Below are 144,179 nucleotides of genomic sequence, written 5' to 3' on the forward strand. Positions count from 1 at the left end.
TTGGAGGTGATGAAGTCACAACATGCAGTCCAAGGGTGATCAAAAGAGGCTTCAGCATCTTAGAATGGCTGAACAGGAAATGTAGAGCTTAAGTTATTTTTTCCCCTATCCTTGCAGGAACAGACAGACTCAGTCTATCAATACCTGCCTCTATGGCTGGGGGCACAGCAAGGATTTGGGTATTTTCAGTAATGGTGTGATCAGCACAACACCAGACCTGTTTGTGTCAGATGGGATTCATATTTCTCACATGGGCAAGAGGGTCTTTGCTCATGAGCTATCAGTCATGGCTGACTGACAGGCTTTAAAACAGACTTGAAGGGAGAGAGGTGTAATATCAGGCCAAGAAAAACCTCTTAAGATCCCTTCCAACCCAACCCATTCTATGATTCTGTGACTCACAAGCACTTCCTAGAACAAAAAATGTTGCTACAAACTTCCCAGTGAGTCGTTCAGCTGCTCTGAAAGGTCTGTATTTCTTCTCCATCATCTTGTTCTACAGGACTGAACTGTGTCACCAAAGTATTCCTACAGACCAATGACTGTAGCATGTATCCCTAATATCCAATGACTATAGCACGTACCCTCATGCTGGGTGCAGAGATGCTGCCTGTGTTCTTCCAGATCCTGCTGCAGCTCACTAAACCCCAGTATGTGATCCTGTGTGAACTGAACAGTGTGAGAACGGCAGGTGAAAATGCCTGTGAATGTTCTAGGATGAACAGTTTTTGTTTGATAAACTTCGGGCTGGTGACACGGCCCCTTCAGTATTTTTCTTACATTAAAAGTGCAAAGGATTACTATAGTGCAAAAACCCAAAAAACAAACAAAACCCTAAACAAACAAACAAAACCCCCAACATTAGCACCCCCCCCCCCACCAAAGCACAAACAAACAAACAAATCCCACTACACAATGCCCCAAAATAAACCCTGAAGGTATTTAGTCAAGTGAATCCCTCTGGATCCCAGTGGCTACATCTTCAGCCCTAGTGAAAAACACATCAGAACAAAAAGACTTTCTAAAAGGGAAGACAGAGGTCAAATAAGTGATGTGAGAAATTCTATTTGCAGACAAGATTTTAATTAACTCCCCCTTTATGCTGTACAGAAAAAGGACATCTCAGAACTGAAGCAAAATGCTAAAACTGCAAAATGTCCATTTTTCTCCTGTGATGAGGATGAGATCTGCATTACACTGCAACTTTTATCAACTTTAATTATAGGGACGAAAAATTCTTTTACATTTCACAGAATTTATAAATAAATACTGCAGTGAGAAAGTGAGACAAATGATGAGCTGAAATATGGAAAACTGGCCTGTAAGCAGGTGAATGAATTGCACTGCAGAGCAACAATAATATCAGTTAATCTCTTTGACAAGAGTGGTGCTGCTGCTCTGAACACTGCACCTTAAAATAAACTCCCATTCCTTTCTGCTAATTATTACTACCTTCATGGTTATGCAAACATTCACTCAACTATGCTGAATTTTCTGATTACAGAGATAGGGATGGATCATTTCATCAATCAGGTAAAAGAGAAATAACAAAATAAATATGCTTTTGTTCAGGCAACATCATCATTAATTCCTTTGAGCTTTTTTCCCCAGTATCTCTATTTCAGAAAGAGTTAAACACCCAAGTTGTGCCCTAATTACTACCACATGAATTGTGTTGACAAAATGAAGTCTTAAATAATCTAGTCATGATTAGCTACATTTATTCGTAATCAGAGATCAGTGCTAAAATAATTTTAAAAATGACAAGCAGATCAAAAAGAAACATTTAGCATAGCTTTTTTCATTCTTCTCTTATTATCATAGTCACTTTACACCATATTTTTCATAGATTTGGGGCACAGCTGGCCAAAACCTAGCTGTTTCCCAAAAGCAAACAACTAATTTATTAACTACTAATCTACAAATATTTCCTACTTCAATATTTTAACTTTTTAATCATTGAATTCTTTGCCTGTCCCATGGGCACCAATACCTTTCATTAAACCAGGTTGCTCGAAGTCCCTTCCAACCTGGCCATGAACACTTGCAGGGATGGGGCATCTACAGCATCTGTGGGCAGCCTGCTCCAGCGCCTCACCACCCTCACAGGAAAGAACGTCTTCCTAACACCTAACTGAAACCTACTCTTTCAATTTGGATCCATTCTTCCTTGTCTTATCACTGCATGCCCCTCCCAAAGTCCCTCTTCAGCTCTCCTGAATCCCCCTTAGGTACTTCAAAGTGCTATAAGGTCACCCCAGAGCCAGGGGAAATCATGTTCCTCCAGGATGAACAGCCCCAACTCCATCTGTCTCCATAGCAGAGATGCTCCAACCCATTGACCAACTTTGTGGCCTCCTCTGGACAAGTCAACATCTTTGTTTTGGGGGCTCCAGAGTGGGATGCAGGACCTCAGGTGGGGTCTCCCAAGGGCAGAGTGGAGGGGGTCAATCCCCTCCCTTGCCTTGCTGCCCACGGGGCACTGGGTGCAAACCATGTTTGGTTTCTGGGCTGCCAGAGCACATTGCTGGGACACATGGAGCTTCTCACCCACCAACACCCCCAAGTCCTCCCCAGGGCTGCTCTCAATCCATTTTCCTCCCAACCTGTGTTTGTGCTTGGGATTGCCCTGACCCCAGGCACAGGACCTCGCACTTGGCCTTGTTGAACCTCACAAGATTCTCACAGCCCCACCTCTCAAGCCTGTCCAGGTTTAATAGTAAATAAATGTAGTAGTTTAATAATGATGCAATGCTGTAATATCTGCAAAAAACAAATGGGTATGCAAACTGAGGGCTTTTTTAAATGCTAAAAAATTAGTAATTGATATATAAATTGCAAGCAATAAAAATTAAATGACACCTTAGAAAAGATTAATTTTTAAATTCTCGTTTATTTTATTGCTTAAATATAGATTGCACAGTGTGTTCTTACATTTATTGAAACTTGTTCATTACATACAGTACAGAATATATTACCATTGGAACAACAGACAAATTAGCCCTACTCTGATTTTGGACAACAGGCTATTTCTACCTTTTAGTATGACCATGAATTTAATTTATCTTAAAGTGACTCACTACTAAAAGCTATATTTTTTCAAGATGACATAATAGGAAAGAGAACCCCAAGCAACAGCTGGAATACATTTAAACTAGGTACCAATTATAGCCATTAAGACAGTGCTCAGTGTGTTGCAGATAACACAGGGCCAGTTTGCATGACGAGCTTTTGAGTTCTGCAGCTTGTCTGAAGAACATAAAGTGAAACAAAGCAGCTTTGTACTGTACAACAAACAGCATTCTTAATTCTTTTGGTTTCATTCATTGGCTCATATAACAATAACTACCAAACCAATACATTTTACAGTCACTCCCATCTCCCATGTGTCTAGAAAGGCCAGAGTGAACCAATTATCAACTTACAGACTCCCTGACTTTCCATAAAGGAAGAAATTAAATATGTGAACACACAGAGTGTTACAAGCTCTTCACTCCCTGCACTACACCTGCACAACACCTGCATTTCCCAAACTGAACACTGGAAACACAGAAACCTACCATCACCATAAAGGAAAAATATTTCATCAACAGAACAGAAAATGAAATGCTGAATCTAGTTTTTATCACATGCAGCATTCATGCAACAGAATTCAATCACAGAAACAATCCTGTATTTACAGCACAGTCTCCATACTGCACAAGTGCAAACAGAAGTACATTCTGTATTACTTAGACTCCTTCTTTTTGTACAAAAGTGCCAAGTGTTATTCTTAAAAAAATGACAGAGTGGGTAGGTTTTTTTACATTGTATCCCTATGTTGGATTTACTTTTTTAAAAATTACAGTCTTTATACAGGCCAAAAACTATTAGTCTTACCTTAAAAAAAAAAAAAAAGTGAAAACTAAAAGCTAGAGTCCTATTTATGTGTAGACTGTGGTCTGATCAGGCTGATACGCTGCAGCAGTAAAAATCACAACGGAATGCTGTAGATAAGGGGCTGTTTCGTCATCCACTAACAGCTGTGATTGCACTGTTAAACTGAAAAGAAGGTCTCAATTACCTTTTGAGCTTTGTGAATGCTTTCTGAAACTCTCAGCATGTCATCTCATAGGTTTAAGTAGCTGATATTTCTCTATGTCATGCCACATCAGGCTTTTAAATGTAGTCCAGTACAATATTGGACTACTGTTCAAAAAACTTAAAATCCTTTTTACAATGGGTTTGCAAATGCTTCAAACAGTCAGCAAATTAGCAGGGCTAATAATCCTTCAGATCTTGAGTTATGCAATCAAAGATTAATTTAGGTTGGGACTTCTGAGAGTCATCTAAAACACACTCCTCCTCAAAGCAGGCCTAACTGAAGTTAGGTTACTTTGTTCATGTTCACTGCTCACCCAAACACTCAATTAAGTGTCTACATTTATTATAGATATTTGAGCGCATTCATTCATGTTTGCACTGCCCCAGTCAGATTCAGACAGATTAAGGGACTTCAAACTTACTATTCATGGCATCAATGAATGCTGTCTTTCTTTTTTTGCTGGCAGAATTTAGTGAGTCATAAAGACAGCCTTGATAATTATCATCAAATGTCCATGATTTACTCTATCAGTTTTACCTTATTTACATTTGAATAGTATATGCTCAGATACATAAACCTATGAAAGTTACCTTAAAGGTTTGAGAAATGAAACAAAAACAAACACAGAGATGAGTCTATAAAAATGCTTTTGCTTGAAAATATATGTAATAAATTCTTGATCTTTAAATGGTTTCATTAACTTTACTTTCAACTTCTAAAATATCACTAAAAAGCTGTTATAAACTATAGAGAAATGTCTCATAGAATATAGTTTTAGTATTTATGATTTAAAATGCCCTCAGTTTATTTTCTGCTATACTAAATATATCTCTCCTGTATTTATACTAAAGCAGACAGTAAAATACTACAGTGTTTTCAAAAGTACAGTCTGTAAACCATACATCTTAAGACATGAAATATATTGCACAATTCCGTGCTTCAAGAGGAGATTTCTCCTCTCTTATGCAAAGCTTAAGATTTAACTTTTAGCAAGAAACACAGTACATATACTGGATGTATCTATCTAGAAAGCATGTTATGTGATGCATCAAAATATACTTAACAAGTGCCCATTAGTTCATTCACTGTATTTGAACACATGTAAGGGTATTGGTTTTTCCATCTATTCCAAACCAAACAAGTTGAGCAGCTAAGACAGCAGGAACAAGAGGGAGCTCAGGTAGTGCTCCCCTGGTTACACTGAATGAGATGAAGCAAGCCAAAAGCATTCTAGTTTGACACAGAATTGAGGTGGAGAGGAGTAAAAAAAAAAAAAAACCACCCCAAAAAAAACCAACCAACAAAACAACTAACCAAAAAAAACCACCCCAAAACAAAACAAAACCGCAAAAGCCAAACCAAACCAAAAAAAGGCTTTAATAGGTTTTTCAGTTACAATATCTCAAATTAAAGGAATTTGAAGCAATACAAATTCCTAGAGTAACTGAAATATTTATGTATATGACAAGACAAGTTTTAAATCTGACTTCTACATGTACTCAAATGTGAAAATGAAGAAACATGGTCTGTGAAAAACCTAACTCAAAATATATTACAGAATAAAACAATTCAAGACAGTTTCATGAATTTGGCTAAAGTAATCTGTATTTGGCTCATGTACATCATTATATTAAAGTTAGATAAAATAAACAATAAAATTTGAAAACTCATCTTGTTCTTTCTATTGTATTCTACTCTAAATAATGTCCAGCAGACTTCAGAAGACACTTAATACACACAAAGATCTGGAAACTTCATCTCATAGACTGGAACAGAATGGTAATGAGCATGTCCAGCAGTAATGGTCATCGCTCCTGAGGGGCTAGGCGGAGGACTGTGTGAGAAGCACAACCAATATATAGAATTTACAGTTATATGGATTGCTTTCATATAGATTTACACACTTACAGGAGAGAAACAAGATTAAACTACCCCCCAATATATGTACCAACAGTATCTCATAAAATAATAAAATACCAACAGCATTTTATCCTAGTCTTGAAATTCTAATGAAATTATCATGCCCTGGGGATTTTTATATTCTTGTCTGTATCATCAATTTCTCTGATGTTACCAAACTATCAAAATGCATCTTACTGCTAATAAATACTATTTATCCTGCATAATGATGTGCACAACTCTCTATAATAACACCATGTATTACTTGGGGTGCTCAATATCTAATTACTTTCTCAACCAGATGCAGCAATAGGAAAACAACAGCATCCTGCAATACTACAGATAGACACAGAGATACTGTAAGACACAATGATATGGTTTCTGGATATTCTCCACTATCAGAAAGATTCAAACAAGTATGAAAATCAAAAAGTACTCTTTTTGAGTGTGCTGGATTTGGCTTGGATAATTTTTTTTTTTACAGTAGTTGGCATAGGGCTGTGTTTTGGATTTGTGCTGGCAACAGTGTTGATAACACAGAGATGTTTTTGTTTCTGCTGAGCAGAGCTTACACAGAGTCAAGGTCTTTTCTGCTTGTCACACTGCTGGGCCAGCTGATCCCAACTGACCCATGGGATACCCCATATCATATGGTGTCATGCTCAGCAGCAACAGCTTTAAGGAAAGTAGGAAAAAAGGGACATTCAGAGTGATGGCATTTGCCTTCCCAAAGAGTCCTGCTTAGCTGGAGATGGCTGAACACCTGCCTGTCCATGGGAAGTGAATGAATTTCTTATTTTGCTTTGCTAGCATGTGTGACTTTTGCTTTACCTATTAAATTGTTCTTATCTCAACCCATGCTTTTTTCTCACTTTTACCCTTCCAATTCTCTTCCTCATCCTTCTGAGGAGGGTTAAGCCAGTGGCTACATGGGGCCTACCAGAGTTAAGCCACAGAATTCAGTTAAGGCAATTATTTTCTCCCTATTACCATCTGAAAATAGCCACAAGCGCTTTGTAAGTAATTTTTCAGGTAAGATATTCTTCTTGCATAAAGCCTTACCGGATGGTGAGTTCCAGTATCTGTGCCAGTCTATCGTGAAGCAAGTTTGCCTAGGGGAAAAACAAAGTAAAAACTGAATTATTAACTCCTAGATAATGAACTGAGCTACAATAGGTGTGCCAGGCCATGCTCAGGTGAGTGTGTTCCACACTGCCACATGTAAATCTAGGCCATATTTCTTAATTTCCTTTCTCACTGCTTCAAGGATTCTGAGCCTTAAAGATGAATTTGAGATTGAGTGAGCCTGTCCTGGAGTGACAAGAATTATATAGCAAATTCTGCTGTTGCAGACAGGAGAAATAACTAAAAATATATTTAGTTATTTAAGATACAGAGAGGGTTAAATGCTGCTCCAGTTATCCCAGAATGAAGTAGGAATGGACTGTGAACCTGGATTTCAAAGAGAGCAAGGAAAATATTAAGGTGAAGAATGTACATATTACCCATTACTTTCCAAATGGTCTAGAAACAAACAAAAACACACTTCAAATTACTGGAATCTCCTAACATTGACAGCAGTGGAGACAAAACCAAGACCTGAACTTCTAAACAAGTAACAGCAGCAGCGACATGACAAATCACCTTCAGTTAGCACATGCTCACTGATATCCTCAGTGCTAACATTTTGCAGAAACTCACTTTGGTTTCACATTGAGCTGCGATTTCTTCAAATGGTGCTTTCTGGAACTTTTCAATCACAAGACGTCTTTTTTCCTTTTCCTGTTCTTCAAGTCCATTGTTATCTTAAAGGAATAATGAAAAAAAAAATTACAGACAAATGCAATCTTTGCCTATGAAGTACAAGAAATATCAAATGAACATTGCAGAAGTGAATAAGGATTGTGCCTGAAGAGATGCAACCATTCTCAAGTGAGCTGTCCTCTGGCATTGCACCTAAAGCAAAATACAGATAAAATTTCAGAGAGATGGTTTGAGGACCCAATTTTTCCCCTTTCTTACTGAGTCTTTAATTATAAGTAACATCCATGCTCACTTTTTCTTTATTACCTGCACTTGTCACTTGGTACACACAGGTTCAGATTCAAGAAGAAACAAGAATCACCCAATATCATGCTGGCAGGTGGCCAGACTTTTCTTACTGTTTAGAATGTATCTACTGTTCTAAACATCAATGTTTAATCCATATTTTATACAGGATTTTGGTAGACTGAAAAGCATTAATTAGCAATTAATTACAGTAATATGAAATAAGGAACCTGAATAATTTTGTGTTCTCGCAGCCAGGTCACTTGTCAGAAAAATATTATTTTAAAAAATCTTAGTACTTTAAAGTCCACAATGTGTAATATTTATAACCTATTTTTTTAATGCACTGAAGACCAATAATCTTAATACATATAAAGTACTTAAGTTACCTCACAAGTCAGTGGTAACTTGAGTATTTTTTATGTATTGAATTTTTATGTATTTTATGTTTTCAAGTTAATTTATGTTTTAACTTGAATATCTCACATTTATAGCTTTGTCTTTACTGCAAAAGTAATAGATGGCAGCCATTTCCAGATGCTTTTCATTCAGTCCCATTAACTTCAGAAAATGAATTCACTAACATTATCAAGATACCATTTCAGAGATACAGAGATAAAAAAATGGAGTTCTAAATAAATTTACTAGCTGAAAAGAAAAAAAAAAGTAGCATTTTATGTTATTCCAGCCTCTCCCTTTTCTTCAGCAATTCCATAGTAATTGTGAGCTATGCTTCACAAACATAACTGTAACAAATCTTACCAATGGCTTTCTTCAAAGCTTCAAAGGTGATTTCTTCAGTATTATCAACCTAAACACAGAAATAAAACTCCTTAATCATTACATATAACATATAAGCTTCTAAAAAATAAGGAATATGATAAAACACAGAAGGCAAAAACAGCCAGAACTTTTCTGCCTTACAAGTCTCCAATAACTTCATTTGGACTTTCTGTGACAACCAACAGATCACTAATTCACATTTTTAAGCCACTGAAATTAGTGAGGTAATTTTTATCAAATGTAATCAAGGAGAACTTTCCAAATCGTACTCAAGATGCTCCATGGCAACAATACTTTATAACTGGATTTGTATTTTGGCAGAAGAGTCCTTTAGGTCAGGAATAAGCTATAGTGCTTCTATACTGTAAAATCTCAGTACTGGTTCTTAGGCAGCTGTTGCCAATAATGTAAACTGCTTCCTGAGACTCCCTGAGTTATCAGCAATGCAATGCTAAAACAGGAGCTGACAGTGGAGTGCAGAGTGGAAAATGGTTACTGCTTTAGGCTAACTTTGTATCATGATGGATCTAAATAATTTGGTGCTTACATCATAAACACTGGAGTTAAAGGGCTCTTCATAACAAACTATGTCTGATGCACTGAGAAAATCTGTTCATCTACTGATAAGAATATCCATTTGCTGCTGCAGATGCTCTTCATCAGGAATTGCTTGATGATGCAAAATTACCAAAGTGTTTCAATTTGTTATAGACCTAGTTTCTATACCAGTAAATATATTTATAGTGAAGTCACCCTCTTGGAGTGGCTTAGGGGAGAATGATTAGATGGCAGAACAGTCTTCACCTGAACATAACATGGTTTCTTGGCTTGAATTTCCTTACTTCAATCCTTCCAACATGTGAACAGGCAGCACTTTTAGTCTTCCTGATAAACACTAACTTTTCAGAATGGTCCAATATGATTTAAGGTAAGAGGTAAGGTAGCAAAAAGTTCCTTTATTTCACTTAGAAGATTATGAGTTCTTTCAATTTTTTAATTTATTGTCTTGCACTACTGTTAAGGGAAAAGGAAGTAGCTGTTTCCTTTTTACATTAGAGTTATTTCATGAGCTGCAGCTGAAAAATATATTTTCCTACCAGGTTTTACCTAATAAGCATGTATTCTCTACCTCTGAATAAATACAACTTAATAAACAGTGAAACACCTTTTTGTCAAATATTTGTGGATATGGCTAAAGATCAAGAGTATTCAGGTTCTGAAATCATCTTTTATTCAACTCACATTTGGTAAATGTTAGTTGTTTATGGCTGCCTTTCATGGTGATAGTTAACCTCCACATTAGTTGCTGCTATTACCTAGCATTATACTTGATTAATTAATACTCCAGAAGCACGACCTGCAGTTACAAGTGCTTTCACCTTATGAATGGAGATAACTATGGGATAACACACCTTCCTGAACAAGACTTACCACAAAAAACTTTGAGACCGCTGACAGAAGAATTGTATTTGCATTGTATAAAATAACAGCTGTTTTATGGATAAAGTCTTCTATCTCAGTGTAGAAATGATATCATACATCATTATGTCCTAAAACCTCCATTAATTAAGTAGGTAATCCTATCAATCATAAAGATTTATGCTTGTTTTTTTTTTTTTTTTTGCAGTTGAGTTCTGCTAATGGTTATGGATTGCTATACTGACTAATCTATCCAGGAAGAAAACCAGATTTCATACCTAGGTATGAAGTCAGCTAACTGGAAAATACTGTTTTCTCCTTTGCCTTGTAAACAAACCTCATAAAGCAAGTAAAGGAGGAATACTTTGCTTCCTGTCTTCCTGATTAATAAAATTCATGTTTTTAAGAGATAAATAGGAATTCATTATCTAAGAGACACTGGACTACATTAAGACCACATTAAGCTGAGAACCCATAAAAAGATTTTATCTACAACCGCTACATCCACTTAAAAAAAGTCTACATATCAATGCTTGAACTAACATCAGCATATCTTGGAATCTGAAATGGAAACTTCTCTAATTCTACTTTCAAGGGAGTTTTTCAATTACATTTAACCACATATAATGCAAGATTTAAAAAAAATAATACTTATGTCAAAAAGCCTCAGTCCTGTGAGGAGCATTTACTTGCTTCAGAAAGCTAGAGATCTGATTGTCTCACTTATTTGTCAAACACTTTTTTATTCTTTCTCCTTTTATTGGTATCCTTTGCTGAAGCTCAAAAGCAAGAAGTGAACACAAAAGATCATCTGAGGTATAATGAGCACAAAGCAGAAAGGAATAATAGTAATGGTAATAACAGTAATAATAATAATGCAAAACATGTCACCTCTATCTAAAGTAAAGGTTGCTCCTTTGCTATTGCTTAATACTGAATTTTTAACTAACACTCAGGTTGACTCAGTCCACACATTTTGCTTCGTGTCTCTAGGCAGTTTGTGCTTGAAGATGTTAAAAGTAGGAACCATCTGTATCTCATGCGAGGTACAAACACCTCCATTTCAACAGCTAATCTCCATTGCAGCCAGCAGAAATCTACTTAATAAAAATCAGCAGAACCTTGAAAAATATTCAGTAGAAGTAGAAATTTATTTTAGGAAATACTTCAAATGAAGTGTCAAATGATGTGGGATAATTTTAATTATACTGTGGTCTTCCTAAGGGCTAATTAGCATCAGCTCCTGTACCCTACATATGAACTTTCTGTTGCTACTTTATACTTCCTGTGCTGCATGCCAAACTCTTCTGGAGAGGAACAGTGACACTGGTGCACACTGCCTGCCCAGTCTTTATCTGGCCCACTCAGAGACTGCAGGTCTCCCACCCGGCTTCTATTTCTCTAGGCTTGTATCTCACAGCTCCAGGCTGTTGAACAAGTCTCTCAAATACTTCAAATGATACAGGGATACAGATGCTGAAATGTATTGTATGTCTCAAAAGGCAAAGAAAACATTTTAGAATATTTACTCACAAAATACCAATTGTTCAGCATGTAAATAAATGCGCTGCTACACCACAATCTGTAGTACTATCTGTAAAAACCGTAGTGACAAAATACTTGACCCTTTTAAAGAATAAGATCTCTATTTTTATATTTATTTTTCTATTTTATATTTATTTATTTATATTTTATATTTATTTATATAGTAAGAGTGTCTTTGACAACATATTTCTGCAAACACACAATTGAAAAAAAAAAACAAACCCCCCAAAGTATTTAACATTGCTAGAATAATCAGATATTTGACTTCCTGGGAATACTTGACTTCCATTCCCCTCTCCCTCCACTTAAGATGCTGCTTTAAAATAATCTGTGATTTTCTTACCTTATCCTCTGTGCTGCTGCCAGACAGAATATCCACCTGAAGAGACACTGTGTCCACAATACTCTTCCTCCTGGAGAGTCTGTCCTCATCTAGCACAAGAAGAAATTACCTCACTTTTTGCATAACACTCTTGAAACATGTTCAGTCAAATTTCTACCCATCAGATGCAGATTTATTTCCATATGCCTGTTTGACCCAAGATCATCTATTCTATAATTTGAATTGTGAAAAATGATACATTTAGAGTTACTGCTCTAAATTACTAAACATGAAGAAAAATAACCTTTTCATAATCCCTCCCTCCTCTCATTACAGATCTTTTCAACTTTCCCTTCAAAGTCCAGAATTTTAAAAACTGACATCTTATTCAAATGCATAATAACAACAGAGCACATGATCATACATAGCTGTAGAAATCCTTTACAAAAGCCTGAACTTTTTTTTTTGGTTGTGAAATTGAAATATTAAGGTCTTAATTTTAAGGTGTTCTGAAACAGAAAAGGACTTATTGGAATATGATTCACTGACAGAAGAAACAAAAATTTCTGAATGCAAATGAACAACAATCCTTCCTTATTATTGTTGCTACAAGTACCATATTCAGCAAGTCTAAAAATCTACTGGGTAAAAAAAAAAAGTCTCTCTCTTTCTCACTTCCTACAAATATTTTAGCAGGTCCAGCTGGCCTAAAAAGTAGTCAGAATAAGACGAACTGTGCTGATACTAAAAGAATAACAACAATTTAATTAATGCATAAGGAGATTATGATCAAATGATCCATCAGTTGATGGAATCTCCTTCTGTGACTGCAGTCCTAGGACATTGCACCACTAGTGCTTTCTCATTTTTGACATTTAATATATTAACGAAAGATTTTAATGAACAGTAAAAATACATTTGAAGACTTGCCACAGAGATCCTCTGACAAACAGATACTTGAGTAGCCTGACTTTTGTGTATGTAATTTATAAAACCATGAATTGCAATGTCACATTTTAGATTTTAGCTAAGATCAAGCCATTTGGACCTAGCTATTATTATATGATGACTTGCACTGCACAGTTAGAAGCAGCTACAGGCACCTGATACTAAAAAGAAGAGAAGGACTGTAAAACTCCCCCATGACAATGCAATTTATGCTGGCTCTTCTGCAACTTTTGTTTAAACCACTTCTGACCAAGAAAAGTGCTTTTGCAGTGCAAATACTGAGCATGAACAAACAGAATTCATTCCAGCGGAGCTGAACATGTTCAGCTTTTAAAAACCAAGAAATAACTTTCAGAAGTCACATAAATGAAATGTCATTTTAACATCAAGAGGCAGTGAAAGAACAAGATTCGTGAAAAACACCTGAATTCTACTAATATTTGCCAGGTTCTCAGAGACCCTGAGCATTTGAAATGGCATTCTGAAGGATTTACTGAATTTTTAATCCCTTATGGCTCACTGGTACATGACCCAATACATTCCAAATCTGAGGAAAGCACCTCAGCCCCCAAGAGAAAACACCCGACAAAACCACATCTCTGCTGCCATCTTGCTGCTCTCTCTATAACTGACACACAAACACCAGAAGATACATTTTAGGGACTACTTTGGACAGAATTCATTTTTGTAATGGATGCCTCCCTAAACTTGCATATAAAATATGCTCATTTACCTCTAATTTCAACATATTAAGCAGGTAAAAAAAAGTGACAATTACCATTTTTTTCTCTTATAAAGTACAGTGCTCATCCACACACATGATGGAGCCCAGGGGCTCGAGGACAGTGACGAAGCCCCAGCACCCACTGGCCCAGCCCCTGCCAAGGCTGTCCCAGAAGCCTTGGCCCCATTGCCTGGGCAATGGGAGCAGCTCTGTGTGCCACCTCACTGACCGAGGTGGGGTCCATTACTTTTGACAAGGGACAATGGCTTTACACTGAAAGAGGGTAGATTTAGATTAGATATTAGGAAGAAATTCTTTCCCATGAGGGTGGTGAGGCAGTGGCACAGGTTGCAAAAAGAAGCTGTGGCTGCCCCATCCCTGGCAGTGTTCAAAGCCAGGTTAGATGAGGCTTTGAACAATCTGGGATAGTGAAGGTGTCCCTGCCCATGGCAGGGGGCTTGGAAGACCTGTAAGGTGCATCTTTTCCTGGGTGAGAGACTCTGTTCTTTGTGCAGTCATTATCTTGAATGGCTAGTGTTTAAGATGAATCATCATTCTTCAAACAACTGAGAGCTTCTTCCAACTTTCTACAGGTTTTTGTAATGTCACTCAAAGAGGTAATTAGTACCATCACAAAAATGATACCTATGGCTCTACTACCTGCTCAGGGAAACAAAACAGGAAACTACTTTTTGGTAGAGTACAAAGTCATGAGCAAACACAACAGCAAACCCCACAGCAGCTAACATTGCTACAGGCATGTCAAGGAGAGAAACAAAAAAAAGCAAAAGGAAACACTAAATCCACTAAGTACAACACAATTTCTGGCCTAAAGATCTTTAGGCCTTCTAAAAGCATTTTTTGACTGCACATCCTATAGGGACACACCACAGGGCAGGAGAGCAGGCTGACCTACAGCTCATTTTTACCTTTTGCCTTGTGTTTGCATTTATGAGGTTTTTTGCCTGATGGAAATAGAGTTGAATTAAATATAAATATAAATATATATATATATATATATATATATATATATATATAGACAAAAAAAAGTCTGAAAGTCCTTTAAATTATTAGTTTTCTCCCTCCCTTAAGTAAGAAAGAAAAACATGTATAAAAATTTGCAAATACAAATGTCTTTCTAGCTGTTAAAAAGTATCAAGACATGAAACAAAGACAAGATGACAAAATTATGTTCTATAAGTCATTGTTAAGCACTGTAACACTGATATTTGGAAATAGCAGAAATAATTATAATGAAATATTTACTGCTTTTTGGGTTCAACCCTAGGTTTCACAGGAATATACAAAAAAAAGGGATTGTTTCTTTATTAAGATTGATGATCTCTTTTGAAATACTGCATTCTAGCATTATAATCTTAATAGCAGAAATGTAACATTTGACTGCAGTAAAAAAAGAAAAACTTAGGAATTCTAAAATATTCACTTGGTCCAGATTCAGTTAAATGAAAAGCTTGGGAAGCTCAATATTCCACAGGATCAGAGATTAATTAACTTAATTGGCTAAGGCAACAGTCAAGAAACAAGTTTTGGTTGCTGCTTTTTATAACAAATTAGAAAATTCCCGAAGCAATCTGATTCACATTTACTAAGGATTAAATATGGCAATTTCTCATCACCTGCAGAGGCAGTTAATCACACACTTTCAGCTAAACTCAATTAATGTTGATGTCAGAACTTGCGTCTCTTCCTGTGTGGGAACGCATTTTTAGCAACGTACACAAGAAAATCTTACTGAGGTCATTTGGGTACAAATATATCTGAGTTTCTAGAAGTGGCTTAACATAAATTTCAAACCAGGCTATCTTCCTCACTCCATTCTCATTCATTCAAAGCCTGTAACATTTCCTCACTTGCTGCCCACCTCTTCTGCCAATACTAAAATATAATGTTAACTGTTTTTTTAGGTGCCAGAAGAAATAAGCATAGGAACATTATCCTTTTTAGAAGAAGACAACCAGCAACAGAAAACAGACACTGTGGCTGTGCTGGAACATATCACTAATGTGCCTGCTTGTATTTGCGATAAAACCACACCTGCTGTCTGGAGAACTTGATTCCTCCCACAATTATTATCCAAAAGAGAGATTCAAGAGCAGGCAGCATTTTTTATGAATCAGACTGCCAGAGAACACATCTGGCATTCACTGTGTGGATGTACTTTGGTTCTTTCTATGTGTGAGCCAGAGAACACAGAAATCACATTTTACTGCTAGGTACTTTAAAAAGGCCATGCTTTGGGTTGGGGTATCCCCTAGTCTATTACAATAGCAACCAGTTATATACAGTCACAAAATACACATGGTTAAGAACAAATTCTTCAATCAATTTTTTTCAGTAACTTGCTCAATTGGCTGTTGAAAATATATTAAAAGCAAAAACCACACAAATGTCACATACTAGCTAGTCCTTCTCACATTATTCACTCAGTCTGTGCAGCACCAACTCCCACAAACCTTCCTCAGGCAACACTTTATTTCCATTGTTACCTGACACTGAGCTTGCATAGGTATCTGATGGAGGAAAATATCTCATTCTTGCTTAAATTAACATCTGCTCATTGACAATTTAACTAAGGGAAATAAATCAGCACAAGACCATATGGCAAAAGGATGGAGTATCTTTCATCCAATGTTTACATGAAAAGGATAAAGTTAGTTGACTTGTATATTCTTTCCTCATTTTCTAGATCAAGTTAGTACAGGTATTCTTTTGAAGCAAAGACTCCATTAAAAAGAGTCAAAATGTGTTCTAGGACTTTCTGCCTCACTTACATTCTTTAAAAAAAAAAAATCTTTGAAACCTCTTAACAGTAATACAGTAGCTAATGAGAAAGAAAAAACACCTTGAGAAGACAAAATGATCTGATTAGGTTTTGTTGCCAAGCAGTCACACTACATTTCACTGGCACACAACGCATTAGGAAAACATTCTTAATAACTGGTACTAAGTTGTGTTGCTACTAATCACCACTTACCTGTTACCTGGGGCACATATGGAACTGACAGTCTTTCCACATTGTATCCACTGCCTCCTAATGATTCCGCAATCTTGTTGGTCAGGAAAAACAGATCTGTTTGATCCTTCTCTAACGATTTTGGAAGACTGTCAAAACATATATCTGAAGTTATAGTCTAACAATAGATGTTTGCTGGTTTAGTAAAATATTTTTCTAATGTCTGTGAGCAACCATGAAGGGTCAATGGTAATGATTTGATGGAAATAAAGCTTGGTCAGTTTTTTTAGGAATGAATACACACATAAATTTAGTCCACTGAAAACCTCTGCAGTATTTTAGATTACTTAAACACTTCTTGTTTATCTGAAATATGTTCTTCACCTGTTCTGCTACATCTTGAGAGAATATGATCTCTGTTAAATAAAAAAATCTGCACAGCAACAGTAATATTAATAGTAATTATTAATTGTAATGTTTGTCATTTGCCAGAAGTGTGCCCCTGTGGCAAAAAAAGACTGAGGGTGTCCTGGGCTGCATCAGGAGGAGCATATCAGGAGGTTGAGGGAGGAGATCCTTGCCCTTTATTCAGCTTTGGTAAGGCCACACCTGGAGTGCTGAGTCAGGAGCTGGGCTAGCAGGACATGTAGGGAGCCCACCACAGGGCTTCACAGGGTGACTAAGGTGGATTGCGGGGCTGGAGCATCTCTCCAATGAAGACTGAGAGAGGTGAGCCACTTCAGCATGGAGAGGATAAGGTGGATCTCATCAGTGTGCACAGCTCCTTTAAGCGAGGGAGGGTGGAAAGCCCCCAGAAATAAGCAGCTCTCAGTGCTGTTCTGAGTGACAGAACCAGAGGCAATTGGCACACACTGACACACAGAAGGCTCTGTCAGAACATCAGGAAACACTTTTCTCTGCGAAGGTGAAGGTGACCAAGCACTGGCGCACGTTACCCAGAGAGGTTGTGGAGCCTCCATCCCTGGAGACATTCTAGAGCATCTGGATGTGGTCCTGCACAGTCTGCTCTAGGTGACCCTGCTTCAGCAGGGAGCTTGGACCAGATAACCTCAAGATCCTCTCCAGCTTCATCCATTCTGTGATTTAGTGAAAATTTATTTTGTTGTTACTGTTTATTTTGCTCAGTGTTAGCAGACTGAGCATCCCGTTGTACATAAATAACTCTGACTACAATACAAAAGTCTGAAACCCACTTTTTTCCCTATAAGTGTACATGCTTTTAATGCTTGGGACTCTTCTGCCTCTCCAGAACATCATAAAACCTCTGATTTTTTTCACATATGGAACATTTCTCAATGATGTATGATATTTAATAGCAAAATAGGGACTTCACTGACCACCAATTCCCATTTTGTATCTACTTACTTGCATTTGTCTTTGAAAATTGTTTCTGGTAGAAAATAAACTGCCTCCACACTTCTGGTTTCAATGACCTGAAAAAAAAACCCATGTCAAATGGAGTAGCTCCATAGCTGTTTTCTTCAACACCTAACCTTCACTAACATCAACCTCAACACCAATTAAACATTTGGGATTTCTTTTAACCAGGGAAAGAGACCGTGGCTCTCACCCTTAAGACTAAAAATCTGGGTCTCATGGTCTTGTGCATGTCAATACTGTTTTACCAAAGACAGTGGGGCTGTAAAGTCTTATACCAGATGGAGATTTGGCCCTTTATATGTGGTACCATAAGCAAAATAAAATGCTGTATCTTGAGAGAAGTTTATTTTGTTTATAATCTTAAGAGTCAGCAAGTAATGCCATGAGAGACTGAAGATCAAGAACAATGTCAGTGGACACAAAGAGGGGAGATCAACAGAACAAGCAAGCACCTGACACAAGTTATTCACTGATTTTACAGTAGACTGCATATTGCTCTAAATGACCTGAATTATTTAACCATGTCTTACCTTGCTGACATGCTGACAGAAGGCAGGAACTGCAATCATCTGACTCAGGAAGTTCAGATACGCTGCAACCAATGCCATGACTCCACAACGATTAAACATTGGCAGATTATCCTCATTGATGATGGCAATGTCCTGAAATATAAAGGGTAGCATTATGTTTTCCAAACTTAGCAGGCTGTCTTCAATATACGGAAGTCAAAATTATCATTGGTAACACCACCTGACATATGATGTTTATCTGCTATTACTTAACATTTGATATATCTCATCTTAAAATTCTAGTTCTTAAGCTCATTCCCGAAGTAGGAATATATTGATCTGAAGTTAGAGAGCTTAAAAGATTCAATCATTATGAAGAAAAATAAATTTACTCAACTCAAAATTCTGTTTCTCAGACAGCAAGTACAGGTTAATGACTGGTAGTCCCTTGTCTTTACCACCTGCTGATCATAACATTTTCTCAGGAAAATCAGAAACAGCATTTTGATAATAAAGATCACCAGTATGAATCACAGATACAGCGCAATAGAGGAAATTAGTTAATGCATATTAGCACTTCTATGTTTATTCACATTGCATTATTTTTGCTCTAGTAAAACTCCTAATGTCATTCCCACCAAGTAAGGATTTGGTTCAACAACGTATTTTAAAATTAAGGATGCACACTGCATTTCAGATGTTTTGTAATACAGCTGCACATTTGGGAATAAGGTTAATGACAGAATAAACTGAGAATACAGTGTTGCGGTGTGTCATACAGGGCATGATTTCATCAGATTTCCAGGGTGCGTGTTAGCAGTACTTTATTTTTGATTTCAACACAGATAAACTTAGTAAGTTATCCAGTTTCCCTGAGGACTGTATGCAAGTATGAATTAATATTTGAACCTATTAAGGAAATGTTAAGGAATAAAGCCTAAGACACTGACAGAATTTTACTCTAAGTTAAGATTAAATAGCCTGGTTTAATAACTATTCCCAAACAATCAATTATACAGAAGTTTTCATCCTGGGTGCAGAGAGTCCATACATTTTATACAGAACACAAGATCATAGGTTGAGAGAACACCTTGCCAATCTGCTAATGAGTATCAGTGATTCTAATAAATGTTTCAACAAGTTTCCACATCTGCTGTTTTTCCTGAACAGCACACGCTGTGGAAGTTTGTTACAAAACCGATTAGATGAAGTTTCCCCATTAGTAAGTGGTACATACAAAGTGCACTTCCTTAGTGATCAATCAAGTTCAGACCGAATTAGGAGATTTCCAATTTGAAGATCAATATACAAAACCCCCCAGTTCTTCACATCTCCAATTACACATTTGAATTGTCAATCAATGAACCCAATACAAACCCATACCTGCAAGGCAATAGCTAATCGGATGAGGTCAATAACCACTTCTTCATTGGCCAGTTCTATTGTGGTAAGAGCTAGAGATGTAAACAGGAGTTCAAAGTTTTTCTGGACATTGTCTTCTTCTTTGCAGCCTAAGTAGATGTGTCTGTACAATTGCTGACCATGCTATAAAAGACATAAAAGAGGAAATGGGTATTAAGAATAGAATAATTTAGGTTAGAAAGGATATTTGAAGGTCTTCTGGTCCAACTCTCTACTCCAAACAGGGCCAACTTTGATGTTAGATTAATTGAGAATTGAAAAACGAAAAAAAGGATAAAATACATGGTGTACACATACATAGAAAAACAAGTACATGATTAATCAAGTAGACCTCAAGTTTCTAATAAGAGCTTCTTTATAAACACTGTACTGTTCTATTTTATGCATGAATGTACCGATAGAGAAGATGATACAGAGAATTACATGACTACTGCACAGTATCAGATGTTGGAATTCATTTCCTGTTGTAATATTAGAAAAAAACATTGCCCATTTATGAAAAGGAGAAACCAAAAAGTAATCTTGAAATATTTTTCAAGAACATTTGATTATTTGATGAGCTCCAGGTGTTGACATCATGAGCTCCTTGTGAAGACATCAAATTTGTTCATTAAACAACCCCCCTCAAACAGCAAACCAAGAACAAATTCTCATAGAATGTGTTTCAGAAGGTGAGGGCTCATTTACTGATGTGTGTAGGGAGGCTGCAGCTCTAGTGAAGACCACAGGTCATTTAATTAAAGACTCTCCACTTCAAAAGTGACTTTCTTCTCATAACACTGTGCCTAAATCTCTGTAAAGAAACTATTACCTCAACACAAAAGAAAAATGCAAAGCATTTTCCCCAGCATTCCTAATCTGTAGGGGGGTAAAAGTCTGTATCAGCTGATACAAGTAATTTTCAAGATCTAAAGACTAACTCTGTATGTATTAATTCAGCACTAGAAAGAGGAAGAAAAGTGATTTTCAACCTCTTTTCAAACAGGACATATTTACTTAAGAAATAATGATGACATTGTTGGTCTTTTTATTACTTCTAAAATCAAAGAGTTGTTCAAATACACCTTGTATTTAGAGAGAGGGAAACACAGCTATCAGCAAAAAGCACAGAAGCTACTACGAAATAAAGGTTAGCTGTTTAAAGACCCAGTATATTTGTCAAATAAAAGTAATGGAATTTTTTATCTCATTGATAAAGAATTGCACTCAAATAGGAAAATAAACGATTATGCGGATTTTATCAGTATGTATCTTTCTAGAAGACTGGAAAATGCAAGAAGTTAAATACTTCACTTCAAAGAAAGGATAGATAAAACTGAGCAACTGGTCTGAGATGAAGAGTTTTGTGCCTATGTTTGGTTCCATTCCACCTGGGTGTGTCACAAAATTGCCTCAGGATCCCCATGTAACATCAAACAAGCCTAAATGGAAGTCCAGATATTAATGAACTTCTGGAGATGCCTCGTCCCTGTTCTTTGATTATGCAGAGCATCTGGGAAGAGCAGGCTGCTAACATGCACATCTACACCAGGTGAGTAATAGTACCACACAGATAATCACTGACTGACTTCATTTCCCAGGGTTAATTTATTTTTTAGAAGCCTGTATGTTCTTTTCTTATCTGTGAAGAACCTCTTTTCCTCTTCTGTCTTTTCAGATCAATATTAACAATTCAAATATTTAGTCTGACAGCTACAACTTTCATCTAGCAAAATACATCTTATCCAAACTGCTTGCTTTAAATCACAGATATTAAATTAATGAATTAAAATTTAATTAACTTTAAAAAGACACATTACTAATAATTGCCAATGTTGGAGTATTTTTTATATTTGCATTATTCCAGTTGAACATATACTGGAAGAATATTAACTGGACTAACTTATAGCAAGAACCTTTATCTTGCAAAGTTACTTGAATGCTGTACAACTCTAGTTTGCATATTATTACGTATGCAGTATTTTGGTCTATTTCAGTATTTTCTGTTTTTTGTTTACATACCTACACAGATAAACCACAGTCCGGAATGACAGAGCACAGTAACAGCTTTCTGCATCTTTCCCACATAAAATCCAAGGTGTCTACTGTAAGCAATTTCACTCCACTGAAGTATAATTTAAAAAAAACCCTGTTTTTCTTTAGAACCAAATATACTGAGAAGTCAGCTGGTACAAAGTCTTGTGAAAACAATGTCTTAAGACAGCTGTTTTGTGCAAACTTAACTTTCTTTGACATCTTTAACCTAAAACATAAGATATGTCTCTGTACCACAGCTATAAAAAGATTTCTAAATACAAAATTGTCTAAAAATACAGCAAAATAAAAGCCAAACTAGTGAAAAACTGCTACTGAGCAAAAATTAAATGCTGCGCAGGGATCTAACAACAGGGAGATCTTTTCAGAATCATGGTTTTGACATATACTGTTCTAATTTCATGCATATAAAGGTTTTAACTGAAGACTTAAATTAAAATTTTATTGCATGGAATCATCTTTCAAGTATCTAGAGAACTGCAACATTGAAATCACTGTAACTTGATTACAAACATTTGAAACTGATCTTTGTGACTTGTTGCAAAACCACAGCTGTAGAAGAAAAGCAAACCACTGGTTCAGTTACTTATTTCTAGATAGAAAAGTGATGTTTCATTCTATTACCTTTTTCATGAAGCTCACGTCTTGCCTTGAAATCTTGTCTCGTTTTATCTTTAGATCAGAAACATCTGGTATTATTCTACAAATGAAAGAAATGTGTTGTTTCAGGAAAAAAAAAAAAGTTGGAAATGAAGAGAATGTGGAAAACAGGAACTATTCAAACAGATCTTGACCCAATTCCCATTTTAATTATATCCATGCTTAACAAGGATATTTAAATTTAAGTTGAAGAGGGAGAAGCAGAAAGAGAATTATGACAATCATGTATTTTTTATCTACATAAAATAAAAATAAAATTCTGTCTTCTACACGGCTAAACTATGATATTTGTAATAGTTATTTAAGATACTGTGCTCTGAGGCTTACCTGTAAAATTCTTGCCATGAATAAATGACACTGAGCATTGAGCATTTACCAAAACAGTACATTAATAATTCATATTAGCAAAAACATTTTAAAATCAACAGCACTTATCCTTCAGGTAATGAACTGGAATTTCAAGTAGGCAATAAATAAAGAGCTCTACCTTATCCCTCTGAGCTTGGCTCTGTTGTCGTGCCGATCAATGAGGTTGTGCAGGATTTCCAGGACCAGCTGCCTCAGCTCAGAGTCTTCCATGAGTGCAGGAGACAGCAATGGGTCCAGAAAGGGGGCAGGAAGCGCATTACTTATTGTTGTGGCTTTGTATCCTGAAGTCACCTGTTCATTGTGGGAAATAAAATTCATGTGTCATTACTGCATTGTAAGAATTAATTGCAGCTGTCATTCACTTTTTAGTGGGTTTGCTTTGGCACCCGCAAGGTAGATTCAAATTGAAGTATTGTATTAATTTTGAAAAATCCTGACTTCAGGATCAATTTGGAAGGACGTTAGCACACATTTTCAAATTAAGTCCCTCATGTTAAAAGGATTTTTCAGGATCCTTTCTTTACAAACACAAAATCAAAAAATAAAGGTATGATTTATGATTTGGTTTTTTTATGTGGCCTATGGAAAGTTGCAGGGCATAAACTGAAGATGATAGGAATTCCGGTCGATAATTACAATAGAGATTTATCCATTTCAGGTTATGAGCTGTTCACATATGGTAGAGTAAACTCATGTGAAATAAAAATGAGAAATCAGGGCCTATATGTACACCTTAAAGATTTATGGATACTACTTTATTGCAAAACATGAAGTAAGCAAATACCACTTTCTTAGAAATCTGGTGCCATAGTGTTATTTTAAAGATGAATACTACCTCTGACTTGTCTCATTCAGTTATTTTTAATTAAAGCAAACTCTGCTGGTAGACAAAGAAAAATAAACTTTTACCTAACTAATAACTCAAATTTTAATTAGCTGAACATCGACAGTAGTCAGAAATATTTAAAATTTACCATCCTTTAAATTGGAGGTTACCAGAATATTACAATCTCAGAATAGATTACAATGTATATATGACCTGTTGAAGGTGAGGGGAGCAAAAATATTCCAAATTTAATTATAATAAATTCAATTGTATTTTCATCCAATACTTACACAGTAGTTGTATCTTCTTTATATATATTCCATACCCTTACAGTTTTTATATGTGAACTGTGTTTTACTGGTTTTGGCTGGGATAGGTAATTTTCTTGACAGTAGCACATGTGCTGCTGTGTTCTGGATTTGTGACCAAAGCAGTGCTGGTAACACAGAGATGATTTGGCTACTGCTGAGCAGGGCTTACACAGCTTGTCCTAGATTGCAAGGTGCAAGATGTATTCAATTGTCATCTGTTAGAGGTGTGGAAGTTATCTTCTCTTAATTGGGCAGTTTTCTTTATCTATGCCACAAACCAATCCTCTCTCAGGGGAGACATCTGCTGTTAATGGCCTATTGAATGTCACTGCATGACTGATAAAAGCTGCAGCATCCCATCCTGAGATGCTCTGCCCAGAGGGAGGAGCCAAGCAGTTCTACCGGGATATAATCTTGAGTTTCTAGAACAGCAGCACGGCTTTTTCTGGATTGGATTTCCAAGAGGAACAGCTGCCCCTTCCACTGCAGGCAGGCTACACCCTTTTCTACAGGATCACTGCTCCAATAAAACCACACCTGACACTCCAAGAGGACTGCAGCAATAATTGCCAACTGGACTGCTACCAACACCCTGACCAACAGGGTGTCAAGGTTGTATTCTGACTCTGTCAGTGTTGCTTTGGTTCACTGCATTGTTTATTTTATCTTTTTATTTTCTTCCCTAATAAAGAACTGTTGCTCCTGCTCCCATATTTTTGCTGGAGAGCCCCCCTCAATGTCAAATTTATAACAATTCAGAGGGAGGGGGGTCTACATTTTTTTTATTTCAGGGGAGGCTTCTGCCTTCCTTAGCAGATACCTGTCTTTCCAAACCAAGACACACCTCCAGAAGGGTATCCCGTATTAAAATGTGTCATCTTCAGCAGCAGAACAGGAGGCAGTTTGTGAGGGCTGCCACTGCTCAGGGACTGTCTGGCTATCAGTTGGCTTGTGATGAGCATTTGGCCTTTTTTTTTAGGTGGAGGTATAGTTTTATTTTATTATTATTTCTTTCTCTCGTTTCTTGTTTTTTCTTGGCTTCCTTTTTTCACTTACTAAACTATCTTTATCTCAACCCACTTTTCTCACTGGCACTGTCCTGGTTCTCTCCCCGTCCCCCTGGGGCAGAGTGAGTGAGTGACTGGGTGGTCCCTGGTGCCTCTGGGTTAAACCACGACACTGAGCGAGCACAGTGGCCCCAGCTTATCTGAAGGGTTCACAGGGACATAGCTCACAGGAGCACCAGGGGACAAGAAGGTCATGATCAATCATTCTGAAAACGGAAAATGACTGATATTACAAGCAGCAGGGCTCCAAATCTAAGTGCACACTTTTAATGAAGTGCCAGATTTCAACCGCCTATACAGTATTAACTTGTTTGCATGTGTATGCATGACAACATACTAATTATGTTATGAAATATTATTCTTTTGTAAAGAATACATGATGTACAATGCTGGATTTTATCCACATTATTTATCAATGACTAATTTATTAAGCATCAGAACAATGACTTTCACACGTTTGTGCCATGATGGGATTTTACTTCCATATTCTAAAAGAGATGCAAACCAAAATGTTAAATCCCTTCCACATGTACACTCTGACTCCCTTAAAGCATACTTACAGGCTATGTAGCACCTAAATCATTAGAATAATTCTTACCTGTTTTAATAGAATTTTAACACTGGTGAGATGAATATTGTCAGGAACAGTTAGACATAGTTTAATGAAGACAATGTGCAAAATGACCACCTGAGGTCCTTCCTAAGCAGTCTTCTATCCTTACATTGCAACTCCGAATGCCCAGCTCTTTTGCAAACCAGAGTCTAAGATTTCAGATTTGGACAAGCCAAGAATGGTTTAACCTATTTCCCTAACACCATGCACAAATTTCTTGTCAAAGCAGGGACAAAAACTCATTTTCCAGGAGCACATTCTTCTGCTTTAATTTGTGAAATCATTCCCCTATTTGACTCACTAAACAGTTTTCAGCTTCTGCAACAAAACTGGTCAGGATTCTATCAGCAAGAGCCTCCTTTACTATGCACTTTCTGATTTTTACCAGCTGGGTCTATTTCCAGAAATACTCTTTGAAGATTTACAGCTAAAAAATGTATTTGTGATAAAAAATTCAATCACACCTTACAAGAAATTTGGGAAACATTAGGAAGGAAAGAATAACTGTGTCTGAGGTATCCATTCCTATGGTTTTAAAAATATTGGCCATTCTACTAATTACTACTTTTCCAGGCTCAGAGACAAAAGTGATTTCACTTTGATGTTGCCAGTATTGCTGGCAGAACTCAACCTCCTCCAGGATGTTCTTTTGGATCTGCAGATCCAATTAGAACTGACATTCACTGAAGTGCTCTAAGAGATGGAGGCATATTTCTTGTGCTGTTTGTAATGTAAGTTGGAAAAATGCTTTCACAATATTACACAATAGAATTACAGGTCTATGTAATACGAATGTATGTTTATTTTCATAATCCAGTGTTGTTATACTGTACTTTTATATGCAAATATATGTATATAAAGTGAAACACTGTGTGTTTATAACATATTATACTGTTCACAAAAGGCTTACCATAAGTAAAGATCTCAATAACATGATTTGGATCCTCCTGGTTCCCAAATCTCTACAATTGGAAAAAAAATGCAAATTAGGTTTTCTTGTATATATTTGAAATATTATTCTACTCTAGACATTATTCTCATTTTTGACAAATGAATACAGTAGTCTTGGAAGGAATGCTGGATGATCATAGATAAAGGAAAGTATCTCCAACTGAGTTGCAATAATTAAATGTTTTTGAAAGACACATTTACAGGAAGGCTTAAAAAATGAAGCACATTCAGTTGAAGAAAAAGTTAAATCATATATGTGAAGCAGGCATAAATCTTTTATGTTTTACTCAGAAATCTCTAAAATGTTTGTCCACTATGAGCTTGATAGCTTGTTATTTTCACAAGCATCAGCACTGAAATTTTCTTCTGTATTAAAATGCAATTCAGTCTTTTAAGAAAAGTGGACATTTCTTCTTTAAGCCAGACCCCAAAACTTTGAGACTGCAAAAAAATTAACAGCAAAATGAGTAAGAAAAACTGTAAGACTCCTGCTTTTATATCACAAGAAGGTACATGAAACACTACTTGACCTGTTCTTCATCTGTTTTCATTTCCCTCCTGCAGGTACTAAAAATAGCCCAAGAGCTAAAGGTATATAGTCACCCTTCTTGCAAGGTCTTAGGAGATAAAAGTGAACTTGGAATAAATTGCTCCATTCACAGAGATTCTTTCAGGAAAGTAAAAAAGGTACAAGTCATTTTCTCCATTAAATAGTGCAAAGGAAGATCAACCCTCTACACAAAAGTTGGCCGCTATGTAACAGTGGAAACTTCTACCTTAATGAGCTACAATCCTGGCTGCATCATTCAAATGCCTTGGATAGCTGAAACCAAAATTCTAAGTAATGCCAGACTTTATCAGCAATCAGAAAGCCTTCTATGTTAAGAGCAACATATGCACATCATACTAACACACTGTTCAGGCACATGCTTACACAGAATCTCATAAATGGAAAATTACACAGTTATTAAAAAAACAACCACAACCCCCAATTGTTCATCCAAGTAGAGAATTTCATATGGATTTGTTCTTGAAATACCTCCATAATGAGTGGCAATGGCCTGGCACAGCCGGCCTGGCACAGCCGTGCCAAGGAAGACTTGTATCTTCCATGGCACAGCATCCCATGCTGCAGGGATACTGTATGAAAAGCTGAAAGAAGCTAGAGAATGACAATGACTTCCTACTTAATCTATTAGGGGATCACTTATGTGGTGCAAAGTGTCTGTGCACATCTGGAAAGAACAGCTGAAGCCTTTTCAGAGACTTCCCTACACTGAGGAAATGCAGTCTTTTAAACAAAATTATTCCTGTTACAGGGAAAAGTATTCAGTGTCGGGTGACTTTTAAATTATGGGTTTATTAAGTCTGCCCACTTATAGCTTTTTCCTATTTCTAAACACATAGGGAAAATCCAAAATTCATTGGAATTTCTGCAGTTATTTCTTAATCTGAAGTCAACTTGTACAGAATTAAAAAAAACCCCAAACCTTAAAAATAATTTGTAAATTATACACCTATTTGAAAAAATGTATTTATAATTGAATTCCTCTCATTCTCAAAACCTACATATAAAAAGTTATGGAATTAACAACCATAAAGTACATAATTTCAGAAAAAGTTGCAGAGAGAAAGAATGTTTCAGTGAAAAAACAAACTGCCTTCCAATCAGGTAATTTTTATCAGTAAAATGTCTGTAGGTTGATTTCATATTGTTGACAATGAGCTTGTCTTGCTTCTGCATAGTATTTAATACAACCTCTAAGGAGTGAGAATTTGCATTTCACTTTTCATAATGTTTTTCACTTCTTAATTTATCAGGATTGTAAAAATCTAGATTTTTAATCTGAAATTTAAAAATGTAGGATATACAAACCCAAGGTTACTGGGATCCAGCGACTGTGACATTGTTCCCAAAACAGGTACTTTGCTCATAATGAACATCATAATCTCTGATCTCTGGTAATCTGGAAGATTGCTTCCAAAAAATCCTAAATAAAAACAGAACAAAATCACAGAAGAAAAAGAGATATAGGGCCCTTCTCTTTATAAGAAAAGCCTTTAAAATACAATGAATACATTAATAGGTCAAAATAGATGAAGAATAAACATATGACTTGTTTTAGGGCACAATCTCATATTTATTTCTGCTGAATGATTTTGGTGATTCTTTTTCATTATACTTTCATCTTTGAATACTAAAACCTTCTAATTTTATCCTCCTCTAAATATACAATTTAAAAATTAAATATCTGGGTTCTATTAACTTGGACCTAGTGAAAAGTTGGAAGTGTTTATCATGGCACACAATACTGTTACTTTTGTCTGTTAAGTCTCCAATAAATATTACAAGTGAAGAGACAGAAATCCCAGAGATATAGAAGTATTTTATGACTATTGCTATTCTTGGGGAGTGATGAGGTGAAGAGCTTCTGTGCCAGCACCAAGGGAAGAGGAACACTCCAGCATGGGGTACAGGGAGGGTTCCAGGACCAGGGGAACCTCACGGCAGCAGAAAGAGCCACAATGGCTGAGGGAACGTCAGGGCCAGGAGAAATGTCAGGCACACACACACCTCCCCTGCCTTAAAAGTATCTCTTAGGGAGTGATAGCCTCTCCCAGCTCTGCACACACCACAGCTGGATCAGCTGCCCAGACACAGCTCCAGTGGGAACAGCTGCCATCCCAGTGTCAGCTGCAGGATGGGCCCTGCTCTTACGGCAGCACAGCCACAGCAGTGGCACAGCTGTGGCAGCACACCCAGGGAACTGAGATAACACTGTTATTCCCAACATTCCCCATGGAAAGAGATCGGGGCAGTTTGGGTTAATGGCAAGTCCAGTGTGAATCAAGTGTGCCCTGGCAGCCAAAAGAGCCAACTGTGCCCTCTGGTGCACCAAGCACAGCACCAACAGCTGGTTAAGGAGGTGACTGTCCCATCTACACTGCAGCTGCAGCCTCTCCTCAAGTCCGTGCTTTGGGTGCCTCAGTCTAAGAACATCAAACACCTTCAAGGGGGGCAGTGAAACAGGAGATGCTGATCTCTCTCTGGTGACCAGTGACAGGACATGAGGAAATGGGATGGAATTGCATCGGGGAAGTCCAGATGGGACAAAAGGAAAAGGTTCTGCACTGAAAGGAAGGTTGGCCACTAGATCAGGCTCCCCAGGGAAGTGGTCACAGCACCAAGCCTGACAGAGGTCAAGCAGTATCTGGACAATGCTCCCAGGCACATGGTTTAGTTGAAGCAGTCCTGGGAGGAGCAGAGTGTTGGACTCAATGATCTTTTTTTGTCCCTTCCAACTCCAGATGTTTTATTTTATTACTGGGAAATAGTATACCATTGACTTCAGTAGAAAGAAGCTTCACAAAAGATTGGTTTGTGGAGTTTCTGGGCTTTTTTTTTTTTTTTTTTTTTTTTTTGTAGGAGTTGAACATTTTAACTTGGGAACTTTACTGAAATGGTGAGAACTAATCTACTACATACTTGTTACTGCTGTCCAAGGCAAGTGAAGGTACAGATGAATGAACAACATTTAAGCTAAACTCCCTTGTTCTTTAAGAAAAGGAATACATATCATAAATGCACCCCAATATATAACATCACTGTCATAAAGGGAAAAACTGAGAAAGGGTTTCACTGTTGAGAAAATAATTTCAAGTGCTGTGCATTAAATTACTTCACTTAAGTCATGGTAGCACAACTGGCCATTAGGTGTCATTGTTGCTACTATGTTTAACATTCATTTCTATAATTTTTAAAGTAGTACCTATGAAAAGATGTATTACTGTATAAAACTATTTGCAGTGATTTTCATAGAAGGACTAATAGTAGTTCTGTATCAAAGGTAGAGATTTCTACATTTCAAGGGCCACATAATAATATAACTAAAAATAATTTTAAGTCCACCAGCATTTTTAATTTTCAAAACCTTCTTGGCTATGTGTTCAGTTAACATTAAAAATAACCCTTTCAGAAATCAAACATAAAGCAAGTCTGAGAATGAGAGGCAAACACAATTAGAGAAACCACACTTGGTAGTATTCCTTCATGATTCAAGCTGGTCCAATATAATCTCATTGGGGAAGAGGGAAAAGGGGAGAAATTTTAAGTGAGCCTGTGTCAACTGTATTACTCACCAATTGTTTGAATAATCGCGTTCTGGACAATCCTCTCATCGCTCTCCTTGGAGCTTATGCTTAAAGTGGTACTTTCTGATGAACTGCGCCTGTCACCCAGCTCAAAGTCAACGCTGATGCGCAGGTGCTTCAATAAGGTATTAAAAACCTCCAGAACTGTTGGGCCTGGAAACAACAAATAACAGTGATTGCACCTGTCAATGGGGAGATGTCTGAAGAAAATTAAAACTGGGCTTTTCAATCCATTTTCACAAGTAATGAGAGTAGGATGATGAAGAGAACCAAGTGAATTATAGTGTTTGAGGCATCACGACTAGAGAAAAACTTTTGAGGTGTGCCTACTACACTTTGATATTTTAGAAATTAACTTGGAATCAGGAAATACAGCCAGGTACATATGCATAATCCATTATGATCCACTACTGGGTCTGGCCAGGATGGAGGTAACCTGATTTTCCTTGTGCGTGCAGCTTTTGCTCCCCCCATCAAACTGTCTTTATCTTGATCCATGAAACTTCTCACTTTCTTTCTACATTATCCCTGTCCTGTGGGAAAGGAGAGTGCAAACAGCCCAGAGTCAACTCACCATGCAAGTTTCAGATACAAAACCCAAGTGGTTGCTGAAATTAAGCATTAATAATGGATTTAACTGCAGGTACTTGCTCCTGAACTTCAGTTATTTCAAGACATGCTACTAAAATCCAGTCCTATACATTGGATCAAATAATGAGCTCTTTTCATCATATGGTAAAAGATTTCACAAGTCTGTGCATGCAAGTGGGTCTCGTATAAAGAGGAAGGACACATTCAGGCTCAAGCTAATGAAGCAAAACAATAATATTTCTGCAGGCCACCAAAGAACATCAGGGAAAGAGCAACAGAGTGTACATCTCTTCATAACTACTCTTATTTCAAGGAACCATACTAATTTGAAATGACATATTTCACCTTATTTCAGCTTCTTCAGTGTCAATAAGGTAACATTTCTCAAAGATCATTCTACTCCTGCAATACTCAGGTCACAGCTGTATCAGAAAGCGACAGTGCTCTTAACATTTTGAGGTGACACACAGTTCTCTCAGACTTTATGATTTCTTTCCAAACAGGAATACCTGCCTTTCACAATTTTTTCACTCATTTTTTCAATGTGAAAGATTATATAAGAGTCAAATAGCTTGGAGCAACTGCAAACCAAGTAAGATTTCAAGCATTTATTGGCACAAAGGAAAAAAAAAATTATACACAAAACCTTCTCAAAATGTTTCCAATCAGTCTTAAAACCAAAGTGAAAATGAGCACTACCCTGCAAATTTATCCTTTGACCTGATGCCTTTAATTTAATGCATCTTACCTATTGATCCTTTAGCTGCTATTGCAACTGCTTCCAGAAGAACCTGAATAATGCCAGCACGAACTCGTGGTGAATCCCTTTTGCGGACATCAAGGTGTCCAAGGATTTCTTGTATTACATGATGGGAATATTGTGCCTAATAAGAAAAGAGACAGAAAATCTTCATTTGTGACTTTAACAAGAATAAGCTCATAAACCACTCAGCTATGGTCATGACCATGTTCCCATTTTGCAACATTTTCATTCAGAAATTTATCAATATTACAATTAATTCATGACTAAATATGGATTCAAAAAACTGTCATGACAGATGAAGGAATACAGGTTCATTCAGCCAGCCCAGTGTACAACATCTTAGAGTCTTAAAATATCCAGGAACATCTGCAAGCACAGAGGAAGCATGAAGTTGTCCTTCACTCAGCTAACTGCAGTTCAAAGAATTCAGCGCCATTGATGTAAATGGTGAGAAAACTCAGATTCCTCCCACAAACCTGGAATTTTATATTTTTATCTTCTGAGCATCTGTGTTTGATGCAATCAAAGAATAGTACCTCGACGTTTACAACAGACAATCATAGAGTCATAGAATGGCTTGAGTTGTGAGAGACCTTGAAAACCATCTCGTTCCAAGTCCCTTACCATGGGCAGGGACAACTTCTACTACATTGGGTTTCTCAAAGCCCCATCAAACCTGTTGCAGTGCCTCATTACTCTTATGGCAAAGAATTTCTTCCTAATATCCAGTCTCTACCTTCCCTCCTCCAGCTTAAGGCCACAATACAGGTTGTCCACTATTAAAAATCCTGAGCATAACAGTTGCATGTGAAGTTGGTTTCTTGGGTTGGAAAATCAGCACAGCTGTATTGGCATGGAGAAATAACCAACCTGAGAGATTTCTTTGTCAAGCACCATGTCACACCAGCATGGTTACCCTGCTCCTTGTTCTGGAGAAGGACCACCCCACTACCTTCTCTTGGGTCTTCTGGATTCTTTACCTACTGTCCACGTGCATGGTGAGATGAGCATTGAAACTTTTCTCATGTGCTTGAAACATGTATGCAAGTAAAAAAAAATCCAGAAAATCCTACCTGTATAGAATACATGATGATTTTAAAACAGGAAACAGCAAATTCATTAGGATCCCATAGTCTATGATGGTCTAAATGCCTGTAAGCAAAAATTAAGACATAATGAAATAATTACATTCTACAGATATAATAAATGGTATCTTAAGAATTTTCTCAAAATTCACCTCAAAGGGATTATTTACTGAGATAAAACTTCTATACCATGACTTAAGAACTAGGTGAGAAATTTAGAACTTCAGAAAAGCCCTTGTTTTTTAGTTTTAGGATATGATCATCGAACATTTGGATGAACAGAAATTCCTGTTCCAGGAATTTAAGGAATCTAGTTGTACTGAATATATATAGTTAAGAATATACTGTTTCCAGAGTGCTGTGACATAAGATGCTTATTTACATGAAAGGGATCTGCTGAAGGTTGTAACATCTTGAAGATATATACTTTACAGAGGATAAATAAGTTGTTTTAAATTACAAGCTGCAAAATGATTAGGGCTAAATGCTCCATCCAGAATAGAAACTCTGAGAAATATTTTTGTTTTTGTGGTTTCATAAATAAAATATATGGAAAACAAAAAAGAGTGGCTCTTCATATGTACATGTCTTTATGCTCTGAAGCATTTCAACATTTGCTGCAAGAAAGATCAAAAACAAAATCCCAATAAAAATGCGTCAGTTTCTCTTTAAATGGAATAGGAACCACAAATGAGAAAAAAATTATCAGTGTTTCAAACAAGTACAAAAAATTCTGCTTAAGCAGAAATGTTGAAAGCTATGAATAGGGCACAAAGACTTTTGCAAAAAAGAGATCTGTGTCCCTGAAAAAGCATTAAAAAATAACTGTGTTTTTTCAGTCTAGAAGATTGAAGAAAAGGTAACTTTGGATGCATTTAAATAGGTATGATTTAGGTTTTTAAAAAATCAAAACAAATCCACAAAAAAATTCGCCAGTGAACAGCAAATATGCCAAATCAACAAAAAGCTTTGTAACAGAAAATTAATTTACGTTTTGTTCCTAAACAGGTATCTCAGCTACAGAACCATTACTGTTCTTCCTTTTCTCAAAGAACTTATGAAACATATAAAGTTGCTTGAAACAACAAACTTGAAAGCTCTGGAGGTGAAAGAAGCCAGCACTGTGAACACAGGAGGACTGGCTGGATGCTGTAACTTACTCTGCTACAATCTGGAGATCTCAATTCCCTCACTGGGCAGCTGCTCCCAGCCCAGTCATCCACATACACAGGTCTCCTTCAAGGCTGATTAAACCAGATGACACAAAGCATCTCCTGTGCCCCAAATTATCTTGCACTCCATTGCAGAGATTTAAAAAAATTTCTGCCATTTTGACACATCACATACCTTTAACAGAAATCCCTACAGGAAAGAATGACAGGAATTTTAAAGGTATTTGCCTGCCAAGATAACAGCAGATTTGCATTACTAAATATCCATCTTGAGTACCTATTGGGAATAGCTGCTTTTCTAGTGCACAGGTGCCATCAAATGGAAAATCATACTCTCCACTATCTTCTCCTGATTGGAACTGATCCTTTAATCTTACAGGGCATGTGTTCTCTGTTATCCTTTACAGTTCCTATAAATCTGCCCCAAAGATCCATTCAGACAGATTATGGTCAACTGCATCCCATATCATGTTAACAAACAAAAAAAAATTCCTCTCTAAACAAGACATACAGTCCTATTTTGCCAGAAAGGCCAAGTATTAGCTGCTTCAGGTAGATGAATTGCTGGGAAGACAGCAGGGGGAAGATGACAGAATTGGTTAAAGCTTTGTGTAACAGCTCAGTGGGCAGCATACCGTGTATACTGGAATTTTCCTCCTAAGGACAACAGGATTAGATTCCTGTAGGTGATGTATTTTACTGATCGTAACAAGTGTATTCAATGTAGTTTTGTTTTTGCAAAAGACAGTAAAGGGTATTTTTAGTATGGTGCATTTATATCAGTTAAAATCAAGTCACATCTTAACTCCATTTTTTTTCCCAAATTACATTTCTTTCAATACAGAATATCTACAGAAGATTGAAAAACATTCTATTGCTGGATTAACAAATGCCAAACGTTTGGCATTTGTTAATTTGTTCAGCCTTCCATTGAGATCTGCTGCACATATGTAGCACAAGTGCACAATTAGGTCTCTCAATTTCAAAGGAACAGCAGAACCAATAATGCAAGTTTCTGGGGAGAGAGCCATTAACGATCCCCGAATTCTTTCTCAGTGCCACACATGCAAGTAAATCCTTAAAGTAATAATGATAAATTGGTACCCAGGATCAGAAAGCATAACTGAGTATGCAGGTATGGGAATATATAAAATATTCTGTTCATGCATCATGTTTGCTGAAAGAATACTGAACACCAGTCTGTTAATATTCCAAACCCCTCCACACATGATGTGATAACTAACAAGAATGGAAATGCAGTTGTTCCACTTCTGAAGTTTCACCAGATTTCTAGATCTCTGAATCGGTCTAATCTATTCACCATTGCAAATCCATGCTAAGTATGTCTCAATAGTTTCTGACTATTGACACAACACAAACAACTTTTTCATGTAAAATTAATGTAACGTTTTTTGACTTTCATTAAGCTATTAGTGGATTGGTCTGTAAGATTTTATTGTAAGTTATTATTTGAGAGTTTCTAGCTAGTGCATGTAGACATAACCATTGAGATTTTCTACCTAAGACAAGGAGAATTAATGTCAATCCAATCTTATACCAGGAGACTGACTTCAGATTTCTACTATCTTCATTATAATTAAACCCCTCAATCACCGAATAGACCCTGCCTCATGATGCAGGCAGCACTGCTCTCTTAGTTTTGCAAAGAAGTAGCAGCATGTTGCCTGATATTACAGTGTCACATAAACAAGCCTTCAGGTGAGGAACTGAACTTGCACCTTCATGTTAGCATTGTAATAAGAGGTCCTATCTATATTTTCAGAGTTTCTTTAAAAGCTGTGAAAGAGCTGAACATTGTTAGAAGAAACTGTTTTCTAATCAGAAGCTAAGTCAGGTTTTTCAATCCAGTAAAATGCAACAGACTATCTTAAACTTTCACTCTAACTGTTCTATCATTCACAAAGTGAAGCTGATTAGATAGAGTACTCCCTTTTTGTTTAGGAAAAACAGCTTGAAACTGCATTTTCTGCATCTCTTGTTCTTCAAAAATACAAAACCTTTACAGCAGTCATTTCTAAAAAGACACATTTGGCAATTTGTCCTCAAAGTGGAACACAAAAATGGTGACTACAAAGACTCTCTATTCATAGAGGAGATTAGCATTCAGAGTAACTGGTCATTATATACTCATTTCAGTGCATAAATGCAGCATGTGGCACATTGAGGTGCACACAGACCAACTGGCTCCTTACAGTCATAGCATGTAAGAAATGAAAATAGGCTGGAAATAAACTTTAGAGACATAGGCTTCAGATCAGCCACAGGAAAAGCAGCTATGACACCTTCTCAAATGCCAAACCAAGCACTACCTCTAGTCTGTGAAATCAGGAATTATTCATAGGAAACTTCCCTGATACTAAAATGATTCAAAAGGTTCAAACCACTGCAAATGATGATAAAGTTTTGAGATAAACCCACTAAAAGAATTGAGAAGTGGTCAGAAAGCAGATGCAGTATAGTACCAAGTAGTCCATCCAGACTGTGTAGTAATGAGGTGTTCACTGTGACCATAGGTATTCTAGAGGAATGCAAATTTTAAATCTAGGAAAGAATGAGTGTTTTTTAAATAAAACACTCAACTTTGCAACAGAAACTCCTCTCAGGCTGGTATAACAGATAGACACAGAAAGTAAGGGAATGGTACAGCTCTTTGTAGCCAATGTTTTTCAGGATAAACAAGGGGTTACAAACGTCTTCTGCCTTCAATACCAACCATATCTTTTTTTTTTTTTAACACTAGTAACTTGGCTATCAAAACAAGCTATCAAAATGGCTTTTGATAGCTTGAAGGTCTTTCAGTGTATAAATAAAACACTTAATCTTTGTGGGAAGAACTAGGCCATCTAAGAGAATGTATTCCAGTACCTGGGATGTACCTTGAAAAATCTACAAGAAGCCAGCAGGTCTCCTCATCACCAGGAAAAGCCAGGGTTTGAAAGTGGTATCATTGAGTGTTAATACAAGAGGTATAATTTGTGCTGTGTTTTTGTGCATAATGTGCATACTGTGTGCATATCTGCCACTCACTCCTAAATGAGTTGTTAAAGATATTCATCAAAGAATATCGAATTAGGTCCTGGAAGAAAATGGCAGGAAAACATAAACTGCAACTTTATGGGGCACAGTATTCCTTTGTGATACTTGTACTTTACTTGGTTTGTTTCTCCACTGATTGTAACACTCATCTATGGGACATTAATAGCCTGGATAAACTTTCACATTGGGAAAAAAAAGGCCAGCTGAAGGAACAACTCAGGTAAATTATTGTACTTCACTCGTAAAAATCAGTAAAACAGGAAATGCATTCCTCCATAACTGCCTTCAAATTTATAGACAGATGAGAGAGAAGAGAGATTAAAGAGGGGCAAATTTTTTTATGAAATGTGAATGGAAACCTTCGAGTTGAAAAGTAGGAAAAAATTTAATGTAACAGAATTGAGGATGAAATAAAGAAAACCTCTTAAGATCTTCCACAAATTTTCAACTTACGCAAAAACTGGTCTGACAGCATTATTCATATTTCCATAGGTTGCTCGTCCCAGTAGTTCCCTGAAACAATTCTCAGCCAGCACAGAAGGATTTTCTTCTTTCACTCCTACTGTAGGAGAGGATGGGGGGCCTATTCTGCTGAAATAAAAGACAAAATGCATTGATTATATTACTGACTAATATTCACCTTTTCTTTACTGTATCCACCCTTGGTATTAAAACATTCATGAGTCACAATCTTGAACTAGGCAAGAACTGCATTTCAAATATGCATCAAACTGGAATTCTGAATAACATATTTTATTCTCTTATAGTATGACCATAGATCATCATTTGTTCACTCAGTACTGACCACTGTATTAGTAAATATTTCTATGGCAAACACAAAAGCTGCTAATATTCAGTTAACTTGTTACCTACCACATTTTGACAAAACACTATGTATTGCTAATAATGAACAAAGGCTGTGAAACCACTAAAAAAATTTAGACAGAATCTTAGTAATATTGTTCAGATTAATGATCTCATTCACCTGCCCACTACTGAGTCCATACTGTGTGGGCGAGCATTAAATGAAACTCCAATACTTCTGCACAAACAGATGGCTTGTGAATTCAAAAAAATGTCAGAGTGAACTGATTAGAACATTATCACCTACACAATCACCTCTAAATAGACAGTGCAGAAGTTGGTCACCCTCCACCTGAGTCTTCCATGATTACTATGGACAGGGCACTGCTGAGCCCCTCCCTATGGGCAACCTGGTGAACACAGATTTCAGAAAGAAAGCAAACAGCTCCCCTTGAGGTACTTCCATTACTTACCAAGAGTCACTGGACCTACAAGTGGAAATCTTTTTTTTCCTCTCACAAAATACATTATAGGAATGTAAGTGAGGATTAATTCATTTACATTAACATTATGCATCTTTAATTTTAGACTGCAGAACCCAGTACACTAAACCCTTAAACATAATTTCAGTTCTGCAGTGCAAGCTTGTGTGTTAAATACATTTGAAAGTGTCAACTAAGAGCATTCAGTTTGCTTAAGCATCATAAACGCTTTAGAGCATTATAGAAAGTTGCAAATTGAAATATCAGTAGTCAAATAAACATGTTAACATCATAGTTGTAATATATCTTTTGGTGGCAAATGATTTTCTAGTGTTCCAATACTACTGAAATCTAAAATTGGCCATATGAAAATCCTGTTGCCTCTGGAAACATCAGTGTTTCAGGAGTTACCACAACAATGCTAGCTTGTCAGATTTTAGTAACAGAAGAGCCTCAGGAACCCTATTAGAAGGAGAAATAGTTTTACAAGTGCTGCATTATTAGAATTTTAAAAGGTATGACAATTTGTATGTAATCCACCATGAGTACCACAAAACTCCAGCTTGATCAACTGCTGTGCCACCCATCCTCCCTTTATTTCCTTCCCCTTGTACTGCCTGGACTCTGACCTAGGGAGATGGGCACCCTTCTCAGCCCTGAGAAGGTACAAGAGATGGTGTAGGACTGTCATTTCCATTGCTGTTTTGACACAGATTCCCTAAAATACAACAGCATTGCAAAGGTGGGTGTGTGAGGAGGAAAGACGAAAGCAGAAAGCACAGCACTCAGAGCTTAGCCTGTCTGAAAGAATTCCAGTTAAAATGAAGTAAAATAAGTCGTGTGTTAAGTGCTTGTATATACAACCTACAGAAGGTGACTTCTCAGCACTGCTTGGGAGTCTTTTTTAGATGAATCTTCCTAGTATAAAATGTTACTCTTTGACTGCATCAAAATGTCTAAAATTATCCTGTGTCATCTGTGGGAGTAACATTTTATTTGAACTTTAACAGCGCCTACCTCAAGGTATTTCTCAGTAAGCATTCCTTGGGATTACAGATAATAGACAATGGATATTGAATACTCTCTTTAGTTTTATAGGAAAGCATTGTACAGCCTCTTAAGTTTCTAGATTCAAATGAGTATCTCATACTCATTTTGTTTCACTGACTTGGCTTTTACAGAAATATCAGAAAACCTCTGAGAAATCCAATTGCAACAGTTAAGAAAAAAACAGCAGTATTCCTCTGCATCTAAACCTTTTGTACTACCACAAGAGGGCTGAAAACGTGCTTTACAATGAAATGGGCAAGGACAACTCCCTTTACTGCTCTACTGGCTTTTTTGTGGGTAATCTCTACCAGAGGTGGCAAGAAGGAACTGGAAGGAGGATGTGTTGAAGTACAGCAGTTTCCATAGCAAATACCTAATCACCGATTTAAACTAGTTCACCGCAACTCAGCAACTTAAGCATGAGACTTCTTAAATGTCACATAGCCAGGACTGGCCAAAGATATGACAGGACATGTAAGTAAGACTTAACCACCATTTTTGAGCAGAGTAGGTACAGGAATGTTTGCCTATGATTCACACACCCTGAGAAAGAAAGAAATTCTAATTTTCCTCTAAAACAGAATTTGTATGAATATTACAGATTTATCAGAAGGATTTGAAGTCAAGTTTACATTAAGTGCTAGTGTCCCTCTGCCAGAAATAAGGCTGGTAGGTTTAGCTCCACAGTTATGAAGAACATGTCACAAAGTAAGGGAATTACTGATTTCATACATCCCTCCCTATTTTGGAAATGCACATAAATAGATATACACATAGCATAATGTCTGATAGGCACGTAACTAGAATGTGCACTCAGATACATGAACAAATAATGACATCCACAAATACAATTATATTTTTAAAATGTTATTTAAATAGTAAATTATTGACTCCAGGAAGTGTCTCATCTTGTATGTACTCAAAAGAATCTTGAATTAAGCTGTGAAGTTCCATGAGCTAAAATTACATTGACTTCCAAGGTAAGTACCTACATGTACCTCAGCTTTAACTAAATATAGTTTTTCTTCTATGAATTTAAGCTGGGGGTATTTTCTCGAATTTCTGCTCTTTCTCAAATAATGCTTTGACTCCATCTGCCAGAACAATATGCTTCTTACTCCTACTCTTCAAGATATCTCTGTGCTCCACAAATATTAAGTCACACATAAAATAAAATGAGAAATTGTCTGTAACATCGTTTAAGACCAGCAGGTAACCATTTACGAACACTGTTTTCAGCTTTTCTGTCATATGCACATCATAAAAGGCCTCACTTAGAAAATAATTAGTATTTTTTTCATGTTCAATGTGCATTATAGGACAAGTTTCAAGCACAACAGTTTAGAAATTTAAGTTGCTTTTTGAAAGTTTTGTTTTTCTACCCCTACTATTGCCATGCTTCACAGAAGATAAAAATTATTCCTGCAGTTCATATAAACTGATCCACTTTAAGTGGTTAATCCAAATCCTACTTCAGTCAGTTTTTCCACCAGTAGTTAATTTACTGCTTCTATAAAAAAGAAAGTGTATGCCCGAGGGCACTATAAAGAGTACCAAAGGAAAGGGCCCAGCTGCAGTTAGAAGCCCTGTAAGAGTAAGCAAAGGCAAACCAGGCTCTCCTTGTTCAAACAGCAGCTTCAGAAACCTTTCTCTCTTACTCAGTTCACTCCTCAGATGTAAAATTCAAATGGATATTTCTACAAATATTGTGTGGGCCCTCAGTTATATACAGTAAATACATAAGGCATGGACAGACAGGCAACTACTGATTTTAGCTGTTTGGTCTGAACATTTGTTTTAGAGATGAGACAGGTACTGGCAGTCAGAAATAACACAACAAAAATAAAGCTAAGGAATTGAAAAATAAATGCCAAAACTCAAATGAAAAAAAGAGAAACTGACAGATCTAAAAAGCTGAGTGAAAGCATGAAAAGCTTGTTGTTATAGGAAGGCTGCTGAACCTCACAGAAGACAAGTTTTGAAGCAGCCAGAACTGGACATGAAATTAATATTTCATTTGCTTGCACTGCTGAAGTTTATTTTATGGAAATTTCCCAGTGCTACCAATAAACGGTTTTTACACCTACATAGTGTTTAAACAGGGACCAAAAAAAGGTGACTTTTCAATTACAAGGTCACTGGCATCTCCTCAACCTTAATTGTCACAGAGATCCGTTTGAATATCTTTTTGCAAATGTGGCAAGTAATATGCCTAGGAGTCACTGAAAGCAAAAAAGAGAAGGTGATCTACATATAAATAAAACTTTAATTCCTTACTCTAAGTACCATTTCAGCCAGAACAAGCAGTTCTTACTAATGGCTAAAGGAATTAAAACCTCAATTTCTAACAAATCTAAGTAGCAAAATCATTTGAGTCACCTAAAAGCCTTTGCTTACTCATCTCTGCATCTGATCCACTAAAACACAGAGTTACTATTTTTATCAAGTCAAAATATGGGTATATAATTTCTAGAATAACTTTTAGGCCAACAAATCTTGAACAAGTGAATAAACTTGGTTAAAAAGATTTTAAGACAAGAAACATTAAGAACCATTATGCAAACCTATACTATCAATTTCATGGAGCCTCAGCTAGTAAAGGTGAGTTGTTGCTTCCACTGAAAAGAAAAAGGATATCCATCATAAAAACTTAGCCCAGAGATTGCTTAAAAAAACCACGCCAGTGACAAGGAATACAATTACCTGTCAATATCTTCTATTTTCTGCATGTTGAACAGCAGTGATGGCACTATCTTGTCCATGTGCTGAGGTTCCCATATAGTTGCTCGAAGCTCATCATTAACTGCTTTTCGAACCACTCCCTGAATGCCCCTGATTCCAGCGATTCGGATCCTGAGGAAGGAAAGGAGGAGTTACTGAAGCCGAGAAACACAGCACCTCCCAGTAGGGCTCTGGGCAGCAGTAATTTAAGTACTGTGGAATTCTAGTAGGTTCTCACAAGCAGCAACTGGGAAAACTGGCCAATCATTAAGATTGCCCATGCTTTCTTTGAACTCCTTTAAAGCCAGTAAGGAAGCTGACAAAACAAACAACTGAACAGAAGATGGCCTGTAAGGATAAAGCTGACACTACTCAATGAAGACTCAAACTTTGTACATCACCTCTGACAAAAGTCCCCTGGATAAAACCCACCAACTCTACCCAGTCTACCACCCATCAGCTGAAACTTCGCAGAAGAAGAGATCTTCAAAGATTTCTGAAAGATTCACAAAATGGAAAGCAAAGGATAATTCTGTCTACTTAAGTCTAATGGACAAAAGGAACCACCACTTCATTCTAAAACCATTTGACTGAAATCAACTGAGCACTAGCCAACAACAATGAAACCATAAAAAAAAAAATACATAAGTTCAAGAAAGGACTTGGTCTAGCTGCTAGCTATTGCACTCATTTTATTAAACAAAAATAGCTTGCAGGAGAATCTGTTCAATGACATGAATAGCAAAATACTATTTTTTGAAGTGATAATAGCGAATTATCCATTATAATAAATAGTAGAAAGAGAATTTACTTCCTGAAAACAAGCAGAAGCTAGTACAGCTATCAAATGAAATAAGTACAAGCCTCACTAAAATTTTTAATTATGTCACTTAAAATCCACCCCTCATTTTTTAAATCTTGATTCAGGTATGGACAACACTTAACAAGCCCTTGCTCAGTCAAATTCGCTAAATGAAAACATTTCTAAGATGAACTACAGAGGTAACCAATAATAACCAAGTAATTATTTTTGTTTGGATTTAAATTTGTAAATACCTAAATTTGTAGCTGCTTATATCTTAGCTTGTTCTGAACAAGGTTTTGTGCATTCAAGATGAACATGATTTCATTCTAGATCTTTTGAGATAGTTTCAATAGGATTACACACAAAGCAGGAGAGAAGAGGGATGCACAAACAAGGAGAAAAACTGCTGCTGGGAAGGACACATCCTTAAGGGGGGAGCCACAGGAAAACAAACTGTGGCACTAACATAAGAATGGCAAAAATAGAATTCCCATTCATGGAGGCTCATGAGTTTGACACACATGAGGATACTTCAGACATTTAAGAAATCACTGTTTTAATGAGTAATTCTCAAAGAACAGACTTAATATATGCTTTTGCTTTTCATATAAGTAGCCTCGTTACTATCTCAATTAAGTTATGAACTCGTGCATTTACAGTAATAAGTGGTGCCTTTCTGGAGAAATTCCACACAATCTAATATGCATTATTAAAGTAAAATTATACCTAAATATCCTAGGAGTTCTAGCTAGTTAAGATTTGCAATATTCAGTGCTACTCAAAAAGTCAGACTGTCATTTTCTTCATATGGAATGAAGTAGTCCAATAAATACCCTAATAAAAGCTGTATTACGGACAGTATTAATATATCAGTTTTCAGTAATTCCTGCAGAATGACACTTACTCATTTTGTATTTCTGGATCAGGGTCACAGGAATGACACATGGCACTGAACCGGGACACAAAGAAGTCGTAGCGTCTGTGATATGAAGGTGTGTCTTCTTCAATGTTGGCAAATTTGACAAACTGGAAAAATGAAATACATTTTAAAATGTTGTTAATACCAATTTCCTAAAATAGAATAATGAGTAATAAACTTAAGCTTAATTTAACAAGTAACATGAAGTAACTGCACTTGACAACACTTTAGAATTTCAGAGAAGAAAAATCTGAATAGAAGGGTTTTCTTTCTAAAGTCTTCCCACAAGAACTTCATTTAGATAGCTATGGAAGCGTGACACTGTATGAAATGCAACATAGTATGCACTGTGGAAACATCTAACATTTCAACAGTGAGTCATCAACTGACAGAATCATTTAGGTAGGGAAAGACCCCTAGGATCATCAGGTCCAACCATTTCCCTAACACTGTCAAGTCCACCACGAAACCTTGTTTTACATAACTCCAGGGATGGTGACTCAGCCACTTCCTCAGGCAGCCTGTTCCAATGGTGGTAAGTCCTTCAGAGAAGAAATTTTCCCTAATATCCAGTCTAAACCTCCCTTGACACAACTTGAAGCCATTTCCTGTTGTCCTTTCTCTTCAGCTTGGGAGGAAAGCCCGACACCCATCCTGCTACACGCTCTCTCAGGCAGTGGTAGAGAGCAGCCCAAGCAATCAAACACAACCCTATCACTAACAGGTTACCTAGCAACACTCTGATGTACCAAATTCAAGGGAAATAAACTTGGAGGCATTCTGTCAATTCTATCTTGACAGAAAGGAAAAAGGAGGAGTCGGGGAACTATAATCCAGTCAACTCTAGTCCATTCACAGAAAAACACTAGAAAAATGTAAATTTGCCAACATCTAAAAAGTCTCAAAGGGGTAAGTAACAGTCAACATGGATTTGTCAAGAACAAATCCCAGCAATCCATCTTATTCCTACGACAAGTAAATAACTTTTGTGAATCCAGATGAAGCAGCATCTGTCAAAACTTCAGTGATACTTCTGACAAAACAATACAAAAAATTCTCAAAGGAAAGCTAGAAAAACGCTGTCAAAAGAACACTTTCCATAAGAAAGATGTACAAGAGTTTGGAAAAAATAAGGAAACACTTGTAAATCATGACAGTACAAAAATATGATTTGAGCTTCACTAGAGACTTAGATGAGCAGACTGGACTCATTGAATTTGCAAAGAACACTAAGCTGGCCAGAGCTGCAGGCACACTTAATTCCTGGTTTTTGAGCAATCGGAAATAGGACATGAAAAACCAAGGAAGCAATTTGGGAATGGTTAATGCAAAAGAACATTTTAGCCAGAAAGAGCTGAATGAAGAACAGGAATTTAGTCAATGCCAATATAATGGCATGGAAAACAGAATAATATACTAAGATACATCTGCATTACTCATGGCACCTATGAAGAAACTTTTTCCATCTAACTGGGCCAAATAAGCCCTTAAATGAAATGGTGCATCCAGCTGAAACGTCACAGCCTAAAATGGTGAATAACTGGTAGAGTTCTCAAATTATTCAAGAGATGGGCAAAGCTTTAGATAAACATCTGTAAAAGAAGAACGAAATACACTAAATTACCTATACTACAGCTGCCTAAAAGGTATCAGTCATAAAAGGTACAGAAGACAGCTATAAAAACATAATATATAGTTTTCTTTGTCCAATGGTAATAAGCAAAGCAATAATAGGCTTATATTGAAGCAAAGCCTAAGTTAGCCATTAAAACTCCTCCTTTCTAAAGCAAGCAGACTGCCTAAAGACCTTTTGGATTCTCCATCACTGACAGTTCTAAGAACAGACCACAGAGGGAAATAAAAAGCAAAACAAAACATTGTCAGGAAAGGTCAAACATGCTGGTTCTGCCCTGAAGCAGAGTGATGTTCTAATAAGATCCCTCTGCTTTTACTCACACCATTTTTATCAATTCCTAAGCAAAGGCTGAGGCATTTCCTTTGTATTTTTCATGATGTAAAACCTGCTTTCATCAGCACATTACCCATAGACATCCAGACAAGCCCAAAGCACTTGAGTATAATCTACTGCATGCTGATTTGTGGAGGATTTGAGGTTTTCAAGCTGGAAGTGAAAGCTGTATATTTCAGAAAAAAAAGCCTACAATTTTTTTCCTACTCTTTTGTTTAGTGTTTTTTTCTGTTTTATCTAGAACACTTATCCCTTTCATCTGCACTACCAGTTCACCCTCTAAAAGCTACAGGAACATATAGTAGTTCAGAAAACTACATCCTCAGCTGTTACTGAAAATGGAGCAAAACTGTATAGTATGAGTCCATTTTACAAGTCCTTCTGTTAGGAATATCCTGTATTTCAGGTGGTAAAAAAGTGACAGAAGTGAAAATCTAATTCTGTATGGTCCACTGACACAGACTGAAAGACAATCTACAAACAGCACCCATATGTTTTTCCCAACAGAGTAAGTTATAAAAATGATCATTTACTTCCCCAAGAGACATTGGCAAATGCTTCATATGTACTGTGGCTCCCTAGTTTGTTTCATGGAATTGTTACTAGCAAAACAGAAATAGATTTTTTTTTTTCAGACAAGAATTGCATTAGTCCTTACATCTCAATAAGGCATGAAGACCAGGGATTTAATAAACCTTCAAACAATATTATCTTAATATTTTCCAGACATTCAAGTACTCAAGTCTACAAATGCTTACCCAGAAAACCTCTGTAAAAGCATGGAAAGGAATGGAAACAAAGTCTGAGGAAGACAGAGCACTGTGGGAGTGGTTGTGAGAACGAGAATATTAATTCATGTTGCTAGTTTATGTTGCATTTAGTATCAGCCTTTAATATTATTCTTATCTGAAGTACTAATTATTTGATTGACAGGATCTCCCAACAGGAAAGCTTAATACACTCTAATACCTGTTTTGCTACCAGAAAGATTTATTGTACCAAGAAACTGCTTTGTAAGAACAAATGATGAATTCAGGCCAAGCAAGTGTCAGGGACTCCCTCATTCTGAGTAGTTCTCCCGTATCAGGGTGCAGCTTTGCAGCAGGGACACAAACACATGAAAGTCACACCTTTCAAAATGGCATGCACAGTAAGAGATCCAGAAAGGGCAAGGTTTTTTATGTCCTCATGTGTATAACAAAACAATTTCACCCACTGAACATACAGCATTTCTGAAGCCCAATCCAGGATTAGCATTCAGATGACTGAGCATTTAGGCCACAGGAAAACTGTCTGTGGTAACAGTTTTGAGTTGTGCACTGTCATCCAGTAAAGTGTAAAATTCCATTCCATCATAGAAATTTTAAGTTTTTACAGTAGACATCAGTCTGTACTTCGCAGTGGTGGTGTTGTTATTGTTGTTAAAGAATACTTTACTCCTAAGAACATATTTTCAAACAAACTTCAAATATAACAATTATTCAACCTAAAAGAGGACAACTCTTATGAAAGTCCAAGCACTTGCCTAGGAAACATTTACAAAGCTTTTACAGATGTAAACATGTCATTCAGTCACTGTAAATTCTTTCAAGCATGCAATGGTAACTTATGGAAGTTTTACCAGTACAAGCATCTTCTATATTTCATAATACAGAAGGTACAGAAAGGAATTTACATTGGTAATACCTTATTTCCATTTATTTTGAAACCAATAAAATTAAATCAGTGTAAAAACATATAAATCTATCACAAAGTAAAGAAGAAACGTATTATTTATTCAGAAGATGTTTGTTCCAGGCTGAGTAGAGAAATTTGGACCATATTACCAGGGAAAGAGAGATTGTGCAAGCCCTGTAAGTAAATCCTACAAGCTCTCAAGGACAAAATTTCTTCTATGCATTTACGTTGTTTTATCACTATTAGGTAGCAAGTACATTAGGTGAAAAATTGTAACTTTTAATGGTCCCTGGATGTCTTTAAAGAAGGTCAGTTTTATTCAAGAATAATCACCATGCATCATATTTGAGTTTGTTATGTTATTTAAAGTATCTCCCTGTAAGAAGACTAGGCTTGACCTGAGAATTATTTTTTTCATATCTGAGCTCCCCAATGTCTTCTGCAGCCTGCAATTTTCTCGTTTCAAACACAGAAAGAAAGTGCTGATATTGGCAGTTAGTGCCTTTTATAGGCCAAAGTGCTGTATTTCATTATTATGAAACAGTCACATGGGAAGTCATGATCTCCTATAAACATAAGACTCTTACAAACCACACAGTACAGCCTTAATGAGAAGTGTGAATGTTCTGTATGCACTACAACAAACAAATGCTAGAAGGACAGCACTTCAATTTTCCTAAAGAGAAAATCTTCAAACACTGGATACATTAACTTCACACTGGATACATAAACTTTACAAAGACAGTATGAAAATAATCACAAGGTTCTCAGCAATGAAAACTGGTAATTTAGCTTATTTAGTAATACCTGGGGTCACCTGACACTTTCAGTTTTATTAGAATAGGATGGAAATTTCACATTCTATTTTAGTTTGTGCTCCTTGGATAAAAATTCTCCTGACCACCACATGTTTTGTTAGAGTTGTGTAACAAAATCAGCAATGGAATGTTGGCTTACAGGGCCACAGTAGTGTAGCCATGGAACTGCAAAACCAGAGAGCACAAGTACGAGTGGGGGAAGCAATACTTAACTTGGAGTGACCCTAAAGGACTTACTCAAATTCTAGCAGATGCAGACACACAATTTCTAACATAATTTAATAACCCACAGGATGAGAAAGAGTGCTGTGTGTTAATCTGTCTCCCTGAGATTTAAGTCCTATTAAAAAGACAGAGGAGGCATCCTCGAAAAGGAATTGTTCCATTGTGTATTAAATCACCACCAGCACATAATTCTGTATGTGGTACATACATGTATGTGGTACAATTCATGTATTGGTACATGGAATGAAAGAAGCATCTTGCAATAAGGGTAAGTTTCCAATGCCTACTTCCAGGTTAGCAAGCTGCAGACAAGGCAAACAAGTAAGTACTGTGCTGGGAATATTAACTCTGACATAGCTTAGTTTCAAAGTGTGGACATTTTATGCTATTTTTACACACATGTGCACTTAATTTTTCCAAAACCAACTGCTTTTATAAGCCAACACGAACAAATATGAAATTCTTGTCTCAGGCATTGGTTGATCACTTTTCCACATGGGAGTCTGTTTATCTTCCTTTAAATTACAAATGATTACAACCAGCAATAACAGCCACCTTCTCATGCACAGGAAGCTCAACACTATCACTGGTGGGATCATTACTTCACTGCTCCTACAAAGAAACTGCCTTTATAAAAGGATGCACCCTGTCAACTAAAGAAGCATTTGTGGTACATAATTAAAATGTAGTAATACTGGGTTCCACATATTATCTGCTATTTTTCACATGAAACCCCAATATCTTACTGACAAAATACAAATAATTCACCCCATCAGCATTCCAAATTAGCTTAAAATGTTTTATATATAATTGAGTCTTGTAAATATGGATTAAGATGAAAGTTTTACAAAATTATGTATCCAATTGCTCTTGACCAGCCACCTACTAAAGAAATTTTCTGAACTTTCTTTAAAACTTTAGAAATAGACATAAACTGGATATAGATTAGTAGATATAAGTTGGATCTTTTATTCCAAAAAATTTTGACCACAAGGTGAAAGATTTTAAAGCTTGTCACTTCTATCCTAGTAATAAACACTACAGACCTAAGCAATACATTTAATTCTTTGTACATGAGCAATGGAGATGCTTTACATGATACTCAGTTACTGAAGTTCTGCAAGAAAATTAGAGAGAAATATAGTATTGTCATAAATTTCTAAGGAAAAGCTTATTGCACTCAGCCTTCAGATCCTTAACACATAAGCCAAGGAGACATCACTTTTTCCCACCATATTTTTTCAGTTTCCTGACCAGCATATGCTATCCTAGCACATGGTCTATAAAAACATCTTCCATGCTAGAAAAAGCTATTTTGAACCTCACAGACATTAGCAATTAGAAATTTGGCCTATATAAAAAAAATCCCAATACCTATTCATTATATCCACTATTGAATTTTACCATTTTAAACTATCTGCCTTATATAGATTTACAATTATGTTATTTAAAAAATTAAAAAACAGCTGCAGTAGGAAATAAGTTAACATAATTTATAAATGCAATATATAAATGCAACAAATTAATTATATGTAACCTGAAGATCAGGTTTAAAAAAGCATAAATAGAACCCAAATAATTATTTCTCTAAAAAGTCATCTTCAGGTTTGCTTTTCAAAAACAAATCAACTTTTTATCAAAAATTAAATGAAATTTAAATTCCAAAATTTATTTAAGATGACAAACAGCTAAGTGAAATTTTCATTTTTTCCCTAAAATATAGGGCACCAAGTAGAGGAAGTTCTGCATGAAAAACCAAATACCTGTAAGTCAACAGAACACAATCAGAAAGCAGTGGGAGCTTCCAAATCTTTCCAAGCCTTTGAACTACTCAAAGATGTTCGGTACAGAGATTTGCCACATTTGAAACCCTTTTAACCAATCACAAGAGTCCCTGCAGCTGAAGCAAAATCTGTGAGGATGAAAAACCCTACAACTCAAGTAAAGAGGTTTGAATTTTACTTCAAAGACATTCCTACCTTTCTATCTCAATGAAGCTTTGGATGGAAAATAATCAAAATCTACTTAGAGCCACAATCATATTCCATATATTTTAAATGTAAGCAGACTATAAATTTGTAGGGGCCTTAAACTGAGTTTCCTAAAAATACGATGTAAAATTTTCCAAAGGTTGCCTGACTTTTCACCAGTTTAAAGACATTTACTTCATATGCAATCCATTCTTCTCTTCTAGACAATACCAGTTTGCACTTCAAAGTGGTTCATCAGCTAAAGCACATGAAGCATTGTTCAGTCACCAGTCCATCTCCTCTTACTTTTTGGGTTTTGTTTATTTACTTATGGAAAAGAAAAAAAAGGCTGAATATGACAGTAAACTTTCTTCATTAATCTAACAAAATTTATTTGAGAACACAGTAAGGCAGTGCCCTTGATAACAGACAAGCTGTTACCCTTGTTCCTTCCAAGTCAATATAAATAGTCCTGTATCCTTTGTCTTCATTAACTCTAGAATGCACCTAGGGAAATTAGCAGAGTTAGGCTAAAATAAGGTCTTGGAATGCTGTTGAAGAGCCATAAAAACTCTCTCCTCGCAGAGTTTCTCCTCTCATTTAGGGGAACTTTTTTTTTTGGTGAGTTTTATAGAAGACAAACATAAATTATCTCCTAATTAAGGTAGTCCATTAATCTCCTTTACTCACAAAATACTTAGGAACCAACAGGAATATCAAACAGATTACCCTAAACGGAGTCCTGTTCAGTAATATGGATTTTGAAGTGACACAAGCCTTGTAAATCAGAGTGGAGGCTGGCACTAACAACTGGAAAGTGATGCACACCTTGCCATTTGGCAGCCTAGGAAACAAGTTCCAAAGTCATTTCCCTAAAAGGACTTGCCCAGGTATTATTATACAAACAAATCAAAAGAAGCAGGGTAGCCTGGCTCAATGATATTTAAATAAATAACTAAAATTTTATACGTATAATGAGATACAGATTTTTTTATCCTCAGTAAAGCTGCCCTGCTAGTGGGAGAACAAGGGGACACTTCTACCCTACATTACAGCAAAATTCTCTTTATTTCATCATCACAAGAAATCCTGCTCTGGGGTAACATCAGTTTACTATGCCCTCCTGTCTTCCTGAACTGCAACTCCATTTAATTTCATCAGCTGGGAACCAAACCCAAAAGCCCAACAGCTTTACTGATTCCACAAAGAAATCCCCCACTGTTAGCAATGGCAATAATTTACATGAAAAGCAAGTACTCTATACTCATGTAAAAGCAGTAACTCTAAGTGAAAACAATCCACATCACAATGCTGGAATTTATGAGGATTGTACCAGCTGGAAAATAGCAGTTAGAAGGCAAGTATGACAGAGCTATACCCTTGATTGCACCCATCACTCTAATTGGAAAACTAGATCTCCAAATCTTCATTTTGACACTCTTAGTTATGCTCTTCAAGCCTGGATCTGAAATATTTAAACTGGTAAGAGGATGAGGTTGCAATACTCAAAGCGACTTTTCAGCTAACAAGAATCTTGCCGTGTAGCTCAAGCTGCCAGAAAACAAAACACCATCTTACCTATATATTGGCTCCAGGAGGGCTGCTTAAAGACTGAAAACATGAACTCACAGCACAGCTTTCCTGTTCCTTCCAGAAGTTATTTTTGGATGGAATGAGCCCAGACATCAAAAGAATTTGGGATACAGTGAATTTTGGGAAACAGTTTATCTGCCTCCAGCTGGTATCTGCTCTGTGTTTAGGCCCAAAGAATACACCCTGCTAGAGAAAGCATCATTTCAAGTGATGTGAACTGGCAGACCCTTTAAGACTTCTCAAACTACTTTCCCAAGCAAAGATTTACTCTGATTTGATCCAGCATCTGAGCTTACTTACAGAATTAGTCCCAAGGACTTGCAGCTTTGGTTCGCCTGATTCCAGAAGTTTGGCCACCATATGAAGGAAACTTTCCACAAATGGTTTTATGCTTTGAGAATGGCAAGCCATTAGAAGTTGGTCCAGTGCCTCCATGGCAATTAAAACATAACTGAAAATTAATTAGAGACACATAATAATGCATTTATCATGAACTCAATTAGTTCAACTTAGGATCTTACCACAAAAAATAGAAAAGAAAGAATGGAAAGTGTATATTTCCCACCGCATAAAAATGACACTTGGAGCTATTTTCTACATCCATATTTTCTCTTTTTTTTTTCTTTTTTTGGGAGGAGATGGGGTGGTGTAGGAGGGAGGGAAGTATAGAATTGAGAGCTGGCCATTTACCCTTTCTATAAAGTTATAAAAACAGCTTTGGATGTCATGAAACCCAAAAACTGGTGGTCTGTGATGGACATTGCTTTTCTTTAACAATTCCTGATACTTCTTAGGCTTAATATTTCTCACTTAAATATTTGATTTAGCCAAAAAGGCTGAAAAGAAAAAGAATGCTGTTTTCCTATATCCTGACTGACATTCAAAGGTGTTTTGGGCTTACACAGCCAGATTGTGTCAGCAAGGGGCTGCAGAGGTGGTTTCTGCCAGAAACCAGGCGTTGCCCCCATGACAGACACAGCCAGCTCCAGCCAGCTCCAAGACTGACTCCTCATTACCCAAACCTGAGCCCCTCAAGGACCTTGGAAGTGCCCACAAATAAGCAGATATCCACAGTGCTGAGCATGGATGAATCCCTGCTGGAGCAGGTGGATGTGTCTTGAAGGAAACTGCTGCCCACAGAAAGGCCCTGCTGGAACAGGCTTCTGGCAGCCCCATGGAGAGGAGCCCATGCAGGAGCTTTTCTGGCAAGATCTGTGACCCCAGGGGGGACCCACACTGGAGCAGCCTGTTCCTGAAGGACTCTGAGGAAAGGAACCATGCCAGAGCAGTTCTTAAAGGACTGCCTAAAAGGACAGACCCAAGGCCAGAGCACGGTATGAGTGTGAGGAAGAAGGAGCAGGAGACACAAGATGGTATGAGCTGATCACAGACCCCAGTCCTAATCTGCACTGCTTGTTGGGGGTGGAGGTAATGGACTTGGGAGTGAAGTTGAAGAAAGATGACTGGAGGAAAGATGTTTTTAAGCTCTGCTTTAATTTCTCATTATCCTACCCTGTCATTATTTGGCAGTAATTAAATCAATCCTCCCCAAGGTAAGTCACTAAATTCCATCATGGGGAAAATGAGATCTCCCTGTCCTTATCTCAACCCATGAGCTTTCTCTTTTGTTTTCTTCTCCATCTGGCTGAGCAGGAGGAGTGAGAGCAGCTGGATGGGCACCTGGCAATCAGACAGGGTTAACTGACCACAAAGGAACTGGGTCTGTCTTGCTTTCCAGACTTGATCCAAACAAACATGATGAAATTCCATGACTCGTTAGCATCTATTTTTCATGACTTCTCTCCTTACCCATAGCGATGTCTGGCCACGTCCCTGGTCAGTCTCTCTGCCAGGTAAGCCCCAATTCGATCCAGCTTCTCTGGTGCAGAAACTGCATAGAAAGTCAGTTTCTCCATGTCAGCTTTAACAAGACCATCCTAGAAACAGAAATACAAAATCGAAAATTAAAGAGTTCATAGGAAATATAAAGCTTTCCAAATGTTTCTCCTTTTTTTCTAGTTAATATTTAAAGATCAGAGCCTTACAGATAGAAATAAGCTACTGAAAAAAAAACCCAAACTATTGAGCAAAACTGCCATAACCTTAGCTGCAAAAATCAGCAACATGAAACAACTAAAATATTTTTAAAGGAAATGAAGGAACTAGCTTGCTCCACAGTTTTTTTGAGGGAATGGGCATTCTGAGAGGGTATGTAGTGAGATATGTGACCAGTTCTAAGACACAATTCTTTCCTAATAGCACAGTGTAATTTTTTTTCTCTTCCCATCCCCCCCACCAAGTATATTCATTGCATAATTTTGATAAAATATGCAAACAAGTTTAAATATTTAATACAGTTGTTTAAATGTTTTATTTCTTCAGTGTCGAATCCTGAACAAGGCTGACTCCCAGACATTTGAGGGCTAATTGTCAGCACAAGATCAAAGATTAAGATATTAGTTCCAACATGAACTGTAACACAGATCTGCTCAGATGATGTTAAAATCATAATTATCAGATAAGATAAGGATTTTTGTATTTTTTTTCTGGAAGTTTATAAAAACATTTATTTTGTAAATAAATTACTTAAAAGCTTTTAAGACATTCACTATTGATTAATGAATTTTATCAAGCAAATCTTCTGATACTATAGAGAAGGTCTGCAACTCAAGAGAAACATCATGAACTGGCCTGTGTCCTCCACTGACCCAATGAATACTAACCAAAGCAGGGACTAAGAAGCGCCAACTCAGAGCTACTGAGTCAGATTTAAACTAAAACACTACAGCTGTAGCATTTCCAGGTGCTTCTACACCTGTATCAAAAACTAGATTAGAACAAATAAACCTATAAAACCATACTGTTCCATGCATTCAGTATACTGTATTCACAGAAAACATTTCCTGTAAAGCCAGTATTATGCACTTATATAATACCTGGCACTCAGTAACAACATCATTTAAAAAAAAGCCAACATACTTTGTAAACATATAAGCCAAATATTATGCAAATACTGACTGTGCTGCTTACTTCTACTAAAAATTTGGTAACACACTTAAAAAAAATAGAGCAGCAGGAACATAAGCTCTTGATCAGTCTGAACTGTCAAATGATTGTGTACAGACACATGCATTCCTCCATGGTAAATAGAAGTTATTTATTTTCACAGAGAGTGAGAGTTAGGCTTTGATATTGCTCCAAGACTGTTACAGTGAAATGAAGAAATAAAATTGTAGATGAGTATCTGGAAAAATTAAAAAAAAAAACCACCAGAAAAACCTTTTTGGGTCACAACAGTCTACCATAACTATAAAAATGTTCACAGTCAGTAAGTCAAGAGTTAAAAAAAAAAAACCTGTAAAAAAACCAGAAAATATTCACACCTGCAACCACAAGAAAGCAATTCTTTGTGGCTCCAAAAAGTGATGAAGTTAAGTGCTACCTCTGCAGCAGAATACCCTGTTTAATGAAATCTCTCCTTCTCTGAGCAAAACATACTAATTTTATTCTTCAGTGTGCATCCCTGCTTTTGAAATGATATTAGACCAGATGACCTCCATGGATCTCTCTCCAGATAAACTATTCTACTAATCTCTCTTAAAGCTATTAAGCGCTAAAGCAGAATTTATGGTAAAATGTTAAAAGAGAAAAGAAAAAAGAAATTTTTTAAAAATTGCTACAGCACAAGGTATATTCACAGATTTTCAAACACCAATCCCTTAAAATTTTAAAGTCATGACTCACTTTTGGATCTTCAGGAAATATGTTGTCTACCAGACGCTTGTAGCGAGGTCGCAGCGCAGCACAGCAGCAGCAAACTCCTGCAGAGAGATTTACCCAACGGGATTTAGGATGCAGCTCTAGGGACTCAGTTGAAGGGACAAGCTGACAAGCATGGAGGAAGATGATAACACTGAATTCAGCTTGCTGAATTATCAGCAATAAAGCAAAACCAAGGGAGTTGAAAGTAAGTACAAGTAAGTCAAAGAAGCAAAACTACTATCACACTGCAATACATGAGAAAATATGCAAGGATCTCGAGTACTAGAAATGCATCTGCCACCCATACTTAAAAACATACAGAAAAGTCAAGACATTTTAAAATTGAGTCATATTAAAACCAAAGATACTTCATTTGCAAGTTTATCGTCATTCTGAATGACTGTTTCAAAACACCCAAATGTGCATTATGTGCATTATTCTAAAAAAGAAAGAAAACAAAAATGAAATCTGTTTTAAAGGCACCCATATAAACCAATATAAACCATAATAAACAAAACATGCTCTGCCTTCCTTACCCCTTATATTTCCTTTTACTGGGTATCAGTGAAATGACAGCCACTTGAAGCAGAGAAATTACTTTTTTTAAATCACATTTCTACTCTACTACTAATCCATATAGTCAGAACAATGCATGTAACTTCAATTTTTTTAATTTTAAAAGTCAAACTGCCTGCTTTAAAAAGGTAACAAACCTGAAAAGCATTGTTTGGTTTTTTCTAGCACTAAGACATATTAGAACTTTGGAATTAGGTTAAAACTCAGCACAAAGGGAAAAAAAAAAGTTTCTAGGTATCTGTCCAATATCTGGTATTGGTATATCAAATCTGTTTCTAGGTATTTTTTTATCAGGGTAGAATTACTCCCTTGTTTTTAAATTTTTTTGACAAATCAGTTTTTAAATGTTTTAGTGGGCATCTTATCAGATAAACTTATTGGTCAAGCCTCAGATCAACACCAAAGCAGTGCTAGTGCACAAAAGCCACTGAGTAAACAATTAGACACTCAATAATAATGTATCAAGCATACACGCAGACCCTGTCTTTCAAGTCACAATACCTGAAGGATTCAGAGCAGCTAAATACCTTACAAATGTCTTATTAAAGATATCCATTTACATACTCAAAAAATCTTTTAACATTGCTAAAAACAGTAAAAAAATACAAACAATAAAGGGTATCTTGGCAGAAAATTTTGATTACAATTTCTCTGCAAAAGCATCAATACTTGTATTTCCTTACTTAAGATATCTAAGTAATCTTACTAGTTTTTAACCATACTTATCAGAACATATAGGATGTTCATAACAAGGATTTCACCTGCTGTAGTTTCACTTAGTTTTAATTACAAGACTCTACAGGAGTAGATATTCTCCCTCAATTACAACTGTTTTCTGATACTATTGTCTCTTGGACAAAAAATGTATTCTGCTTATACTTTGACAACTTAATTCTTGCCACTTATTTAATGAAAAACAATTATTGAAGATAGATCTATGATTTTAAAACTGTGCATTAACTCCAAGTTCTCCCCAATGGACTTGAATTCTGCCCAGCTAATGAATTAAGAGTCCTGTACCACCAGTAACATCAACACTGACTTACGACTTCAATAAACAATTATGAAAATAGAAAGTACTTAAGAACAAGCAACCAGGATATTAAGAAATTTTTGTGTTAAAATACTTTGTTACTACTGTCAATTTATTCATCTCACTCCTCCTGATGTCTTACTCATGGAGGTCTAACAAATGTAAAAATCTACATTTACATAAAAGCTGTAGGTATGAAGCAGACAAAATCCAAGTTCTTTAATATGCTGGAAAATGTAGGTAGGAAAAGAGGTGAAAATCCTATTTGATTTAAAACAGAAATAATTTAGACAGTTCTACAAAAATATTCTATGGAGAACAATGCTATACAACATCTTAGAAGTAAGTAAAATGATAATAAGAAAGGAGTACTGTATTAGGGTCTTGTATACCATTCTGTATTGGGAATTTCAAGTAAGACCAACAAAATCCACCAAGAAACATGAAATATTGCTAAATATTTCTTGAGGCAGGTATGCAACTCTGCAGCACTCTTTGGCTCAGCGCTCTATGTACTTGTTGTTCCTACTTGGTTTTCCACCTTATGGTTGACCATTACCTTTGGTCCATGGTAAACAGTATGTTTGATTCCTACTAAATAAAACACAATATTCTAACAATAACTGTAGCATACAACTGCCTAAAACATAAAAAGAGCAAGAAAACATTCTAAAATACTGCAAGACAGGCAAGTAAAAATACTTTTTAGAATTACTTTCTCCCTCTTTAAGTGACAGAAGAAGAAAATCTTTGCAAAGAACTTCAATTTAAATCTTAAAACGGTGTTTCAAACCTGTGTTAATTCCATAAATTTAACATAAATTCTGGATCCAGTTACTTCTTTGAGATGGATAAAAAAGACCAGGTAACAGAACCAACTCATTCTGGCAGCCTTACCAGATAGTTTCACTTAATGGAAACATAATATTGCTCTACTGAAATACTGCTCTCCAAATTTATGGAATAGAGTGAATTTTGAGACCAAAAAAAGGCCTAACAGTAAGTATGCATAAGATTTGAAATTTCCTCCTCAGCTTGGATTTTGGTAGTATCTTTACACTGCTATTTATTTAATTATGTAATTGTTTACATAGAAAAAACCCATAAGCTTGTCAAAAAATTCTTTATCATCAAAGTATAAACTTAAAACTATGATGTTAATACCATCAAAAGAACTTCCTACATTAAACAGAACATTCGAGTACAAGAAAGTGAGATTTAATCTGTCAAAGTTTTCAGTCTCCAAGAAGAACACGATCAGAAATAAAACTGACAGGCACTCCAAACAACACAGAAATAAATGACAACCAAAAGCAAAAACCAGAATACTAAACAGTCACGGCACAGATTTTGTGGGAAAACTAGTAATCATTGATCAGTTATATCATTTTGAGATAACCATGAAAGATTAAAAAAATATGAAAATGTTTAAAGAATGTATGAATATATAAAAAAACACAAAAAAACCCGAAACAAAATCCCCAAAAGATCAAGTCAACAAACTACATTAAAAGTAACCCATAAAATTTAGGAACATTTTACTACATAGACCAAAAAGATGAATCTTGTCAAAGATGGATAGAAGCTGAGCAACTGAAAATGGATTCCCTACTTCTTTGATACCAATTTAACTCAGATAAAGATTTATTTGGATAAACAAATTCATTTCACACAAATATACTGTTCTGTAGGTCTATAGAACACAGGTAAAAAAACCCCTGTTCCATTTTATGCAGGTTTATTGAGGAAAAATCCCATGACAATTCCTTTTTAGTGTCAGACAAAATTTACATTTTAATGGCTTCCCTCTTGCACACATCTTCACATCATTTTATGCAAGTAAATATAAAGGTTAAAGCAATATCTACAGAGAATTCTGCACTGTAACATGAAAGTTAATGTATAAGGTTTAAAAAATACTGTTTGCTTGTTCAATAGTGGGATTTTTATAAAACATTCACATTTCTGCTAAAGAAGTCCTACAATCTGCATTTTTCATGTTATAACTGTACACATTTACCAGCTGCACAGGTACTTCTTTTTACACGTTTACTCTACACAAGAGCGGTAAGACACAGCCCCCACCATCAGAAAATGATCATTTCACCTACCCAAACACATACACGGCCTCGGTTCAAAAGCAGAATTATAATCATAAGCTTTTTCTTGCTCAACAGTTGGAACTTGCACATACTGCCTCATCCTGGGTATGGGTTCACTCTCAGGGACCTGACTCCTGTCCCAGAAATTTGCTCTCTCACACTTGCATAGCTGCAAGGACTCTGCAACACTGTAAGCTTATCTGATCAGCTCAGTGACATCTGCATAAAGCCACCAAACACGTGAAAAACTTCAGTATCAAATTCTGTTAACAAGGCCAGGCACAGGAAAAGAGAAAATAATAAAAGATATATTGTCAATGTGTGATTCACATACATTCCTCCAATGAAACTGCACAGACAGTTTCATTACTTGTATTTGCCTGGAACACACAGCTCATAATTTCTCTTACCAAAATTTAAAAAATGCATATTGTTTTAGGAAAAACTATCCTCAGACAGCTGCCACATATCACTGTAGAGTGATAAATATTTTAGCAAAACCTAATTGCTTGGTCCTCCTGGAGAACAGACAGAGAGAAATGTATTTAAGGCAGACTACTGACCAAAAAGACATTTTTAAACAGAAATGTTTACGTCTAAGATTACAGAAGCAATCTAAAAATAATGAAATTAACATTATCTCTGATAATACTTCCTAGTTTAGAAAGCAAGGGTTACAGAATTTAAATCATTAACATGATTATGATCCATCAGGTAGAAAATCAATTTTCAGTTAAGCAATTCAGAAGTTACTTTCCAGCTTCCCATTCATTCTCAGCATTTTACTGTTTCACTTCCTACATTATATCCACTTGGGATACACAAATACAGGATTTTCATAAAGACATTTTTATAAACCCTGGAAATTATAAGTACTGTTTTTTAATAAATACACAGCTAATAATTTCCAATACATAAAAATTCCATACCAATTCAACACTTAAGAGATTAGTGCTAATAAACTCAGAGAAAACATTGAGCTGTACAGAAAGTGTCCCCACATAGTTTAATACAGGAAATCCTATGTTATAAATTAGAATAATCGCATTACAATAAAGCTGTATTTCAAAATAGTGTGTCTGAATATTTGTTTTATCTTACTCATACAAAATTTCAGTAAAACAAAAGTTTCAAGGTGGGTTTAAACATAAAAGTCTAAGTTCTGCCAACTTAGACTTGAGTTTAAAACTGCCACATTTTCTTCTATCAAAACCTAGGAAAAGAAATAATTTGTTTTATCTAATGCTGGTATTTCTTCCAGTTTTGTCATGTTGTCTAATATTGCTGTCAACTGTTTACACGGCATTAATAACCAGAAGTAAGATTTCATGTTCACTCACTGAATATTTTTATTATGTCCCAAGCTTGGAGGTGGTTATCCCTAACTTTATTTGCAATCGTCCAAGCTTTTTTTAAAATATCATATTCTATCAAAAAATGTTGTAATTAACATAGAAGTCTCAATCTATAGAAAAATGCATTGTTTTGCTAATATCAAGCAACACAGCAATATTAAAATTATATTTAGTTGCTCAATGTACTAAAATATAACTATGTAAAAATTTATTTGACTGTAATACATTAAACTTTCATTCTACTTATTTTTCTGTATCTGAGATGAGAAATATAAATAAAATAAATTTCTTTCAAATATCCTGAAAGAAGTGCATAAAATTACACTTTAACCATAACCACTTGCTATACCAGGTTATTTCTGAACTGTTAATATCAGTTGATACATTTAATTCAGAACTAAAATGACTTTCAAGGGTATTCTCATTCCACTATGAAAAAGAGATCAGACATTTTATAACAAGAAAATTATTCCAGCCATATAAGGGAGTTAATTAAAAATATTCTTCAACCTGCTATAAAAAGAGCAAGTGCTGTAAGGACGCACTGATCAGCCATTGCAATGTCCCTGGAATGCACTCCGAGGGCACGGTGGGCTCATCATTTAGGCAGGACGAAGCCTCATCCCCCAGATGAGCCTCTCCTCCCCTCACCCAAAGCCAGCTGACTTGTAAGGGGCTGGTTTCCAGCCTCTCTCCACCAAAACGCACCTAAGAAAATGTCCACCACGCAGATGAAATTTTTGTCTTAAGAACAGGATATTCATCTGGTGATGTGAACTTTTGGCCCCCATGACAGCAAAACCTCAGTAACACCTAATGGGGAAAATTCCATCCATACCTAGGTTTGACAATTTTATATATTTTTTTTTTTTATATTTTGGTGCTCAGTTTATTTGAAACAAATTAAAACAACACCCAAAAAAACAGCTTTCTGTTTAAAATTTCTCACAGTAAGATAAAAAGTTCAAGTTAATTCTGGTGTGATACGACTTCAAGATTTCTTCTAAATTGGAATCATATAATCATTAAGGTTGGGAAAAGACCTCTAGGATTATGAAATTCAACCATCAACACAGCACCAACACCATATTCATCATTAAACCATGTCCTCAAGTGCTATGTCCATGAGTTTTCTGAACACTTCCAGGGATGGAGACTCCACCACTCCCCTGGGCAGCATATCCCAGTGCCTAATCACCTTTTCTGTGAAGATTACTTTCTTAATATCCACTCTAAACCTCTCCTGCTGCAACTTGAGGCTATTTCCTCTTTTCCTGTCTCTTGCTACCTGGGAAAAGAGACTGACCCCCACCTGAGTACAGCCTCCTGTCAGGCAGTTGTAGAGAGTGATAAGGTTCCCCCAGAGCCTCCTTTTCTCCAGGCTGAACAGCCCTAGCTCCCTCAGGCGCTCCTCAGACTTGTGGTCCAGACCCTTTACCAGCTCTGTTGTTATCTGAAGACACTCCAGCCCCTCAATGTCTTTCTTGCAGTGAGGGGCCCAGAACTGAGCACACCTCAAAAGGTGTGGCCTCACCAGTACTGAGTACAGGGGGAGAGTCAGTGCCCTGGTCCTGCTGATTACACTGTTGCTGACACAGACCAGGTGCCACTGACCTTCTTGGCCACCTGGGCACACACTGGCTCACGTTCAGCCGCTGTTGACCAACATCCCCAGGTCCTTTTCTGACAGCCTTCCAGCCACTCTTCTCCAAACCCGTAGCACTGCATGCTGGAACCAGCATGGAGAGATGCACATTTTGCTACGGTGAAAAGCATGTAAAAATAATTTGAATATAAACTTTTTATAGAAGCAAGAAATGACAATGCACTTGAAGTTACTAATAAGTAGGAAAAACCCCCAAGCTAGTCAAATAATGCTCACCACAAAGCTTCTTCAATGAAGTATTCTTTTCAGAACCAGCAGTAATTAGAGCAAATCTCCCAGGATGATATTCTTGTTGGGATAGTGTGTTTTGCAGACTTCTAATCCATTAAAAGAAAGTTTTCCATTACATCACGTTTTCCAGTTGCATTCCTTAAGTTCCATCATCAGCAGTGTTTCCATACTATCTCTTCTTTCTCCCACCTTTGCTGGTTTCACATAGTAACTTTGCTTTACTTGCTCATTTCTGTACTCGACACAGCCTCTTCCTTTCCTGCTTTGAGATAGTACTGTCACTCTCTATTTTTAATACAGCATTAATATTACCTAAAACTAACCTGGTTCCAGTGGAAGAAGCTCTATGATATGAGTTTTGCTACTTAATTCCTGTCCTTACTCATATTCCTACTAAGCTGGCCAATGTAATTTACTTCTCTGACTTCTATCACTGAAGCAATACAAAAAAGAGACTTTAGGAGACAAGAAAGGCACATTTACATAAATCTCCTTGACCCTTCTTCCTCACAGCTGGCACTGATAGGGAAAAAATGTTTCCCCTGTTCATGTAAAAAAATGAGGCAAAGTACAACTTTCATTCCTGCTTTCAGTATTTGGTTAGCAGTTAGGAAATGAGTTCTAGGTGATAAATCCAGTGGACGGAAAAAAAAACACAGAGTCTTTGTTTCATTGTACCTTTATTTCTAAACACATACTGACTTCATAACAAGGTGTTTCATAAATCAGTGAAAAATGTGATGTAAATAAACAACTGGACTTAAGAAGACAGAGTGAAAGAAAGGCTCATAGTGCTCTGTGTGCTCTCTGAAGACATGAACTGCTATTGTTACTCCATCCAGGCAAAGAGCAGAGCATGGAGCGGACTCCTGACGCTGACAAAACAGCCACTGTACACATCCAGTAACACACTGAGCCAGCAGGACATTCTTTACCTACTATAAAATTCTGAATAAAGAAGTAAAGAAGGATAGGCATTATCACAGTGACCTCATTCTACTCCTGCTACTTAACACAGCTATCTCTGCTTGGCCAAATGCCTGGCTCCTCCCAACATCCATGGGTACCAGAGAATGGAAAATCCCCAGCACAGTGATGATCCTGGCACAGAAGCAGCCTCTGGGTTCCAGACAATTCCGCTCAAAGCCTGCTTTCACCGTGACCCTAAGCTATTCTCTTACCCAGCTGAGTCATGTTCAGAATGCTGCATCCTTGAACACTTCCCAGGTGCAGAAGACAGTTGGAGGTGACAGAGAAGAGTACTGTAAATGTCACGTGTGCTCAAAGGCCAAGCCACCTAACTTGCTTAACACTCCACTGAGAAGAGGTGCTGCAAGACCTGCACCTCTCCTACCACCTTGTTCCCACTTTGTGGCAGGTTAGGGAGAAACATAACACAGAAGACCAGAAGAGGCTGGTGCACCTCTGGACAGACACTGAATGAGAGGAAAGACACTACACAAGGCATGGCTGAAAGGTAACAGGCCAAGCAGCAACACTTAGCCTATCTCCAGGGTGGCCAGAGGTGAGTAAGAAGCAGTTCTAGAGGGCTGCCGAAGGCAAAACTATTCCAAAAGGGTCACTGTCTGCCTCAGGAGCCTTCAAACCATACTTCTGATCAGCAGGTTGGCCAACTACTGGTAAAAATACATACACTTTGGTGACTAAGTCCAGGCTACAGAATGCCTCCCAGATGCTTGAGCTGGTCATACCTTTTCTTCTCATTTCCAACCCCAGGCAGCACAGCAGACTGCTGACAGGGACTTTCTTTGTGCCTTCCTGCCCGTGCCCAGTTCATTTTAAAATGTCTAGTCTAGATGTTCCACAATTTCCCCTCCATTGCATTTCCTCATACTACTGGACATAGCCCTCTTTCCCAGCAAGGAGAAGAGTTGTTTTAACACTTGCTTCTTGCTTCTGTTTTGCGACAGGAACTCATGTGGGTTAAGCTACTGCCATTAGAGGAACATCCCCTTGTATACATGAGGATGAGAGGGCAATCAATGGGAAGCTGGACAGGAGCACAGATCTAGATACAACTCTAAGAGCTAAAATGAACAGAACCTTTAAGTTCTAAAGTTTAGGGCAGCAGCACATAGGGATTACTTGGCATCTCAGAACACAGTCACTCAAATACCATGAACAGTTCTGCTTTTCAGCAGTTGCTTTAATTCCAGGGTCAGCATCCCCAAAGTAACTGGAATGGTTCCTGACACATAGGAAAGTTGCCAAGACATCTAAAGTTTTATCTTCTTGGTCAACTGAAATCTGCATTGCAGAGTAGTGTCTTCTGCTTTGGAAACTGTTGCTTCCCTACACCAAGAAATTGATAGAAAAGTGTCAAACACTCTCTACTTTTAGAATTTTATGAAGATTTTGTCAATACCATGCATCTTTATTATTTGAAGTGAGCAGTAAGAATGGCACTGATAAACTATCACCCGCTCTACAGAAGTCCACTTCAAACCAATGAATAACTGGTCAGCAAGTGCCCAGGGATTCAAGTCTTCTTCAAGGAAAGCACCTGAAGCTTTGAGCATTGAAAAACTTGAATGTAAAGCCACATGAAGAATTCTTCCATTTTCTTAAGATGATGCAGTTTGCTTTCTTAATCCAACCTACAGGGAAGGAATACTGCTGTAGTGGTAAGAACTCTCAGAATCTTATGCTGCTGCCCATCTTTTTCCTTAGAAAAAAAGGATGCTCAGAACTGTTGCATCACCTCCTCATTGCAGGTATCCTATGACCACAGTACACAGGCTGGGAGGATTTAATTCTCCACTCCTGCCCAATGGTGCCTTGCAGCTCACCCGCCCAAACACACAGGGCTGAAACAGACCAGGGGAGTAGGCACTTGAAAAACAATGCCCAAGAATGTTCTTGTGAGTGAAACATGCATGTACGTCATGATTAAAAGTCCTGATAATGAGGAAGCAAAGGTTCACAGGCCTTCTCTCTGGAACCTCAAAGCTAATGGAGAAGGTAAGCTTAGCTCAAGAAACTAGATTTTAACTAGTCCAACATAAACCACTGACCTGTTAATAGGACATGTAAGAGTGTGATGTTCTATAGATCCTTTCCTCTATTAAAACATCCCAAATACCAACATAAGCATGGCCAGACCGTCAAAAACAAGTTTTACCTTCATCTAAGCAAACCCAGCTACAGGCTTCTATAAAATTGCACAGATTTTGAAAAATATTTCCTAATTAAAAGAAAAATATTCTGTTCACAAGTAGTTCAAAACCACACTACATACATTTTATTTCCTGCACACATACACAATGTACACAGAAAGTAACATAAGAGTGGATGAAAGTGTTTCTGTGAATCTAGAATTATACTGTGATATTTACACTGAGAAAACAGTGCAGCAATAATTCTGCTGAGGCACATACACAGAGCTCAAAACATGACAAAGCATCTGTCCCTGTTCAGTAACAAAAGAGTTTAAACTGTATTGATATTAATAAAAAATAAAATGCTAAACAAAAATGTTGTAATGTTGCATTGAAAAACAGTCACAGAAGATATTTAGGCTTCAGAATTCAAATTCTTGTTTAAATATCACCCATCTTCAATTAAGTGCTCTTCTTGTTTCTATTCCTAGCTTGAGTTTCCCAGAAAGCATTTGCAAAATGAGATAGTCCAATTTGGACATGAAAATGTACATGTTCATTAAAAGAAAAAGAACATTAAAAGAATATGGAATCAAAAATTTGAAAAAAAATCTCTTTACATATTGTCAAGAACAGGTCCTTGGAGCTGCCAATATACACCCTTTTACATGTCTTCCTTTCTCTGCAAACAGTTTTATCTCATTCATCCTACCCTCACAGAAAAGCAGCTTTTGAACAAACCAGCAAACAAGAGTATATGCAACACAGTTTTAAACACAAACATGAAAGACATACTTTTCACTGAAAAAAAAGCCTCCTTCTAGGTCAATATGAATTACAAAACATTCTCATGGTTGTCATCTTTCCCATTAGCTCTAAAGAGTACTTCATCTTGAATTCGAGTTTCCCCCAAGAACTGAAATGCAGCTCTTCTCCCAAGCAGTGGGATATAAGGTTAGAACATATCCCAGCTGACTAAAAAGCAATTTCTCCCCTCCTGTAATGTCTAATGAGTTAGACATGACCACAGACACAGTGGATTTGCTCTTCTGGGCATCTTCAGTACCTAAAGACTGTGTATGTCCCTTTTCTACCACAACTTCTGCTTCCCACCTAACTGAACTGGCCAGTCTAGAAGATGGTCAGTGTAGGAGACAGGCAGCTTTGTATTTATACACAAAGAAGTCACTTTATAAATACATCTTGTTAACCAGTAAATCTTGAGTGTCTCAGCTTTCTGTAGAAACCAGACAGGACATCTGTAGGCACAAAGGCTCACTGGTTTCTGCAGCAATCCAGCAGTTCTTGCCCACAACCAGCACTTCTAATCACACTGCAATTCCAACATCAGACTCAGTTTGCAAAAATTATGTTTTGTCAGTTCTGAGGAACTTCAAGTTCATGTCTAAACAAATGTCAGTCATGAATCACAAACTCATTTAACAGAAAAACCACAAGCACATAGAAAGTCTTCTAAACAGCCTGCACTGCATTTATTACGAGACAAGAGAACTCTGCTAGCTCAATCATGTCAGACACAGATCAATTATAACTATTCATATTTTATAACATATAATGTTCATCAATAGTGTATCATCATCCTGAAGTCCTTTTCTAATCACTATACAGTTACATTCTAGCTTAACAAACACAGGAAAAATTTTTAATAGCATAAATTATTGAGTATTAGTGCACTTCTAACAAAATATCCATGAAGCTTTATCTTCACTGATCTCCTTACGCATGAACAGCTTTACAAAAGTATCAGGAAGGAGCACTGATTTAGCATAATTATATAGCTTAGTGTTAGATTGGAATTCCTTTCTCATTCTCTTACTAAGGAATGAGTAAGCATTCTCAAACCTCAATTAAAGACTCAGGGTGCCCATTTCCAGCAAAGTACAGACTGCTATCAACAAAATACCATAATGGGTCCAAGTGCAATTTAGAATCACAGCTGTGCTATTCTTGAAAAATGAAAGGACTGAGACCTTTAACAGACCTCAAGCAGGACACAAGTTACACAAGCACCAACTCTTTTTGAAGTCTTGGGGTCTACAAGTTGTTAGACTAGGACTCATAGAATTGTAGAATATTCTGACTACAAAGGGTTGCAATACAGATCAATTCCAACTCCTGGCCCTGCACAGGGCAGCCCTAAGAATCACACTGTGTGCCTAAGAGCATTATCCAAATGCTTCCTGAACTCTCAGCAGACTTGGAAGAGTTTCATTCATCTACCTACCCCAACTCTAATTAATTTCTGTCTAATTCCTGCATAAATTAATCTTGAATAATGCAACTTTCTAGAAATGAAATAGCATTCTTCGAAAGGCAAGAGCGGTGTACACAGCTCATTTTCATCTTCAGCAATCCACAAGAAACGTGATTCCCTAGAGAGCTACTGAGGTTCATAAGGGCCAACGGTGGGAAGGAAAGTCCAAATATCAAGGAAAGGGAAAGCCAGAATACTTTTAAAAGGAATTCACCCTGGCTTTTCCAGAGACATGCATTTAATCACATAATGGAAATCTTAAACCCGCATCCCAAAATCAATTTTGCTTTGTTGTCATGCACAAAAAAAATAGGACACTTGCATGCACAATCACCACGAGCCTTCTTACCCTTTCGTCCCATGATTCAGAAATCAATAGCAAACAAGGCTGCACATGAAGATTAATCGACTGATAGCTGCAAAGCGATTTCTGTAAATAACAATGACAGCCATATTTTAATAAAGCCCCCAAAAATTACTAAGCTACATCTTAATATTTGGGGAAATGTCCACGTAGTTTGAAAGCACACAAAGGTGTTGATGGGCACCAAATGAAGCTCATCTCTAAAGAATTTCATTTTTTATGTTAGATGCCCAGATTGTGCATACAGAAGTACAAACAACTGAAAAAATTAATTCTTCATGTTTTAACAAGGAATGGAAGAAACACCATTGTTCATTTCTTGGCTATACTGAAGTGTGTTCCAAAACAAATGGAAGAAATGGAAGGATGAGTGATGATAAAGATATCACTCATCAAGTCTTGTCTTAATATGAATGGTTTTGACTCTTGTAGAACTGCTCCTCAACATTAACTTTCCTAAATGGGGCTAGGATGATGTGTACATAGAAATGACAGCTAATAGAAAACAACAAAAGGAACACTTGCTCCAAATTAACAAGTTTTAAAGAAAGCCATGCATATTCATTAAATAAGAAAGCACCAATTTGGTGGTACACAAAGTTGTTTAAGGTACCATGAGTTATATAAACAGATGCACAAAGAGCTGCAGTTTTCCAGCTGCAAGTTCCTGTTTTGTTTCTTTTCTTAGCTTAATCAGGGATACATTTGGAGAAGTTACTACTTTTTCAATGTAGAAAAGACAGTCACCTAAAAATCAGCTGAAAAAAAAACTGTAGATGTTTTTGTATTGAAATAATTTCTTGCATATTATTATATATTCTGCAACCATAGCATTATAATAGTTACAGACATTCTGAAATACAGTTATTTCCCTTTTCTGGCCTAGTCCTAGCAAGTGGCAAACTGCCAAAGGAAGACCAAAACCATGACCTTCCCCTGGCAGATGTTTTCCAAGTTCCCATGGTCCCTTAGGTTAGTAGCTGAAAAGGACATGATACAGGGCTTCCAATGTGTCTCATCCTAAAATACCAGAATCAAGCAGCAAACAAAAATTTCAGTGACTCCCTGATGTAACTCTTCTGTAATAGCTGAAATATGAAAATGTTACAGAATGATAACCTATTTAACACTTTTAAATAGTCAATAATGCTGTCATAAAATTAAGAGGGTTTCTTTCTCCTGCTTAAAAAATTACAAAAAATGCTTTATTAAGTAGCAAGTCCCATTGCAAAGTGTGAATGCTACATGAGAAACATTTTCCAGCTGAGGAAAAAAGAATGCTGGATGGAAAGAGTAATTAATGAGAACTATGGCTTAATTTTCACTAAAAACATTAGAAAGCTTAGTCCTTGAAATATTTATATTGACACATTTAGGAACACATCTCCAGCCACTGGTATTTCAGAATTTATTTCACAGGGCAATAAATCTTCCTATTACCAATCTTGTTAATACTTACTTATTATACATCCACAGTAAAAACTAGAATCACAAAACACAAATAAATGACATTCCCAAAATTGCTGGGAGGGGAGAAACCAAAATGAGGAAGTTATCCGCCTCTTAAAATGTGTTAAAAATGTTAAATGCCAGTTAAGAACTCACTAATTTCAAATTCCATTTCAAGTGCTGTTTTCCCTCCTACACTTGGCAAGAAAAGCTCCATGCACAAGAAAATTATAATTTCAAAAGTTTAATGGGTATTTTTGGGTTTGAGAGAGGAATGGGTCATTTATTTGTTTTAAGACCATTAAGTAACACAAGGAAAGAAGCAGCATGCATGAATACAGAAATTAACAAGTACTACTCAATGGTTCCAGCTTCTGTTTGTTTTCACCTTGCACAAAGCAGGGAAGCCACCAGCACGCTCCACCTGCCTCTGCACAGACCAGGGGCAAAAAGCCACACGGTCTTTGGGAGGCCAAGGAAACAAAATATTATGTAGTTCAACGAGCATGCTTGGAGTCATTCTGAAGTCACCAAAACTGCCTCTTCGCTGCAACCAAGAACTGGCCAAATCATGGAATATTTTCCAGATAACTAATATATGTACCTCTTAAATCAGAATGGTCCCTTTCCAACTGACAAATATCTGACAGAAGAGTGTGGGAGGTGTTCATATTACTACATTTCGCAGCCATAAATCAAAGGAAGAATGTGGGAACATTACACTTGGCAAAATCCTAATTTTTATTTATTTGTTCTCTTAATTTATATGCTAGTCAGCCACCAGGACCTGATAATCAGTTAAAAACAATTTAACTAACAATTATAATTAAGCAAACCTTGAAAACCGAAGATATAGTTATGCTAATGGTATAAACCAAAGGAGAAAATAATAAGCTAAGAAAAAGTTTAAAAAATTCACATACAGAGCTACCACAAGTAAAATATATTTTTATAGTCAACAGGTGCTCTCACCTGTGCCATATATAATTCTTCTAGTTCAAGTGATTTTATTTTAATATAAAAGCTGCATTTTAAGTTAAACATTTCACTGAAGTCAGGGTATATATCCAGTAAGTAGGTTAGCTGTTTCTAGAAAAGTAAAACCTCATTATCTACCAAGCTGTGTTTCAAACATCTGATTAAGTGTGACTATCCAGAACATAAAGTTCAAAAAGAGAGTCTTCAACAAATATTTTGATATGACTTAGCTATCGCTTTTTCTCCTTAGCAGAAGCATTTTTAGCATTTCAATCTGAATGGAGACAACAAAAAAACCTACCAAAACCACCCTTGTTCCATAACAGAAGTATGCTAAATGAAATTATCTGCACAAATTATTCAACAGGGAAACTGAGAGCACATGAGGCAAGTGAGAAACATACAGCCTCTATTGCAGAGACTATCTGGTTATAAGCTCTTTGGCTTCGCTTTTAAATAAAAGCATTATTTAACCTTTTACTCCACAGTTTCTTTGTGATAAGGCACACCTTAAACAGTTACTAAAACAGCTGTGGTTCAAACCTACTCCTACTCTACTCAATCAGAAATGAGAAAACACATTTGCTTCCTCAACATTTCAGAATTTGCATTTCAGCTTGAGCTGAAGACACCATCCATGTCTGTAACCATTTGCATCAATATCCATGTTATTTGCACAAGAAAAACTTGTAACATAAAGTTAAACATAAAAAAATACAGGGAAAAGCTACACCTTGGCAAGGTTGATCCAAGTGCACACCTCCACAACAAATGTCAACACAAATGCCATGCCATGGCTGGTCAAAACCAAGCAATTTTACTTCTCAAGGTAAAGAGAGCAGACTGAAAATTTTCTATTTGGGCTACTACAACTGCACTGAGACTAAAATCATAACATTTTTTAGTACTCAATGCAGCCCTAGATCCCCCACATTCCTAAGTGGGAGTGCTAAGCAGAGACATCAATAGAAAATGTGATAATCCAAATATGCAATGAACAACTCGGGCAAAGCCCAGCAGCCATGGCTGAGCTGAGGTTGAAAGAGAAGAGCATCCATCACCTCGGGCTAAAGACCTTTGTTCATCTCTCCCCCTCTCAGCCCAGTTCTGACTAATGCCTATTTTTCCACAGTTAATACTGAAGAAGTTAAAAAGCATATTGTTTTGCCAATGTTTCACACACAGTAACTTCAACACTGACCTCTGAAGTATCACCAGGTACGGCTGAATTCCCCAGAAAGACTAATTAAGCTTTTACTCAGTCTTTATGTAATACCAGTTATCTGGATCACTCATGATATTCCAGAACACTGCCTTTAGACCTATGCATTCATTCAACTACTGTATAATGTGGGGGAGGGATAAAATTACCACCAGGAACTGCTACACAGACAGAGGAAACAAAGCAGGACAATAATGGATAAGGGGTCAGTATGACCCAAGAACTCATTCAAGATTTCCTATTAACTAGGTATTATTTTTCTACTTAATTTGCAAAGAACTCATTGTAACACGACAGAAAACATTTTTGGAAACTATCTCACCGTAACAGCCTTTTGTTCAGGAGTAAGTTTTATTCCTAAAGACAGTCAATGCACTTCTTTATGTATGGGATGAGAGAACTTCATGTGAAAATAAAATAAAATAAAAACAACACACAAAACCCAAGCCTTGAGAAACAACTGAGATTTTCAGATTTCAAGGACAAGTAATTTAAGATTTCAAAGTAACACTGTAGCAGCAGCCTGTTTCATCAATATGCTCTGAAAAGAATGGTATGGAACCTTTAGAGAAGCCTAAAATAGCAGGCAGAAGATTTCCTTTCCACATGCAATAGACTTGAATTCCTGAGGGTCTATCTCCATAGATTAGAACTACAACCAGCCAAAAAAGGATGCCTGATTGCCTTAAAATCCCATTGTACTTCTTCACTGCCATAACTTTTGTAAGTAAAATATTATGAAAATACTGTTGTTTCACAAGAATTGCAATGCACACGTCTGTTAGGTTTCCTTTCCTTCACCCAGGCAATGAGTTACACTCATTAATACAGGCAATGATAAATAAATGACTGTGCAGTTCTCAGTGTCTTGCATAGATAAACACTGCAATCAGTTCTTTTGGTCTCCTTTAACTTCCATCTGACAGCAGTAATGCAAAATCTACATGCATTAATATTAATGACCACAAACATAAGCACATCTGGTTTAAATGAAAAAAAAAAAAAAATCTTACTTTTCCAGTTTAATTGGTTAAAAAAATTCCACTCACTCCTTCACATGACAGGTGTGACATATCTTACTTACAGTAAGGTATTTTACATGACCAGGGTTCAAATGACACAACACAGAACTACTGCAAGTCATTTCTAATGCCCACACTCACAGCTTATTACACATCACAGCAAAGAACAAATATTCAAAGACTTCCTCATGAAATTGGGCATCCATGAAATTCACTATAAACCTATATTAGAATCCACTCAGTAGGAGTGGTACCGTAACTTTTTGGATAAAACAGATTGCTTTATCCCAAGACTGGTGTTAGCAATGTTACTACAGATCATGTAGAATTTTTTCTAAATGGAAAAAATAATTAAAGGAATAGTTAAATTTATACTTTCCTAACACATTTTATAACACAATCCTTTGAGTTAGAGAAATTTGATACTCTTGAGGTAAATAATTTGATTCTTAGAAACATGTGCCTCAAAAATCTCACTTAACTTTGAATATCAAAAATTTTAAGTCTTACCACTTTCTATCCTAAACAGTGATTCTATCTTCTAAAAACACTAGGTGTCATTTTCCAAAGATAGGATTACAGCTATATCAAAATACAGCTTTTTAATATCAAAAATATATATTTTTTTAGTTTTTGAATCCAACTATTTCAGAACACAGTCTAAATCACAAAATTCAATGTTATACTTTGAAACTGTAATCAAAAAGGCAAATGCAAAGCTCATATTATTATTTGTAAAATATATGGAGATTTACAAAGGCAGAGATTAGATAGTATTAACATCTTAAAATTCTTATAAATGACAGCAAGTATAATGTTTCTTCTTCCATTTACTTTTTTTAAACCCCAAAGAAAATATCTTAACAGTAAACACCCCTAAATATTGTCTTCATGTACTTAAGATAAGAATACTTACTGCCAGGCATTGTTAATCAAGGATCTGTCTTCAATTTTGCAAAAACATAAGAAACTATGAAGAAAACAAACAAAAAAACAAAGTCAAGACTATAGCTTAAGACAATTTACATCCAAATATGCTCAGTAACTCATGCAGAATGAGCATTCTTCAGCTCCAATAGTAACGGGGCTGTTACCACAGAAATCCAGATATCCTGTTAGCTGACCAGACTAGATGTAGATTTTGCCTGTTCCTGAAATGCAGTCATTCTGTTCTTGCCTTTGATGCCGGAGTAAACATTTTTCTGTTGTGTATTGTGACCTTCCCAAGTGCCAGTGTTTAGGATGACAAATCCTGAACATCTCACAGGATGCTTCCACTTCAGCTCTAAACCACAGCACTTCCCTGTTAAAATGCCTGGGAGAGGTTTCTGTTCAACACTATGAAAAACAACTGAAAAACCTGTATGGCACTATCTAGGGCATTTTTCTCCCAGTATCAAAAAAGGCAGATTTTAGATCACAGTGCAACCTCCTATAGACAATAGCTGCTCAAAGGATTTTTGATGCAATTAAATATATTCATAAAATGAACTCATCTGAAATTACAACAATCTATTCTGGATATAAAAGTAGCAAAATCTACTGTTCCTTTAATTAGCACTAAAATGCAAATTATTTGGAGATTTTTCTGTATTAAAGCAGTGCATTTGGCTTTTACAAATTGCCAAGTGTAAACTCCCCACAAATGTACTTTTCCACAAATAAGAACAAAATCTCAGTTAACAATAATGAGTGTTGCTTTCTTCAAAAATAAAATAAATTTGTAAATAAAAGATATTCAGCTAATAATTGTATGTATACATACACCAAAAAATTGTAATTCCATGGATGGATAATATAAGAATAAACATTTCATTTGGTCAACATATGTTTTAATGACCACATATTAAAGCAATGCTCATAGTTGCTAAAAATAAACTTTATTCTCATATAAGCATTTCAATCAAAGGTTCCAATTTGCTGACAGCAACTGGGATTAAATATAGTACTTCAACTTAAGTTATTTAAAATATCCCATCTATTAGAAAGCTGTAGGTCCCTCTCCAAGGGCAGCATGAGAAGCAATGTAATTTTGTAAAAGGAAATGCGCTGCAGATTATCACGTCCAACAGACACATGGAGAAGCAAAATCTCTGCTTCAGAATGTAGTTATGGACCTAACTGAAACATTACAAAAAACAGATTAACTGACATAAAAAAAATAAAAATGCAGAGAACCTGGTGAGAGTTTTAGGGAGTCTAGTGCCAGAGACTCAGGAGCGTTTTTCTGACCAACTCAGGCAATTACAAATTCAATATATTTTCCTAAAACACAACCACTGCTGTCAACTCACTTTTACAATATTTTTAGAAGAGTTTTCTGCAAAACTTACTAGAAAAATTGTATCAACTAAGACATATAGAAAATATCTGTTTTAAAATAAATCACTGGGTTTTTAGTCATTTTATGATCTGTAACAGGACCAAAAATTCCACATGGAGGTGGCCTGGCTTGTACATGCAGAAAAAAGCAAAAAAATTTCCTCTCCATAAAGTCTTCCATCACTGTCTCACTTGGCCTAGGACAAAGTTTAATCCACAGATGCTGTCACCTGTTACAGCAGAACAGAACTCAAGCAAACCAAGAAGCTTCCACTATGAGTCTGCTCAGCTATTTGTCACTGAGCTAAAGTTTTACCTAACAAAAGAGGGAAAACCCCCCACGGAATTGGATGAAGTAGAATGTAGCGAATTAAAAGAGAGCTGTGGAAAATCATGTGATACCATTTAGTTTCCTAGCCTAACACTTACTGTTTAACATATTCCATGTCAATTTGTGACATGTGACAGATCACCAGATGCAACTTACGGATATCAAATACTAGACACTCTTTTCTCCACCAAAGCAACTGACTCCTGGATATTAAGAAGGTAAACAAAACCATACATACTTTTCTGTGGAGAACTAAAAGTCATTGTGTTTTTTGTAAGGATGTAACAATAGTTCTAAATGTAATTATAACCAAAGTGTAAAGCTAGTGAATGTACCTTAAAAGACAGAGGAACACTTGCATGACACAAGTTCAGTTTTCTTTTGAGATGATTTTACACCGTTTGGCTAGGAAACCCAATGTCAATTTATTGCTCATCAGAACAAGGATAAAAATACAGTTTCTTCCATTTTTTTCATTAACTAACCCAGGATCTGAATTTAAAGGATAGTTTATAAGCACAAAAATTTCTTATTACCACAAGATTCCAGAAATGGCATTGAAAGCCAAACAGAATAACAGAGATTGTTTTCCTGTATGCCCTAATACAATGGACATGTTTAAAACACCTAAAATGAAAAAAATTATATAACCTTGTGCTACAGGTAAAGAAAGAGAAGTCAGCATACCTGAGATTTTGTATTTTCTTCCAATAAGCCCTCTGTTATGTTATTATGTAACACCATAAATATTTAACTTGATTTTGAGTCTCCAGAATGAAATTGCCAGCTGTGCTCCTCTTCATTCCTCCAACTTAAGCCAAATAAAGGGAGAGGCTTAAGCACCTCTGACAGCCACACAGGCTTGAACTGAAAAATTAAAAATCCACCGCACATTTTGTTTTTAGATCACTTAGTTCCCCAATCATATTTCCTCTTTGAAAAATTAATCAATACCTTTAGCTTTAAAAGTAGGCAAATGGCCAGTGCAATGCAAGATTAATAAATCACATGTTCATTCCTAAATACATACTGTTAAGCTCCAACTAGGATTCCCAGAACCCAAAAAATGCAATAAAAATGGATTTACATACCACAGTGTAGTTCTGGGAAAGGACCTGACTTTAATCTGAATTACTTTTCTCAGCTGGAGAAGCAATGCCATGTATGAAGCTGGCTGAATTAATGAGACTATCCTGTTCTCTTAACCAAGACAGAATGAAACTACAAAAATCATTATTTGCTTTCACTTTAAAAAATTACATATCTTCAAATTGATGAAAAATTGTGTGGCAACTTTACAAGGACTACTTCCTTATGGAGCTAGGCTGGGCAGTTAAAAGTCACTGACATAAAAGCTGTTTCTAACACGTACTCTTTATAATTTAGATTTTATCATTATACTTGAATTGCCAACTCTGGTGAGTATTTTCACACCCCCTTCAACTTGCATGCAATATAAATTTTCTTCATTCTTTTCTACTGCACAAGTTTGGATTAGAAGTAGAGAGATGTTTAATCACAAACTGTATTTTAATTACATTTTTGTAAGGTTTTTTCCTGAATCAGAAATTAATCTCATTCTAGCAGTCTTTTTTAGACAAATAATATTTTTTTTATCAAAAGGCTTAAATAAAACCTATGGATAAGCCTTTAGGCCTATCAGCGCACTACAATCAATATTTCAACCCCAAACCACCAATTCCTCAAAGAAATTTTACCATATGTTTAAGAGCATTAACACCAAGCCTTCAAGCAAGATGTCCTGAAGTTACTTGAGAAAATATTTGAAAATATTTAGAATTAATTATAAACACTTCAGGAAGTAACTACTTATAAAATCCCAAAGCCTTGGCGGCTGACTCTGGGTTTAGCTTACCTACTCAGTTTGCCCAGCAAACATTGATGTAGCTCTGCAAAGTGTATCACCTGGGCTAGCACACTGGGATTTGATATAGCAACTAAAACTCTGGTTTAGAGTTATAGGCTTTCCCACAAGTCCTACAACAGCATAGAGACAATGCACGCCACAGTATTTTCTTCCCTGTATCTCAGCTCAAAGGACCACGGGATACCTTTCTAGATGTATCCAAAAAGAGACGTTGTACTATGGTTTTCAGTAACAGGATTTGTGAACCCACATTTCAATTATCTAAAGCACGGCTCCGTGATGCACAATTAACTTTAAAGATGAAGCCAAGAAAGCTCACAGTGTCAATCTGCATTGTGTTCAGTTAATATCTCGACCGATAATTGATCTCCTGTCAATCTGCATTGCGCTCGGTTAATATCTGGCTGTCTTAAGGTCCATTTGAAGAAAACCTGCTGAGGGAACTCCAAGGCCACAGCCCTGCGCGGTAAAAGCGGGGGGATCCGCTCGCTGTCCCGAGCTGCGCCGTCCCCGCAGCTCCCGCGGCGAGCAGACCCGTCCGGAGGGGGAGAGCCAGCCTGCCAGCCCTTCCGCCGGGACCAGCGCCCTCAGGGACACCCCGAGCCGCTGCCACGGCTGAGGCGATGCCCTGAGGCTTCTCCACCCGCGCCAGCCTGGCGGCCCGAGCCTCCCGCCACTCCCTCAGCGCCCACCCCTCTGGCGCGTCCTCCTCGTTCCCAAGCGTGGAGAAGGGGCAAGAAGCGAGAGATCGCGGCGAGGAGGCGACTGCGAGGGTGAACACGAGCGGCCGGAGCACTGCCCGGCTGCCCCAAACTCACCTCAGCCTCTCCTCCGGCTCGGTTTAGCAGCCGCCATCTTCACCCAGCCCCCCCGCCCGCTCCGTTGAGTGCTCCGTAGCGCAGTGCACGCCGGGAGCTGCAGTTCTATCTGGAGTAGTTTCGTCTCCTTTTCCGCCCATCTCTCCCACACTGACAGGACGCCGAGGAGTCGCGGCAGACGAAGAAGCGCCCCGACACGGCACGGAGGGACAGTCCAGGGGCATGGGGCCGGCTGAGCCCCTGCAGGTGCGGGCCGGGCGGGCGGAGGCCACCGAAGAGGACCACAACTCCCAGAGGCACTTGCGGCGTGGGCTCGCCGGCTCCTGGGGGCGGCGCTCCCCGTGTCCCGTGCCCGCCCCGCGCCGTGAGGGCGGCTCGGTGCCGCGGGCGGGAGGCGGTGCCGGTGTCCGGGGGGTCCGGCCCGGGCGCGGCCCTGCACTCCTCTCAGCCATGGACTGAAGGAAGGGGCAGGTGAGAGTGAGCGGTGCTGGACGCTCCCCTGAGACCGGAGTTCAAACTCACCTACACGGACCGCGATGCCAAACCCCGGTGAAAATCAGTGAAGCCCAAGGCAGCACAATCTCTTAGTCAGTTTTGCTTGAAATAATACTGCCAGCTTCCAAATCTGATGCCTTTGACACCAGATTTTCCAGACAAGCAAGGGGGGAGTGGAAGTCTTTCATAGAATCGTTAAGATTGGAAAAGACCTTCAAGATCAATGAACCCAACCTATAACCTTGTCAAGCAGACCGTGGTACTGAGTGGCAAGTCCAGTGGTTGAACATCACCACCTCCCTGGGCACCCTTTCCCAATGCTTAACCACCTTTTCGGTGAAGAAAGTTTTCCTGATGTCCAACTTCAACCTCCCCTGATGCAACTTAAGGCCGTTTTCTCTTGTCCTGTTTCTTTTTGCCTGGAAAAAGCGACTGTCCCCCACCTGGACACAACCTACTTTCAGGCAGCTGTCGAGGACAAGAATGTCCAGCCTCCCTTTCTCCCGGCTAAAAACTCTGAGCTCCCTCAGCCACTCCTTGTCAGATGTGTGCTCCAGCCCCTTCCCCAGCACTGTTGTCCTTTTCTGGACATACTGCAGCATCTCAAATGTCATTTTTTGTCATGAGGAGCCAACATCTGAACACAGGAGTTGAGGTGTGGCCTCACCAGTGCTGAGTACAGGGCGACAGTGCTTTCACACTATTGCTGATACAGGCTGGATGCCATCGACCTTCTTGGCCATCTTAGCAAACAGTGGCTCATGTTCAGCCACTGTTGACCAGCACTCCCAGGGCCTTTTCCACCAGCATCTTTCCAGCCACTCTTCCCTGAGCCTGCAGCGCTGCATGCAGCTGTTGTGACCCAAGTGCAGCACCTGGCACTTTGCCTTGATGAACCTCATACATTGGTCTTGGCCCATTGATCCAGCCTATAGCTCTAAAAGCCCATTTCCTGTTGTAGTAGTTCCTTCTAAAGAGGAACATGTCAATCCATTTGAGTTTATATCTTTCAGTGACTTCAGTTCTGCTTATGTTGCATCTGCTAAAAACTAGCATTTTATTTTCTTATGCTTTTGAAACTACTTCTACTTGAAACTTTACTTTCACCAATAGTAGAAACAGGATCAATGTTTCACTTGTGTTCCTTGAAAATAATCCCTAAAAATGCGAAACTGAGGAAGTGAGATGTCTACATGTCTCACAGTTTTCAGCAGTATCCAAAACATATTAATTCACGAAAATTGGACAGATTTATATGTGGGTGCAACTGAGCAAGTTAAAGGAGTAAACTGTAGTCCTTCTTATTCATTTATATAATTTCTGAAATACAGCTTATGGCTTTGAACTCTTGAGGCCAAACATAATGAAAGTGATAAGACACAGTGAGCATTCAACCTTCCATAAATATGTGTATTGAGTTACTGCCTGCAAAGCAGAACATGCTGGCATTAGAAGCCAATTTCTTAAGGTTTCTGCCAACAACAGTCAAAACTACATAGAGCTACATTTGCCCTTTGTCCTTTAAGTACAGCTGGTGATAATAATCCTCCTCATTTTCTGAAACCTAGAGGAAAGTTTTAGTTTTTTTTTTTCATCAGCCAAAAATTGAAATGCATTATTATGGTCTTAACTCATGTCAGATGCAGCTTTAGCTCAAAGATCATCCTTCTAACCATCAGCTACAGGCAGTCTTCTCTCGTTACTGAAGTGTTTCATTCCAACTATTTGTCTCATTTTTCTTTTCTCTGTGCATGAGGTTGTGCAGGCTCCAATGTTCTCGTCATGCCATATGGTTTCAGCAGAATGCTGGCAACTAGTGCAATTGCTAGATCTTACTACTTGTCTAAACAAAACAAGCAGCAAGCCAGGTTGGAGCCACTGCTCACAGATATTAAATGTAACACTATGAGTAGTATCCTGGTTTCTCTAAAACAGTTTAAAACCAGTTTAAGTTGCCTGACATTATAGTTCCTCTTTCTGTGATGAATACTCTTTATTCTCTGAGGGTTTTCAAAATGTTTTTCCCCATTTTTATTGTTTTAAACATATCTGTGTATATGGAGTAGCCCTACAAAGCTCAGATGACAGAATAAATACAGTGGGATTGAAGTTTGTTTGAAGACAGCTGATATGTTTCAAAGCAGGCTTCTTTTATTACATTATTACATAAACCATGTGGTATGTTATACTCAATAAAAGTCAATAAAGCCCTTAGCGTAATTGTAGTGCTGTTGTTTAAAGCAACTGTTTTCCTAATTCAGTTTCAAAACAGAGGATACAGCTGTAGTCTAAAAATATATATGTGTTGATCTCTTTGAGCTTCCTTATGTATTAAGTAATGGGTAGCAAATTTAGTTGTGAATTACAAGAATTTTTAATTTTAGTGAGGACATCAGAAGAGTATCCGGACAGCTTTTTGTCCAATGTCAATTTTTCATTTACTGTCAATGAAAGATCGACCTTTGACCATATCTAGGCTGACAATCAAACTACCCAGTAAGATTAAGAAAAAGTTGAATTGCATACATCAAACACTGCTGCATGGGTAATTTGCAGCCACACTATCTGGTTTTACACCTCCCATCCCAAGCCCATCAAAGTGGACTGGCTAGTTTTGCTTGAATATCTCCTAAATCTGCTGGAACAACAGTTTGTACACATGCTGGTCCACATATGCACAAAACTCCATGGCCCAAGTGACCTGCTTTTACAGTTCTTTAAAATGTGATGGTCATCATTTTGGAGCAAGTCCAATGGATAGCAACAGAGGTAATTGGAGAGAGCTGGGCCTGTTCAGCCTTGGGAAGAGACAACTGAGAGGGGACCTCATCAGTGTCTGTCAGTGTCTGCAGGGAGGTGTCAGAGGATGGACCAGGCTCTGCTCAGTGGTGCTCAGCAATAGGACAAGAGGCAATGGGCAGAAACTGATGTCCAGGAAGTTCCACCTAAATATGAGGAAGAACTTCTTTACTGTGTGGGTGATTGAGCACTGGAACAGTTTGTCCAGAGATTTTGTGGAGTCTCCCTTACTGGAGATATTCAAGAACCATCTGAATACAACCCTTTGCCATGTGCTCTGGGATGACCCTGCCTAAGCAGGGAAGTTGGACCAGATGACCCACTGTGGTCCCTTCCAGCCTTATCCATTCTGTTATTCTATGATTATTATATTAGCAGAACTTTTAGAACTTTCACTTGAGAAGTATTTGAAGTGTGAGACTGAAACATTTTGTTCAGCAGCCAATAATAAACTGTGAATTGCATGAGTAATGTGGCAGCAGCAGTTCTACATTTTCTGATTGACCTAGGACTGCAATCAAATGTTCAGTATTTACAGCAAGCAGCAAAAAGTACTTCAGTTTGAAGTGTTCATGGAGGTTCAAAGGGTATCAGGAATGATTAGTTAGCCTTAAGTGGTCTAAGAGAATTAGCTCTTCAATGAGTTTTAAAGAAAAAAAATATGGAAAACTAAAAAATCCCAAAGAAATTAGTGTACTCCAATAACAATACAATGCAGGAATAATAGAAAGCTGATGATGCTTTTATACCTGTGTAAGAAGGATTCTGTTGATTGTAAAATGTTGCAGATAAAGAGATAAGGAAATGTTCAGTACTCATTCACAGAAATGAGTAATGCCTGGATTAGTGAACATTAATAATCCAGTTGCAGAACAGTTATAATCTATTATAACATTAATTTCAGTTTTCAATACTGAAAAAACAGGAGTTTTCATAGCAATGACTCCATTGCTTGTTCAGCCACCACTAAAGAAAGCCACTCACAGGCATTTCATGGAATGAAAATGAAATGTTATAAGTATATAATGAGACACCAGATAATAATTCTGTTAATATGTGGTTTTTGTTCGTATTTTTCCAACCTTGCATATTTATGGTTGATTCTATAAATGGGTGGCAACTACAACATTTTATTACTATCCAAATGTAGCTGATGATATGTTTCTACCAGCCCCATGTAGCCAGTGCAAAAGTCTAATGTGGAATAGAGGCTGATAGAGGCTGTCGTGGCCCGAATGAAGTCATGCTGCCTCCAAGTGCCGCTGTGCTGGACATGTTGGAATTCCAGTATTAGCAGGAGTCAAAGGCAGCCAAATGGTGCCACAATTGATATCACTGATGCATTTTTCTCAGTCACTCTGGGAACAGAGTGCAGGCCACTGTTTGCTTTTGCTTGTAGGAGTGTCCAGTATACCTGGAAATGACTGCCCCATGGGTGGAAACACAGCCAACCATCTGCCCTGGACTGATCCAGACTGCACAGGAAAAGGGTGGAGCTTCAGAATACCTGCAATACATTGATGATATCATTGTGTGGGGCAATACAGCAGAATAAATTTTTGAGAAAGAAAAAAAAAATAATCCAAATTCATCTGAAAGCTGGTCTTGCCACAAAACAAATTAAGCTAAATGGACCTGCGCAGGTCTGGCGGGACTCTCCTGCCTACCACAGAAAAGCTTATCTGTTCTATCAGCAGGTGTGACAGCTCTGGGCATTCTCAGCCTCACATGACTTGGCTGGACATTTGTCCAGTAGGGAATTATCTCTGGTGCCAGAGGTGGAATTCCCAGCTGACAATAAACATCTGGCCTTGAGAACAAGATGTAGGGAGATAAGCTGGATTTTCTACATTTCAGGACTGACAAGACTGACAGACACTTCACTTTACAAACTAAAAAAGCCACACAAAACTTTCACAAAATCAGAAGTCTCCTACACACACCCTGGAAATGTGTAGGGCTTTTCCCTGAAGTTTGGATACAAACTTTGTGGCTACATCCCTGGAAATTGAGTGAGAGGAATCTATGTGTATTCTATATGTATTCTCCATCATCAGTTTGGTGGTAACCTTTTTGTCATGCACAGTATTTTTTATCTACTCATTTTTGTTTTATCCTGCTTAGTAAGCATTCTGGTTAAAATATTATATCTTGTTAATCTTGTGTGTATTCAATAAATAATTTATTTTATAGTAGACCTAATCAGCCACTCTTAAGAACTTGCAAGCAAGAGTAATCTGGGGTGCATGCTGCATCAAACAGAGCTATTGCCAGAAATCTGAGTCAAAGGCAGGACCTGTCTAAGCTTTCACTCCCTTTGTAACAATGAGAGATCAAGTTCTTGGGAGAAAAATGGCAGGATGGATGCAATCGTGTGCCTATGGAGGTGGTTAACAAATTAGCTGCTACGTCCCTACTGGCTAACAGGAAGAAAACACAAGCTTTCATAGGCCTAGTGGGGTTTGGGAGAATGCACATTCCAGATTATAGTCAGCTTGTTGGCCCCTTTATCAAGTGATCCAGAAGAAGAAATATTTCAAACAGCAGGAGGCCTTTGAGCACATCAAACAGGAAACAGCTCTTGGGCCCATATTGACAGGACTAGCCATGCAGAATATCCTCTACATTGCAGCAGGGGAGCAGGGTGTCACCTGGAGCATCTGGCAAAGTGTACTACTTTGAAAGCTATTGATTTTTTGAGGTTGGGATTGAAGGCACTTGAGATGGTATTTTATGTTTAGACCTAGGCGTTTATTATTTTTTATTTATGTTACAGTCTCACTGCTGTCAGTTTGGCAGCTTTTTCATTATTAAGGCACAAAATTGCTAACTAACTCTGGCTTTAAGGTCTTTTGAAACTAAACTATCTAATTAAGAAAGGACACTTAGATTATTTTCTCTTTTAGCTTAATAACTGATCTCCTGAAGTCCGCCATATGGACTTTTTTGTCTAATCACAAAACATCACTTAAACCTATGAAGAAGGAAGAAGAAGGTAAAGAACAACCTTCCTCCACCCTAAAACCTCCATCTTGCTTCATATTTATTTCTATATTTTAAAATCCTAAGTCTAAAACTCTTAAGTTTTCTATTTTGTGATATTACAGACTTTTAACTAACTATACACTTGTAATTTTAGTGCTATTAATTAGTTTTAAAAGTTTATTCTATGACTTTAGGTCAAATGCAGTGTTCTCTTGTGGGTCTGTGTCTTTAAGCACAGAAAGTTTAAAATTCTTAGTATTTAGTATTCTAACAGAAAGCAAACCAGTTGGAAGATCCCAAGTCAGAACTACAATTTAATAGGAACATTCGAGTAAATGCAATAGTACAAAACACTGACAGAGTCAGAATACAACCTGACAGCCCTGTCAGTCAGGGTGTTGGTAGCAGTCCAGTTTAATGGTGTCTGCAATTGCTTGGGGATGACAGATGCGGTTCTGTTGAAGCAGATCCTGTAGAAGGGTGTGGTCTGCCTCTGAAGGTCCGGTGGTGGTGTAGATGGGCCTGGTCTTCCTTTGGGAATCCAGAGGATAAGGCTTCCTTTGGTATTCCAAACCTCAGGATATATCCAGGTAGGAATGCTTGGTTCCTCCCCCTGGGTGGAGCATCTCACAATGAGAAGATGTAATCTTATGAGTCATACAGTGAGATTTGATGGCCCATTAACAGAAGGTATCTCCCTCAGAGGGAGTTATGAGGGATGGGTCATGAAGAGATAGGGAAGATAACACTGCCCCACCTGGTTTTAACAGATGGTGACAGACTACATACTTTTGGTTACATGTTACATTGTAAGCTAAGACACTGAGGACCTCAGGGGAAACCCGAGGTCACTCCAAGAAGCTGGAGTTATCAAGGATCAGAAGACCCCCAGTACTCCAAGTCATCGATCTGGAGGGGTGAAGGAAGCCCATGAAATAGCACAATAATATTTATCTGTGAAAGGATGCAGGATAAAGGGTAATGAAAATCTGTGTCAGGTATGGAGATGGTTTAGGGACGTACTTTAAGTTGTGTGTGTGGGTAAGAATGGATTCCAGTAATGACAAATAAATAGAATGGAACACTTGGAAGATATATGAATTATGTGGGGTTTCAGTATGACTCATATGCTATGGAATAAGGGATGGAAACTGTATTGGGTCTGACTGAGGTAGAGTTCATTTTTCCTTAGCAGCCCTCTCGGTGCTGTGCTTTGCATTGGTAGCTGGAGGGGTGTTGATAACACGAGTGTTTTGGCTACTGCTGAGCAGTGCTGGCACAGCAGCTGTGCTGTCTCTCTAACATTCCTTCCCTTCTCCCCTGTCAAGGGGCTGGGAGTGGGCAAGATTCTGGGAGGGAATGCAAGCAGGACAGCTGATACAAATTATCCAAAGGGATATTCCATACCATATGGAATCACCTCAGATATAAAAGCTAAGGCAGGGAGGAGGAATGGGGGGCATTCTTTATTTAACAATGTCTGCCTTCCAGAGCAACTAATCCACATGCTGAAGTCCTGCTTCCTGGGAAGTGGCTGAACATTGATAACCAATGGGAAGGAGAGGTCAATTTTCGTTTCCCTTTTCTTATGCACTCACAAACCCTAAATTGCCTTATCTCAACCTAGTAGTTGTTTTCCATCTTATTTTTCTCTCCCCTGTCCTACTGGGGAAGGATAGAGCAGCTTGGTGAGCACCTGGCATTCAGCCAAGGTCAACCCATTACAGCTTTGTTAAACTGCAGAGATAAAATCCCCAGGGCTTGTGTTAGCAGTTTCACTCTGTCATTGTTAATTTTGTCAGGAGCCATGGTGGATACAAAGTGACGATATTAACCAGCCGTAAAAAGCAAAGCAGAGAGTTCATGCCAATTCCACACCCCAGACCATCCAGCAGTTCCTGGTTGATATCAGTTTTTTTCCCCAGTTTCATCTCAAGTGAGAGTTCTCAGTGGCAGTTCTGCTCACTGGGATGACATCTGTCAGAGGGACAGCAAAAATAGATTGGAATGACTACATTTTTTTTAAATTCCCAGGAAGAGCTGAGCAGCCACTGACAGAAAAGTCTCGCAGATGTCTTAAAGCAAAAATCATAAAATTGCAGCCCAAATCCCCACATACCTTTCAAAACCATGGCCATATATACTTGGAGAGCTAATTCCACATCATGTCGGTATTACAGAATCCTCAAGGGAGTAAGAAAGGTTCTCATATGACATATATCTACACACATATGTATTTGATAACAAATAATAGTTTACGATTCAGAGGTTTTATTCTTAAGTCATTAATTGCCTTAAAGATGCTTTACAACACAATTATTCAGAGGAAACATTCTCATTTCATTGGATTACATATTTTCCATCCTTTCTGTCATCAGGAATGTTTATAATTACGATTTTTCTGGCAGAATAAAGCAATCTTGATAGATTTTATTTTTAGAATAGGCACTGTTTCTAAAAAGTTAATGGGGTTATAGTACCATATTCAAGCGAGGTCTGTGGGATTAAAATTTAAATTGTCCAATTGAAGGCAGAAGGAGGATGAAGTACAGAGATTTCACCAAAGGAGTGGATGGCAATGGCATGCCTCAAACATTCCATGTGAAACTCTGATTTCCTGAAATGCTATCTGTAAGGAGATACACAGGTGGTCACATCTAAAGTATTTTATGCTCCAAAATCAGTGACTTTATGTATTAGTCAAGTTCCCACTCCATTCTCATGAGCTGCTGATGTAGCTTGGCATATTCTGTGGATCCTCACTTGAAGTATTCTCTTCCCTTTGCTGTAAAAAAGGAAAAGAGTGTCAAAATTTTTGATTACCATAAGATTCAAAAATAGAATCTAATTATTGTCTTCCATTTTCAGTGTTGCCTAGATTATATTTTTTTGGGAACCAATTAAAACCCACTAGAAAAGAATGAATGTGCTCCAAGAATCTTTGCTTTTGCTGCAAAAACTATTTATTCTGTGTCATTTAAAGTACTGACAACAAATAATGCACATTATGTCCCATAACATTTTTTTTCTTTTTTCTTGTTTTCTAAGGCTTTTGCAATCATACTGACCAGTCTCTAATAAGTTGGGAACCAATAGGTCAATTTTAGCCACATTAGACAATGGTAGAAGTCTTACAGGTAAAATGGTTCTGGAGGTTTTGTGAAGATCTGTAAAATGGTAGGCAAAAGTGACCTGAATTAATGACCTCAATGAGAAAAAAAAAAAGCCTTACATTAACTCAGTATTTTTTTGTGGTTTTTGGCCTGGCCATGCTGTGCCTAAAAGCTACAGATACAACCAACAGCAGACAGTACAGATACAACACCAAGCCAGGCCTGACTGTGCTTCTTTCTTTCCAGATGGCAGTGAGGGAATGTAGTGGGGAGAGAGGGGGCACTACTAAAATATCATTGAATGAGATCATGATGAAAATAAAAGAATTTGAATTATCACAGTGCAGGTACAGGTACAGGTATGCAAACCCATGCAAAATCAAGATTTACTGGTTCCACTGTTCATAGAAAAATGTTTTTCCTGTTGGTACCTTTTGGATAAAGATATGTCACATCCATATAAATAACCAAAGACATTTCTAAATGGCCTGTGGGCGACAGCCTCCACTGACTAAAAAAATACCTAATTTCCTATTACAGTGGGCCAGATTCTCAGCCTGTGTGCATTGGCAGGATTAATATGAAATTAATTGAGTTGTGCTGACCTAATGCCAATTTTCCCATTGGTTTAGGATGTTAAAAATACTTCCTAGGAAATACATAAAATTTTAAAAAATGGGCAGGAACAAGTCTTAGGAAAATGGATATAAAATTATGTTAAGGAAGTAAAATATTGACTATTTTAAGAGTATCAAGACTAAGTAGGATATTCACCCCTTTCTATCCCAAAACATTTCTCAGGTTTCTTTACCCTGTGTCAGGAAATAGGGTCTGTTTGGAGAGAAGACCTGGGCTGGGGCAAAAGCTGGAAGCGTGGACATGAGGATGAGACTGGGACGGTGCAGAGGGGTCGGTGATACCAAGACACACAGAGTTGCACTGGGAGAGCAGAACGTGGGAGCCCCTCTTGGCTGAAATGCACAATGAATGCACTACAGCATTCTCCCTCCTGTGCTAGGAACTGACACCAAGGCACAGGAATCCCACTGCCCCTCAGCTGATACCTCATCTTTGTAGGAAATGCTGGCTAACTTGAAATACCTGGGTTAAGGGTAGCTAATGAATGTCTTGGGTCAACTTGCATAATTTAATATAGTTTTAAAAGTTAACTCCCCCCTGTTCCAATTGCAGATAAGTCCAAAAGATTTTTCAGCTGTATTATAATGCTTAACCCACTTCATCTTTTTATATAAATTTTGAAATAATGCTATATGGAGCAAAACCTGCAGGAGATTTTTTTTTTAAATAACAGTGTAGATGTAATTTTTTTCCTATTTTTTTGCAGTCATTATTATTTGGCACATATGTCAGATTTGCATTTTCCTGCAAATTTACAATGTGGGCAATAGAGAAATAAGTCACAAGCTCTATTTAAGAAATGCCAGGAGGTGGCGTGTGCCTACCTAATTTCCTCCCTCAGACTCAAGCACAGTCTTGCACTGCACGTACCTGATCATATATATATATATACATTTGCTTCCACTAGGAATTCTGCCACATTTTAGGTACATAGCAATTAGTGTTTACCAGGTGAGAAACTCTTCTCTAATTTGTTTGCTCATTGCTGTTCAGTGTATGCCCCAGTGAAGTATTTGTTACGTATTCAGATTTTGATTTTGTAACTTAATTTCCTGGTGGACTTTTGCCTTAGTGCTCATAATACTTATTTCCTCACTAAATGTACATGCTAATTTGCTTTTTATAGCCGCTTTTTGAGATGAGTAGATAATACACTTTTACCTCATTTGAATTGAGGCACATGCAGATTAAGTTTTGGGACATAGAGTTTGCAATGCAGAAAACCTGGGTTTTTCTTTCTGGAATTTTGTCTAGAAGGGCAATTGTGGCTGCTCTACCAAGTGGCCCCATGCAGAAAAGCAATTACTGTCAATACCTATCCACTGATTTCCCGTGCCTCCAGAGGCCTCCTCTCTAGTCCTGTCTCCTAGATCATCTTGTTTTTTAATCCCTCTGCACCACCATGATTGGAGAGGAGTGGGTGTTGTTGCTTCTTTCCTTGAAACATTTGCAAAAATATAAGTAGTTACCAAGGACAAGATAGGGTTTTTGTGTTACGGGAGAGGTGGGGAGACCCTATATTTCAGGGCAACTAAGGAAGAGGAGAGTAGGTAGAGGCAGAGCCCCTGTGGCCTGCTATATCTCAAAGCCTTCCAGAGTCATACTGGCATCACTCAGCATTCCTTGCCAAAGCCCACCAAAAAAACACCCTGAAAACCCCAAAAAGCAGAGGAATTCCCCTGCATTCCTCACAGCCCCTTGCTCTTCTCAGCCCCTTTGTGAATTTCTCATGGTTTTCTTCAGGCATCCTCCTCTCCTCTCCTCTCCTCTCCTCTCCTCTCCTCTCCTCTCCTCTCCTCTCCTCTCCTCTCCTCTCCTCTCCTCTCCTCTCCTCTCCTCTCCTCTCCTCTCCTCTCCTCTCCTCTCCTCTCCTCTCCTCTCCTCTCCTCTCCTCTCCTCTCCTCTCCTCTCCTCTCCTCTCCTCTCCTCTCCTCTCCTCTCCTCTCCTCTCCTCTCCTCTCCTCTCCTCTCCTCTCCTCTCCTCTCCTCTCCTCTCCTCTCCTCTCCTCTCCTCTCCTCTCCTCTCCTCTCCTCTCCTCTCCTCTCCTCTCCTCTCCTTTTTCATGTATTTAGTCACATGAATAGTCCAAGTTCATAAATAGAAATCTGTGGTAGAGGTGTTGCTTTATCTAGTCTGTGTTGGATGCAGCAGCCCGGGAGGAGGTCATGCCCTGACATGACATCTGTGACTGCCAAATCTGGGACTGGTTTTAGCTTTGCTCTCAGGTGTTCCAGCTGGTCCTGCACGGTTACAACCTGATTCTGTGAGCCATATGTCCTTCATTAAGGGTTCACATTAGGGGCCACCCTGAAGATAAAATTCGTTAGGGCCAAAACTGATCAAAAAGTTGGCAGCCAGAAAGGGCAGCAGTCCCACAGCTAGGTTACTGCTGTCTGTGAAGTGGCCTGATGCTGTTATCATTCACATTCTTTTTCTTTAAGCATTGGAATTTATTAATTTTGCCCAGAGTGATCTAGAACTTGCCCAGCCAAGTGCCATATCATGCCATGTATATCTTAGTCCTCTGAAGCTTATTCCTGCTCTCTGGGAACAAATTAATCTGATTTTACTAAGCTGACTGAAATACCCAATGGAAGAGTGAAGGGCTGAGTATGTATTTAAATACTGTGCATTCTGACTGAAAAACCCAAACCACACAAAAAATATAAAGAGGACATAGTTTTAAAATGCAGCTTCTTGATGTTCCTGAACTCTAAAACCATTTCAAGAAATGCTGTTCAGAATATCACTGACAGGGTTGCTTTCTGACATTGCTTTGCCTCACAGAAGGAAATTCAGTGAAATAAGCAAGATTTGTATACATGTGAACAGACAAAATTTAGCTCTGAGTTGTTCATCTGCTGTGACTGCAGCAGAAAATATTATCTGACCATATTCTGTTCTTTATCTTGGTATGATTTTGACAGAAGAGAGATGACATTTATCCTGTATTTAACACGTCTCAGGAAATTCGGTAAAGTTTTAAATAGAAAAATATCTATAGCCCTTTCTAACCAATCCTGCCTCTGTGAATAGGTAATTACTGAGATTAAACAAGTGTCTCTAAATTGCTTATCTATTCCAATTGCTTCTATTTTCTGTTGGCTTTATGATTTGCTGACTAAAGAAAGCATGAAAGAGATATTTCTTTAGCTTTTGAAATAGCTTACAGAAGATATGACTTTCATTTCAGGAATAGCAACAATTTGTTGTTTCTGAGGAATAAAAACTTTATTTTGCGATCTTAAACTGGTTTTCACTTCAAAGTTTCTGAAGCAAGAGAGCTTGTATGTATTTTTAATCTTCTAAGTTTAAAATCTCATAGTATTGAAGAAAATAAAAGCAGCAAAAAAATCTAGTTGAACTAAAATAATAATGTGATTTCTTTCTCCAAGAAAAGTGTCACTAATGAAAGAAATTGCTGCGCCTGATCCTCAATCCTAGTTCTCAACACTTGCAGCACTAATAGCAGTTAATTTTTTTAGTCCTTTAGATTGTACTGTTAGAGATGTTCTGTCCTTAATCTAAGATTGTAAATATAAATAAACCATGATCCTTCTGACAGATATTCCTTTGACTTTAGCACAGCAGTGATTGCATTCACAAGTCTCTGCAGCCCAGATGTGAACAGGACTAAGCACAAGCTTTAGGTCTGCTTATTTCTGTTTCTGAATTTTACTGAATTCTAATTACTGAATTTGCCAAGAAGTAACTGTTCATTTTCTTTGTGAACTTTGTGAAAATTTTCTTTGTTTCATTCATGAACCACAAAAAAACATAAAAAATGCTGCACAGTATTTGTAGTACTTGAGCCTAAATTCAATATACCTGAATACATAAATTTAATATACCTGTGCCTGAATGGAACTTAAACAAAGGATGAAGGAGGACTATTTACAAGAGCATGTTGTGACAGGACAAGGGGAAATGAGTTCACATTGAAAGACAGTAGGTTTAGACTAGATATGAGGAAAAAGGTCTTCACTGTCAGGGTGGTGAGGCACTGAAACAGGTTGTCCAAGGAAGTGGCCCATCCCTGGAAGTGTCCAAGCCCAGGCTGGATAGTGCTTCAAGCAGCCTGGTCTGGTGGAAGGTGTCCCTGCCCATGGCAAGGGTTGAAACAGGATGATCTTCAAGGTCCCTTCCAACCCAAGCCATCCTATGATTCTATGATAATGCCTTTTATCCAAAGAAGCTGGACAGATTTTACAAATATAGACTCTGCAAGAATCTCTTCTCTACTAATTTGTCTTCTAAATATTTGTCAGGTGCCTTGCACGTGATAATAGTAATTTAAACTGTAAAGGGTCGGGGACTAAAAGGCAGTTGCATTATGCTCTTTAAGTATCTGAACTTTTTGTTTTGAAGTTATACTCATATTTCTGTATGGAGACCAGAAAAGAGTGAATATCTCTTTGCTTCCTTTACAGGGTATTTTTCACAACCTGTTGATATAAGGAGAGGAAAGAAAATAGATGTGACCACTAGAAGCACCATTCCTTGTTGATCACCTTAATTTATTTTTTTTTTAAGTACAGACTTTAATCCCTATGTAATGTTTTGAATCTTCAGAAGAACAAAATGAAGTAAACTAAATATCTACTTTTATCTTAAAGGACTCCTAGAAGCAGTATATCCTGTTGTAACTATAGCAATATCCTGTAGACTTCTTACTTTTAATTTGTGGAAGTATAACTGGTTACTCTAATAGCAGTCATTTCTTTCCTCCCACTAGCATTGTTTTGTTGTTCAGATGAGTGTATAGAATCAGCTGACAAAAATGGTGTGTAACTTTTACTGCGTGCTGTATTTTTACTCTGGCGTGCAGTGGTTTGTATACTGTGGTAAGTACATTACCACAGTATACTTCACTAAAACGTGTGATTCAAAGACAAAATGCACTTCAATTATATACTTTAATAAGGAATATTACATGGCAAACATTTGTGAAGACAAGTATAGGTCATCTGGAACTAAAAGTTTCCTTTTCAGGACCTTGTTAAAATTTTTTGTAATGTTACAGAAAGGCCTGTTTAAAATGCTTCTGTGTCCAAGACACAGGAGTGGGATTCTAATTTACCACATAATTACTCTCTTGGTGATTGTGATATACTAAAAGTGAGATCCATTTGATTTTTCACTTGTTTGCCTTTTACTGACATTAATCAAATCTTCAGGACTACAAAATAGTTCTGAAGACAGATCTGTCAAATTTGCCTCTTTTCCTCCATCATTCCTTCCCTCGTTCCCTTTTCTATGATGACATTCACTCTGCAGTTGGAAAGTAATTCCATCATGTGTTGCAGTAGTATGACTAATCTTAGGTGACAGTACTATATCCTTATGGTTTTTGAAAACAGAAAAGCCAATTTCACAAGGAATAAAGCTTGACAAAATGGAAGTTCTGTCTTACCCTCATCTGGTCTTTCATTTTGCGTTTAATGAATCTTGTTATCTATATTCTAGTGCAGAAGAAGAGCATTGCCTATAGGAAGTGTTTCTCACTTAGACCTAACCTAAAATTTGCTTTGCTTGTAACATGGAAATAATTATTAGAAATCAGCTATTTAAAATAAACCACAATTATCAACATGCATTTTGAAGAGTAACCCACAGCTACAACCAAAAAATAATGTGCCCTGGTGTAATTCTCAGCTATGTCAGTAATTTCCTGACCACTTTCAAATGTCTTGCAACTAAAAATACAGTTGCAAATAAATTTAACCAGGCTTAGCCTCTACAGGCATAGGATGAAGTGTTTGCTTGTGACTATTCATAGTTGATGTGTGTCATCCACCAGATGCATTAGTAGCATTTGCAGTCAAATCCATCTTCAGTATGATTTATACTGGCAATTCTATTATCTCTAAATGCAGGAGCTCATTTTGGATAGTGTCCAAAGAATTCATTTGAATGTTTGATCTGACTTCTGTCAGGGAGTCTGAACATGTTCTGGTCCCATACAAATGGGCTGTGGTTTCAGGCATCATCCTACAGCTGCAATGTTGCTCTTTTTGTATTTTAAAAAGCTACAGAGAACAGGCCTTAGTTTACAACTAGTGCTTGCACACTTGATTCTTAAGTGAAAGCTGAATGAAATATATTTTTTTTTTATTAACAATAAAATTTTTAATGGCAGTATTAAAAGCAAACTGTACTTTTTATTTCCTGGTAGTGTATAAAATGCAAAAGATTAACATCTTATTCTACTATTTTTAGGCAGATATTTCTCATTAATTGCAAACTTCTGATGCAATTACTCAGCCGCTTTCATCTTGCCTCTACTTATTATTGGCTGAGAAGGTACTTCAATATTCCCTGTACACTTGTACTCTTTCAAAGGGTAGATGGAAAGCATTGCTCTTACATAATCAAAGTCTTTTTGACGGGAAGGCTTTATCTCCCTATTTGACCTTTTTTAAAGGAACAGTTTTGCATAAACCCCTTCTTCCCTCCCAGCTATAGTGCTATAGAAGCCATGTGCTGTAAGAGATGTAGTATTTCCTACCTCATCATTCCCATTCCACAGAGAAGTGGTCCATAAAATTACACCTTTCCACTTGGTTGACAGTACACTATCATTTTGCTCCCTCTCATGGAGCAAAACTTCCTGAAGTGAAAGGAAGAATAAAAATGAATGAAGGAACAGATTTTTCTCTCCAGGAACTCTGTGTAGTGACAAGAAGCAACTTTACTTACAAGTCAGAAGAATCATAGAATCACAGAATGGTTTGAGTTAGACTGGACCTTAAAAGATCATCTTGTTCCAGCACCCTGCCATTCGAGGCAGTAATCTGAATTTGAAGAAAGTTGCAATTGAAAAATACCCCAACAGTTCTTTTGCATTTATTCTTTACTTCAGCCTTCATTTTACTTCTCAAAAAAGACTAAGAAATTAAAGGACTCCAGCAACCTTTCACTTGCAGTCTCTTAGGCTTGTGTTAGGGAGCTCTATAATGGCTGTTCAAAGCAGATGGAAATGGTTGGGGTTGTCATCTGAGGTTGCTTTTATTCTCCCACAACATTAATTAGAAATGTATTTATGTGATTAGCTGTCCAACCTGAAGAGTATTTTCCCACAACTCTCTATGTATTTGAAATTCTTGACAGATAACTATTTTGATCAGCAGAACCTGAAAAGGTCCTTTCTTTAATTGTGAGACTAGATTACCATGATATCATTAACTTAACTGTAACTGGGTGAAGCTGTGGCAGGGACAAGGTAGGGGGCAGGAGGTGAGGTAAAAGTTGGTTGGAGAATTTGAGGACTAGGAATAATTTCTCTGTGCTGCTCCCTGAATGTTATCTGAGGCACTGCATTTCCTCCCAGCTATGTCTCCAGCTGTGATGGCTGTCTGGAAAGGTGACCTACTTATATTCCCATCTCATGCCTTGCTGAGGAATAACACCCAACAGATCAGGAAACTGCTACAAGAAATGAAAATCTTAGCTGAGCACGCATGCTGTTTAGGTGATGGGGTGGTAGATTTCCTGTGGTGATGAGCATGGTGAGAAAAGAATTGAGGGCATAACTGATGTCACCCAGGCTGCTCTACTGTGGCTTTGAATTCAAAATGACAAGCAGCGCAAAAAGACCACCCATTAAAGCTTTTCTGCTAATGTGTGAAGTCTCCTCAAGCTAATTCAGCATACTGTGGGATGTGCTAACAAATCCTGTATTATAGACTTCTATGTTTATAAAATAAATAGTTATGGATGCATTGTTACACCTGCAGAAGTGAATGGAGCATATTGATGATAAAAGGTAGACAATTCCTCATTTGTAAAACACTGACTCACCTTTCAGTGTTACACTGAGTGTTAGAACACTTCAGATTATTCTGGTAACTTCTGTCTCTCGAGAGGATCCAAGAAAGATGAAGCTGGGGTGAGAGAAACATAAAGGATGAAGGGAACATCAGTACCATTCTTTAATCATCCACTTCTACTGACCCTGCAAAAGCCTGGTTTTGGCCCCATCAGCAGGTCTCAGGCTCCAGGGAGGCTTAAGACCATTCTCCACAGTACTTCTTGCACCCTTCAGGGACTGCTGCTTGATGGGAGTAAGGCAAGGGGGCAGACTGACGACAGGACACTGTGCCCGCAAGCTGTGAGCGACGTTCAGAACTGGGAGATCAAAAGCAGGAAAGAGTCGCCAGGCTTCGAATATTTGCATTTTACAGAATAAATCCCCAGTGTTTTGCCCACAAGGAAGAGCTGAAATTTCAGAAATATTTAAGGGATAATAGTGCCCCTCTTCCAGGCATAGATTCAGACTTTGCTAGGGCTGACCCAGTTCTGTTCCTCCTTTAGTGAGTCAGTATCTCACTAGAATAGTAACATGTTTCAGTTCATACACAATGTCCCTTGCCATTGCTAAGATTCAGAATAAAATTTAGTTATAAATATAGCTAATAATTTCAGGATCTCTAGGGATATGCTGAGACGCTGATGTCTAGTTCCTGCATTACTTTATGATGTATTTTACACACTCATATTGCAGAAACATTTTTATACATTCTGCAGTTTAGATTAATAAGTGTATTTGCAGGAAATAAACTTTATATCAGAACATTTTGCTGCAAATTTACCCTTCCCTTAAATTTGTTGGCTAGCTGAAAAATTTAGTTTATATAAAGTACTCTTGTCATAAATATGTTCTCCATGAGCAGGGACTCAGGACTCTGCCCCTTCCCTTCTATGTTCTTAGGGGCATCAGTTCTTAGGTTCCCCATATTTAGGGCAGGACCAGTAATCGCAACATCATGTATAATATTCTCTTCCACTAATGCAAAGAACTTGCACCACAGCAAGATATTCCGATAATATTGCAAACTTGCCATCCTCCTACCTGCTATCTTGGCTGTTATGGTACACATAGTGTCTATGATCCAAGCACTGGAAATGTATTCATCTGCTGTGCTTATTTTCCTGCTTTTGCTAAACCATGAGGCTGGCTTAATTACCATCTGATTTAAGCAGTAATAGCAAGAATTAGATTCTTCTTATTTCCCTCAGATATCTGAGACTTATTTTTACACCTATGTCTTCTTTCAAGCTTTTATTCATAGCAATCAGAGACAGCTTTTTATGTGGAACTTTATTTCTAAAATCCTGTAGTCAGGGCTTTGCCACATAAGTAAAATTACAGAATCACAGAATGGTTTGTGTTGGAAGTGAACCTTGAAGATCATCTGCTTCCAGCTCCACTGCTGTGGAAAAGGGACACCTTGCACTAGACCAGGTTGTTCAATCTACTGTCCAGCCTGGCCATAAATTCTTCCAGGGATGGAGCAGCCACAACTTCTCTGGGCAACCTGTTCTGGTGTCTCACCATCCTTACAGTAAATAATTTCTTCCTAATATCCAATCTAAACCTACTTTCTTTCAGTTTGAACCCAATCCCCCTTGTCCTTTCTCTACATGCTCTTGTAAACAGTCTCTCTACATCTTTCTGGTAGGCTCCCTTTGGGTACTGTAAGGCCACAATTCGATCACCCCTAAGCCTTCTCTTTTCCAGACTGAAAAATCTGAATTCTCTCAGCCTTTCCTCATAGGAGAGGTGCTCCAGCCCTCTGATCATCTTGGCTTCCTCTGGACTCACTCCAACAGGCTGAAGTCCTCCCTGTGCTGGGGTCCCCAGAGTTGGATCCAGAGTTGGATCCAACACTGGGGACCCCAGCACTGCAGGTGGGGGTCACACCAGAGCAGAGCAGAAGGGCTGAACCCTCTCCCTCACCTGCTGCCCATGGTGCTCTGGCTGCAGCCCAGGATACATTTGGATTCCTGGGCTCCCAGTGCACATGGCTGGGTCATGTCCAGTCTCTTATCCACCAGCACCACCAAGTCCTTCTTGGCAGGGCTGCTCAATCTGTCCACTCATCAAATCTACCTCTCTCCAATTTAGAGAGAGGGAAGTTGTGGAGGTCTGTTTATGTCAAAGCCTTAACAGAAATCCAGATCCATTACATCTGTCTTCCCTTGTCCACTGATGTAGTCACTCCATCATAGAAGGCTACAGGGTTGGTCAGGCAGAACTGAGCCTTGAAAATGTGCTGGCTGTCCCAAATCACCTCCTTGTTCTCTATATACACTAGCATGGCTTCCAGGCAGGGAGGTGAGGCTGACAGGTCAGTAGTTCCCAGGGACCTCCTTTGTATTTTTAAAGATGGGGATGATGTTTCCCTTTCTCCAGTCACCTGGGACTTCACCTGACTGCCATGAATTTTTAAATATCATGAAGAGTAACTTGGCAACCACATCAGCCAATTCCCTCTGGACTTATTTCTGCTTTCACTTTCTCAGTGATGTCCACCAGCTGCTGGTTGGTCTTCAGCATCCCATTGGGCATCACAAATACTTTGGTACCCTAAAGCATCTCTTCACAGTTTTCCAGTTTTTACCTTTTCATATTTGGCCCATATCTAGGCCATCATAGCTGTGAGAAGCATTGGGTCAGTCACTAGGAGGTTCATGTCCAAATGGATTTGAGATCATGGCTATTCAGGATAGGTTCCTTAAGCAATTCATCGAGTTCTAGCAGCTTTTTTTGGTTTTCTGTGAGGTCTTCAGCCTCACTCATGATCCACTCCCTGAAGGAGCCCACCTTGAGCTTCACCTTGGATCCACCTTGAGCAGCAGGGTACTCCTGAAGCCATGGTTGCAATCTTATCCACTGCCCTGCTTTTTCCTCACCTGGAACTGAACTCCACAATCTCATGGTCACTGCAGCCAAGGCTGCCCCCAACCTTCATGTCTCCAGCAAGGCTTCCTTGGGTGATAGTTTGAGGGAGCAGCACACCATTCCTTATGGGATCCACTATCTTCTAAGTACAACCTCCATTTTTCTTGTATAATAAAGAGACTTAAATGCCTAAAATCCAACCTTCTATCTTCAAGTTTTGTAGATTAAGAACTGTGTATAATGATTAACTATGCCAAGATGCTTATGGAGTATCTTTTCATTAACAGAGGTTCAAATTTGCATCTCTGACAGCAAAAACCTGTGCTGCTGAAGCTGTGGAACAGCCCAATTGAAAAGAAGGGTTCAGAGGTCATTTTGAATTTGTAACTGATGTGAAATACAAGTGAAAACCAGCTGAAGCACACTTCATGCTGCACAGATCTCTCAGTGAGAATGGGAATAATTTCTGTTGGATGCAATAGGGAAAATAAATACTGTACTGCTCTTGTAAAGAAGTAGGTTGATTGTAACAACCACATTGTAGGGAGATAGCACTTGCCTCCCACTCTCTCTTCTAACCAACACCTAGCAGAAGACAGAACTTCAGTCTAAAATGGACGTGCAGCACCACCTCTCGTTGGGATTGCTTTCTGCAATGCAATCCCTGCAATCTCCCTCCTTCCTCCTTCCTGCCCCCCTGAAAAATGTAACAACAAACTGGGACAAGTAGCACAGTATTTTGCTTTTATGAATCTGTAAAAGTACAATTATTCTGCCTTCCTTGAAGGCTATGGGATCAATGTGCTCACACATCTCCTGTAGAGTGTTAAATCTTACATCCCTCAGATTAGATAGAACTGTCCACTTGGTCAAACTGCCTGCCAGAAACCTTTGCATGTCGGCATCTCAGGAGTACTCCAGACATGCTAAGGTGTATGCCATGTAACCTCTGCCATGGTTTAACCCTGGCCAGCAGCTAAGCCCCACACAGCCACCTGCTCTCTCCTCCTGCTGGATGGTGGACAGAATTGGAAAGGTAGGAGTGAGAAAACTCGTGAATTGAGATAAAGACAGTTTAACAGGCCAAGCAAATGCTGAGTACACAAGCAAAGGGAACCAAGGAATTCATTCACTGCTTTCCATGGGCAGGCAGAGGTCAGCTATCCCTAGGAAAGTAGGGCTCCCTTGTACATAACAGTGACTTGAGAAGACAAACACCATCACTCTGAATGTCTCCCCTTCCTTTTTCTTCCCCAGCTTTTTATGCTGAGTACAGCAGCATATCATATGGCCTGGAATATACCTGTGGTCAGTTGGGGTCACCTGTCCTGGCTGTGTCCCCTCACAACTCCTTCTGCACTTGTTTCTGTGAGGAGCAGAAAAGGCATTGGGTCTGTGTAAGCCCTGCTCAGCAATAACTAAAACATCCCTGTGTAATTAATGCCATTTCCAGCACTAATCCAAAACTCAACCCTATATCAGCTTTATTCCAGCCAAAGCAGTACCATATCTTTAATGAAACTGAGCCATTTCCTCTATTGAGAGGTAAGAATGCACATTTAGCTGCTTTGCCAAGGCAGTAGAATAGCAGGGAAAGGAAGCTCTTAAAATTGATTTGTTAATATCAAAAAAGTGATATGGGTAGCAGGCTTGTATGGAACTGTATTTTTCATATAATTCAGCCATCCTGATGATGTTAACTCACAGTAATTTTAATTTTTTTTTTTCCCTTGAAAGTCATTATTTTGGTATAAAGATAGATCCTTGTTTTGGGCTGGAATTTCCTTAACAAACATTAAAGGAATAAAAACTCTCTCAATAAAGAGGAGTTATTCTTAGAAAACACTTAAAGCCAGTTAGCATATAAACAGTAAAAAACTTCAATGTGGATCAATGGAATTTGGGCAACTACAGATATAAACAATCAAAAAAGCCTAGAAAAAAATTAGAAGTTTCTAGAGACTATTTGAGAATCTCTTTCAACTTTTGTCTATTTTTGTGTAATATTGTCAAGAACTGATTCTGTTTTAACAGCAAAGGTTAACAGGTATAATCGCAGACTGACTGGTATAAATCAGTATTTTAGGCAATTTCTTCTCTCACTTTCAAATTAGTTAGTGGTCTTTAACAAAATTAAAAAACAAAAACAAACCCTCAAAGATTAAGCAGTATCTATAAATAATCCAAAATGTGCAGAAGAAAATTGATTGTCTATATTGCTCATTTCTTTCACAAAGAAACATGAGCTCAGAACTTTGATGATTGGATGCTTAACTTCTCAACCTCCTGGCTGACTAGATCCTCATAATAGCATTACTTTTCAGAGAAAGTCTTAGTGGCAAAGAGTTTTTAGAGCACTGAACTCCATGCTGTCTTTCACTTACAGAACAGAATAAAATAATATTTTCTCTTAGTACAGAGCCTGCTGTGGGACGAGGTAAATTGGTGTTTTTAGGTAGCATGAATGGTATTGTATAATGATATAATAATAATTTTATTCTGCTAACAAAACATGACACTGTAGGAATTCAAAATTCTTTGCATGTTATCCATCACAATCCAGTCTTGTGCAGATAAAAAACTAAAGTGCCACAGACTGATTTACACTTCAGAGGAAAAGAGTGGTTTTGAGTTATATGTACCAAACCTTTGGTTGTGGGCTTAGAAAAATAAATCACTTGTCATTTATATTTTGTAGGCTATTAAAAATGTGATGACTAATTAGAATGAAAAAATGAAGTTTCATTATTGATTGAACTGAGCTGCATAATAATGCACTATCAAAAGGATTTGGGAAGAAAAGATGCATTAAATTAGTAACACCAAACCTAAAAGTTTCTAAAAAGTTCTTATAAATAATTAATCTCAGAGATTATAAAAAATTAAAAATAAATCTTGTCAATATGTGAAGTCCTTATGCAATCAAAAATCGTACTGAAACAAGAAGTTTGCCTATGAGAGGGAAGACTTCAGGGCTTAGGAAATGAAATAAGATGGAGGAAGGATATGCATTTTATTTAAAATTATCCAATCTGAAGAAACATTTCTCAAGTTGAAGCTGTAGTCTAATCCTTCCCAATAGACATTTGTTATTTTCTAATACTGTTTTTTGCACCTTTTTCTTCGAAACAATAACAGTGCTTTACAAGGGAAGATGATGCCATAAAAGCTTGCCATTCTAACTCCTCTAAATTTGTTTGACTCCTGTAAAATGGATCCATTCCCATGACTTTATAATCTGTATTTTGTTTTCATGAAGCAAAGAGATAGGAGGGAAGTATGAACTGTTTAGTGACTTTTCCTCCACTGCCCAGCTCCAGGGAAGAGAGAAATTCAAATCTGTCCAAAGGTGATGGGCTGAGGCACTACTCACATGGGTGTTTTGCGGGGCTGGTAACTGCAGATGATTTTTGTGCTTGAGACACACCAGAGACCCCTACTACTCACTTATTTCTAGCTATGCTTTGTGCTGTGGTTCATGCCTTCAACACTTAACTTACAGCTATCTTTGTCCAGAACAGCTCTAGCAAGTTCAGCAGAAGAAAAATTTTAATTGAAGGAAGGCTTAAAGTGCTGAAGATAAACCTGGTTAGCAGATGAAAAGGACAGCAAGACCTGTGGTTCTCCCCATCAACAGCAGCTTGCAGCAGGGATTGAAACAGAGAAATCTGTCAACAGCTGCTATGTGAGCTTCAAACAAGTGTTGAAGTGTTCAGCTCCTCTTGAATCCCCTGCCACTGCTGTAATCTTCCTCAGTCATTCTCCTGCTTATTTATGGCCCTGAAAATTTCCTGGTGGCCCTCTTGCTGAAATGCCCATGTAATGAGATTCTGCCAGCTCTGCTCTGTTTCTTACTCAGATGAGGAAAATTCACAGAATTCACAGAATTCATAGAATGTTTGGGTTGGAAGAGACCTTCAAGATCGAGTCCAACCCATGCCCTAGCACCTCAACTAGATCATGGCATCGAGTGCCATATCCAGTCTTTTTTTAAACACATCCAGGGACGGTGATTCCACCACCTCCCCTGGCAGTCCATTCCAGTACTTTATCACCCTTTCTGTAAAAAACTTTTTCCTAATATCCAACCTATATTTCCCTTGACGTAGCTTGAGACTGTGTCCTGTTGTTCTGTCATTTGCTACCTGGTGAAAGAGGTCAACCCCCACCTGACTACAACTACCCTTCAGGAAGCTGTAGAGAGCGATAAGATCACCTCTGAGTCTCCTTTTCTCCAGGCTAAACAACCCCAGCTCCCTCAGTCGTTCCTCATAGGGCTTGTGTTCCAAGCCCTTCACCAGCCTCTGAAGGAACCAGGTCTGATCAGTCTGTAGAAAACACTGAAATTATGGAAATAATTAACAAAAACCAAAAAACAACACTCTCATACATACATAGGACTGTACTAGGAGAAATGTTAACTTTTAATTGTATTATACATACTCACTGGCTTTGCAAAAAAAAAAAATCCTCATCATGTCCATTTGTTGCAGACCTATGCACTCACCTTCAGTGCCAGTTTGCTGAGAGGAGCAGGAGGATGGAGTGTAACAAGCTTATGTTCAGATGTGCACAGAGGAGAAGCAATGCTTCCTCTCTCCTGTAGTTGTACCTTTCTCTTTCACCTTCTCCAGGCTGGTTTTCCTTTGTTTGCCATGGGGTAGAGAAGCACATTCTCACTGGCCCTTGTGAAAACCTCCAGATCTAAGGCAGAATCAATAGGATTCACAAAAGAACACAAGTAAGGTTCAGTTCAAGCAAATATCACAACCATTTCTAAAGAGGAATTATAAAATTATTGTCTTTTGCTGTTTTAGGTGATGATATAGAAATCTATGCAGATAACAGCTTTAAAAATCAGCAGAAGAACCATCTAGTTATTGTCTCATAAAACCTGCTGTTTTTCATTACTACTTCAGATTTTAGAAAGATCTGTGAAGACTTTTCTGCTTCGAAGTGCAAAATAAATTGGATTGTATAGAGCATCAGCAGTCTTAGGCAAAATTAAGCTTTCAGGGAGGCTTAATGGCAGAAAACATAATGGTATTTAAATTACAGAGCCATAAAGGACAGAATTATCAACAAGTGAACAAAAAACAGAACCCATGAAGAAACCTCCCAGAGCAAAGTACAGTTATTTCATTCCATTAAGGGATTCAGCTTCTTCTCTAATTTTTGAAACAGATGGTATGACAAGATTGGCAATGCTTTGCAGCATGAGCATCATCTAACTCATTCAGAGCCAAGCTGAAAATAACAAAATGAAACTCAGTATGGAAAAAGAGTCAAGCTAACCCATGCGTGGGGAAAGAAATGCAAAACAAAGAGATGGAAGCAAAAGGAAACCTGGAAAGCAAGTGTGCTAAAGAGGGCCGAGGAATGAGTGGCCCACAGATGACGTCCACTAAACCAGGCAAGGGGTTTCAACTGTGCAGGCTGAAATTATTCAAACTGGAACATGACTGGCATGTTGTTAATTGAACTTTTACATTTAACTGATAAATTAGTTATTGCATAGCTTTTAATGATTAGAACTCACTGGAGCTTGAGTTTCTGTACCTTTGCTAAAACTTTCCATACCCTCCCGACCTTCTCCATGGCAGACATGAAGCAACATATTTTATGGTTCAGAAAGTTTGCAAATTCTGTCAGAGTTGCAGATTGCTCTTTTCCCTCTTTCCTTCCCCCCAGAAGGTCTGATCCAGTTCCACAGTGCTGCCTTTGGAAACACCAGCACTGAAAACTGCATGTTTGTGTGTTTATCATGAGCAAATAAATACTTATCTGGTCCATCTGTGTGATCAGATAATGTGACAGAACCCTTCTTTTCTGTTCAAAGTATTTGGAGGAATTTGTGTCTTTCTTGATTAATTAAAAAAAAAATCAATATGTCATCACTTGCTATACATTACATTCCCTTAATATATTTGGGTATAACTGCTTATGTGTAGTAGTTGAACATAGCCTTTACTAATTTTCATGTGGGTGAAAAATGGAGTTAATTATAACTCATGCACAGATTTGATGGCTGTGAGTAACTCCATTTTTTAAGTTTCAAGACTTGTGGTTTTTGTCCTTTTACTGTTTGCCTCCTTAACATGTGAGCTTCATATTGAGATCAAAGAAAAATCAATGACGAAATGAAGGAAAAGTATTTAAACCAAAAAGCACCAGCCCATGGCATGGGAGCTGTCAACCTTTAGGAATTTTGTTTTGGATATTTATTAGATTTAATTTTGTTTTGAAAGGATTATAAACATACACGGTAAAGAATCTGGGTGAAAATTATTTCCCTTTTCAATTCAAAATATATGAATAACAATGATTATCATGTGCCAGGGTTTAGATTTTCTATTAACACAGCAGTTACCAAAGAAAATCTTCGTACTAGGTTTGTAAAGAATCATTGCATGAGTAACAGATAGTTGATACTTTCTGAATAATGCCTCATGTTCCTGATTAAAAGTAGCCTTTTACAGAAAGTTTCTCTTTCTGACTTGGTTTCAAGTCATTACAGCGACTCATTAAAATTCATTGGTTTTGAAAATTCCCTAAAGCAGCAAAGGAAGTGTCATTCAGACAGATCATCACCTATAAGGTACTGCTTTGCAATTTATATGCCTTCTATAACACAAATCTGTTTTTTGTTTTTAAACTGACAATGTGTCCTGGACTTCTATTTTTTTGCAACACTACAGGCAACTCTGAAGTGCTGGGAGTTGCTTTGGCTATGTGGAAAGGGATGATCATGGGGATACATCCCATCATTACCTCTCCGGATGTAAATGCTACATGTCTGCCCTTGTCAGCACAAAGGTTCACCAAGGGAACTCGTGTGTACAAATGTAAGAATCTGCTAGCAAACCCTCATGGTGAATTTAACAGAATGTAGCAAATGTAATATACTGGTTGCACAGGTCCTCTGTGGGTGAATGCCTGTGCTGAGGCAGATGTCCTGGACAAAGACATCAGAAAGTTGCAGTGGTGTAACTGCAACAGCAGTGCAGAGTGGAGAGGAACATCAGGTTAATTTTCATTAACGTGGTGTTTGAGAAGACTTTGGTCCAGCTGCATCCCATGCAGGAGTATGTCCTCCTACCTTCCTAGAAGGGCTAGAGCCTTTCATCTCTCCTGCTCATGCTTTTAAATACTCATTATATCCCTGGACATTGATCTAGATTAATGTCCTGACCAGTCATTGGAGAATGTTTCTCCTAGTGCAAAGGTCAAACTGAAATTGTGCTAAATGAGGATATTTGGTGTACTTACAGCCAAACAAGCATTTGCCTAACAAATCCAAAACTGTTCAAATACTTCTGTCATGCAGATAATTTTATTAAGAAGAAAAAGATATTGATTTGTTTTTCCAAACTGCCATGTTTTCCTGATCTGTTCATTCAGCTTATATATACTGATCTGCAGTATCAGATGGGGCATTCATCAAGGCTGAACCAACCAGTCTGTGCTGAGGATGGCACCTCCAGATGCCCTGAACTGCCCCCTGGGAATGCCACTGTCCCTGCTGCCTCCCTCCCCAGGCAGGGGAAATCAGCCTGCTGGAACAGGCAAAGCAGACAGGGTAGCAGGCTGCACACAGCCTTCCCTTGCTGAATCCATGCTCTAGTAGGGCTGGGATCCCCAGGGAATGAAGCCATGCCTAAAACTGGTGAAGCAATGTATCAAAGCTCGCCTATGATCTTCTCTCCCATTAATAGCTGGACCATCTGAAGCACTGCTGGCACTGTTAGACCTCTGCTCGCAAAGGGAGCTTGTATCTGGCAAGTTTGCTTGACTGAATAAAAAGTTAGTTGCTTGAATTTTTTTATTCCTGCTCCTTTGAAAGTCTGTTTGTTCTGACAGCATTACCAAGCAGTGATGAAATACCCCCAGTAAAGACAATGATTTCAGGACAGAGGGGGATTTCACATCATAGTGACTGGACTGTAGTCTTTCCCCTTCCTGCTGACTGCCTGGCTGCTTTCTTCCTCCTCCCTCCTTCCCTCTCAGTCTCCAACTCTTTTTCCTTCCCTCCTTTCCCTTATGAAAGGATAAATATTCCCTCTCCAATTCTTTCTAAACTAAGGGGAGATATTGCATACTAAGTTACATTTAGTATTTTGGCTCTAATCTAACCAAAACACTACCAAGGAGGGTTTTATCATCCTCTAGAGATCTTTATGTGACTCCAGGGACCAATAATGAATATTCAGCAGCTCAATTATGTACTATGGAAACAGAGGTGGATAACCCAGGGGGAATGAGAAATAAAAGGCCTAATCAAAGGAAAGAGATAACTTGAAGATAAATGTGATAGAACCATAAAACAGAGAATTACAGAAGGCTCTTCTAGATTGCAGAGGTATGGAGGAGAAAGATTTTCCCTGCAAAAGATAAAACACTGTGAAGAAGAGTCACAGAGGTCAGGAAAAAATATTCCTGCTGTCATAGGTATGGCCCTCTAATTAAATGGTACTTTGAGGTTTGTCCCATTGGGATGGAGACATCCAGCTGCTGCCCTGCTCCCTAGATCTGGCTCAGCCATCTCACCTAGGACAGCTTTTTAGGAAGAAAGAGGAGCCCTAATCTTGAGCACTTCCTTTCAAGCCCAGGCTGTCCCTGTACAGAGCATGCCCTGAGCTGGTCCTGCCTCTGCTTCCCTGAGAGTGTGAAACAAGGAGCAGACACATGCTGGCACAAACAGCTAGATCTCTCCTAGCTGAAATGGCTGGTGCTCTCACATCCTTATTATCTGCAAGGAAAAGGAATATGCCCTGCCCTTCAAATCTGACCCCACAAATAACACATTTAACCCACTTTTAAAGCTGTTGAGCTAGATTAAATGGATTGTCCACAACAAAACCAGCAGCAATGAGTAAAAAGCTTTCCCAGCTGAAAACCAGATCTCTGTGCTGTTCTGTAAGGTGTCTGATTTGAATTCTATTTCCTTAACACATTAATAACAGGCCACAGCCTCAGATAATTACTCTTTCTTTTCTGTTGGAAATTAAACTGGAACACTGTGAGCCTTCTGTGCCTGTGAAAGGTTTCCTTGCTGGGTCTTGGGGGACTACACCGAAATTACTTTGCTGATTCTTATTCCTCAGTTTGGAATTTGTGAATGATCAGCAGGTGGTTTCAGACATCAGTCAGGAACTGTATTTTAAGTGAATTATTTAGATGACAGACCCAAATTATGGTCTCAATTTCTCTTAAGGAAAACCTCTAAAAGCTCTTTCAGATTGAAATATGATGTTTCAGGTTTTGGGATTGCTCCTGAATAGCCTTGCAACACACATTCACCAATCAGCTACACATCTGGGGAGCATGCCCCCCAGAGCCTCTCTGAATTTAGAAATTAAAAATCAAAATCCATTTACTCAAGTCCCCAAGCAAAGCAATTTGGACTTTGATTTCTTGCAGCATCTTTTGGCTGATTTATGCTATGATTAAAATTTTTGTTGCTGATGATGCATTATGCATGCAGTAGCTGATGAAATAACATCACAGTAAAATCTAAAAATAGAGTCATTCAAGTATCCTTTAAAGAAAACCTGACATGAATACTAGCTCACACATCAATGAAACTGAGCTGCAAAGGCACATTCCTCTTACCCGCACTTCATGCAGAATTGAAAGCCCAGACTGATCCCTGTTGTGCACAATTCTACCATCTAAACCTCAGAGGTGATTTGATTTGGTTTGATTTAATTTAATGAGACAGGAAAAGTGGTGAGGTGTACACTGAGTTCTTCTGCACAGCACAGGTTGATAGTTTTACCCATTTTGTCCTTCCCAGTTAAGGTGTTGCAGTTGGCTGTTTGTGACTGCTCCTCAGCAGACCTGTGGGTAACACCTCAAGGCAGGGGTAGCATTTCAAAACAGCTTTTACCTTCCCTCAAATAAGAGAATGAAGCAACTCAGCCTTATTGATATCAACAGAGGAAAATGTCTTTCTCTCTTTCACACTATAAGCAGCTGTGTCCTAAACATCTGTTCTCTGCCTCAATCATTTATTCTCTCCTTGATTTGAAAATGTGCATAGGAGGGTTCAGGACTTGAGGTTGATACCTAGATACTGCTTATTGGTGTCCTAGCAGAAGGACTGGCTGCCTTCTTGAGTTACTGGGGACCCTAAAATCCATTGTTGTGTCCCCTTCCCATGGAATGAACACATTTGAGGAGGGGGAAACTTCATTCCGCCTCAGAGGAAAGTAATGTGTGTGTATGATCAGCTAAAAAGAGCTGCACACAGGTTTTAATCTGTGTATTCACTGAGTGAACATGTTCTGTGGGTGTGATAGTTGTGCAGAAGATGATGGGGATCCAGTTATCCTCAGCAGCGCATCACTTCAATTGTGCCCCCTTCATGTAGCTTGAAAGGGGAAGAGAAATGATAAAAAATTACAGAAAAGGGATTCCTCAAGCTCAGGCACAGAATAATAAAGGCGAAACATACAGAAAATATGAATTACAACCAGACAAATAAATATTGTTTGGAAAGAGAAGAGTGATGGAAAAATCAGTGTGACTTCTAGACTCTTCCCCTCCCAGAGCAAGCAATTTTCAAAGCTTTTCCAGAGTGTTTTTTAAAGTTTGACTCCATTCTGACATTGCTTTTCTCTTCCATGCAGTTAACCCTGAAGGATGCAGGTCTCCTTTTGAAGAATGCTTGGTGAGATTTATTATTTTGGCTTCAATGTGAGAGTAACTGCTGTCAGCACATGGGGATCAGCAGTGGGCTTTGGTTTTGAGCGCAGCAGTTATAAACAGACCCGCCTATAGAGAGCAGGGAGTTGACCTTGCAAACACTGTGCACTGTATTGAGTTCAGCTCGCTCCTTAGTGACAGGATTTATTTGTTTTACTTCTCTGTCTTCAGCAGTGAAAGACTCTGACAGAATATCAATGCAACGGGTTATTTCTCAGGCATTTAAAGACAGCCTTCCCCTGCAATCGAGATTTCATCTCTTTGAGACTTTTTTTCTCTTTTACCTCTGCTGCACGTAGTGTGTCTAGCTGGATCATTTGAGGCGCATTTGCAGCATTTAAGTAAGCTTTCACTACTTCACACACAGAAAAGGTACATGCTTCCATTAAGTGTCTGTGGGACAATTAGCCTATTAACATTCAGCAAAGCAAAGCTGACTTTAATTATTTCATTTGCAGCTGCTGCTTCCAGTGCGGTTTGTTTGGAATTACAGAGCCGTGGTAGTTAATGACTGTAGACAGCCAGGGAGAGCCACAATGAGGCAGACGTGCTTGCAAGCAAAGCCACGAACAACCTCTCTTCATGCCATGCCTGATTCCTACCCTTCCAAACTGATCAAATGAGGGCCTCACAGTCTCTGCTGGCACCTCCACATTTAATATTATAAACAGTGTTTAATGCACGCAGATTCGCCCTCCCGACGGTGAGTAACAGAGGCGCCGCAGCCTGTTATTGAATAGAATGTGACAGAACTGCTTCTTTTGCTCAGATTGTGTGGGCCTGTACTTGCGGAGCTGAAAGCTCCAGGTTTATTCCCAGGTAATGACAGCAGCACTAGTGCCTGCACATATGCATTATTTACATAGAAACAAAATTAAAACTTTGCAGAGGAGAATATTTTAGGCAGATTGTTTCTGCTTTCAGCAAGCCGTGGGAAGCAGTGATGCCATAACTGAGAGAATAACACGGTTAAATCTGTCTTTGATACACACAGAAGTGACAATGCAATTTTGCCAAGGGTCCAAGTATTCCAGACCTGTTCCTAACTAATGAGCTAGAGATCCATCTCCCATCAAATAAGATACTTCCACACTATGAAATTTTGAGAATTACGTGAAATCCATAAAATACAACTGCATTCTGATAATTCTTTTCAAATTATTCACATCAATAGAGAAGATAAATTCATCAGCCAGAATGCAATTTATTTTTCTGTGAATCTGACAATTTAAAGAGCATGCAGTTGAGATTGCAGTAAGTTGGATTGTTTCCTGGTTTTGTCGTAAATTTATAGAAAGGAGACAAAAGCTCCTTTCTAGCCTCAAAAAAGCAGTTCTTCCCCTGATGTACACTCTTAAACACTGGAGGAAAATATTTCCTTTAAAGCAGCCTTTAAAGGAAAAGGCCTTTAAAGGACAAGAATATCAAATATCTATTGGGAAAATAAATTGGACTCCCGAAATGTTAATAGAAACACAAATCCCTCTAGTATTAAACTCATATAAAATTTTCAGTAGTTTTAGAAGTAAAACTTATGGGCATATTTATTGGAAAGTCTAGTCTATTATTGGGAAAGTAAAAAAAAATATTCACCCATGCTCATACTTTCTGCAAATGTGTTTTTATATTAGGACTCAGCTATTAAAGTACTTTTGCACGTATTAAAGTTTATGAAGATTTACATTTAAAATCTTTTCCTGCTCTACTTCTTTCTCAGAAAATGGATTTTTTTAGAACAAATATTTTCGTAAGACTATTTCAGGTAAGATGGCATTTCCACTCAATTACATGAGACCTGTTCCCCAGGAGTCCTCAGGGACATGACAACCTAAACATTGTTCTTAAGCATACCCGATTCTCACTAGTGTCCTGTGTTCTGAATGTTTCTCTTGTTTCTCCCTTCCTTCATTGCTTCTACAAATGTTGGCTTAATTATGACCTGAACTGATACAGTACTTCAGTTTTTAAAATAAAACATTTTGGATCCATTTTGATTTTACAAGTTAAATCCCAAACTACTGAGAGCAGCCAGAATTTTTCTATGGTTTTAAAATATGTACTACAGCTCAGAAACCTAATGATACAGTCTGTGGTCCAGTTTCATTTAAGGTGCTACTTTTGTGCTTCATCCTCATTCCACTTAAATGATCCTTGTTATGACTACTCCACCAATTTGGACTAGCTGAAAAAAATGGAGCATAATTTGCTGTTTAAAGGCAAAATATTTGGACTGCACCTTCAGAGAGGATTCCGATGCCAGCCAGTCCTCAAGGGAGAGCAGTGTCCTCTGACTCCTTCCCACAGGAGGAAGTACCTGCACCTCAGCCAGGAGGACATGCAGGGGAGCACAGTCCTCTTGGATAGTGTCTTTCAGTAGTTTGGGGGGATAAGCATCAAATCCAACACTTCATCTCACAAACTGCAAATGCCTGACAGTCAGGTCACAGAACCATGGCTTGGTATGGGTCTGTGTTTGTCATGTAGACTCTTTACAATCTTTTAGTTTTTCATGTAACTCTAATAATATGTGAGATGCACAGAGGGAGACAGTGGAAACCCTTGTCCTGCATTAGGGCACAAAGAGTTTAACTAAAATCACTCTGAAATTAGTCTGAACCTGTGAGGTGTTTTAGCACTGCAGAAACACAGTTCTACTAGAATAGAATGAAAGGGAACATTTTCAAAGCTGATCTGGCCAAAAAGGCCAGAAGATCACTTGTGTATGGACATAATTAGCTATTGCCAGCTCAGGAAAGCACCTGTGTGTGTGATCACACAGTACCAGGTGCTTCAGAGTGGCTCTAAAAAGGGACAAAGCTGCAGACCTGAGGTCTCTTTGGGCACTCGGGCTCTGACACAGCACTTAGCTCAGTGTTTATGAAAAAAAAGCAGTCAGGTATGACAAAAAGTATCAAATTATGTTTATAATGGAAAATGAGATAAATTCCCTCTTTTTCTGTGAAGTTCTTCAGTTTCACTGGATGCTCAGCACAAGTCAGAATTACACTGGAGGGCAGAAGTCTGCTGCTGCATCAACAAAGCTTCTCTGAGTCTGATAGCTGAATAACTAAGAAAGACAGTGCTTCTGTCAAGCCTCTTTTAACCATTAATTGTTTCAGTGCTATATTTACAGCTGTTACATAATCTCAAAGATTGCTTTTCATATAATGAAGAAACCCAGCAGGTTGCCAGCTTAAATAATATTTCATGTGTGTGTTAAAATGAGTTAGCCATCCCTATACATTTATGTTACAGTCCTGGGACTTGGGCAATCTTCATTTTAGTTTATTTATGGTTTTATAATAAATTTTGCTGCAGTATGGAGCTAAATTATTTTTTAAATACTGATGCAGATTGGATTATTACTCAAAAGTAGAACCAAAAATCAACAGATGTAAGAGATATATTTAAACTAATTCCCATCACATCACAGCAGAAACAGGCACATGGCATGTGGATTCTTTTCCCTCTACCAACCATCTGATTTCTGCCTGTCATCATTAATCTAGCACATACTGAATTGTATTTTCAAATACATCTCAAAACAAATGAACACATGATTCTGTTTTCAGACTCCAGTCATTCTGTTGTGGGTAACCTTTATTTTAAGGCTATCTGTACCCTGACAGCCAGCATCATTATTTATCAGTGCAACGTTTAATGGCCCAGTTCTGCAGATGTTGAAATTACTACATGATGGTTGCATTTTGTCAGCAGTCACTGAATGTCCAGGGTGGACTTTAAGAGCTGATACAAACTGATCTCTGTAATAAGAGGTAGGTGCTGGGACAAAGGGGGTGAGACCGTGCCCCTGCCAGTGGGTTTGGTGAGCAGCAGCTATGAGTTGTTTTTGAATCTCCCACCAGCTGGACTTCTAGCAAATGCCCAGCAAAAGTATAAAAATGCAGATTAAACTAGGACTTGCAAAGCTAAAAGCTGTGCTATAGCTTCGTCTTAAAATGTGTAATTCTAAAGAACTAGACAATAACAACTCCTGAACATTGTGAAACAGAGCAAATAAAATATGAACAAATGTAATTCTATGAGCTGTTCCCTTCACATTAGCAAGATGGCTCTCAGGAGTCTTGTTACTTGCACTAAAAGGATGTGCAGTTTGCAACTTTTGTTGGAAAGGAAAACTGTCTTTCACATGCAGAAATTGCATATTTTTACACTTATTTCATGTCCTTGCAGAGGTGGTTTCTGAGTCATGCAGCTTTTTATTTCGTTAGCAACAATATTGCCACAATCAGTGATATTAAAACTTCATGAACAGCAAAAATATTTGAAACATTATTGACAGGAAAGCAAATGTGCTGCGGCTGGTGCCTGTTCTAGGGCCTGAAAAAGTAGACTGAGCAGCTGCTGCTGAGGGAGTTGCTGACATTTGTATAGAGGCTTGTTAGTAGTTACTGTTGTGCAGGTAAGGTGGAGCTTTCTAGCAATATTAAATGCTACCCTGTCTATAACTTCTCTGAGGTTCTAGGCTTGGATCTCTAATGAAACACAGCTCTTTATCTTCTTTCTTTAGCTACCACTCAGCTTCTGAGATGGTGGCAAAAGAATGGACAAAACATGGAGACCAGTGAGATTTTCTAAGGGTTCTTAATGCAGCTGTAGTCAATGGCATCATTGACAGATGAAAGGCAAAATAAAACCCCAAGTAACCCAGTCACATATAATGGACTTGTGTATGTTTTCTAGCATCTATATGAAAGTTTTCTAGTATCTATGAATGTTTTATATGAATATTTTCTTGTTATATGAATATTTTCTACCATTCTAGTTAAATGAATATTTTCTACCATATGAATATGGTAGTGTAGACCCCAGAAATTTAGACTTTAACAAGTTGATCTTCATAATGAAGGAAGGAAGGAAAGAAAAAAACCCATTACTCCTGCCTTATTTAGAGAAAATTGAGGTATATGTTGAGATATATAATGGTGACATTGAAAATCTCCCAAAAAGCAAGGAATAAGAGGTAGATTACAAGATGTTCAGGCTGTTTTAGAGAGTTGGTGAGATCTTCACAGTGGGACTGATCTGGCAGAGAGGCAGCTTCTCCACAGCCCAGCTGACTACTGTGTAAAGAGACATCTGCCCAACAGGCAGAGCCCTGTCCTCCAGCTTGGGTGGGCTCTCTGGAGGGTGTGGGGAATGAGAAAGATCCATGTGTTTGTCAGCCAAGTAGGGAATTATTCCTCCAAGCAGCACCACAATGCAAACCATTTTAAGATCGCCTATTACCTACTGCAGCTCTTTCTTTGGTGGCCTTTGTGAGGCCATCTCATGACCTCAGCCTTATGAAAGCACAAATCTCACAGTTTCTCCAAACTCTCAGCTTTCCTTAGCCCAGGGGAGCTGCCATTTCAGGTTTCCTGGCTCTTCATCAGAGGAGGAAGGGCACTGTTTGAGGGGAACCTCCCCCTGTACCCAGTGTGAACATTTTAACAGACCCTGCTTATAGCCAGGGTGGAGCAGGAACTCTCACTGCAGCCATCCATGGCTTTGGGAAAGGATGGATTGCTCTTGCTGCCTGCTCTTCAGGAACATCACTGGGGCCAATTCCTCTGGCTCACACTGGCATGGAGGGCTTTGCTCTGTGCCCTGCAGCTCCACAGCCCACATGCATCAGGGACAGGAGGGAAAGGGCTGCAGGAGAGCGATGTTCCAGACCAAGGAGCTGCTCCTTCCCCTCAGCCCAAGACCCACTCAGTGCCAAATTGTGACAGGAGTGATCTCATTCATCCCCAGGCTCTGCTCAGCCTCTGCCCCTGTTCATACAGACCAGTCTGAGAACGACAGGCAGGAAGGTGGCTGGTAGCTGAGGGGGAAGATTAGGAAATGGCAAGCTGAGGTTTAAGAACAGTTAAGAGAAAATGTGGGGTCTTTTAAATTTTAAAGTACAGTTCACAAGGAACCCACAAAACCATAGTTTCCCAGGCAGATGCAGCACACCATAATCCTGTACAAATGCTGTAGCCTTTCTGAAACACGGAGATAATTTAGAAGGAAGGTATATTAAGTGTCCTGGCATTGCTTTTTTAGCAGCTGTGAAAACCTCTTTGCATGTCTTCAAAGAATTGCTTATATGGGAAAACTGACTAAGCTGCCTTTTGTTTTCAGGCAAGCTCTGCAGTGGATCTGGCTGTGAGACAAACAAACACCACCTCCACATGGCTAGGCTACAAACATGCTAATATGTTAGTATATCCATATCCAAAATTCCATGGTACCTAGTACCATAAAGGCTGTAGACTGCAAGGATGTGACAGCTAAGATCTGTTAAGTTTTCAGTGCCAGAGTCCACAATTTTCCACTAACAGCCCTAAACATAAACATCCCTTTCCTTCTGTGCATGCCATGCAGACTGACTGCTGGCCAGGAATCATCCTACTGCACAATAGGATGATCCAGGCACCAAGAACTTATCTCAGTTTTCAGGGCAATTATAACAGGAAAAGGAAATTAATAGCAAGCAGTAGTGAAAAGGTCTGAGGTAAGGAGTAATGGCAAGCTTTAACTCAATTTAAATGTTCTCTAAATCCCCAATCAGCAGGTGTTGTTGCAATGCACCCACTGGTGTTTTTTTATGGCAGCTGCTGCTTTAACCCAAAGTGGGTTTTGAGGTGAGGCTGGGCTGCAGACAGGTTGATAGGCTTAAAACTTTTAAAATTATATTTATCTCACACATAAAAAAAAATGTTAGAAAGGAATTTGGGGCAGGGAGAAGGATTTAAATCAAAAACACAGCCACCTTAAGAGGAAAGGAAGGAGCAAACCAAGCTGCTAACTGATAAGAAAGACAGGTAGGGAAGAACTGGAGATCTTTGAAAATTAGGAACATAAACTGGGATATGCTCTAGGGGAAGGAAGATGTGAGAAGAATTGGCAGACCCAGAGTAGCAAAACAGGATGGTAGTTGCAGCATTAGTTATGCTTTAAGCAATACTGGAGATATCATCAGGTCTGAATAAAAACCAGGCACACAAAGTTCCTCACAACAGTGCCAGACTGAGCCCCAGTGCAGGGTTTGCAGTAACTGCATTGCTGATGAAAGCTCATTCTGAGCAAAGTAAACCACCTCAAAATGCCCAGACAAAACTCAGTCCCTGGATCTACTCATCTCTTCTTCCTGCACTCCTTTTTTGGCACAAGGCAGGGTTTTTAACAGCAGGCTGCAGACAGCTTCCAGCCAGATTCTCCTAAGGTAAGTGCTGAGGCTAAAGAGTAAATCATTTAATAAAGCTTCTTTCCAGAACTTGCATGAAAAAAGCTCTATGGAATTGTTAGGTTGGCACTTAAGGGACCATTTCTCCATACACACTCCCCAGGCTCTGATGCCCTCATTTATTAATAGAGAATTAAATTCTGAGTTCACTGGGGCTTTCAGTTTTGGGGTTTTATTTTTGGTTTATTGGTTGGATTTGTTTGTTTGTTTGATTGCTTGCCTCCTGGTGAGGCCAAAGAGCAGTATGTTCAGTTTAAAAGAGAAAAACAAATGCATTTCTTAACTATACATGAGAAAGGAGAACCTGCCCCTCACAGCACATAATTGCCCAGGGAGTTAATACTGCTGATTCATTTTCAGGGCTGCTTTACTGATGTGGGAGTTATACAAGAAGAAATAAACTAAAAAAACACCAAAAAAAAGCCCTAACAACCCAACAAAAAAAGGTGTTTTGCTGTTTACTCTTGGATACTTTGTACATCATGTTTTTTTGGTTTTTTTTTTTTTTTTGCTTATGTGGATGATGATTTACCATTTCCTCATTTTAAAAAGTAAGCTCTTTAAAGATACCCTGTGTAATGTGTTAAATAACACTTTGTTTCAGGCAGGTTTCTTTGAGTCTTATTTACTACTGGGATTACTGCGAAAAGACTAATTGCCCTTTTCAGACCTTGAAACCACATAATTTTAGCAGTGTAACTTAATGTCTTATTAAGAGGAAACTGCACAGTCGTTCTGGGAATGAATAAAGGTCCCTCTGCCTGTGAGGGTTTGTCCAGTCCTTGTTCTTGACTTCCTCGAGCGCAGCCTCTAATCTGTTTTCAAAAATCCCCTTTTTTTTTATTTTTTTGCTTTATCCACTTAGATTTGGAAGCAATTTGCACATTTATGGATATTCCTGCCAGCTTCACACTGAAGATTTTCTTCTTTGTTTTCTTTGACTTTCTCTGAAGGAGAAAATCCCAGGGCAAAACCTATACTAAAAAGCACACCCTAAGCTATGAAGGTGACCTTTGTCTTTCATTTTTCTGGAATTTTTTTAAACCCATGCAGAGTCATCAGATGTTTGTCTTGACTTTTTTTCAGTTTAAAAAAGTAAAGGAAACAACGTTACTTGTTTCTTCACTTTCCTTTCTCTTGAATGACTATATGGAACCCTCTTATACTGGAAATCTTATGGCACTGAGACCCTGACCAGTACCCAAGGCAGGAACTGGGTGTTGAAAATGTATTACAACAGAGTAGATTTTTTTAAAAAACAAAACAGGAGTATTGAGCTCTGAAGGAGTGAAATGCATTTTTGTTCTGGGATTTTCTATTGCATTAAATAAGACACTTGACACTGACCATTTAGGGTTAAATAGTATTTTTTTTAATTTTTCTGGTATCTTCTTTTAGGGAGCAGATTCTCCTATAAAAACACTTTAATTAAGAAACAAATAGAAACCAAAGTCTTATTTTATTGAATATGACAGGTCCACAGCACGTAGTCTAATAAAATCCAGACCTCATGCAGAACATGTGAGCTCTGCCAGTCTCTGTCTCCCAGAGAATTTAATGAGGTCTCCAACTGTTTTTTGCACCAAAACACTTTCCAACTCCTCTTCTTCAAGCTAAATACTCTTACTGGTTTCCAGATTTTTTCAGATTAAAAATAATGACCTGAGAAATTTCTTTTAGTTTAAAACTGAAAGGAAAGCAGTTTAAAAAGCTGCTTTTTCTATGACAGACCATAATCCACAGCTAAGAAGCAGCCAGACTCTATAGGGCAAACAAACAAAAACACTGATTATATTAGGTTCAGAAATCTCCAGTTATAGCAAACATATGGATTGGTCCTCTAGTTATTTGTTTGGCTTTTTTAAATACTATTAAAAAAAACAGAATGAAAGAAGCAGTGAAAAGAGAGATTTTTGAAATTCTGCCTAACTGTTACTGAAAAAGATTATTATTTAATGAGACCATTCGGTCTGCTTACTTTGTCTTGACCTATGCTTAAGTTCTTTTAGTGATTGCTAAAATAAAAATACAGTTTCACATTCCTTGAATGTCATACTGCAACATCCAAGGAAAGTCCAGAAGCAACTTCTCAGCTGGGAGCATCCAAAGCATTTTAAGCAGGAGCTGTGAAGAAGGAAGGCTTTACCCTCTCCACAATGAGTTGCAGAGTGTGTGCCCCAGGTAGTGCCAATAGGGAAGGCTGCAACTTCCTTGCACACTTCTGTCAACCCAGTCTCTTTATGGTTTCATGGGTTGGAAATGAAACTTCACATAGAAACCAGATGCAGCTTGTGTAAGTCCCAGAATGCCAGATATGGCCAGATACTTGCATTCAGGTACAACATGCCTAGCTCCCACTTTTAGCATAAATTCAAAACTTTCCGTGCTCTGAAGTTCTCTCTCTGCAATGCAGAGCAGTTGTGCAGACCGTCTGAACAAGCTGGTCAAATGCTGCAAGCTCCTCATTGTTTTCCCCTGTGCCATTTGAAGGTTGGTTTATAGGCCCTCTGATGATGTCCATTCTGCTGATGTCCATTCACAAACCTGTCTGGGAGCACTGCTGGCTCCTGTGTCCACTGTCCCCGAGCCCTTGAGCTGTGGTCATTGGCAATGGCACTTTGTGCAGCATTGCTGATTTCACCTTGGGCTTTGAGAGTACATGGAGGTACTTTGATGTTGTAGATATTGCTACACTTTGAGAACACTTTAATTTATTGGATTAAATCTGGCTATAGAAAACTAGAAATATTTGTACAAGCATCTGTTTATACAAAAATGAAAACAGCAGATATGTTTTCAGTAGGGAAAGAAAGAGGTGCCAAATCATATTTTCCAGTTATGGACCTCATTTGCACTGGATGTATCTCCATGAAAAAGCATTGGACTTACATCAAGTGAGTTTAATTGTGCCTTTGCCATGGCCCAGTGTGTTTCTTTTCCTTCCTTTCTTGATTACTCCCTTGTTCAACATGATTTGTAGTTTTCAATATGCAGCACCCCAGTTGAGCTATTTGCATTCATTAACCTTTCAACCTGAATTTTAGATTTTGGGTTGACTTTGCAGCTTTGGTTTTATTCTTTCTTTTCTCTTTCTCTGCTAGATTCTTTTCCTTCCTTTCCTTCCCTTCCCCCTCCCTTCCATCATGAGCTAAAGAAAGTCAGATTTGGCTAAAAGGAGCACAAGTTTTAAAAAGTAACTCTCTGTGCAAATGAACCCCTCAGAAAAAACTACTACTGTTTTTTAGTACATTTATTTCTCGGATGTTGTCAAGCAATTCTTTGCACTGCTATACCTTCCCTAAGGGTTTCCCCTTACAATGTTCCCATATTTTTCTTTTCCTGCTGATCCTCTATTTGTCTACTGGCTGCAGAAGAATAGGCAGAATTTTATACCACTGCATTTTTCTTCAGACTAATACAAAGTGATACTTCTAATTGTGTCTCAGTCCTAATGTTTCAATCATGTTTTCTCATCCAATAGTTGCTATCAGCTCCGTCTGTTCTTGCAGTTGCATGTCTCACTTCAGTGAGAGCTGCAGGGACATAATTGTCCTTGTCATCCTGTCTGACTTTGAATGCTTCACTGGCAATAGGGAACTAAAATTGCATTTGGACTTCATGCAGATACCTAATGATCCTGGTCCTCCCAATGATACCCCTCTTCCCATTCACACATCTGGGTGTTTTTCTTTGAGTATTGTTTCTCACTTTTGTTCAGATGAAATCTCAATCATCTTTGCTGTACCTGCTGTACTGAAAAAGGATTTGATGCAAATCTCTGTGCAGCAGTAGGGTCCTGACTCATGCATTTAGGATAGATCTATCTCACCAGTGACAACAGGTAACAACTGCACCACTTCTGGCAACTGAGTTAGTTCAGGGCAGCTCTTCTTTAAAAGCCCCTTTTCTCTAAAAGCACCTCTTCCCATGAGGAAGTGCTGTGGGCTAACTCCAGGTGGGTACTTCCACTGAGCAAATCACATCAGCCCTCTAAAATATTCCCCAAGTGTCTGAGAGTTCTTCTTCTGTTTTATATTGTTTTCCTGTTCCCTGATGTACAAGATTCTGAGACTGAATATTGATGAGTGGGATGGTCCTTACAGATGGGGAAGGGCAAGAGAAGAGAAGAAGACTGGTTATGAGAGAGTAACTGTTCAAATCTAGTTCTCAGTTTGAAAACTTCCTCCACAAATGACAAAACCCTCCAAAGAACATTTGGAAACCTGAAGGAAGAGATGTGAAGATCAAGCAAGTTTTCAATCTGTAGAAATGCATTTATACTCTTTATGTTTGTCATTTCTGCACTGAAATTTCCCTCTGGCTGGTGCAATCTGGCCTGGAGTGATTTCAGTCCACTGCGAAAAGCCTTTCTTAATTTTCCTCTGCTCACATCTCACTTTTTCTTCACTTCTAATGAATCATTCCTCTTCCAAGGGAGAAAAAAAAATCTTTTTAATGCTGTATTGTAACAATCTTATCATTTTATCACCCCCTGTGCCACCTTTGCTGCTGGAGCCTGCATTCATAAGTCAATGAGAGACACTTGCACATGGCAACTTGGCACTTACTCCTTGGAGCAAGACACTATCCTTGGAGAAAAAATCCAGGCCAGAGCAAGTGTTAAGAGATATATGTTAAACAGAGATAGAAAAAAAAGTAGTAACTGTGTTTTTTAGTAGTTTGTAAAAAAAGACCTTTTCAAATAGTCTTGTATTGGTAACATGAGAGGAGATGACCCCAGCTCCAGTACATCTAGATTACTGAATTAATTCCTGCATCTTTTTGGTGTACAGTAACAGATAGTTTCCTTATCTGGTAAATTGTTTCCACCAGAAAATGGCATGGCATGGTAGATCTGTATGAGAGCTGAGCAGTATCCCTGTTGTTTCCTTTTAAGCAGTGAAGAACATGGAAATGAGGATGCTGAAGGTTCAAACAAGCCTCAGAAATGCAAAATATCTCACCAAGGAGAAGTAAACCCATTTAAGATAATGATACTGGAATAAATAGCTTTTTCCTTTCTTCCTCCCATTTTTTTTTCCTTTTAAATTTTGCAGGAGAAGAAACTTATTTTTAAATGTGTACATAAATTCCTACCTAATCACACATAGCTATCATTCTAGAAAGAACAATATAAGTAGCAGGAAGGTGAGGATGGGATCTGGGTGACATCAGCATGACATGCTCAGACTGTTGTGGTGCCCAGGGCCAGGACCAGGATGACAGGAACAGAACAGCCCTATTGCTACTGTTTGCACATGGAGCCATTCTGCCTCTTGGCTTTCTCTTACTCCTGGAGAAGACAGCACCTACTGCTTGAATTTCAGCAGTTCCCCAAGCTTGCTCTGGGCCTCCTGAGCTCTTACTCTGAGAGTATTTATTGTCTAGGGAAAGAAGAAGTTTTATAGAGTTATAACACTCTAGAGAACAAAGTGCAAAGAAGCAAATAAAGCATATTTCAGATTTCTGTTATAGATTGCTCAGTACTGGAGCTGTGGCCTGTTATCTACAGCTCTGAGTACTAGTTATTGCATATGAGTTACTTTTAGATATTTTTTTGCAGCTGAATTGAGTAAAATTAGCAAGCAGACCCTCTTCAATTGCTTTGGATGAAGGGTATTTTCGTTTGGGTTTTTTTAGAGAGAGAGAGAGAGAAGCATATGCTTTATAAACTGAAAGAAAATCTGCTTTCTGCCTGAGGGTGTCAGCAGATATTTGAAATTCTCCTTGAAAAAAAAAAGAGCCTGTGTGTCTTTCTTAAAAACAATCTGCACTTTCTGCTGTCTTCTGAAGGAAAGAACATTTCTGCACCAGCAAGTATTTATCAACTGCTTTAAAATATTTGGCTGGGAGATCTGAAGGAACAGAAGGTTTCCTGGAGTCTTGTGCCACCTTGATCTGCATTTTCTGACCACCAGTGGCCCCCACTTAACTTGAAATCCTTGTACCCTCACTTTACTGATAGCTTGCATATGGTTTTTGCCATCAGTGGTAGTCTCCAACAGCCCAGGCTGTATGTGAAATTTGAATATTATGGATTATCTGTTTAGATGCCTTTGGTCTTGAAAAGCTTCTGTTCTGAAGGATGATGTGATGGCAGTGGCCAGATGTATCAGGGGCTCAGCTTTCCAGGCTCACTGTGCTTGCAGCATGAATTTGGAATATATCCTGTTCTTACCATCTTTTCCTGGTGAGAACTGTCCCTGGTCACAGCTGGTGTGTGGCTGTTCCTTCATGATCAGTGTGTAACATTTATTACCTCCATGGCTGTGGTGGGACTTCTGGCTCAGCTGTTGAAGTGAAAAGGCCAGCACATGCCCTTGTTCCCTATGTGGTGGGAAAGACTGGGATTTCAAGACAGATACTCACACATCAAAGCACAGCTGAGAGCAAAGGCTGTGGTTTCCGAAGGAGGTAGTAATGTTTGAGTAGTCAGGTATCTCCTCTTGTGCTTGACCAGGAAACTACACAACCGGCTCAACAGAGTATTTCAGTGTATGGATTACCCTCCTGAGGCTCTGGTAAGGCTTTGCTCTTGTTTAAAGGCTCTCAGTGGGGAGCTGCTGGATGCACTCCAGGAAGAAATACCTCACAATGGAGATGGTGCTTCTCCAACACCACTTGGACCTCACCATCCCACCAGCTGGTACTGAAACAGAGCCATCAGTCATGCAGCCGCTGCTATAAACGGGGAGTCTGGCCTTTCTCCCAAGCCTGTTTTTAGCACTTGGGGTTGATCCTCACCCCTCAGCTTCACATGAGAGTAAGTGAGTGAGTGAGTGAGTGACTTGCCACTTTCCCTTGGATTTTGAACACAATCATCCCCTTGGTTTACTCATTCCTACCTGTGCATACAGAAAGAAAAACAGTGACATTAACTGGTGTCACTGAATCACAGAATCACAGGATGTTTCAGGTTTGAAGGGATCTCAAAGAATTTTAAAGCCTGGAGTTTCAAGGTTCCAACCCTGCTGCCATGAGCAGAGACACATCCCACTAGACTGCGTGGCTCACAGCCCCATCCAGCTTGGCCTTGAATACTTTTCAGGGATGGGACATCCAGTTTTTCTGGGCAACCTGTTCTAGTGTCTCATCTTCCTCACAGTAAAGAATTTTTTCTAATATCTAACTGAAATCTCGTCTTTTGTTTTGAACCCGTGGTTTGTCCTATCACCACAGCTCCTGATGAAAAGTCCTCCTCTGGCTTCCCAGAGGTCCCTTTCAGGTACTGAAAGGCTGTTATGAGATCTCTATACAACCTTCTCTTCTTCAGGCTCAACACCCCCAACTTTCTCAGTCTGTCTTCACAGGGGAAGTGCTCCAGTCCTCTTACCAACTTTGTGGTCTCCTCTGGACTTGCTCCAACAGTTCCATGTCCCTATTGTGCTGGGGGTCCCAGAACTGGATGCAGCACTCTGAGTGGAGTAGAGGGGCAGAATCACCTGCCCCAGCCTGCTGCCCAGATCCTTTTGTTGTAGCCCAGGATTCATTTGGCTTCCTGGGCTGCAAGTGCTCACTGCTGGCTCAGGGTGAGTTTTTCATCAACCATCATCCCAAGCCCTTCTCAACAGGGCTGCTCTCAACCACTACTCTGCCCAACCTGTAGGTGTGAATGTAAGTCCATGTTGTTTTCCCCACATTTATTTCATATCATGAGGAGGATACTGTTAGTATAGATTTTAGTTGAGGAGGTTTGCTGGCCTAAAGTGTTCAGTAACAAAGAGTTATGTACAGAGAAACATCTCCCTTGCATTTATTTTCCACTCAGCAAGCTGCTGTTGGCTTTCAAATCTGTTGATTCTTTCATGACATCACCAAAGCTACTGGAAACTTCATCTGCATCCAAAAGCCATTTTAGTTAGATGTGTCTTAAGAACTTAGAAAGAAGCATGGACAAAATTGACTGCCATTCTTGTAGAAAATCCAAAATACCTTGTGTGCATATATTTTGCTTCACAGAAAGTAACACTGTGAGAAATTGAGCTCCCTTAGGCTCATGATAGCTTTTTTTTGCCACTGTTGTGCTTTCATTGGTTTTGTAATGGCAATAGCTGTGACATTTTTCTATGAACAAATTTTGTATATGAGTATGAGTAATTTATATGTGTTTAATCTGAATATTTTTATATTCCCAACTGTATTTAAAATTCTTATTTTAAAGTAATATCCTTATTTCTTCTCCCACAATGTATGTCATTCTACCCAGAAATGGGGTATGACTTCACATAGAAATAATTTCTGATTACATCAAGGTTCAAATTGATTTGTTGTCACCATATCCAATTTGTATAATTATTCTGCGGATGGCTTGCTTAAATTAATGTAAAATTTTTGTAAGCAGTTCTTTCTCCTCTTCTCCAGTCAAATGCATGATGAAAATGAAAAGAGTGCATCAGGTATATGGTCATAGTGTATTTTTCATGCTCAGTTGCTGGGATTGGTTCCAGAATGTAGCTCAGCTGCTTCCAGAAATAGTTCTGCAAAATCACACTCAAGCAGCAAACCCTGAAGTGAAATCTGAGAGAAACTAAACCAAATGAGACCAAAAAGAGGTTTTCACACGCCTCAGTGAATCCAGCTCATTCCATTTCACACAACAATCATTAATATTTTCCCCTATGTTTTCATCTTTTTTATATTCAGTACATATTGCTTTTATTCTTTGCTAGATATTTTAATTCACTGTGAAGAAGTTCAGCTGGATGTTTAAGAGCATTACCTTAAATATAAACCTTCTCCCCAAAACCTATATATTTGGGGGGTATGAGGGTAAACTTCTATTCTGAATCTATATTGAGTTGTTGAGGTCCTCTCTAGACAGCTGTAAACAGAGTCACATATCTAGAACATGAATCTCCTCAGAGAGAAATTCCTGCACCTTTTTATTCTTATGCATCTGCTGTACTGCAACAGAGCACATTCTGCTGCCAGTCTGGCCTTTCTGATGCAGAAAAGTTGGAAGAACAAAAATCTGAGAAAAACCAAACCCTAGCTGACGGGTGGAGGTGGATGTCTCGGTCACCTTTAGCTTCTTACCAGTCATTTTCACTCTTTCCCAGCCAGCTGGCCTCCTTGAAAGAAATGCACGTTAGGAATACCAATGTGGATTTACCAGTGAACATGGAGGCACAACCAAGGGAAAGGAGGTATTTTGGAGTGTGCCAAGAGGGCAATGAAGGCAAGACTTTGTACAGAATGGGATGCTCCACTGTGTTAAAAACGACTCCAGGTGAAGCATTATCAGCTTTAAATGTTGGGACCACCCTCGCTGAAGTTCCTGTGTCTTAGAATATGGCATTTATTTAACAGTGAGGACATATTTGACATTAATCAGGTGCTGCAGATTTCCATAAAAACAAGCAGGAAAAACTGACTCTTGCAGAGGGTGAAATAATTTTCCTGCTTAGTTCTCAGGGACAGGATGGGGACATGTATTTGGCCATCACTAACAGGGCATCTAACATGAAGCAATTCCAACAGAAAAACTTGGAGACAGGAGACAAAGTCAACACATAAAACATGAAACATAAATAGCAGAATGTGCAATGAATGTTCTCCAGTGTTGCTAAGTGATATGCCAGGCGTGGGCAAGAGCGATGCCGTCCTGGGAGCGCTCCAACTTGCCAGCCCTTAATGGAATCATCTTCTGCCCAAGATGCCCAAAAGGTAAAAATTCATTTGAGAATGAGGGGAGAGCAGTGGAGAGTGCATTAGGAAACTACTGAAGAGAAATAACAGCTTTTGAAGTGTAATCCCTTAATAAAACATGTGGCAAAGTCTTGAAAGGCCCAGGTGGAGCCATTTCCAAAGGCACAGGAAAAGTTTGTCTCATTTCTTGCCTTAGAAATGCTTCCATGTCTTCTTCCCCTCAAACAATTCCCTATTTAATCCCAGAACATGGCACAGAAGCCTGTGCATCGGGTGGCTTGGGCATTGAAAACATGGAGCAAGATTCCCCAATGCTCTGACATCCCAGAGGAAGCTGCAGAGAGGAGGAACTCCATGAGGCTCTTGACACAGCTTTTTCAAAATTTAATTGGTATCTTCTGGATGAAAATCTTGCTATAAAAAATGCAATACTCCACTAAGCCTGGGAATAAAGGGAATTAGGCAGACTTTTCTCTTGACAGACTTATACCTGTATGAAGAATATTATTGAGGAAACTTCTCAAAGTGAATGTGAAAAAGCCTGTTCATTATTTTCCATGATCTCTGTCTCTCTTGTTGATGGATTTCAAATGTGTGGAGGTGTATTTTTGGTCTGTCCAGTCCCAATTAATTTCCTGGCCACATCTCAGCTGTGTCTAAGGTCAAAGGATTGTCCCTTCCCTCATTTTCCTGAGAGTTGTGGTGCATTAGCCCTAGTAACAGCCAAACAGCCCTTCAGCTGCTTGTTCCTCAGTTCAAATTGATGAGAGAAATTGGGATAAAAACATTAATGGATTAAGATGATGAGAGTGAGATTATTTTCCAATTAACATTGCAGGCAAACTAGACTTGAAGAAAATCAATTTATTGCCCCTGCTGCTTACATGGGCAGGGACAACCCAAACACAGGACCTACCTGTGTAGTAGCTACCTGGCACCCCAAAATGTGAGTAATCTGCATTTATTCTCATGGGTTTGGTCTGAATTTTAAAGTTTCTTTTGAAATTGCACTGGGAATCAGGTACCTGACCTCCTCAAAGCTCACAGATCTTGCCAAAGAGAAGCTGCAAGCTCCTCTTTTCTGTGAAATAGCTCAAGATCCAAGGTAGAACCACATACCCGCTTTTCTGCACCATCAGTCAATTCCCAATTGCATCCTTCCTCCTTTATTAAGAAACTGCTACACCAGGAAAATCAAATATGCAAAGGAAACTGACACCCAGGAGGTTAAACAGGCATTAGCTTCTGGCTGTCAGCAAAAGTTTATGTACAAACAATTAATTCCTGTTGGATTTTATCAAGTAACTGTACAGGAACAGTCTAACACCAGTAACCTCTCAAACTAATTTTTTTGCATGTTTCCTCTGTTCAAAGGGCTTTTCTTCCACAAAGGAAGGATATTTTCAGGAGGCACAGATAGGCAGTTCTCTAGGTACTACACAAAACAGAAAATCCCAAAGGCTCCCCTATTTACCAATCTCTTATTTCAGTCATAATTTTATTTCAGACTGAGAATGCTGATGAGCATCAGCTCAGTAAGACTGTGAACATTCACATTTTTGTTTCCATTGTCAGCCTGACAGGTTTAAAAAAAAAAAAAAGAAGGAAATGTTGAGAACTTTTGCTTGTGAACTACAGAGAAAATAACAATCAAAAAGTACAATCTGCAGTGAAAGGAAGGGTGGAATTCAGTCATAGCTACAAGGAACTGTATACACATTTTACATTTTTGAGACTTGTGCTGTTTAACATCTTTGTTGGCAACATGGACAGTGGGACTGAGTGTTTGAGTGCACCCTCAGCAAGTTCACCAAACTACACAAAGTTATGTGATCTGTTTGACATGCTGGAGGAAAGGGGTGCCATCCACAGGGATCTCAATAGGCTTGAGAAGTGGCCCCATCTTCCCATAAAATGATGTGAACCTGTTGGAGCGAGTCCAGAGGAGGCCACTAAGATGATCAGAGGGAGAGAGCTATGAAGACAGGATGATAGAGTTGGGGGCTGTTCAGCCTAGAGAAGAGAAGGCTCTGGGGAGACCTTCTTGCAGCTTTCCAGTTCTGCAGTACAAAGGTCTGTGGTGTGGGTAAAGGACAATTCTGTTCCCAGATCAGATATAGCTCTTTGTAGTTAATTTTCTTGCAGATTAACAAAAAGCATAGACTGCTGGCTTTCAGTGTTCCAAAGTCATTCGGGTGAGAGTTTTTAAGTGTGGAATGGTTCATTGATCTCATATTTATTCTGGTTCTGTGTCTACTTTTGCTTGTCTTTCTAGTTATGCTTTCTTATTATATGTCTAAGAACATGGCAAAGCAGACTACTTCTCCTGTGCTGGCACTAGCTGCCTTTCTCCATTCCAGGCCATCAAATGCTATTTTATTCACGTGACTTTCTTATTCATGCAACTTGTTGCTGAATTGTTGTCAGTTTAGCTTTTAATGTTGCCTCACGTTCTTTGATCCATAGATGTTCTTGTGATCCCTTTAGCGGGAGGTTAATTAGTTGTATTTTGTTCTTCTCAAAAGAAAAAAAAAAAAGAAAGGGGAGGGCAGTGAATTTTTACAATAGTGACCAAATTTAGCTTAGTTTTTAGATGGCTAAATTCCCATGATGTGGAACAAAACCTGACTGAGGTGCAATGTCTCAAAGTTCCTGGTTTTAGTAAGAATGCAGAAGTTCTGCTCTGAATTCTAAGCAGGCAGAGACAATCCTGCTTCTCTGCATGAGCTCTTTAGCAATTTTTTCCTTCTTGCCTACCTCCTGCAGCTGATTTCTCACAGATATTATACTATCCACAGCCCCAGCAAAGTACTTCAATTTTCTGCTAAGAAGCAGTTCTTGCCATCTCACATTTGTTATATAGTAATGGCATTCTGGAGTGAACTGAAAATGGCATTCTGCAAAATTGGAGTTTTTGCTTTCCATCCCCATTTTCTCTTTCAGTAACAGTGGTCATGGAGAAATTCCACTGTGTTTTGCCATCATGTTGTCACATGAATGACACGTCTGTTGGATTTGTTCATCAAGACATGGAGAATGTAGTAATAGCAGTGCCAGTCAGCCTGTTTTCCCACTTAACACAGCATATGGTAGAAGGTGGACTTTTAGATCTTGATCACTGATGTAAATCTGGGTTTCTGTTGATATGGGACTACTGATGTAAATCTGGGTTTCTGTTGATATGGACTACTGAAACTCAGATCAGAATTAAACCTCTGGAAAAAGAGAAGAGTTTCTGCAAAGCTGAGTGTTGTGACAGTTCATTGATATGCCTGAGCTCTTACAGCCATTCCTACTTAGTGGAATAGTCTCATTTGTTTCAGGCCCAGGGTTGTGGAGATCTGTGGGATCAGTGGGATCATCCTCCCACCCTTTATCTTGGTGCAGTGCAGAGCACTGAGTGATCATCCAGTTCTCTGAGTTTGTACTCTCTCTGGGTTCCTGAGCTGTGGGAACACAACTGGCAGGGTTTGTATTCCCATCTGGTGGCCTGTTTATTGTTGCTGTATGTGTAGAAGCAGCAAAAGTCACAATCTCCTGCAGGGTCATAAAGATTTTATGTCCTTCAAGTCAAAAACCAGCAGTAAGAATCTGTAATGCACTTGTGGCCACAATTAGATCTACCCTTGTAATTAATAGTTCCAAGAACTGAGAAAGGCATTCAGATCTAAATGAGAGAGAAGAGTTATTTGGTATTGTGTATAACACTTTCAGAACACAGGCACAGAGATTAGCTTTCTCCATATTCAGATTAATTTCAGCCATGGTGATTGTTTGCAGCCTGCTGGCAGAAGGCAGCAGTGTTTTCCCTGTGAAGCCATTTGGTTCAAATCCAAATGACAGTATTTCTCAGAACGAAGCATGAAGCCATTTACTTTCTTGAGGCCACACAGACCATGCTAATTTCTTGCTGACAGTCGAGTGCTATCTTAAAAAACCCTTTGGTGAGGACTGAGAACACAATTAAAGTAAGCCAAGTTGTGATTTTCCCACAGTCATAATTTGAACAAAAATGTAGTTCTTGGTTGTTTTGTTTTATTCCTGCCTGCTGTGAAATGCATCACAAAATGCCTTAAAACCTAGAGGTTCAATATCTCTGCACTTATCTGGAGTTAATGAAACATTTTACATCAACTAATATTCCCAGGACAACAGTTACTGCCAAGATTAAGGAGAATATTTCTATTACCTATAAGAATATGCATATGTATAAATTTTCTTATTCTTAACTAGAGCACATCAAAGAAAGGGAAAGAAAAGATGAAGATTGCTCCTCTTTTCTCTCCATATCCATCTCTGTTGATGGCTGCATTGTGGGTAGTCAGTAAATGATACAATTTCGTTGTTTCTGTTTCAGTTCACCTGGACATCCTCAGGGCCATTACATTTGGCCAGGCCAAAACCACCAGGGCCTCAGGTGTGGCTCAACACATAACAAAGCATATTTCCTCACTTTGGTTGTATTTTGAGAATCAGAAGGCTGGAAGGACCACAGTGTGGCCATCTGGTCCAACCTCCCTGCTCAAGCAGGGTAATCCTGGAGCACATAGAATAGGATTGTGCCCAGATGATTCTGGAATATCTCCAGTGAGGGAGACTCCACACAGTCTCTGGACAATCTGTCCCAGTGCATGATTACCCACATAGTAAAAAAGTTCCATTTCCCTCTTGTTAAAATTGCCTCTACCTTCTTGTGGAGTTAACCACAGCATGCCAGACTAAAGACCAAGGTGTCTCATTAACTTAGTTCATAGTAATTAGTATTACTTCCTGGAAATATATGAGTGATGGTGACTGCTGCAAGGGAACCCTGCTCAATTTAAGAGGTTTATTTCAAATCAGGATCAAGGATGATTAAAGTTATATTAATGACAGGTAATTAAGAGACAATCAGTCAACTGTGCATTCTGGATCAGTATTAGCAATGTAACAGACAAAGCACAGCAAAACGTCTGAAGATCTGAACACCCTACTATAAAGAGTCAAAGGGCTGCTTTTGGCAGTGCTGAACCAGGGTCTGCCCACAGGTCTTTCAACCTCATTTCTATCCCCACTGCTACACATTTTTCATACTATTTCGCTGTATCCCACAGACATTGTGCAAAGATTCCCTGGAACGGGCTGACCTGAGAAGCTGTGGCTACCACATCCCTTGAAATGTTTGAGGCTGAATTGGATGGGGATCTGAGCAGCTTGGTTTAGTGGAAGGTGTCCCTGCCCATGGCAGGGGAGTTGGAACTAAGTGATCTTTAAGGTCCCTTCCAACTCAAAGTATTCTGTGATTCCATGATTCACTGCTGTGAGGTTTGTGCTTGTGATAATGAGACAAAATAGCACATAATACAGCAAAACCAAAGTCAGTTTTCTCCAAGCCGAAACCCTTCCTCAATTTTGGTATTGTACACAATCCAGTATTATATTATTGTATAATATATAATCATATAATACAATGCTAAATTAGTATGCTATGTACCAGACAACCCCTTCCTAGTAAAGGGATATGTATTTCCAACTCACCTCATGATTAACTAGTATTTATGTATCAATATGACAATATTAGATGTCTTCCATTTGTGAATTCTGCAGATGAATTGAAAGCTGCTGCAGAGAACACAGTAAATAAAGTACACAGTTATATAATTATGGAGCCTGGTGAATACTCAAGGGAGAGAAAGAATTATGGATTGTGAAGAAACACCATTTCTTTTCAATCCAGACTTTCTTTTTGAACTTAGCATGAGTATGAATAAACAGTAAGAACTGGATTATTCTTATGGATTTGAGTAATCAGAAGCTAAGAATAGTATAGAAGAATCTGGTGCTGCTTATTTCTTCTGTTTTACATCCTCTGACAACAAAGGAGAAGAAACACCCCAAATCCTGGAATAAAAGCAGATTCCTGTCCCCAGCAGACAGTAGGGTCTCAGAAGCAGCAGAAAATTCTCCAGGTTCTCCAAAAGAATTTTGCACAGAAAACATAAAAATATTTGTGCTTAGCAGTGCAATAATCTGGACTGCAGAAGAAAGCATAATAAAAATCAGCTACCTCTGACATTCGTCATATTGCCAAAGAACAACTGCAATTTGGTAAAAACAAAGATGAGAGACATCAATATTTTCCTGAGGAGACTTAAGTGCACCAGGACAAAAAAATACTGGCAAAGCTAGTGAGTAATTCACATAAAAATGGAAAGAGAAAGAAGAAAAGACTCAAAGATGCTCATTCTGTTATGAAAATTCATACTAAAATATTGATTTAGCCAAGGGTCTTTAGGAACTGAGCTTCCATGAGAAATGTTAGAAGAAGTCATCTATCTGCATCTCATTCTACAAATGTACACATTTGCTTGTGTGAAGGAATGGCTGCAAAACCACACTTCTGCAAGGAACACTTCACTTTTTATATGCAGACACACTTTCATCTCTGACAACAGAAACATTTAGTTACTACAGACCTTTGCTGGACATATCTCTGAAGGATATGCTGAAAAACGTTTCCCTGGGTTGTTCAATTTTTCCTACAGTGGTTTTTATTGTGGTTAAATTTTGTACCATTGTCTCTGAAGAAATGTTCTGGAAAGGAAAACGTTATGAGTGTGAAACAGTGTTGCTATAAAGAGCAAATACTGTTATAAGCTCCATAAGCTCGGGCAATTTATGATCTTTCCTGGTGGTCAAAAGATAAGAACAACCACAGGTTGAAAATGGAACTAAAGAATTTTACCTTTAATCTTTATGACTTTGTAAAGGAAAAAGTGAGAGTTTTAAAAAATGTTTTTTCTTCTTCATTTTTTTCTGTCATTGGTAAAAAATAGGTTTTGTCAGCAAAAGAATGGTACCTGTTAGGATGGCAGCAGAGAAGCAAAGAAATAAAAAGGGTGACAAAAAAGATAAAAGCATTAGAGAAAAAAATATATAAGTGGAGACATGGAGGAAGCTGAATTTATACCATCTATGACAATGAAGATTCAGGAAGGGTAGTTTATATATAGCTTCAGAGTAACAATAAATATAAAGAAGATAATTCTCAGTGGATGATGTGATAAGAAGTAGTAGCCTGAAACTATGAAGGGAAAGATTTAGGATACACATTAAGAGATATTTTTTAATGACAAGAATAATCAAGGGGAGTGGCTGAAAAAATGTCTTTGTGGAGAATCTCACCTGGATAAGGAGATATCTTGCCCTTAACAATATTATCATAGATTAGAAATCCAGAACTGATAGTAAATTGACTGATATTAAATCAAATCCAAGAGATCAGCATTTCAGCTTTTCTTAAGGGCAGTAATGAATGTCTTTCTTTCTAGAAGTCTTGAGATCACTGAGACTTATTACAAATTCTCTGATTTTTTAAGGAGAGGTAACAGTATCTACATGTTGTAGATCAAGTTCCTTTATTATATGCTATGTTTTGGGATTAAAAAATAAAAAAATTCTTTTACCTGTGAATTGAACTTTTTTCAAGGCTCACAGACAATATGCCAGTTCCCAACTCCCAGGATACACTGATGTCTCAGGAACTGTCATAAAGCACATGAAAGTAGTGAAGAAAGTCCCTTGCTCTGTGTCAAAATACACTAAAATGTCCATATCACACAATGCACTATTTCTTCAAAGGCTTAGCCCTGCACTAAGAAAACAAATATTAGCACCATCTCACTATTGCTACTGGAACAGCATCTGAAAGCAGAATCAGAAGAGGGGAAGACACAAAGGTGCTGAGGCAGAGAGGAGGACAGTGAGATGCATCAGATGGAAGACAGCACTTTCCAAGGGATACCCTGGCATTACACATTCAGAGGGCCTTGTCACTGAATTCTGCAAAAGACAGTAATTATAGACTCTTGGGTGGGATAAAAGGAAGTCTTTGACAGAGAGAAATTCTCCAAAGCATAAAAAATGGGACCATCTCATTTCCAGGCATACCCTGTGCCTCGTGTATCCCAACATCATGGCCACATGTCATATTTAGCATTGCTTAGAACTTTAAGTCTTCCTCTAAGTCTTCCCTGGGAATGTCTCTTTCTTCACTGAAGCTGTTAAGAAGCACAAAGAAGCAAGAACTAACTCCAGCACCAATTCAATCATTGTGGTTTCACCAAAGGAGGACCAAATTCTGTGTCTTTGTTACATGCAGGCTTTATTCTAGTGCTGCTCTTACATGTAAGCACCAGCAGGTCTTTCTGGAATTCTTGCTATCTGGCAGAAATAAAATATGCAAGGGACCTTTTTTAGTGTTTATTGAATTGAGATTATTCTGTGTTATCTTCATAAACTGTAGCCTGTGCAAATGTTAAAGTATATGCTCAGTGATATCAGAAGTGGAAAATTACGATGAATCCATTTAGAAAGCAGCACTTAGATTGCTGAATGATGAATACCTTGACTTTTCACACTCTTTCCCTCCCCACAGACCTCAGTCACAGAGAATTTCAGAAGTGGGGGTCAAAGTTCTCCCTAGGAAAGAAGCTGAATTTCAAATCTGATAAAACCTTCACAAAAGCTGAATTCTGCCTCTTTTTTGCAGACTAATTATACATTAATATTTGTCATCCCTTTCCTCCTTTGCACACCTCGGGGCTTGGTGAGCTCCAGTGATCTCTGCTGGTGCTCCCTGAAGTCATGTCACACACAGGCCTTGCAGGGCACCAAGGTGTCTAAAACAGACTAAGTTTTGCATACGAAGACAGGCTGATAACTTTCAGTATGAACCACGGGTGCCAATAATACAATACCTGTGACTAAAAGCCTAACCTGCAGGCACAGGAATCAGAACTTAATCTGTTGATGCCCACCCCAAGCCAGAGATGAATCTGCATCAAGAGATTATTTTGTTTTAGACCCATTCAGGCTCTTGCTGGCACATGCTCTGAAGGATTTAATTTTATCTGTACAAGCTGAGTCACAGAGATGTTCTGTGAAGTGAAGATGACCAAGAGACAGGCTCAGATGAGCATTGCTGCCTGCCAGGAAGGGGAAAGCTGCTCATACTACGACTTCAGACATATTAAAAAAACCCCAAAGTTCATAAATTACATTTCTAGGAAAGACTTGGGAATTAATTAAAGATACATTTGAGGTATTTTTTCTGAATTTGGGTTATTTTTTGGGTAACTTTTCTTACTTAAGCTATCAGCAGAATTTTATTTGGGGCTTTTAAAATCACAAGATCTTGCATTGAGCTAAAGAACAAGTTTTCTCCACTGAAGTTTTTATTGAACTAATTCATCTTTCATGTGTACCAGCCTCCAGAGGGGAAATAAAATGTATAAACTTTTTCTCTGATAAAAATGACAATGCTCAGAACTGATTTGGTTGATGATTTCTCTCTCCTAGCAGAGAGAGATTGTAGGCTATATTTTTTTTCTAAAATTTGATATATGTCAGTGAGAGCAAAGTTTTTCTTTCTTATAGAGAATAAAACACTATGGACTGAAAAGCAAAGAAGAAGCACAGTACTACACTGTGGAATGTGGATCTTTGAATCTGCATCAACAAAAATCTCTGTTAAAAAATTTGAGCTAGGAGTCTCCAAATGGGTGTGGAAATTGCTTGTCTTAAATGGAGGGAAATTATTACAGAATATTAGCTGGAAAATTTAGGAACACACGACTGGGAGGCAGGTTGCTGGTTTTTTTTTTAATTTTAAATTGGAAACAGGCACACCTAATATTAATACTATTTATTTCCAATTTTTAGTAATTTAATGGATCAGGAATGATCCAGAGCAGTGGCAAAAGGAGGGTTATCTAATAACCTGAAAACTGAGTCTTTCCAAAAAGTCTTTCCACAAACAGAGACTTTGTGACAAAACCATGCGGATATTGTGCTGAGTGTTGCATAAGCATCCATGGTTGTGCAGTTTGCCTGTAAAAGGGAGCATATGGTGGGTTGCATTAGCCATGCACTAGCTTGGGAATTCGTTTTTGTGTTGCTAATGCTAAATTTATAGAAAGTTACATAATTTTATGAAGATAAACAATTCTTACTGAGGATTGCCAACATTTTGCATGTGACAGGAGAGATAAGCCAAGCAGCAAGGGTAGAAATTCTTCTGGCATATGGCATCTGCCTGGGTAGAATTTCCTGAATAATCCATCAATTACCCATATCTGTCAAGCAGTCAGAGAAGAAGCTCATTCCATGAAGGTGAACAGCTAAAAGGTTTCTAACCACTGTAAAAATCACATCTGTTATAATTTCATACAGTGGTTTTTATCTGAAGAGGAAATAACTGGCTAAATCATGACAAAATATTGGCTGTGGTTTGACCTGTAGCATCTTTGTTATAAGTGAGTAATGAAACTTTCCTTTGTTTATTTTGTACTCTTTGGATATTGTTTTTGTTTTGCATCAAATTTGTTTTTTTTTTCCAAAATGCTTCTAAAGCTTACAAAAACTGGTGCAAATATCTGCCAAAATGTGTCAAATCTCCTGTAGTTTATTCCAATAGTTGCATGTCTAGATTTCAGTCACTACGATGTTTTCTCTCATGAGGAGCTATTCTGGGATGTCTCTGTTTTTTATTTACATACTTCTGCCAGATGACTCATTTCACAATCTAACTTGTGTTTCCATTTTTATTCTCGCGATACTCATCCTAATTTTTTTCTGTACTCCTAATCAAAGAATGATTTCATTTAATCATGAAGGCTAGCATGCAAGAGAATTTCTTGCAGTTAAATTTAGCTATCTACAAGCTCCTGCAGGGGATGAGGAGAGTGAGTGGGCTTGGGAAATTGATTTATTGGTGTAGAGTGCCAGTCTTTTGCCCTATAACAAACAATGTTGACCTTCTGGTTCAGCCATGCTTTTACAGATATTTTATTTTTTACCTTCTTTCCCTTTCTTCAGAAGGTGGATATTTAAACTCAAGTGCTGTAACACATTTCACTGATCGAAAGGTGAAGCACATCAGTAAACAGGATGCAGCATTCCTTGATAGCCTGAGGTAGACCTGAAGGTCTTGTCAGCTACATCTCAGCAAATGTGTTATGCAGAGCCTGGGACTGGCTGCAGTGATGGCCAGGAGTGTTCCATGTTTGATCATTACCCTGGGGTCTGTACCAGCTGCCTCTAACGAGCACTGCCTGGTGTGGTTCTGCATGACCCCACCAAAGACCCAAATCAAATGGCACCTCACATGATGCCAATATCTTTTTCTTCTGATGGTGATGGAGAGTTTATCCACATGGATGAGACTGGTGCAATGCTGCTTGGCCTTAGGGGCAATGAATGAGCATTGGCCTGTTTCATTTATTCCTGCCTATGTAGAAACTGAGATCTACTTTATGCATATCTAGATTACAACAGGAGAAAGTCCTCAAATTTGTGTCAGCACTCCTTCTGAATGACAGTGCCATAAAAGTAGGATTTCATTGCCTATTCCTCTCTGCTGAATGATTTCATGAAAAGCCTTGAGACCACTTTTGAGGCTGGTCTGCACCATTAAGAATGGAAAAAGATGAATTTTAGAATCACTTGTGGATGATCACAGACCTGTGCAAGGGACCTCAAGACATTACTCAACATTTCTTGTAATTTACATATGAAGACATCTACACCATAATCTCTGTTGTTACAGCATAGAATAGCAGCATCTCATCCTTGGTTCATTGCTCCAGCCTGGGAATGAGCCCACAGATCTCCCAGGACTCAACTACACACACAGTTCCCACACCTCATGTGAGTCTGTTGACACGATTTATCCTAACAGTAAGTAGGTCAGGGAGAAATAACCAGGAGAGCAATGATGTACAATTAACTGCACAAATGAACTGCTCAGATGTACGAGGGGTAGCACACATCATGATAAGATGTCTTCAAGAGAGGCTGGGGGAGAGCAGGAAAGAACAGATACACTCTGTACACTCATTCTGTTTCAGAGAAGACTAGTGCCAGAGGGATGGAAATTCTGGAAGTGTCTGTGAAACACATATCTGGGTGTTACAGATTCAGTGAGAAATTGAATGTATTGCCTGGGAACAGAAAAGAAAGATTGCCTTGAATTATAGTAAGGGACATTTAGATTAGCCTTTAGGAGAAATATTGTGTAGGATGATTAAACTCACCAAAAGGTTTTAGGATGAGATAACAAATCTCATCCATCTGTCACAAATTATGTCAGCCTCATGAAACTGCCAGCTGCATGGCAGGGGTCTGCATGGCTTCTTGATTTCTTCTTGACTTCTTCTTGACTTCTTCTTGACTTCTTGACTTCTTCTTGACTTCTATGACTCTGTGGTTCTGTGATTCTTCAGGTTGCTTTTAGACCATTTGTTCAGTGATTATCCTGTGCGTGAAGGTGGGAGTGGCAAATTTGGTTCAACTCTTATCCTGGAGTTTTTGTTCTGAACACTGCTTTGTAAGGGTAGAATCAAGAACAGCGGAACATGTACAGAAAAACAGTCCCAGCATTGAAAGGTCAAAACAGGAATTCAGACTAGTGTAGCTGCATGGAAAGCAAAGTGGTTTGGAAAGGCAGAAGAACATTAAAGCAAAACTTCTTAAACTTTTTCTCATAATCACCCCCAATATAGGACATATCACTGGGTTCCTGTGATAATTTATTTTAAGTCCTGGTTCTCACAGAAATCAAAGAAATGTGATTGCCACTGACATATAAATCAATAGCAGAGAACAAAGCCTTGTCAGAAACCAGCTGGTAATATGGTTAAAACAAGCTTTGGGTCAAGCTGCTCACAGGATGCAAAGGCCAACAAGGAGAGCAGTTGCAAGCTGCAAAAAGCAGCTTAAAGATGTTGCTCTTTTCACAGCCTTAAAACAGAAGCTCCTTGGCAAAATATCCCTTCAATTGCATCTGATTCTGGTCTGAGGTCAGTGAGAAATGACAGGGATGATATCAGAAGCCTGCAAGATGCAAGGATGAGCTGCAGTGACTAAAGGGCAAAAATTAATTGTGGATCCATCTCAAGCAGCCTCAGAAAGGAGATCTTATTGAAAGAGCCTACTTTTTATCATGCAAGAGGTAAAGGCCCAGGAAGGCAGAGAGAAGATACACAAATTTTAGCAATGGTTTACAGGAAGGCTTAGACCTGAAATCTTAATTTCCTGGGATTTTTTTTTCAATCCCATACACACATGTATGGGATTGGAAAAAATGAGAGCGGTCAGTGTATTATATGGCTTTGTCTGAATGTTCCTCCTTGATGGGTCTATGCAGAAGTATGAAAAGTTAAGAAACCCTTGTGGGGAGTCTGTTCTTTGGATTGGCATGGCTACACAGGCAATGGGCTGATTCAGTCAAAAAGCAGAGACTATTCAAAGCAATATGATAATGTCATATTATAGAATGAAAGGAGATCCCATAGAAGAAGATTTTGAGGTAGCAATGTTAAATATACTATAAAAAATTGTTACCAAGCTTATTAATAGACGGATAAACTTCCAACCTCTTCATTGCCATAATGCCACAACTCTATCAAAATATGCAACAGACACATCTAGTGAGCTGTTTTCTTTTGCTTTGAGTCTTTATTTATCCCATTCTAATCACTGACATGGAAAGCTCCTCTATCCATATTGTCTGAGCAAGTCAAGGGAGACAAAGCAGGGAGAGAGCAGACTCTACCATGGCAAAAAAGGCCTGTGTTCATAGAATCAGGTCTGAACATTGCTGGTCACCAGATCCACAGATGGAACATGGGAAGGGTAGGTGTGCTTCAGGATTACAGCTTATCTTCAGAGAGCTGATGGGATCTACTGCTGTATCATGGCAAAGCCCACAGGACTTGCTGGGCTCTGTGGTTCATTGTTGGGGTCTTTCCAGCTTGGAAGCAAAGGCACAAATGGCATGAAAAGCCAGTGTGCCTTTCTTTGGTCTACATTGTGTGTTGCCCATGTCCGGGCAGACAGGGCAGGTAACTGCAGCTAGATCAGAGCCATCCACAATGTGCCTTGCTTATGGTGATGGACAGGGGTGGAGGAAAAGTTAATCCTCTCTTATCAGAAAGCTTTCAGTCTCCTTTTTATTGCCTGGACCATGCAAAGCTGTCAGATAAAACAATCCATCATATAGGGCATCTCTAGTCAGGATCATGTAGTGATGTCCAGAATTCCAGCAATGTTCATAGGACTTGTGGCTGCTGCAAGTAACTCAGCTGGGATATGGGATTCAGACAATTGCAGCTCTCAGGAATCCTTAGATGCCATACAAGGAACCACATCCATTGCATATTCTGCACAGCATCCATAGCATCTTTCCCATCCATAGCAGTTTGCCATCACCAGGTTTGGAAATGTCCCACTGTGCTGTGTCTTCTGTGCCGCACTGGCATCACCAGCCACGGCCCTGCTGCCCAGAGGGACAGCATGATGACATGCTTTGCTTGAGAGCCCTTCTGACAAAAAACCTAGTGGTACTCAGTACAGCTACTTCATCCTGGCATGACTCACTCCTAGTTAAAACATTATGATTCATGGTTGAGTTTTAACTCCATGATTCATTCAGGTCCACTTTTTTTAATTACTACTCAAAAACATATAATCAGTAGGTGATTTACTTTATCTAAGAAAAACTAAAAATGAGCAAAAGCTAACAGTTCTTCCAAGAGACAATTAAGGCCCTTCCTTTTCATAGGTATGCAACCAACACCAGCTTGAGAAAAATTAGAACCACCAAAGCTTGGGATATTCACAAAGCAAATTCATTCCAGCCTGAGCAATACAGTAGATTAATGAATATATGTTTTTTTTATTATCAGTGTATTTAAACTGAAAATAGTTCCTAATTCTCCCAGTTTTTTACATTCCTCCTATACAAGTTGTTTAGCTCTGTAGTTTCCATAGCTTTTCTTCTTAGAAATGTGTAGCATAAAAGTTTATTATGTCTGCAATATTGAACAAATCAGAAGTAGGTGCATTGAAGGAAATAGGTTTCTGTACTTCCAGTCTCTTTCTGAAGGTTTCACGCTCTCAGTTGTGCTGTATGCTGGATCAATTCTATGCGCCCTTCTACTGAAAAGACAAAAAAACTTCACCATGAAAGAGGGAATGGGATAAGGCAGGGGGAGGCAGAACTATTTTAAAATGGTGGAAACAGAAAACAATATTCATCTGCACAGACATTAGCTATAGTTTGGATTGTAAGCTATAATAGCTCCTTGGCAAAAGTACAGAGATAATCAAATTCATTACATCATAGATATGCCTTTTATTGTCAGATCTGCTGGCAATTCCACAGAACTGGTTTCTGTCCTTTATATTAGAGAAATGTCCAAAGCCTGGTCCCATGTGAATAAGCATTTTGTGTACTTCAAATAGCATACATTTGAATTGCACACATGTAAACCCATTCTTTGATTCTTGGAAACACAAACAGCAACGCTGCCTTTGCTGTAAAGCATTAGCCACTAGCAAAGAACTAGGGCCAAAATCATTCTTGGGTTGCATGTTCTTGACCACAAGGATTACACCAAGAATCAATCTGACCTTTCTTTTTGGCAATAAAGGAATCATAACCATGTGGGATTTGAAGGATCATAAAGGCAATGAATCCAGCTCCTAATCAACTAATTTGGGCATGTGACCAAATAACCTCTTTAATGCTTCCCTAATGCTCTACAGCCTTCCTATGCAGAAATCCCTCAGCTCCAGCTCTCTGGGTTCTTGTGGAGGAAAGGGTCACTGTGATGGATGAGATTTACAGAGGTTCATTTGTGGTTTGGCATGCCATGGACTAGTTCCAAGCCAGGGGCCTTGGCTCCCAGCACTGAGAAATCATCTCTATTTCAGCTCCCATTACAGTTACTCTGCTGCAGCCTCATCAGGGACCTCCTGACTGTGTGTGTGCCTGGAGTGAACCCTAAATCAAATCCAGATATCCACTTGATTGCTTCAGTGGGTTGGAGCTCCAGGGAGAGAAACGAGGTGCCTGAAACCATTGAATATAGCATGTACTCCCAGTTTTCATCTGGGGCAAGAGCAGTCATGGTCAATCAGCGAAAGAGAAATTAAAAGTCAGTTTGATGTCGTTTTACAGAAGTAACAAGGATAAACCTGCTTTTATACAAAATTTGTACAAGTGAAGCACAAAACAAGGGGACTCACTGAGTCATCTTTCTGCAAAGAACAGGGTACAACAACAGTAAAATCTCTCCTTATGTAAGTTGAGCTTGGGTTGCAGCCAAACAGAGAAGTGTAGAGATGTATTTAAAGCTAAGTCAGCTCTATCCAGAGCTGAGTCTGGGCTCAGCTTGGGCTGAGCAAGTTAGGAAAGAAGAGACTGGAAACTTGCAACAAAGAACAGTTACGTTTTGCCAAGCACTGTACATGGTATTAATGAGTATGCTGTTTCTTACAAAACCTGAACAAATAAGGGTCTGTCATAAACCAGAATGAGTTTCCTCCAAGACCCTTGAAAAACAAGCCAAAAAATGCAAAAAAAAAAAAAAAAAAAAAAAAAAATTAAATTTCTGATACAGATGACTGTGAACTTCCAAGAAATCAATTAAATGCACAGATTGCGCAATCAGGTCTCTGTCCATAAGGATCTGTGCCAGTCCAGGATACCATACTCATACAATGTACACTAACCTCTTGAGCTTTCAATTTTCATATTCCATGGAAATGTAATA

At 38.3% G+C, this 144,179-nt stretch overlaps 1 protein-coding gene and 1 long non-coding RNA gene across 8 annotated transcripts; one reads left to right on the top strand and one right to left on the bottom strand.

Moving 5' to 3' along the window:
• Positions 1–2,873: 2,873 nt before the first annotated feature.
• On the bottom strand, positions 2,874–79,372 carry EFR3A (EFR3 homolog A). Of its 7 annotated transcripts, XM_068180960.1 has the most exons (25): positions 79,277–79,349; positions 74,834–74,887; positions 69,232–69,312; positions 56,508–56,584; positions 54,573–54,700; positions 53,064–53,214; positions 44,497–44,618; positions 42,770–42,919; positions 38,184–38,321; positions 33,490–33,568; positions 32,402–32,537; positions 31,051–31,215; positions 28,787–28,901; positions 26,870–26,921; positions 23,261–23,433; positions 22,738–22,813; positions 20,041–20,202; positions 18,679–18,810; positions 18,134–18,201; positions 16,769–16,896; positions 12,123–12,211; positions 8,795–8,843; positions 7,685–7,788; positions 7,046–7,095; positions 2,874–4,041 (listed from the first exon to the last, which is right to left on the bottom strand). In XM_068180960.1, exons 3-25 carry the CDS (start codon positions 69,242–69,244, stop codon positions 3,924–3,926), a joined length of 2,475 nt encoding a protein of 824 aa, XP_068037061.1. In that variant the 5' UTR covers positions 69,245–69,312; positions 74,834–74,887; positions 79,277–79,349; the 3' UTR covers positions 2,874–3,923. The 7 variants fall into 7 exon arrangements, with proteins under 7 accessions (XP_068037061.1, XP_068037069.1, XP_068037078.1 ...); XM_068180968.1 differs by lacking the exon at positions 69,232–69,312 and having other exon boundaries at positions 79,277–79,372; XM_068180977.1 differs by lacking the exons at positions 69,232–69,312; positions 79,277–79,349 and having other exon boundaries at positions 56,508–56,648.
• Positions 79,373–117,728: 38,356 nt separating this feature from the next.
• On the top strand, positions 117,729–122,928 carry LOC137475122 (uncharacterized). The gene is made up of 2 exons (XR_010999705.1): positions 117,729–117,912; positions 122,831–122,928. It is a non-coding gene; the product is annotated as an uncharacterized lncRNA (long non-coding RNA).
• Positions 122,929–144,179: the final 21,251 nt, after the last annotated feature.

Source organism: Anomalospiza imberbis, chromosome 1 (assembly GCF_031753505.1).
Source record: "Anomalospiza imberbis isolate Cuckoo-Finch-1a 21T00152 chromosome 1, ASM3175350v1, whole genome shotgun sequence".
Taxonomy (NCBI): domain Eukaryota; kingdom Metazoa; phylum Chordata; class Aves; order Passeriformes; family Viduidae; genus Anomalospiza; species Anomalospiza imberbis.

Bases quoted from the DNA above. Each gene is read 5' to 3' on its own strand.
- EFR3A (XM_068180960.1), bottom strand. The intron at 54,701-56,507 runs GTGAGTCATGAC...TTCTGTTTCTAG, and splicing joins TATTTCCTGAAGATCCAAAA to GATGGTCTTGTTAAAGCTGA. The intron at 53,215-54,572 runs GTAAGGAGAGAA...ATTAATTTTCAG, and splicing joins GTGGCCAGACATCGCTATGG to TTATGTTTTAATTGCCATGG.